At 38.6% G+C, this 144179-nt stretch overlaps 3 protein-coding genes and 1 pseudogene across 30 annotated transcripts; 2 read left to right on the plus strand and 2 right to left on the minus strand.

Moving 5' to 3' along the window:
* Nucleotides 1–13887: 13887 nt before the first annotated feature.
* Nucleotides 13888–66818, minus strand: LOC101319162 (uncharacterized). Of its 12 annotated transcripts, none has more exons than XM_073796489.1 (9): nt 29855–30075; nt 29630–29743; nt 29198–29273; nt 28977–29031; nt 24524–24849; nt 22728–22784; nt 20990–21116; nt 20611–20706; nt 13888–17356 (listed from the first exon to the last, which is right to left on the minus strand). In XM_073796489.1, the coding sequence occupies exons 6-9, from the start codon at nt 22734–22736 to the stop codon at nt 15609–15611; spliced, it is 1980 nt and encodes a 659-aa protein (XP_073652590.1). In that variant the 5' UTR covers nt 22737–22784; nt 24524–24849; nt 28977–29031; nt 29198–29273; nt 29630–29743; nt 29855–30075; the 3' UTR covers nt 13888–15608. The 12 variants fall into 12 exon arrangements, with proteins under 12 accessions (XP_073652590.1, XP_073652587.1, XP_073652591.1 ...); XM_073796486.1 differs by having other exon boundaries at nt 29198–29445; XM_073796490.1 differs by having other exon boundaries at nt 29829–30075.
* Nucleotides 66819–66896: 78 nt separating this feature from the next.
* Nucleotides 66897–106862, plus strand: ZNF790 (zinc finger protein 790). 9 transcript variants are annotated; one of them, XM_073796527.1, is made up of 5 exons: nt 66897–67048; nt 91122–91201; nt 92427–92553; nt 92811–92906; nt 102725–106862. In XM_073796527.1, the coding sequence occupies exons 2-5, from the start codon at nt 91193–91195 to the stop codon at nt 104401–104403; spliced, it is 1911 nt and encodes a 636-aa protein (XP_073652628.1). In that variant the 5' UTR covers nt 66897–67048; nt 91122–91192; the 3' UTR covers nt 104404–106862. The 9 variants fall into 9 exon arrangements, with proteins under 9 accessions (XP_073652628.1, XP_073652627.1, XP_073652630.1 ...); XM_073796526.1 differs by lacking the exon at nt 66897–67048 and adding an exon at nt 69273–69416; XM_073796529.1 differs by lacking the exon at nt 66897–67048 and adding an exon at nt 69273–69416 and having other exon boundaries at nt 92430–92553.
* A 9699-nt stretch (nt 106863–116561) lies between these two features.
* LOC101332115 (small ribosomal subunit protein eS4, X isoform-like) lies at nt 116562–117600 on the plus strand (annotated as a pseudogene).
* A 9432-nt stretch (nt 117601–127032) lies between these two features.
* Nucleotides 127033–140941, minus strand: ZNF571 (zinc finger protein 571). Of its 9 annotated transcripts, none has more exons than XM_073796462.1 (5): nt 140451–140941; nt 136998–137085; nt 135133–135259; nt 134764–134859; nt 127033–129128 (listed from the first exon to the last, which is right to left on the minus strand). In XM_073796462.1, exons 2-5 carry the CDS (start codon nt 137004–137006, stop codon nt 127435–127437), a joined length of 1926 nt encoding a protein of 641 aa, XP_073652563.1. In that variant the 5' UTR covers nt 137007–137085; nt 140451–140941; the 3' UTR covers nt 127033–127434. The 9 variants fall into 9 exon arrangements, with proteins under 9 accessions (XP_073652563.1, XP_019796674.1, XP_033700144.1 ...); XM_019941115.3 differs by having other exon boundaries at nt 140149–140941; XM_033844253.2 differs by lacking the exon at nt 140451–140941 and adding an exon at nt 139580–139631.
* Between the last annotated feature and the right edge of the window lie 3238 nt (nt 140942–144179).

Genomic DNA, 144179 nt, shown 5'->3' on the forward strand with positions numbered 1-144179 from the left:
ATTTTACAAGAATACTAGGGGTGGTGCTGTATACTTCCTATTGTATCACATCAAGAAGCACATAATTTAAGTTTGATCCATTATTGGTAATACTAAAGTTGATCACTTTGATTTGAGTAGTGTGTGTACCTGATTTCTCCATAATAAACGTTGCTTTTTTTCTTTGTAAGTCAAGAAGTAATCTGACAGGAATATTTTGAGACCATTTCACATATAACATTTTGCCTAATGTTTTTAGCATCCATTGATGATTCTTGCCTAAATAAGTTATAAAATTAGGGCTTGCAGTGGTGATTTTTAATTTTATCATTCTCTTATGTAAAAGCTTTGCCTTTCCCCCCTTTTCTTCTCTATATCTGGGTTTTCTATTTTGAGTATCTCTGACTGATGGATTTTTTTTGTCATTTGAAGTATTTTAGCACAAGGAACTAAGTATTTTAGTCCATTTATTACCATCATTCTTTGTTTTGCTCAAATTGTACAAATTTGGCCTCTCAAGCTGGCTCCTGTAATCCCCATTTGTCATTGAGCAATTCCTTACTTTTTGACACAGGTATTCAAGACTTATATTGTACATTCTCTGTCCCAGGCCTGGAGTTAGCCACTTTCTGAGGAGATTTTTTGAGATGATCTTTTCAAATATATATCCTTAACAAAGATATAGTTATTTGTGGTACACATGCAATGGAATGTTATGCATCCAATAAACTTGGATTTATAAAGATAATAAATTTTAAATTAACAAGAATGAATCTTAAATATTTAATTCAGTATTATATTGGTGATATCTACCCATGTTCATTATTAATGTGCTATATAATATATGTGAATGGCTGGATAGATAGTCCTATTCTATTGTTTAGATTTACTACAATTTATTTAAATCCCTATGATGAACATTATGTTGCCATTTTTTTCAACATAATAAATGATACTCCCATCAGCACTCTTTTGCATTCACTTATGGGCACCTGTCAGATTGTTACTTCTGAGAAATCAATAAAAATGAAGAGTTAGGTTAAAGATGAGGATATTTATCAAGCATTATAATATAAAAGGTATTAGGTACTTAAGAAAGATACAAAGATGAAAAGTTATTTTAGCCTAGCAAAGAAGATAAAAGCTGTACTGAAGTAATTCTAAGAGTATATAAAAGTCATTTCCAAGTTACAAATACATGTTCTGGAAGTTCAGTGAGGGATATATTCTTCCCACAGGGACTACTGTTATCTCATGTACAAAATATAAAGGACTTTTTTTTTTTTTTTTTTTTTTTTTTTTGCGGCACGCCGGCCTCTCACTGCTGTGGCCTCTCCCGCCGCGGAGCACAGCCCCCGGACGTGCAGGCCCAGCGGCCATGGCCCACGGGCCCAGTCGCTCTGCGGCACGTGGGATCCTCCCAGACCGGGGAACGAACCCGCGCCCCCCGCATCGGCAGGCGGACTCCCAACCACTGCGCCACCAGAGAAGCCCAGAATCTCTTGATAGTAATGGATTTTGTGAGGTCAGCTTTACTTGCAGTTTTTCTTTTGATGACCTTATTAAATCAAAACTGAAGATAGTTGAATAAGGCAACTTGATAGCTGTTTGGGATAGTTTGGCCCAATTGGGCTGGTTCAGAAGTAAAGTTAAATAGACTAGCACTATTTTAGGTACTAGCACTATTAAAGGTATTTAAACCTTTAGCAAAAGGTTTAAGTAACTTCCAGTAATTATGTTTTAGGCAGGAATTGAACACACAACTGTATATTTCAGAAACAAAACACTCATTCAAATTTCAAGAACTCACAATAAACTCCAATTAGGAAAAACATAGCAATAGTTTAAAAATTATCCAGAGTCTCTATTTTTTTTTATTATTTGAAAACAGCTTCTATTTAACCAAGTATAAAAATGTTAGAAAAATATACATGTTCTTGAGCATAATAAATGGTCATTATTGAAAACTTTAGAAATAAAAAGAAAAAAACTTAATCCCTGATAATCTCATAGCCAAGAGATAACCACATTCTAGGTTTATCTTACCAAGTGCCATTTATATATTTATATAGTCACAGAAAATGATGTCATATACTATATACTGTTTAATAATCTGCCTTTTCCGTGTTTTGAAACATAAAATATTGCATTGAAATTCATATAACTTTCAAATGTTCATAATATTTAAAAACAGACCATTAGTGTTTTGAAGTAATGATGGAATACATTTTGAGTATTTATGACTGAGTTATTAAAAGTTGTTAATATGGTATATGTTTTATTGTGACATGTATATTAAAGATTACATGGAATCTGTTGAGCATCATAATTTCTTTTAATCATTCTACACTTGTCAGAATGCTGGAACATATCTGAATAGTTCCTCATTCATGATGGCCATCTCCTAGATCTTGATCTTGGCTTTGGGTGATTAGGAATTTGTCATTGCAGGGCTAGTGACTTTCAAGACTTCTCCTAAGAGGAGTAGAGATCATTGAACTCTATGCTGGAAAACTAGAGGGATCTCATCTGGCTAGAGAAGGACATCTTCTTACCAAAATTTTAAATCTATCATCTGGAGCTTGTTTGTCCCTTTGTGTTTTTTCCAAGTGCTTGCCTGAATTTTTGGTTCACGTTCTCAGAAAATAGAGCTTTGCAGAGTTGTGCAAAGACAACTCTGCCCATAGCTATATTTTCCCATTGTTCACACTTTTTTCTAGGTCTTCCTAGGATGGCCTTGCTTTCCTGATAACCATGGAATTGGGGTTCAGTTATTGAACAGCCAGAGCCTGGCCTGTTCCTTATCTTTTGCTATATGTAAGATGGTTAGGTTCTAATCTCATTATAATGTCCTTATTGAATCATGAGATAAACGTAGTTAAAGGACAAGCAACAAGAGTCTAGGTGAGTGAGGAGAAATCACACAAGGTGAAACCATTACCTAATAAAGTTCAGTTTTTCAGTTAACAGGAATTATTACAATGTTATTTGAAAAGTTGCCTTAGAAGCTACAGTACAATGGGGGAAATTAAAATTAAGTCCACTTCAGTATGACCTAGCAAAAGAATTTAATTTTCATCCCCTCTGTTAACTGGTAGCTTTCAAAGATAGTTTCTATTCAATTTGGGTATATATAAAAGAATATTTATTAAATATATTTAAGGTGTAATGACTCACAATACAGCAAAACCTGTGTACCAACTACCTATTTTAAGAAAGAGGATATTACTACTAACTTTGAAGACCCCTACATATCTACTCCCTTTCCTCTCCCCACAACCATAATAGTTATCCTGAATTTTGTGTTCATAATTCTGTTGCTTTTCTTTATAGTTTGAACCATGTACTCCAAAACTATGTTGTTTATGCATATATTTTAGTTTTATATAAATATACATTCTATGATTTGCTTTTTAAAAATATTTATTTATTTTGGCTGCTAAGTGTCTTAGTTGCAGCACACTGGATCTTCATTGCGGCACGCAGGATCTTTAGTTGGGACATGCAGGCTCTTAGTTGCAGCATGCGGGCTTCTTATTTGCGGCAGGGGGACTTCTTAGTTGTGGCATGCAGGCTCTTAGTTGCAGCATGTGAACTCTTAGTTGTGGCATGTGGGATCTAGTTCCCCGACCAGGGATCGAAACTGGGCCCCCTGCTTTGGGAGCATGGAGTCTTACCCACTGGACCACCAGGGAAGTCCCTATGACTTGCTTTCTTTGTCAACATATTAGTGTGAGATTTAGCCATATAGCTATAATTCATTTTCACTGCTGTATGGTATTCTATTGCGTGAGTATATCATGTTTTTAAATCCATTTTCTATAAGTAGCAATGTAGATTGTTTCAAAATTTGATATTACAGTGCTGCTATAAACATTCTTGTACATGTTTACTGATGGATATACAGAGGTTGCTCTAGCGCAGAGGTGTGCAGACTTTTTCCATATAAAGACATACAGGAAATACTTTAGACTTTGCAGGTCCAATAGCCTCTATTACAACTCATCAGTTCTGCCATTGTAGCATGACAGCAGCAATAGACAATACGTAAAAGAATGAGTGTGGCTGTGTTCCAATAAAACTTTATTTACAAAAACAGGCAGTGGCAGGATTTAGCCAGTGGGCCATAGTTTGCCAGCCTCTATTCTAGGATATATATTATGAATGTCGTATCACTAAACATAGGGTATTTGGAGCATGCAAATATCTTCAGCTTTACTAGACAATGTGCAATATTTTCCAAAGGAGATTTTTCAATTTTTATTCTTTACTAACATTTGAAATTCTGAAAATTTTAAGTTTAGGCCAATCTGGTATATGGATATGAAATGAAATCTCATTTTGGTTTTAATTTGCATTTCCCTGATTAAGGTTAAGTTTTTTTGTTTTGAAACATATGTTTATTGGCCATTGTCTAACATGAAATGCCTCTTAAAGTTCTGTGCTCATTTTTTTCTTGGGTTGTCATTGTTAATTATAGAACTTTATAAAAAATATTTTGGATGTTTTTGTGTTAGTCATATGTGTTGAAAATATCTTCTCCCAGTTTATAGCTTGTCTTTTCATTCTCTAGGGAATCTTTTAATAAATAGAAGTTCAATGTCAGATTTATTAAAATTTTTTAAAGAGTGTTCTTTTTTTGTGTTTTAAGAAATCATTATCTTACACTAAGGTCATAAATTTAGCCTCCTACATTATCTTCTTAAGGGTTTATAGTTTTGTCTTCCACATTTTTGGTTGTTATAAAATCTTTTGGGGGATTTCCCTCATGGCACAGTGGTTAAGAATCCGGCTGCCAATGCAGGTGACACAGGTTCAAGCCCTGGTCCGGGAAGATCCCACATGCCATGGAGCAACTAAGCCCTGTGCTCTAGAGCTCGTGAGTCACAACTACTGAGCCCTGCGTGCCACAACTATTGAAGCCCACATGCCTAGAGCCTGTGCTCCGCAACAAAGACAAGCCACCGCTATGAGAAGCCCACTCACTGCAATGAAGAGTAGCCCCCGCTGGCCGCAACTAGAGAAAGCCCATGCGCAGCGATGAAGACCAATGCAGCCAAAAATAAATAAATAAATAAATAAATAAATAATACTTAAAAAAAAATCTTTTGGAATCAATCTCTTTCTGTAAAATAAAGGAGTGTAATTTATATGTGCATGCACAGCAAATGTCCCAAAATATGAAAAGGCTATCTTTTCCCCTATTACTGACGGTCATAAATTATGTTATATGTAGGAGAGTTCCCTTTTTTCCACACCCTCTCCATCTGGTGGCAGATGTTAACTAGCCTTACTGTGGTGATTATTTTGCAATGTATGCAAATATGGAAAAATCATGTACACCTGAAACTAAAATAATGTTTATGTCATCTATACCTAAAAAGAAAAAAAAAAAGATTTCCTACCTCGAGGAAAAAACTCTCAAAATTTCATGATGGAATAAAAACTTGAAACCATTTAACACAATCTATCAAACAAGAAAAAAAATTTCAGATTATTTTTTGTATACCAGAATTGTTTTTATTTTGGTGCATTTGTCTTAAGCCAAATATTAATTTTAAAACTTAGCTATTAAGCATTCAGTCAAAATGTGGTTTCAATGAACTTCTCCAAGGAACAGTATTATATGAAATTTTAATTTAAATTTCTTTACGTACTGGAAATACATTTCAAATGTATTTCTTCATTTGGGTCACGCTCAAAGAAGCTTGAGAAACACATCATATTCTAAAACCATATACTAAGGGAACGAAAATGACTTGAGGCTGTGTCAAGTTATCTTTCCATCATAAACAAGTCTTAGAAATATAATTTCTAATCTCTGGATTTATAATTAACCTAGAAAAGGTAAATCAGACATTCTGGATAAGTGGTATTCCTTTGCATTCTTTTAATTGTATGTTAGATGTTATTTATGTTTTATGTAGAGTATTTATATCTATTATCATTTACAGCATTTATCTATTATTATCTGCTCTTGTTTGATTTTGAAACTAGGGCTATGGTACTAGCCTCACAGAATGAGCTTCAAAAATTTTATTAGGGGAGGGGTTTTGAAAAATTTCAAGTGTAGAACTAATTGTTCTAGATTTCTCATAAAACACAAACTACTAGGGAGATGGTCTAGTGGTTAGGATTCAGCACTTTCACTGCCATGGCCCGGGTTCAGTTCCTGGTTGGGGAACTGAGATCCCGCAAGCTGTGCAGCATGGCTAAAAATAAAAATAAAAACAAAACCCTACAAACTACTAAATCTCAACTGAGATAAAGCAGATATCCCAAATAACCAGATAACCATAAAGAAACTGAATTTATACTGTAAAGCTCCCCAAAAAGAAATCCTGGGGCCCAGCTGTCTCCACTGGCAGTTTATTACAAACATTTGAAGAATGAACACAGATTTTACACAACTTCTTCCAGAAAATAGAAGAAACACTTCCCAACTCATTTTATGAGACCAGTACTACACTGATCCCCAAGTGAGACAAAGACTTGGGGGGAAAAAAAAACCATCATAATTTTAGACACAAAAATCCTCAACAAAATGTTAGCAAATCAAATCCAACAAGGAAATTATACAACATACTGAGTGGGATTTATTACAGGTATATAAGACAGATCTGACATTTAAAAAAAATCAATGTAATCCACCATATCAACATGTTGAAGAAGAAAAATCCTATGATCAACTGTTTCAGAAAAATTTTAATTGCTGCAGAAAGAGCATTCTATAATATCCAGCATCCATTCATGATTAAAAAAAAAAAAACCTTAAGAGGTTAGGAACAGAGGGGAACAACTTCAATTTTAAAAAGAGCACCGGGAGGGTGGAGTCAAAATGGCTACTAGTACACGGAATTTACACCTCTTCACAACTAGGGCACCTACCAGGCACCAGTGGGGGACCATGGTACCAAAGGGTATGGGAGAAACCCCCAGCAACTGGGTAGGACGTGGGGCATGAGGGGAGAGAAGCAGAAGGAGAAGTGGAGGTGGGATGGGACTGGCGACCCTGAGGGACGGCTGGGGGAGGGGAAGGGAACCCATGCCCGAAGGGGGAAATTGGGGAACCACTGGGAAGGCAGAGGATCAAAAGGGAGCATGGCCAGCTTTCCCCTGCCCACTTGGGCCCCCAGAAACCTGCTGAGATCCCGGGCCTGATCCTCTGCCCACCTAGGCCCCCTCCAGCCACGTGCGTCCTGAGGGAGTGGGAGGGAGGGATGGGGGAGCAAAAGTAAAGGCCAGACCTCTGGGATCAGCACACTTGAGGGGTGGCTAGGGGAGGCAAGGAGTTCCTACACCCAGTGGGGCCCACTCACGGTTAGGGGACCAGTGGCAACAAGGGAGACTCTGTGGGAGACAGTGGGGAGGGGCACAAAGGAACAGAAGGGAACAGAGCCAGTGCTTTCCCTGTCCACTTAGGCACCAAGGAGACTGTTGGGCTCCCAGGCCTAATCCTCTGCCCTTGGAGCCTCTCCTGCCATGCAGAACCAAAGCCCTGCCCTTACACCCCCACCCAGCACCCTACCTCTACACTCAGAGACCCCCTGCAACAAGCTGGGCCTAAACCCCACCCACACTCCATCACTCAGGGCTCTACCTCCAAACTCCAAAACCCCACACTGCAGAGACCCTGCATTAGACCTGCTGCCTCTCCCCCTTTTTGCAGGTCTTAAGCAGAGGCCCCACCCCACACTTGAACTTTGCCCCACCACTTCCCACTCCACACTCAAACGTCACCCCTCCCCCCCCGCCTAGGCCCCACCCACCCTAAACCCCTCCCTTGCCTAAGTTCCACCCCTTCCTAAACTCCGCCCATTAAACGCACCAACCTTCAAAGTATAGGGGTCCCAGAAGAAGAAGAGAAAAAGAAATGGTCTGAGAAAATATTTGAAGAGATTATAGTATAAAATCTCCCTAACACAGGAAATAGTCAATGAAGTCCAGGAAGCACAGAGAGTACCATACAGGATAAACCCAAAGAGAAACACATCAAGACACATATTAATCAAACTATCAAACATTAAATACAAAGAAAAAATATTAAAAGCAGCAAGGGAAATAACATACAAGGGAATCCCCATAAGGTTAACAGCTGATTTTTCAGCAAAAACTCTACAAGCCAGAAGGGAGAGGCAGGACATATTTAAAGTGATGAAAGGGAAAAACCTATAACCAAGATTACTCTACCCAGCAAGGATTTGCTTTAAAGATAAGCAAAAGTTAAGAGAATTCAACACCACCAACCAGCTTTACAACAAATGCTAAAGGAACTCCTCTAGGCAGGAAACACATGAGAAGGAAAAGACCTACAATAACAAACCCAAAACAATTAAGAAAATGGTAAGAGAAACATACATATTGATAACTACCTTAAATGTAAATGGATTAAATGCGCCAACCAAAAGACATAGACTGGCTGAATGGGTACAAAAACAAGACCCGTATATATGCTGTCTACAAGAGACCCACTTTGGACCTAGGGACACATACAGACTGAAAGAGAGGGGACGGAAAAAGGATATTCCACACAAATGGAAATCAAAGAAAGCTGGAGTAGCAATTCTCATGTCAGACAAAATAGACTTCAAAATAAAGACTATTATAAGAGATAAAGAAGGACACTATATAATGATCAAGGGATCAACCAAGAAGAAGGTATAACAATTGTAAATATTTATGCACCCAACATAGGAACACCTCAATACATAAGGCAAATGCTAACAGCCATAAAAGGAGAAATCAACAGTAACACAATGACAGTAGGGGACTTTAACACCCCACTTTCACCAATGGACAGATCATCCAAAATGAAAATAAATAAGGAAACACAAGCTTTAAATGACACATTAAACAAGATGTACTTAAGTGATATTTATAGGACATTCCATTCAAAAACAACAGAATACACTTTCTTCTCAAGTGCTCATGGAACGTTCTCCAGGATAGACCATATCCTGGGTCACAAATCAAGCCTTGGTAAATTTTAAAAAACTGAAATCGTATCAAGTATCTTTTCTGACCGCAACGCTATGAGACTAGGTATCAATTATAGGAAAAAACTGTAAAAAATACAAACACATGGAGGCTAAACAATATGCTACTAAATAAACAAGAGATCACTGAAGAAATCAAAGAGGAAATAAAATATACCTAGAAACAAATGACAATGAAAACACGACGACCCAAAACCTATAGGATGCAGCAAAAGCAGTTCTAAGAGGGAAGTTTATAGCAATACAACCCTACCTAAAGAAACAAGAAAAATCTCAAATAAACAACCTAACCTTACACCTAAAGCAATTAGAGAAAGAACAAAAAAAAATAAACCCCAAAGTTAGCAGAAGGAAAGAAATCATAAAGATCAGATCAGAAATAAATGAAAAAGAAATGAAGGAAACAATAGCAAAGGTCAATAAACCTAAAAGCTGGTTCTTTGAGAAGATAAACAAAATTGATAGACCATTAGCCAGACTCATCAAGAAAAAAAGGGAGAAGACTCATATCAACAGAATTAGAAATGAAAAAGGAGAAGTAACAACTGACACTGCAGAAATACGAAGGATCATGAGAGATTACTACAAGCAACTATATGACAATGCAATGGATAACCTGGAAAAATGGACAAAATCTTAGAAGAGCACAACCTTCTGAGACTGAACCAGGAAGAGAAAATATAAACAGACCAATCACAAGCACTGAAACTGAAACTGTGATTAAAAATCTTCCAACAAACAAAAGCCCAGGACCAGATGGCTTCACAGGCGAATTCTATCAAACATTTAGAGAAGAGCTAACACCTTCCCTTCTCAAACTCTTCCAAAATATAGCAGAGAGAGGAACACTCCCAAACTCCTTCTACGAGGACACCATCACCCTGATACCAAAACCAGACAAAGATGTCACAAAAAAAGAAAACTACAGGCCAATATCTCTGATGAACATAGATGCAAATATCCTTGACAAAATACTAGCAAACAGAATCCAACAGCACATTAAAAGGATCATACACCATGATCAAGTGGGGTTTATTCCAGGAATGCACGGATTCTTCAATATACACAAATCAATCAATGTGATAAAACATATTAACAAATTGAAGGAGAAAAACCATATGATCATCTCAATAGATGCAGAAAAAGCTTTCGACAAAATTCAACACCCATTTATGATAAAAACTCTCCAGAAAGTAGGCATAGAGGGAACCTACCTCAACATAATAAAGGCCATAGATGACAAACCCACAGCCAACATCATTCTCAATGGTGAAAAACTGAAACCATTTCCTTTAAGATCAGAAACAAGACAAGGTTGCCCACTCTCACCACTATCATTCAACATAGCTCTGGAAGTTTTAGCCATAGCAATCAGAGAAGAAAAAGAAATAAAAGGAATGCAAATCGGAAAGGAAGTAAAACTGTCACTGTTTGCAGATGACATGATACTATACATAGAGAATCCTAAAGATGCTATTAGAAAACTACTAGAGCTAATCAATGAATTTGGTAGAGTAGCAGGATAAAAAATTAATGCACAGAAATGTCTTGCATTCCTATACACTAATGATGAAATATCTTAAAGAGAAATTAAGGAAACAGTCCCACTTACCATTGCAACAAAAAGAATAAAATACCTAGGAATAAACCTACCTAAGGAGACAAAAGACCTATATGCAGAAAACTATAAGACACTGATGAAAGAAATTAAAGATGATACAAACATATGGAGAGATATACTATGTTCTTGGATTGGAAGAATCAACAGTGTGAAAGTGACTATACTACCCAAAGCAATCTACAGATTCAATGTAATCCCTTTCAAACTACTAATGGCATTTTTCAAAGAACTAGAACAAAAAATTGCTCTATTTGTATGAAAACACAAGAGACTCTGAATAGCCAGAACAATCTTGAGAAAAATAATGGAGCTGGAGGAATCAGGCTCCCAGACTTCAGACTATACTACATAGCTACAGTAGTCAAGTCAGTATGTTACTGGCACAAAAACAGAAATATAGATCAATGGAACAGGATAGAAAGCCCAGAGATAAACCCAAGCATCTACAGTCACCTAATCTGTGACAAAGGAGGCCAGAATATACAATGGAGCAAAGACATACTCTTCAATAAGTGGTGCTGGTAAAACTGGACAGCTACATGTAAAAGAATGAAATTAGAACACTCTCTAACACCATAAACAAAAATAAACTCAAAATGGATTAAAGGTCTAAATGTAAGGCCAGACACTATTAAACTCTTAGAGGAAAATATAGGCAGAACACTCTATGACATAAATCGCAGCAAGATCTTTTTTGACCCACCTCCTAGAGTAATGAAAATAAAAACAAAAAATAAACAAATGTGACCTAATTAAATTCAAAAGATTTTGCACAGCAAAGGAAACCATAAACAAGGTGAAAAGACAACCCTCAGAAAGGGAAAAACTATTTGCAAATGAAAAAACTGTCAAACGATTAACCTCCAAATTATAGAAGCAGGTCATGCAGCTCAGTATGAAAAAAACAAACAATCCAAAAATGGATTACTTGTTTGTATAAAAAAACAAACAATCAAAGCAGTCCAAAAATGGGCAGAAGACCTAAATAGACATTTCTCCAAAGAAGATATAGATTGCTGACAAACACATGAAAAAATGCACATCATTATTAGAGAAGAGCAAGTCAAAACTGCCATGAGATGTCACCTCACACTGGTCAGAATGGCCATCATCACAAAATCTACAAATAATAAATGCTGGAGAGAGTGTGGAGAAAAGGAACCCTCTTGCACTGTTGGTGGGAATGTAAATTGATACAGCCACTATGGAGAACAGTATGGAGGTTCCTTAAAAAACTAAAAATAGAATGACCATATGACGCAGCAATCCCACTACTGGGCATATACCCTGAGAAAACCATAATTCAAAAAGAGACAATGTACCACAATGTTCATTGCAGCACTATTTACAATAGCCAGGACATGGAAGAAACCTAAGCGCCCATCGACAGATGAATGGATAAAGAAGATGTGGCACATACATACAATGGAATATTAGTCATCCATAAAAAGAAACGAAATTGAGTTATTTGTAGTGAGGTGGATGGACCTAGAGACTGTCATACAGAGTGAAGTAAGTCAGAAAGAGAAAAAAAAATACTGTATGCTGACACATATATATGGAATCTAAAAACAAGAAAAAAAGGTTCTCATGAACCTAGGGGCAGGACAGGAATAAAGGCACAGATGTAGATAATGGACTTGAGGACACAAGGAGGGGGAAGGGTAAGCTGGGACGAGGTGAGAGAATAGCATTGACATATATACACTACCAAACATAAAATAGGTAGTGGGAAGTAGCTGCATGGCACAGGGAAATCTGCTCGGTGCTTTGTGACCACCTAGAGGGGTGGGACAAGGAGGGTGGGAGGGAGACACAAGTGGGAGGGGATGTGGGGATATACATATGCATATAGCTGATTCACTATGTTATACAGCAGAAACTAACACAACATTGTAAAGCAATTACACTCCAATAAAGATGTTAAATAAAAAAGATAAAAAAATAAAAAAGAGCACCTACACAAAACCTATAGCTAACATAATACTTAATAGTGAAAGACTGAGAGTTTCCCCCTAAGATCAGAAACAAGGCAAGGATATATGCTTGTACCACTCTTACTCAACATAACACTGGAAGTAATAGTCACCATAAGGGAAGAAAAACAAAAGACAGACTAGAAGAAAAAAACTGTCCCTGTTTATAGCTGACATGATTATCTATGTAGAAAATCCCAAGGAATGTACAAAACAAAAACTTCCAGAACTAATTAGTGAGTTCTGCAGCAAGATAATAGATTACAAGATCAATATACAAGTTATTTGTAACCCATATACAAATTATATTGATATTAGTCTATGGCTTTGCTGTAGAACTCACCAATTATATAATTTGTATATTGATTTGTATATATGTATATGTACATAATTTGTGTATACTAGTGATTAATAGCTAAAAGGAAAAACACACCATTTACAACTTTTCCAAAGAAAATGAAACACTTAGATATACACTTATAAATCATGTATGTGATCTGTATGCCAAAAATTACAAATCCTAATAAGAGAAATCAAAGACTATATTAGTTTTCTAGGGCTGCCATAACAAATTACCACAAACTTAGTTTAAAACAACAACTTAATTTTCTTACAGTTCTGGGGGCTAGAAGTCCAAAATCAAGGTACTGGCAGGGCCATGCTTTCTCTAAAGGTGCTAGGGGATGATTCTTTCTTGCCCTTTCCGGTTTCTGGTAGTTATTAGTAAGCCTTAGTGTTCCTTGGCTTGTAGATGCATCATTCCAACTTTGCCTCTGATTTCACATGGCTTTCCTTATGTGTCTGTGTCCATATTTCCCTCTTCTTTTAAGGATACTAGTCATTAGAGTAGTGCTTACTCTAATCCAATATGACCTCACCTTAATTTGATTACATCTGCAAAGTCTGTATTTCCAAATAAGGTCACATTCACAGGTACTGAGAGTTAGGACTTGAATATTTTGGGGAACACAATTAAACCCATAATAAAGACCTAAAAATGAAGATACATATCATGTTCATGGATTGGAAGACTCAGAGAGTAAAGATGTCAATTATCCCCCAATTGAAATTCTATTACAACTCAGCAAACTCTTTTTTTTGTAGATATAGGTTACTTTATTCTAGAATTTATATGAAATGGCAAAAGATCTAGAATAGTTAAGTCAATTTTAAAAAGGTAAAGTGGGAGGAATCACTCTACCCAATATTAAGAAATCCTATAGAGTGACAGTAACCAAGACAGGGTGGTACTGGCAGAGGGATAGGCACACTCAGACGTGTGCAGAGAAAATACAGAAATAGACATACACAAATATAAAGGCACAAAATCAATTTATTGAAGGTAGTCTTTTCAACAAATGGTACTAGAACAACTGGACACCCATAAGGCAACAAAAACAAAGAAATAACATGAAGCTAAAGTTTATAATGTATGCAAATATTAACTCAAAATGGATAACAGACTTAAATGCAAAACATAAAACCATGAAAACTTCAGGCAAAAATGTAGGAGAATATCTTTGGGATCTGGAGCTAGAAAAGGAGTCCATATATATATATATATATATATGTTTTTTTTGTTTTCTGTTTTTTACCGTACGCGGGCCTCTCACTGTTGTGGCCTCTCCCACTGCGGAGCACAGGCTCCGGACGTGCAGGCTCAGCGGCCATGGCTCACGGGCCCAGCCACTCCGCGGCATGTGGGATCTTCCCGGACCAGGGCATGAACCCATGTCCCCTGCATCAGCAGGCGGACTCTCAACCACTGCGCCACCAGGGAAGCCCAAGTCCTTAGATTTAACACCAAAAGCTAAATCCGTAAAAGGAAAAAGTAATAAGCTAGACCTTATCAAAATTAAAAAGTTTTGCTTTTCAAAAAACCCTGCTAAAAGGATGAAAAGCTACGCACTGGGGAAAATTTTTGCAAACTACATATCAAACAAAGGACTAGTATTATCTAGAATAAAGAAAGCACTCTCTCACAATCCAACAGTTAAAAAAAAAGATACAATTCAAAAATGAAGCAGTCATTTCACCACAATGGATACAGGGATGGCAAATAAGCACACCATCATTAGCCCCTAGGGAAATGGAAATTATAACCACAAAGAGATATCATTACATACCTATCAGAATGGCTAAGATTAAAAAATGGTGAAAAAACCAAATGCTGGTAGAGATACAGAGAAACTGTCACTCATGTTCCTGGTGTGAATATAAAATGGAAAAGCCACTTTGGAAAATGATTTGTCCATTTCTTATAAGAGAAACGTTCATTTACTATATAACCCAGAAACTACTCTCTTAAACTTTAGACCAGAGAAATGGAAGTTTATGTTCACGCACAAATTTATACAAAAATGTTCACAAGCAGCTTTATTTGTAAGGGCAAAACACTTTTTTCCCCTTAGGGTTTCCTTTTAGTAAGAATTTTGATTCAGAATCAGGTATAACCTCACATTAATAATATTAGAATGTTTTGTTCCAAAATGATTTACCTGAGGCTTAGTAAGAGTGATGAAAGATTTACCGTATGTACTGTATTTGTAAAGTTTCCTTCTCATTTGAATTCTGTAAAGTAAGATTAAAAGTAATGATTAAAACACTAAATAAAAGTAACATTTACAATAATAGTTAACATTTATTAAGCATTAACTATGTAGCACACATTGCTTTAAGGCTTTATGGTATATGTATTTACTTCTTTAAATTGCAGAACACTATGATGAAATATGTGATATTAATGGAAACTAAAACAAACACGGGTTAAGTAACTTTTGCAAAGGAACACCCACATACTAAATGGTGGAGCTCAGGTGATACTGTACAAGAGAACCCTACGTTTTAGGGTTGAGCTCTCATATGAATTCACTAATGTCTAACTAGGATTGAAATATGATGGAAAGTAATTCTGCACTTATATTAATCTAGCCTTTCTTAAATGTGAATGCTCTGAAGGTGAGTTACTTATGAGTTTAAGTAAAAAAGGATTCTCACATTCATAATCTGAATTTTCTGATATCCCAAAGGTGAATGTCATGGACAAACAGGTAAAGGATTTACTAAATTAATTTTTTCATACAGTTTTTCTCCATTATGAAGTTTCTGATGTTGAGTAAGGTGTGAATGACGTCTAAAGTCCTTACCACATGCATTACATTTATAAGGCTTCTCACCAGAATGAATTCTCTGATGTTGAGTAAGTTGTGATCCACGATTAAAGGCCTTTCCACATTCGTTACATTTGTATGGTTTCTCACCAGTATGAATTCTCTGATGCTGAGTCAGATGTGAACCGCGAATAAAGGCCTTCCCACATTCATTACATTCATAGGGCTTCTCACCAGTATGAACTCTCTGATGGTAAGTTAGCTGTGAGCTACGAATAAAAGTCTTACCACATTCCTTACATTCATATGGTTTCCTACCAGTATGAAAAATCTGATGTAGATTAAGTTGTGAGGCACAAATGAAGATCTTCCCACACTGCTTACATTCATAGGGATTCTCACCTGTATGAATTTTCTGATGTTGAGACAGTTGTGAGCCATAAATAAAGGCCTTTCCACATTCTTTACATTCATAGGGCTTTTCACCAGTATGAATTCTCTGATGCTGAGTAAGATGTGAGCCACGAATAAAGGCTTTCCTACATTCCTTACATTCAAAGGGTTTTTCACCAGTGTGAATTTTTTGATGTTCAGTAAGTTGTGAGCCACGAATAAATGATTTCCCACATTCTTGACATTCATATGGTTTCTCGCCAGTATGAATCCTCTGATGTCGAATAAGCTGTGAGCCATAGTTAAAGGCCTTTCCACACTGTTTACATTCGTGTGGTTTCTTACCTGTATGGATCCTCTGATGTTCAGTAAGTTGTGAGCCACGAATAAAGGACATCTCACAATCTTTACATTTATAAGGCTTTTCACCAGTATGGAGTCTATAATGTAGAGTAAGCTGTGAACCATAACTAAAGGCTTTCCCACATTTCTTACATTCATAGGGTTTCTCACCAGTATGAATTCTCTGATGTTCAGTAAGTTGAGAGCCACGAATAAAGGCCTTTCCACATTCCTTACATTGATAGGGTTTCTCTGCAGTATGAACTCTCTGATGGTAAGTAAGTTGTGAGCCACGAAAAAAGGCCTTCCCACATGCATTACATTCATAGGGTCTTTCACCAGTATGAATTATTTGATGCTGAGTAAGATGAGAGCTACGAATAAAGGCCTTCCCACACTCTTTACATTCATAAGGTTTCTCTCCAGTATGAATTCTTTGATGACAAATAAGTTGCGAGGCACAGATAAAAGCTTTTCTACATTCCTTACATTCATAGGGTTTCTTAGCAACATGAACTCTCTGATGGTAAGTAAGTTGTGAGTCCCAAATAAAGGCCTTTCCACATTCTTTACATTCATAGAATTTTTCATCAGAATGATTTTTCTGATGTTCAGTCTGTTGAAAGCCAAGGATAAAATATTTTCTGCACGCTTTACATTCATAGAATTTCTCAGTAGAATGAATTCTCTGTTGTAACGTAAGGGATGTGGTTTGACTAAAATTAGGCATTTCTTCATAGACTACTAGTTGCCTAAAAAGTCCCTCTTTATTTCCTAAATGGCTTTCAAACTGGTCTCTGCATTCCTTATCATCTTGAAAACTTTTGCACTCACACTTACTGCTTGTAAGTTGTTCTACTATCTCCCATTGAGATGCTTCTAGTTCATAAATTTCTCTTTTTGATGATAGCTTCTTGGTTTCACACCTGGATTCCCAGTCTGTAAGATAACAAGTAAACAAATGCTATTTTCATATTCCTGGAAAAATGAAACTTCTAAGATAGAAATGGTGGACTCAAACTGAATATCATACTCATAAGATATCAGTGCAACCAATGGAACAGAAAAGAAAAATCCATAAATAGACACAATTATAAGTGCAAATTTAGCATACAGTAACAGTAGCAGCTAAAACAAGTAGGGAAAAGATGGATTCTTTTTTAATAAATGAAAGTGATAAACATAAGGATAAACATAGGAGACACCGCTTTGGGAAAGATCCCCAGTGCTCTCCTTACTTGCTGCAAATAATGAAACCTTCCTTCTCCCTTAAAAAAACAAAAACAAAAAAAAACACGACATAAGGATAAACATAGAGAAAAAAAGATGAAATTGCATTAGTACCTTAGAGCTTACAGTAGGATAAATTCCAAATGGATCAGATACGCTTACTCAGAGAAATGAAAACACAGAAATAACTAGAATAAAACTTGGGTGACTTCTTCTATAACTTAGGAATGGGGAAATTTTTCCAAATCACAACTTGATAAAAATGACCACATTGGGACTTCCCACATCCAGTAGTTAAGACTCCATGCTTCCACTGCAGGGTTCAATCCCTGGTCGGGGAACTAAGATCCCACATGCCGTGTGGTGGGGCCAAAAAAAAAATGATGTTGGATTAATTATCTATGTAGAAGAAGTAAAATTTTAAAAAATGACCATGTTACAGTAAAAAACAAAAGAAAATGTTAGCATGTCAAAAACACATTAAGGAAAGTAAAAGGACAAGCTGGGAAAAAATAGATATGTATAAATATCTATACTTATGTGAACTCTATCTCAAAATTGCACTAGCGGGACTTCCCTGGTGGTCCAGTGGTTAAGACTCTGCGCTTCCACTGCAGGGGGCACAGGTTCGATCCCTCGTCAGGGAACCAAGATCCCACATGCTGTGTGGCATGGCCAAAAAACAAACAAAAAAATAAAGCAATAAAAAAAAATTTTTTAATTGTACCAGCAAATTTCAAAATTTTTGATGCAGAAAGTTTTCAATAAAGCATAATTTGTTACAGAAAAAGATTAATAACCCAATTGTCCATCAGTAGGTGGCTGGTTGAAATAATCATGGTATATCCACATCATGGAGTACTATGAAGCAGTTAAAAAGGAATATCTCTTTATATTAATATGAAGTGCTGATTGAAATACACTATTAATTGTAAAAGAAATGTCGAGCTTCCCTGGTGGCACAGTGGTTAAGAATCCACCTGCCAATGCAGGGGACATGGGTTCAAGCCCTGGTCCAGGAGGATCCCACATGCCATGGAGCAACTAAGCCCGTGTGCCTAGAGCCCATGCTCAGCAGTAAGAGAGGCCACCGCAGTAAGAGGCCCGCACACCGCAATGAGTAGCCCCCACTCACCGCAACTAGAGAAAGCCCACACACAGCAGCGAAGACCCAATGCAGCCAAAAATAAATTAATTAATTAAGAAAAAAAAAGAAATGTCAACAAAAGTATGTATAGTTATGCTCTTTTTTATCTTAGGAAGGAGAGGAGGTAGAGGAAGTATAAATGTATAATACACATTTGCTTTTATTTTAAAAAGGGAGAGGAATAAACCCCATAGTTACAGGGTAGGGAAGGAACAGGTGGAGGAGCCAGGAATAGAGGTCAGATTTCTTTGAATATAACTTGTTTTGTAGATTTGACTTTGGTGGTATATAAATATATTAAATAATTATAAAACAAAATTAAATTACAAGAAAGCACAGCTTAAAAATTGAAAGAAAAAAAAAAGAACCAATATTTACAATTGGTGGCATAACCATACAAGGAAACTACTTCAAATAACTTTCAAACATAGTAATTTGTCTGTGATATACCCTATGAAGGGAACAAAAAACTGCGATAACAATTAACTCAAACTGTTTTGAGTAATCATATTGTTAGTTGTAGTGTTGATCTTCTTATTTTAGAGGCTTCTTGTATAATGTGGGATAAAATATGTAATTATGTGATATTCTAATTGCATCATTCTTAGTGTCCTTGATAACTGGGACTCCTGGCATGGGAGAAAATAGATGCAGCTGTAAGATCTTAAAAAGGGTTAAATAAAAAGCCTATAATTCAGAATCTGAATTGAATTGCTATGAACCCATGCTATAGTTTATCTTATGTTTTTTAATTAAGACTTTATTTCTTAAGAGTAGTTTTAGGTTTACAGAAAAACTGAATTAAGTCCAGAGAGTTCCCACATGCTCCCTTTTCCTTCCCCTCCAGGTTCCCTGATCAGTAATAACTTAATATCTTGCATTGCTGCAGTACATTTGTTAAAACTGATGAATCTATATTGATACATTATTTTCTTCTATTTCTGTTCTCCCTGACTCACCCTAGCCACACTTATCTGTTGATCCTCAAAAGGATCAAACTCACTGCTACCTCAGTTCCTCTGCAACTGCTAGTCCCTCCGCCTTAACTGCTCTTCTTGGGAATTCCCTGGCAGTCCAGTGGTTAGGACTCTGAGCTTTCACTACCGAGGGCCTGGGTTTGATCTCTGGTTGGGGAACTAAGATCCCACAAGCCATGCAGGGTGGCCAAAAAACAAACAAAAAACCCTAAAAAACAAAAACCTGCTCTTCTCCCAGAATTTGCATGGCTTACTCTATTCATGTCTCCCCTCAAATGCGAGCTCCTCAGAGAGCCATCCTTAACCACTCTTTCTATAAGAACACCTCCCCCCATTACTTTGTGATTCTCTATGCTTTTTGTTTTACTTCATAACACTCATCACTCTTTGTATATTTTTATTTGTTACTATTTCTTCTGCTAGGAAAGATCAATGGGGATACGGAATTTTTCTTGTTTACTGTTATATTCTCAATACTTATAAAGGGTATTTAAAAATATTTGTTGTATAAAGACTCATACAGGTTTCACTGGGTCAAAAATATAAAATGTTAAAATGGTTATCACCGAAAAAGGAGGGCTATTCCCTGTTTGAAAATACAGGGGAACCTGAAAGAAAACAAGGGAAGTGGTAAATGGAGCAAAGAAGGGGATTCCTTAGGTAACTGATGCTAAAACAGTTTTGTCCTCCAGGGCTCAGGATTTTACTCTACAGGCCTAGGAGTAAAAGGCCTTGGTTGGGTCTGTGAGGAGAACTTTGGAGCTAATAATTCAAAGGTGTGGCCAACTTATGAAGGAATTTAACAACAGCCTCCCTTTGCCTGATCATCTCTTACTCACCTGGGCTCAGACCTCTTGTCACATCCCGTACAACCTTCCAAGGGTCCTTCCCTTGCTCCAATAAGGAGAGCACATCTGGCTTAGAAATGGAAAATCCTGCTTATAAGAATGGAAATAGATACGGTTACACTCTGTTTGTCCAGAATTAAAATTGAGTCCACTGTTCATCAAGTAAGAAGGTCAATTACAGAAAGATTCAGAGAAAGGATATCTGAAGAAAAGAGTAGATAAAAGTGCCCAATGGAGCTGTCCATTTCAAAGTTTATAAAGCACAAAAAATTTATTTGGGACTAGGGGTCTAAAATTCAGCTAGGCACTTGGAAACTTTTCTAAATTTCACAAAGACTGAAGCTGAATTATTAGGAACAGACAAAATTACCCAGTGAGACCAGGTTGCTGTAGTTCTCCAACATCACGTCTCTGTACAAATCCTTCTGTTGCAAGTCCAGGCACTCCCACTCTTCCTGTGAGAAGTCTATGGCCACATCCTTGAATGACACCAAACTCTGAAATGACAACCCACGGTTAATGGTAAGTAAAGAAATATTTTTTAGAAGTAATGAGAGAAGAAAAGTATTACATAAAGTGGCCAAAACAGAAATATGTTGAAGCTGGAAGCTTGCAATATGGCTAAGTAACAGAAAGGAAGAGAGTGTGATAAATGCAGAGCACCTAAATAGTTTCTAAACATTCCTATTACTCTGTCATAGCTTTTTGTGAACAGTTACAAGAATGAACAAAAGCCAGGTAAGTGGAGTTCTCTGATTAAATGAAATACTGTGTGCAAGCACATAACATATGCAAATTCTCAAATAAGTTGCAAATTCCTTCCTCCCCTCTTCCCTTTAAAGAATTGAAAATAAGAAAAAGGAAGGAAGGAAGGGAGGGAAGAAAGAGAGGATGGGAGGAGGAAGGGAGGGAGAAAAAAGAGAAAAAAACAAAACTGATGGGCCCATTCCAAATATCTTTTAAAATGTTTATCTTAGGGCTTCCCTGGTGGCGCAGTGGTTGCGGAGTCTGCCTGCCGATGCAGGGGACGCGAGTTCGTGCCCTGGTCCGGGAAGATCCCACATGCCGTGGAGCAGCTGGGCCCGTAAGCCATGGCCGCTGAGCCTGCGCGTCCGGAGCCTGTGCTCCACAATGGGAGAGGCCACAGCAGTAAGAGGCCCGCGTACCACACACAAAAAAAAAAAAATGTTTATTTTAGAAAATAAGATTTCTATATAATTTAAGAATTTATTTCCAACTCAAGTCTCAGAATAACTTAGCAATAATATTCTTCCTTGTCCTGGCAAATCCTTTCATAGACATCATTTTTATAAGGTATATAATATTCCATATTATAATTATAATCTTTTTCTTTTTTTTTTTTTTTTGCTGCACAGCGCAGCTTGTGGGATCTTAGTGCCCCCACCAGGGATTGAACCCCAGCCCTTGGCAGTGAAAGCACAGAGTCCTAACCACTGGACCACCAGGGAATTCCCTGTAATCATTTTCTTATTTTCCAGTATTTAGTTTGTTTTCCTTCTCTAACATCAGCTCTGTTTCTAAAATTCGCAAATATCTAACCCTCTGGATGATCATTTTACCACTCATCATTGCTCACTGTACACTTTGCTTATTCTGAGCAACAGAAAACCAATGAAAGATGAGCTAAACTCACACAGATGTGGCCCCTGACTTACACATTCTATTCAAATTTGAAATGGACCTTGTCACTGGTATTCGCCTCTGAGGTACTGACATGACATGCTCTCTCTCTGTTCTCAATCCTACATTTGATCACATTTCCAATCTTAAAAGCCTCACAGACCAAAGATTTCACCACATTCTGAGATAAACAGCAATTTTCTATCCCATCAACCAGAAAATGGAGGTCAGTGAGAAAGAATGAATTTTGCATGTGTAGTCCCACCTCATTAAACCACATTCTGACACAAGAGGTTCTACTCTTTCCTTAATACATTTCCTGATTTGCAGAATGGATCCCTAAATATGGCTAGAGAAGAGAGGGGTGGGGCTTAGTGAGGCAGAAAATCTGGAGATAAGAATATTGAGCATTCATATCCTAGAAAACAATGACTATTTGATGAGGAGAAGAAAAAACACCAACTCACATGGGGCATGGCTTAGAAGGGAAAATTATTAGTCCTCCTCTGGAGAAGTGCTGAGTCCTGAGAATACAGAGTCAGGAAAGAAAAAGGAAACTATGAGAATAGGCTTCCTTCTAAATGACTAAGTTAAGATAAATATTTCCTTCCCTTTTCATGGCACCTGGTCCCTTCCATGCCCCAATATATATACTGAGATTTGCAGAAATATAAACAATCAAATCCCTTCCCCAATCCCAAAAAACATAGATACAGAAAAATTAATTTATGCTAAAGCAGTACCCAATTCCTATGATGTTCGTAGGGTTCTCTGACCTGTCCTGAGTGGTTAATATTTTCAGACTAGGGGCCTCTGATCCAAAATGTATCCAAGTCATACCTGCTTCAAGGACATTGATGGGGCCCTCAGGCCTAGAAGTGCTCTGTATCCATGTAGGCCAAATCTTGGAACAAACACTTCCCACAACTAAGATCTGCCTTTTTCCCCCAGACTCAACACACTAAATATAAATAGCTCAGGGTGCCTCCCTGGCTCGTTCTCACATTCCAAGGTGCAAGAAGCATTTTGAGAACAAATTGTAGGCTTCATCCAGGCCACACGAAGTCACACTAGACTCATCAAGTAACCAAGGAACAAATCCAAAGCATTCTTTTTGTTTTTAATTAATTTTTTAAAGTTTTATTTAATTAATTTATTTTTTGGCTGCATGGCTTGTGGTATCTTAGTTCCCCAACCAGGGACTGAACCTGGGCCCTCGGCAGTGAAAGCACAGAGTCCTAACCACTGGACCGCCAGGGAATTCCCCAAAACATCCTTTAACAGAAAACTGCCTGGGGACTTCCCTGGCGGTCCAGTGGTTAAGACTCCTCGCTTCCACTGCAGGGGGCGCAGGTTCAATCCCTGGTTGGGGAACTAAGATCCCGCATGCCACGTGGCATTGCCAAAAAATTAAGAACAAAATAAGAAGAAGGCTGCCTGTTGCATCCAATCATGGCCTCAGCTGAACTCAGGAATTCTGGAGGCAGCACTCCCTTGTTATCCTGCTGAACATCATTCTGCCTCTAAATGTAAGGTTGGGGATGACTTGAGAAAGTGACTGTACAACAAATAATTTCCATAGAGCACATACTATGCGCTAGATTCTTTATACAATTAACACTTACGTGATCAGCAAACAGGTCTGTGAATTTAACCACTCTCTGCCCCCACTGGCTATAGAATCTTCCTTATACTTCTTTCTTTTCGTAACAGCTTCACTGACATATAACTCAACATTCCATAAATTCATCCTTTTAAAAATGCAACTGAGTGGTTTTTAGTATACTCACAGAGATGCACAACCATCTAATTTTAGAATATTCTCATTATCCAAAACCCCATACCCCTTAGCAGTCACTTCCCACTCTTGTTCCCTCAGACCCTGGCAACTGCTAATCCACTCTTTATATCTACACATATGCTTATTCTAGTCATTTCATATAAATGTAATCATACAATATGTGGTCTTTGTGATGGGCTTCTCTCACATAGCATAATGTTTCAAGGTTAGCATATGCTGCAGCATAGATTAGTACCTTTGCCTTTATACATATTGCTAAATAATGTTCCATTGTATGGATACACCACATTTTTCCCATTCATCAGTTGATGGACATTTGCATTGTTTTCACTTATTGTTACTAAGAATAATGCTACTAAGAACATTCATGTACATGTTTTTGTGTGGACATATGTTTCATTTCTCTTAGATATAAACACCTAGGAATAGAATTGCTGGATCATATGGTAACTCCATGTTTACCTTTTTGAGGAACTGCCAACTCTTTTTCAAAGCAGCTGCATCATCTTACAGTTCCACCAATATATCAAAGTTCCATTTTTTCCACATCTTCGCCATCTTTTGCATTAAATTCATTCTAGTGGGTCTGAAGTGGTATGTCATGATTTTGATTTGCATTTCCACAATGATGTTGAACATCTTTATGTGCTTATTTGTCATTTGTGTATTTTCTTTGGAGAAATGTATATTCCAATTCTTTGTTCATTTAAAAAATTTGGTGGTACTTCCCTGGAGGTCCAAGTGGTTCAGACTCCGTGCTTCCACTGCAGGGGACATGGGTTCGATCCCTGGTTGGGGAATGTGTCGTGGCGTGGCCAAAAGGAAAAAGGAATAAAAAAATTTTGGTTATTTGTCTGTTTATTTCAGTTGTAATAATTCCTCATATATTCCAAAATACAATTCCCTTCCTGAACTTGTGATTTTCAAATTTCGGGTCCCACTTTGTGGGCTGTATCTTCACTTTCTTGGTGGTGTCCCTTGAAGCTTGAAAGTTTTTAATTTTGAGGAAATCCAATTTATGTATTTTTTTCCCCTTTGGCTGCTTATACTCTTACATTTAGGTCGATGGTGCATTTTGAGTAAATTTTTGTGTGTGGCATGAGGTACGAGCCTGTGATAAAATATTTCACAAGTACTGTCTTGACCCAGTGTTGATGTCATGGCTAAAAACTCTCAATTCCTCTTCACAGGAAGTTTGCTAAACCCACACCCTAAATACCTCTCTTATCAAGGTCTAACACAATGTACCTTTGCCAGGCTACCCACGGATACCTCAGTAGCCTTGCCATTATACATAGTCTTAACTGCATCCACCTTTTTCCAGGAGCACAGGTATGACATTATATGGACGACGTCCTCCTCTGAGGAGATTCATTTAACATGCTCATTAAGGACATAAAAATATTCACAAAAGAGCTCACAAAAAAAGACATAGGCCACTGCCTCACACATAATGCAAAGCCCTGACACCTTCATTAAATTCCTGCAAAGTATTGGTAAAACAGGGCAACTCTATGCCTGACACTGTCAAGAAACTACAGTAAAATCTCTCAGCACCCATAATGTCTTTCAGTCGTATTTGGGTCTGGAAGCAACATATTCCTTACTTACAAATTTTAGTTAATCTCACTGATGCCGTTACTTACAAATCATCCCACCTTGGAAAGGAACCCTGCCAATAAAAGGCTCCAGAATCTGTTCAAATTAAAATCAGCAGTCACTCCTGTTAGTGCCCTCAGAGACTCCTCTGCAGAGGCTGCAGCAACCTCCTCTCATGCCTCTGAACCCCCTCTGATGGCCACCAGGTGCCTACAGGCTTAAGATGCAAGAAAGTGCCCCTTTTGGCCCTATGCTATACACCACTAGAGTGACAACTGCTGGCTATATACTAAGATCTCTTGGAGATAAAGGCTTTCAAAGACCCTAAGCCTGGGACTCTCTGAACCCAGATGCCTACTATGCCTTGGATCATGGAGGCAGCACCCCCACAAACTCAGCACAGGTACATCCCATAGGCTCAGCCAAGCCTGAGCCCTCTGGAATGTTCCACCTACAGGAGGGAGTGGTCTTCCCTGTCCTTAGTCCCTTGCCAGATGCCATGGTGCTAGAGGAGGTCACCCCTCCCTCAGAGCCCTTGACTAGGAATCCTCCTGGGATTTAACTAAGTAAACAGCAATGTGAGCCCACAGACTTTATGAATAGCACTGCCACCATCATAGGTGATGGAGCTAAGTGGAATGTTGCTGCTTTCCATTCCTTAACTAGGATGTCCCCCATAAAGGACAGGATCCAAGGATCAGAACAAGTGGTCAAACTTTAGGAAGTCATCTCTGCACAAATGTTCTGACAAACAAATGGTTCCATCTGCACATTTTTACAAACTCTTGGGCCATTGCCTAAGAGTTGTCCCTTTAAGGGTAAAGAAATCTGGGAATCTCTTGCCTTACAGATACTCAAATATAAATCAAAGTCACTCGTCTCTACATACACAAGGACTCACCAGGACAATCCTTATTCCCTTCAGAGTTTAAGACATTACTAGTAGTGACCAAGGCATACATTTCACTTCTCAAAACACACAATGTTGGGCTCTTGCGAAAGGCATTCAATGGAACTTTCATCTCCCAATAGGTCCCAAGCAGCTGGCTTAATTAAGAGACACAATGGTCTCTTTAAACAGCTCCCTTTTTTTTTGCGGTATGCAGGCATCTCACTGTTGTGGCCTCTCCCGTTGCAGAGCACAGGCTCCGGACGCGCAGGCTCAGCGGCCATGGCTCACGGGCCCAGCCGCTCCATGGCATGTGGGATCTTCCCGGACCGGGGCACGAACCCGTGTCCCCTGCATCAGCAGGTGGACTCTCAACCACTGTGCCAACAGGGAAGCCCCTAAACAGCTCCCTTTTTTAAGTGGCAGTGTGTATGGGGATATATGTATACATATAGCTGATTCACTTTGTTGTACACCATAAACTAACACAATATTATAAAGCATTTATACACCAATAAAGACGTGAAAAATAAATAAATGGCAGTGTGGCAAAAGGACACCTACATGTGTCTCTCTCTTGCCTCAAGCCTTAATCTCTCTTAATTTAAGGCCTCCTGTCTGACTCACATCTCAAAGAAACTTTAGGAAACCTCCTTATCACTATTTCCTATATTTAGAGGGAGCATGTCTCACCCTCCATGCACATGAAGACTCATCACATATGAGGTCTTTTAATAATAATGTCTCCCTCTAACTTTATGGATTTTCAATCCTGCTGCCATTTCATAAGGGCTGTAGGTCAGATTGAAGGCACATACTCTCCTCAGACCCATTAACCATAGATTGTCCAATGGGAGAAGCAACTGTCCACCTGGTATGTGGTCCATTTGAGCCTGAACTTTCCCTACCCAGGAAACCTTCCCCAATATTTGGATTATAAAGTGTTGAAAATTAATCTGGGATCTCCTTTTGATCCCATCCAGGAAATTCAAATTGGTGCATGTAGGCTAAGGCTCTTAATCTATAGGAAATACAGAAAAACATGTTAATGATACCAGACTATGGGAAACTATACAGAACAAATCACCCAGTTTCTTCAACAAATACATTATAAACCAATCGCAACACATAGGTCTTATTTGGATCCAGATTCAAAGAAATTTTAAAATTTAAAAAAGATATGCCCGGAGAGGCAGTCTAAACTCTAACTGGATATCTGATATTAAAGAAATATTATTTGAGAGAAAATAATGGTATTGTGATTAAGTTTTTTAAAAGATTCATCATTCACATACACACTGAAATGTTTATGGATGAAGTAATACAACAACATCTGGCATTTGCTACAAAATAATTCTGGGGTGGGCAGAGGTATAGATCAAACAAGACTAGCTATGAGTCAATCATTATTGAAGCTGAACAAAGGATGGTACATAGAGGCTCATTACTATTTTGTCTATTTTTGTACAGTTTGAATTTTTCATAATAAAAAGTTAAAAAAAATGCTGATCATGGCTCAGTGAATTGATTTTACCACACACACAAAAAATAAGGTAACAACACCATAGTTTGAAAACTCTACAATAGCATATTAATAATTTTCTTAAGCTTTCCAACAACTAGCAAAGTACCTTGGATAAAACATAAAATCAAAAAATAGTGATTAGTAAAGTAACGATACAGCCTCTCTGAGGGAAAATATAGCAAGAAGTATTAAAATTTGAAGTCCACACATAAGTTGGCCCAGAAAGTAGCATTCATCCTACTAATAAACTCATCAAATGAGCATCTATATTTATCCCACCACCGTTTACAATAGTAAAAGACTGATAGCCATCTGAAAGTTAGTAAGGGTCAGTTTTTAAACATGGAAGAAGTATGGAATACAGTTCAGCTATTAAAAATGAATAAGCCCATCATGTACTAATATATGCATAGAATCCCCCTGGAAGTACTCAAGAAACTAGTCACACTGGTTGCCCTCTGAAGTGGGAAAACTCCGTGACTAATGGCAGAGCTGGGAGGGAGAATTTGCTGAATGCTCTTTTGAACCTTTTAAATACTTACAATATCATCTCTTAAACAATAAAATTGAGAAGAAAATACTAAAAGAAAGGCTTCAAATTTCACTCTGTGGGATTTATTCTATTCCTTCAAAAATCTTAGAAAAGGACTAAGTATACAGGTGGCATTAAAATATTTGGCACACGAATATGTGTACCTCAGGTTAAAAAGAGAGAAATGGAGTGGAACATCTTCTTTGGGTCCATTCCTCTAACTTCCCCCCATCCCCATTATTCTTTGGAATAGCAACGCCCAAGAACCAGATCACTAAAAGGGTTCTTGCTATAGATTTTCGAGGACAGAAAGATATATCCTGAAAATCCAGAAAGCAATTCAGAGACAAAAAAGAGAAAAACAACTTACCTTGGATAAAAATCTTAGTTGTCCAACAGCTACTCTTCCCTTGTTCTCTGGTCACCTGTGTCAGAGAAGTTGGTAAGAGTTAAATAATCTTGAGACACCAAGCCTTTCTTTGAGCGCAGACTTATTTGTTAGAACCAAACATCTTCTACTCTCCCTGCCCCACCCCACGGCCCCCACCCCACGAGTTAAAGTAGACACTCAGCCGAAGCTCAGCGACTGACCTGAGCAATGATGCCCTCCCTCTTTGGGAACCAGAGTGGAAGTCGAGAATCCGCATAGGGCTCCCCAGGTGGATTCCTGAGGGGAAACTGGAATCTTACTACCTCGATTTTTGCCTCCTCTCTTCTCAGCCCCCCGAACGTGAGGCTGTTTCTGGCTCTAAAATTCTCATTCTGACATCAGGTCTGTGACTTGGAGACAAGCTTCTTTATCTGGTCATTCTCGCAGCTTAACACAACCGCTCTCACGTCTGAAAACACAATTACCACTCTCTCAAGTGGTCACACAAAATCATGCAGTCCCACAGGCACATCACGTTACACACACACACACACACACACACACACACACACACACACACACACAGTGGCGTGCTAAGGCCTGAGGCTCTAGACACGGCCGGTCTTTGTCCCGGGGCTCAGAAAACGCCTCACCTTCTGCTTCTCCGGCGTCCTGCCGGGTCCCAGCGGACCGGTCCACATCAACAGTCCGCGCTCCCACAGCCGCTGCGCAGCTCAGCTCGTTCCAGCATTAACAGCGCTGACAACCTAGTAGGAAGTAACGTTACACCCGCAGGCTTCTGGAAAATGTAGTCCAGTACCCAAAAGATCCGAGAGAGCCAGCAACCCAAACCTTCCGAGCCCCTCTCAGAACCGTACTCGTCCCAAAAGCACAAGCCGCGAGCGGCGGGCCTTCCGCCGACTCCGCAAATCACTCCGCGCGTCTGCCGTCCCAGCTGTGATGTGGCACCTGCGGTCGCGCTGTGGCACCTCCGGTCGCGCTCTGGCACCTCCGGTCGCGCTCTGGCACCAACGGTCGCGCTCTGACGAGAAGCTTATTTCCGGCCGCGGGGACTTCGGGGACATGTAGTGTGGACTAGGAGTCCCAGAGGGCCAAAAGGGGTCGTCCTGTTCTCTCAGCCTCAGCTTACCACGGGTTGGCGCTGGATACCGCCACAGAGTCTGAAGTCTCTGGCAGGTGGAAGGGAAGATAGAGCGGATTCCGAGGAGGCTAAAGGAGATGAATCTCCAGGCCGTTACTGCAGCCTGGCCTGTGGAGGAAGACGTAAGGAGAGTGACCCTTTACTGCTGGTGAGCGCATTTGCTTCAGTTTGTGACCTTGGGGGTGTGGTTGTGCAGCTGTTCCTGATACAGTTTTTATGATTAAAAATAAATAAATAAAGTGTTTAAAGTCCACTTTCTGAATGTAACATGCCAAAAAGTGCCCAAATCGTTAAAGATGGGTGATTTTTCATAAATTGCTCGAACTTAGAGTAACTGTTACTGAATACAAGTTCGTGTGCCTGAAGCACAGTGAGGCCAAACTGAGGTGTTGGAGTTTGGAGCAGAGAAAGGTTTATTGCAGGTCCAAGTAAGGAGAACAGGTGGCTTGTGCTCAAAAACCCCAAACTCCCTGCTGGTTTTAACAGGCAAAATTTGGGGTGAGGGCTTCAGGGTGTGTGATTTTCTTCTGACTGGTGGTGAGGTAATAGGGCAGTGTTCCAGGACTCTTGTGCTCAGCCTGAAGTTACCTTCCTCCACCTAGGTGGGAGCCTTAGTTCCTGCAGAAGAATGCAAAGATATGATTATGTATATCCCTTGAGGAGGAACCAGGATTCTGCTTTAATGGTTACATTACGGTTTCTTTTTCTTTTTTTGGCCATGCCACTCAGCATGTGGGATCTTAGTTCCCGGACCAGGGATTGAACCCATGCCCCCTGCATTGGGAGCATGGAGCCTTAACCACTGGACCACCAGGGAAGTCCCATGCACTATAGTTTCTTGACTGCTCATTCTTGGTTTCTGCATTCCCTTACTTCCTTGATTAGTAACTGTTTGAATCTGCTCTTTGGTATTCAGGAAGGTCTAGGAGGCTGAAGCCTTTATCCTGCAAATAAGAAACTGGGGACACAGAAAGGTTTTTGTGCCCAGGAGGCCCCCACTGGGTTCTGATCAGTTTCATAACTAGCACCCCAGAAGTCCCCTACTGGTCTCCTGTAAAGATATCCATCACATGACTTAAAATATTACAGATTAGTTTTGCCTGATTTTGAACTGAACATAAATGCAGTCATATTGTATGCACACTTTCTAACCCCTTTGGTCTGACTTCTTTTGCCAAATATTCAGTTTGTGAGATTAATTGATAAAGTTCGCTTACTCTCATTGTTGATGGTATTTGGCTTGTTTTTAGCTTGGGGCTACTAGGAATAGTGCTTTTGAACAGTCTCATTTGTGTATTTTGCTGCGTATATGTGTGCATCTTGGAGGGGAATTGCTGGGTCATAGGTTATGCATATGTTTAACTATAGTAATACATTGCCAAACGGTTTTCCAAAGTGGTTTTCCGATTGCAGCTATGTATTATAGTTCCAGTTGCTCTGTATACCTAACACACACTTTATGTGTTTCCTTTTTAACCTTTCTGGTGGGTGCATGGTGGTTTTCATTTGAATTTACCTGATGTGTCCATTTGTATATCTTCTGTAACAGGGGAAGATACTTGCTAGCTTTAGTATTAATTTGGGCAAACAGGAAGAGGACCAAGAGAATCTGGATCCTCTTGTAGAGTTCTGTACTGTTTAGATTGGTGTTGATCCAGTGCCTTCAATAGTGCCTCTCTTTCCTTACTGCCTTTAAGAACAAATAGGACTGGAGTAAAGGCAAAGGTCCATCCTTCCCTAAGAGGGACCCAAGGCCACCTGCACTGGTCAAGGTATGTTGGGGACTTGACAGTGACCAAGGTTGCCAAACATTTTAAGCCCTTTTGGACATTGGGACATAAGTTACTGCGGTGGTAGAAAGCACCCTTGGGTGTGGTCAAAAAAATTACTTGAAGTTGGGCTTCCCTGGTGGCGCAGTGGTTGAGAGTCCGCCTGCCGATGCAGGGGACACGGGTTCGTGCACCGGTCCGGGAAGATCCCACATGCCGCGGAGTGGCTGGGCCCGTGAGCCATGGCCGCTGAGCCTGCGCGTCTGGAGCCTGTGCTCCGCAACGGGAGAGGCCACAACAGTGCGAGGCCCGCATACCGCAAAAAATAAAAAATAAAAATAAAAAACAAAAATTACTTGAAGCAGTTAATAATAACTTCCAGAAATAATTTGGAAAGTAATTTCCAGATTGATCAATAGACTGGTATAACTTTACAGGTGGACTCTTTTGGAGCAATACCCATTCAAGTGGTTGTAACTGATACTGCTGAATGTGTTGTGGTAATAGATGTGTTAAATATAGGTAATAATTCTCTTGACCATTAGGGATGTTCCCAATGGGGAAATGCCACAATTAGAACAGTGGTAGTGACGCAAGTACCCAACCTGGAGCCTATTAGACTTCTTCAGTATAGTCATGTAGTTACTGTGAAGTAGTATAGGGTGCTGGGGAAGGAGGACAGAGGGAGTAGAAGACGTCAGAGGTCACTATACTGATCAAGGAGCTAGTGGAGGAAGAGGTGCTTAAAGAAACTATGTCACATAATGGCCCTCAGTGGCCAGTGAAAAATACAATGTTATCTGGCTCTGGACTGTGAACTACCAGAAGCTCAGCGTGGCAGTAGTCTCTCTCACACGTGCAGTTCCAGTATTAACAATCACAGAGTCTGTAATGCAGACTGAAGGAGTCTGTCTTGCCATGGTTGGTGGACATTGCTAATACCTTCTCAGCATCCTGTTGCATTCTGCAAATCAGTGCCAATTTGCCTTCACAAGTTTCTAATTACCTTTATTTTATCATGTTGCCACAGGCTACCTAAACTCTTCACAATTCATCATTAATGAATAGGCCAAGATCTAAAAAGGCTGAAATATCACCAGAGATGTCCTGTTACCATTACATTGATGGCATTATTCCGATTGGAAGGGCTAAGCACAGCATATAGACTGCCTTTCATAAGATGAGTCAATTATCTGAACCAGGGCTGGAAGATTAAGATCCCAATAAGATACAGGGGCTAAACACTGAAGGAAGATTCTTGGAAACCAGGTGGGCTGCCCAGAGAAAAAGCCCTGAGCTTTTTAAAGAAAAATTGTTGGCCTTAAAAGCTTCAGCAAACAAAATGAGGCACAACATGTGATAGGCACGTTTGGGTGTTGGAGGCACTTCATACGTCACGTGAGGATCCTCCTAACTCACTATATAAGATCACTCAAAAGGGGCACTGTCCAATAACAGGCCTTAGAAACTATCCAACAAGCTGTACAGGCTACCCTTCCATTCTGGCCAGTCAGCCATAACAAGGCTTTTGAGCTGCAAGTGTCAGCAACTGACATTTATGCAGACTGGAGCCTGTGGCAAAAAGATGTGGTCACTAGGCAATGGCATTCCCTTGGGTTTTGGACATGCACGTGTCTGACACCATCAACGAGTATTATTAATTTCCTAGGACTGCCACAACAAAGTACCTCAAACTAGCTGGTTTAAAACAACAGAAATTTATTGTCTCACAGTTCTGAAGGCCAGAAGTCTGAAATCAAGGTGTTGGCCTCTCTGAAGGCTCTAGGGGAGAATCTTTCCTTGTTTTTTCCTTATTTCTGGTGGTTTCTGGCAATTCTTGGCATTCCTTAGCCTGTAGACGTATCACTCCAATCTCTGGCTCTGTTATCACATGGCGTTCTCTTTGTATGGCTGTGTCACTGTGTCCAAATTTGCCTTTTATAAAAATAAGGACACCAGTCATATTGCATTTAGGGCCCACCCTAATCCAGTGTAACCTCATCTTAACTTGATTATATCTGCAAAGACTGTATTCCCAAATAAGTAAGTCACATTTATGGGTTCCAGGTAGTCATGAATTTGGAGGGGACACTATTCAAGCCAGTACAACAAAATACCCCGTTTCGGAGACAATTACTGGCTCATTATTAGTCACTGGATACTGAAGACTAACAAACCAATAACAGGTTGTGTTACACAAACATCCCTATCCTGGGTTAGAAATGTGAATACCAACAAAGTGAATATTGTACAACAGCATTCATTATTAAGTGGAAGTGGAATATCCAGAAAAGAAGCAAACTGGTCATTCATGGCATTTCACATCTACATGAATAAGTGACTAGTCATTCTCCAGATGCAGTTATGTCAGATGCAGTGTCTGTTCCAGCACCTTGAGCTTCTAGGGAGCTTCAATACACTAAGATTCCTGAGTATTCCTGGGCCTGGTTCATGAACATATCAGCTAAGTTAAAAACAGATGGGATGTACTAGACCACTGCTGCTGTGCAGCCTCAAAGAAAAATGCTTAAAGTTGTGCATGGAAAAGAGAACTCTGCTTAATGGGAGGAACTGCAGGCTGTGATGCTTCCCCTGGAAAATACCCCTCAAAATGTACCTTGTTACATTTTCACTGACTCATGGGCAGGAGCCAATGCACTGGCGATGTGGTGTTGTACCTGGCGGTGGGACAACTGGATAATTAAGTTTCCGCCTCTGTGAGGATGAAGTATTATGGCAAGAGATTGCACAAGACCCACATCCCTTGGTTGTAACCATGTGGATGCCCATTGAAAAGGGTTTTATGAGGACCAAGTGTCAGCAACTGACAATACGCAGACTGGAGCCTATAGCAAAAAATGTGTCCACTAGGCAATGACATCCCCTTGGGTTTTGGACACAGCACATTTCTGACACTGTCAACCAGTATATTAGTTTCCTAGGGCTACTACAACAAAGTGCCACAAACTAGGTGGATTAAAACAACAGAAATTTATTGGAATGGAATCTATCAGATCATCAGATAAGGACCCAGGTAAGGGCCATGGCCACCTGGATTCACAAACACACGTGTATAGATAATCCATCTATAATTCAGGACTGAGCCCCAAAATGAGATATAGCGATTCCAACATAAGAGGTCAGGAAAGCCCAGCAAACATGCCTAGACTGTCAGCTATGCAGTTGAGTAGCAAAGAGAACTCTTGGACACACAGCCAGGGGTACCAGACCTGGCCAGTCCTGGAAAATAGACCATATAGGCTCTCTCTGTTCCACCCAAAGGTACTGGTGGGAATTGACTGCAATAGGCACCCTTTCAGTGTATAGCACTGCCAACCTGTCCACACAGCAGATGGGGGCCATACTTTGCAAGGACTCTTAGATGGAATAGTATGGTCGTCTAAGCCATAGATGTGTTACATTGTTATCTACTTGGATTCCCTGAACATATCCAATCAGACAATAGTGCCACCTTATAACCAGAACATATGCTGCAACAGGCAGCTACGTGGGATATTCACTGGACCTTTCATGCCCTGTATCATATGCAGGCAGCAGGTGCCATTGAAAGATGGAAAATGGAAAGATGGAGAAACTGAAAAGATAATTGGACAACTGAGACAGCTCCCAGTGGAGCACATAATTAAGACAGGCAGTTTGGGCACTAAATGTGGCAATTCTCCCAAAATGTTACCTTCCATGTAAATAGAATGTTTAATTATGAGGTTGGAGAGGATGGAAGAGGCCCAGACTGCTGTCAGAAATCCAATCCACATAATTAACTTCTCACTCTACCTTTTTGCCTTCCACACATACCCCTGGAGAAAAGGGGGCTGGGAAACTCTAACCTAGTACTTCTTTTGTCTCCTGGCTGTACTTGCTGAATTTAGCAATTATGGATATTGATGATAATGATCATGAATATGAGGTGATGTTTTAAATTTTTGTTTTATTTTTGAGGGGAAAAATAATGTTTATCACCTTTTATCACCTATATGCTTGCCCAAATTCTATGTTTTGTAACCCCCCAAAATCCTCAAAGTGGAGGAATTTTAAATTTTATTCATGTTAGCTAAGGCAAGGACTGAGATTCAAAACCAGTTCTCTCTTGAGTTCAGAGCCTGTGCTCTGCCTACATTAATATCTTTAAAAAACAAAAAAACCCACTTTATTGGGACTTCCCTGGTGGTCCAGTGGTTAAGACTCCACACTCCCAATGCAGGGGACCCAGGTGCAATCCCTGGTCAGGGAACTAGATCCTGCACACCGCAACTAAGAGCCTGCATGCTACAACTAAAAGAGCCCGCATGCCGCAATGAAGTTCCTGTGTGCCACAACGAAGATCCTGCATGCCGCAACTAAGACCCAGTGCAGCCAAATAAATATTTAACCCCCCCCAAAAAAATCCACTTTATTAAGTACGATTGATATAATACAAAAAAACTGATAATGCATTAATTTGATGAGTTTGGAGGTAAGTACATATCATGATCATGATCACCAGAATCAATGCCATAAACATATCCATCACCTCCAAAAGTCTCCTCCCACCCTCTTTATTTATTATTAATTTTTGTGTGATAAGAACACAGACTGTCAGATCTTCCCTCCTGGCAAATGCTCAAGTATACAATACAATATTATTAACTATAGGCCCTAGGCTGTATAGTAAACTCTAGGACTTACTCATCTTGTATATCTGAAACTTGAACCATTTTACTATTACCTCCCCATTTCTCCCTCCCTAAGTTTTTATTTTTAAATAGACTAATAGCACCTTTCTCTAAGAGTGCTTGTGAGGATAACGTGAAATCTGACATGAAGTAAATGTCCAGCAGTCAGTACTAACTGTCTCCCACAGCTTCTCAGCCCTTCCTGTTTTTTGGACTTGGGCCCTTGGCTGGGGCAAAATTGTGTGCTGAGACCAGTTGTAACTCTGCTCCTCACATCGGGGCAGGGGCAAGCTAGACTCCTTCAGGGTTCCCCTTGTCCCATCCCTTCCCTCATCTAACTTTTCTTTCTTCCAGTTTCATTGAGCTATAATTGACATACAGTACTGTATAAGTTTAAGGTATACAGCATAATATTTGACTTACATACATCATGACATGATTACCACAATAAGTTCAGTGAACATCCATCATCTCATATAGATACAAAAGAAAAAGAAAAAATTAATTTTTCCTTGTGATGAAAACTCTTAGTATCTATTCCCTTAACAACTTTTGTATGTAACATATAGCAGTATTAATTATATTAATCATGTTGTATATTACATCTCTAGTCCTTATTTATCTTATAACTGGAAGATTGTACCTCTTGACGACCTTCATCCAATTCCCCCTCCTCCTACCCACTGCCTGGGGTGACCACAAATCTGATCTCTTTTTCTATGAGTTTGTTTGTTTGTTTTTTGTTGTCATTGAAGTATAATAGACCTACAACACTATGTTAGTTACTGGTGCACAACATAGTGATTCAATATACTATACATTACAAAATGATCACCACGAGCTGATGACTCTTAAGGTGGTGCTGGCATGGTCCACACAACAGGAGTGGAGGAGGTTCTAGGATAGCACAGGTATAGTAAGAAACTGCTGAGGCATCTAGGGATGAGTTATGCCATATGGTATGAATAAGACATGGGGGATATTGGAAAAAGAATGAAGTGATTGCTGCAGGGACTGGTTGGAGACTGATCATATGGCTGTAGAAGAGGAACAACCCTGATCATTGGGTATAGAACACTTAGACCTTTTGAGGTGAGGGTAGAGGGAGGGACCATTAATCTCTCTCAACTCTTATCCCTGTCCAACACCTGGCCAGTTTATCCCAAACTGTCACCATTACGTCAACATAACTGTTGACCAACAAATAGTCGTAATCAGAAACCTTCCAAGAGCTGCTGACTTCAGAAAGGAACAGCCTCCACTTAAAATATTCTATTTATGTCCCATTTTACTCAGAAAAAGTTCAACCACAATTTACAAGGTCACCATAAACTGACTCTTTCCAACATACACCTCTCTGATCACATCTCATACTCCTTTCCTTGTTTACTCTGTCTTAGACAGATTAGCCCTTGGTGCTTCTCATACACAATGAGCCTGCCTGCCTCAGGACTTTGTAGTTACTGTGCCCTCTGCCTTAAATCATCCTTCACTCCCACCCTGTTATGTTGATTGCATGCATTAATGCGATTGCTTGATCATCAACCTTTACCTCAGTCTTTTCTCGTCTGCAGTCTTTGCCTTCCCATTACAAGTACATAACCTTTACACCCAAAACTCTCTACCAAGGTGAGTGCAATCACTCCCAAGGCTCCAACTATTATAGCTCTGTGAGGCTTTTCCACATTTCAATCTTAGCCATTTCTTCTGGTTGCAATACGTGAACTCCTCTTACAATTAATTGTACTTTTTGAATGATTTGAAAGGATACTTTCCCAATCCTCAGGCTATACATTTCTTAATAGTTCATATTATTTTATAACCTCTATGTCTCCTAGAAAAATATCCTCCACACATAGAATATAAGGGAGTGTTGGCTGAAAGAATGAATACATAAATAATCCAAAAACTAAATATACTAAATACCAAAATGTTCCAAGGGAGTGACACATATATAACCCAAAAGATAAAAGAGAGTGAACCAATAAGAAGGAATAAGATCCCAAATAAAGGTAGAAGCTTGTCATCAGAATCACCTGCTATGAATAGGAGGGAAAAATGAGAGAAAAGAAGCAGAGATAGGGTTATCTTGGAGGTGGAGGTGTGGGCATATGGAAGCTCATAGTGAGGTTTACTTTTCTATATAGTTGTGGACCTCTGAGGGGATATTTCCCAAAATATCTCAAAGACATGGTCTCCTCATTGAACAACTAAGTTACATCCTGCACTCCTCTCCTCTTGCATGACCATCAGTCGCTTACCTAGATACAGGCCCCTTGTCAGCTCACTGTCAAAAACACCCCAAGGCTCCTTCCCTTGCTCCAATAAAGAGATCACTTCTGGCTTGGGAATGGAAAGTCCTACTCATGAGAGAAGAAAGATTTTTATGTTGTAGATGTTCCAGCACTCAAATCCTGTCCTGTGATCAGCAAATAAAGGAGGATGTCACTATTGCAAGGGCCACAAAAAGCACAGAAGATGGAACTTTGGCCTTAGGCCCAACGATGCTTCCCAGACTCTGCAAAGCTCAAGCCATTTCTTTAGGAATAGGGAGAAGAAATGCATAGGATATATGAAAAGCATTGAAAAATTCTTCTTGGGGGAAGCACATAATCCAGAGGGAAAACTAAGACTTTTTGGAGATAGTTGTGCTTACCGACTGAGACCAGGTTGCTATAATTCTCCAACATTACATATCTGTACAAATTCCTTTGAGTTGAGTCCAGGCATTCTCACTCCTCCTGAGAGAAGTCTATGGACACATCCTTGAATATCACAAATTCCTGAAATGAAAACTTGTATAATGAAAATAAATGATTTCAAGATGGAAGGAAAGACCAAAAAAAGATAAAAGTAGAGGAAGTACAGGAGAATTTTACAGGAAAGAAGAGAAATGGAGAGCAAACAGGTTGGGGTCAATGCCTGTGATGTGAGTGAAGAATAGAGAGTTAGTGTTAATCAGTGAGCAGGTCTCACACAACCCAGTTCTTTCAGACAAAAGCTCCTGTGCACAGTGAGGATTCCGAGATCCTTTCTAATTTAAAAGTATACTAAATTCATTTAAGACAAATATCGCAATTAAAAAGCCAACAGGCATATAGTATATTCTCAATAAAGAGGAGTACCCTCCTGCTTCCTCCTCTCCCCTGAAAACTCAAGTTATAAATAACTGGTAGCCCCTTGGCAGGGTATCAAAGGATAAAATTTTACAATAATAGGAATATAAAGAAGACCCAAACATTTTCAACAATCAGAAAACAGGTCACATGAAGGCACCAGGAAACAGAAACACAATGGCCTGCTCAATAGTACCCTGAAATGAAAAAACAAGCGAACAAAAGAAAATAAACAAAAAAAATGTGATGAATTTTTCAATAATAAGAGAGAAATGAGTTCTTGACTAGAGTTACTTATCCAGCCAAAATTCACACTAATGCGAAGGTTGTATAGGACATTTCTAAATAAGCAATGGCTCAAATATGTATCTCCTATGAACGCTTTTTCTTTCTTTTTCCTCTTTTATTGTTTTTCCTTTTATTTAAAACAGATTTTTCAGCTTTAATGAGATATAATTGACAAATAAATTGTACATATTTAAAATATACAAAGTGATGATTTGACATACGTATACTTTGTGAAATGATTGCCACAACAAGGTTATTTAACATATCCATTGCCTCAAATACTTACCTCTCTTTTTTTGGGGGTGGGGGGGTGAGAATACTTAAGGTCTACTCTCTTAGAAAATTTCAAGTACAGTATAGTCACCACAATGTACATTAGATTCCCAGAGCATCTTATAAATGAAGGCTTGTACCCTTTCACCAGCATATCCCTATCTCCTCCACCCTCCAGCCCCTAATAACCACACCATTTTATTCTGCTTCTATGAGTTGGGCCTTTTCTTTTTTTTTAGATATACACATAAATTAAACCATATAGTATTTGTCTTTGGCCAATTTCACTTGGCATAATGTACTCTAGATACATCCATGTTGTTGCAAATGGCAGAATTTCCTTCCTTCTCATAGCTGAATAATATTCCATTATATGTATGTATATCTAACTATCTATCAATAGAAAAAGAAAAAAAAATCAACACAGCAGAGTGGCAAGAGAAGGTCCCAGTGAGTGACGAATATCTCATATCCATTTTATCTGTTCATCCATCAATGTACACTTAGGTTGTTTCCATATCTTACTGTGAATAATGCTGCAATAAAAATGAACATGGGAGTGCAGATAACTTTTCAAGATACTGATTTTGTTTCCTTTGTATATATACCCAGAAATGGGACTGTTGGATTATATAATAGTTCTATTTTTAATTTTTTGAGGAATCTCCATACTGTATTCCATAAAGGCTTTACCAATTTTCATTCCAAATAACAGTGTACAACAATTTCCTTTTCTTCACATTCTCACCAACACTTAACTTTTGTCTTTTTAAAAAATATTTATTATTTTTTTTAGGCTGCCCTAGGTCGTAGTTGTGGCACATGGGCTTCTTAATTTGTGGCATGTGGACTCTTAGTTGTGATACACATGCGGGATCTAGCTCCCCAACCAAGGATCGAACCCTGGCCCCCTGCATTGGGAGTGCAGAGTCTTACCCACTGGACCACAAGGTAAGTCCCTGTTGCATTTTTTTAAACTAACTTTTATTGGAGTAGAGTTGATTTACAATGTTGTGTTAGTTCTTGCTGTACAGCTACGTGAATCAGTTATACATATATCCACATTTTTTTAGATTCTTTTCCCATATAGGTCATTACAGAGTATTGAGTAGAGTTCCCTGTGCTATGTTATCTTTTTGATAGAAGCCATCCTAACAGGTATGAGGTGATATCTCAATGTGGTTTTGATTTGCTTTTCCCTAATGATTGGTGATGTTGAGCCCTTTTATGTACCGGATGGCCATTAATATATCTTCTTTGGAAAAACGTCTAATCAGGTCCTTTCCCCATTTTTTAATGAGGTTATTCACTTTTTGTTTGTTTTTGCTATTGAGTTGTATAAATCTTTATATATCATGGATATTAATAGCTTTATCAGACATGTTGTTTGCAAATATCTTCTCTCATTCTGTATGTTGCCTTTTCATTTTGATGACTGTTTCCACTGCTGTGCAAAAGCTTTTTAGTTAAGTGTAGTCCCACTTGTTTATTTTTGTTTTTGTTGTCTGTGCTTTTGGTGTCATATCCAAAAAATCATTGCCCAGACCAGTGTCAAGAAGCTATTCCCTATGATTTTTTTCTAATAGTTTCTTCTAATAGTTTTATGGTTTCAGACCTTATATTTTCTTCACTTTTTTTCATTCTTTTTTCTTTGTTCCCCTCTGAGTTATTTCAAATGACCTATCTATGACCTCACAGATTCATTCTTCTGTTGGATTAAGTCTGCTATTGATGCTCCCTATTGCAGTTTTCATTTCATTCATTGCTTGCTTCAGCTCGAAAATTTGTTTGGTTCTTTTTTATGATTTTTATCTCTTTGTTAAACTTTTTGTACATTGTTTTTTTATTTCATTGAATTGTGTTTCTGTGTTTTCTTTTTTCTCACCAAACTTCCTAAATATTTTGAATTCTTTATCAGGCAAATTGCAGATCTCCATTTCTTTGGGGATGGTTACTGGAAGATTATTGTATTCCTTTGTTGGTATCATGTTTCCTTGATTTTTTGTGTGTGTTCCTTGAAGTCTTACCTCATGTTCACATTTGAAGGAGTCTCTTCCTCCAGTCTTTACTGAATGGCTTTGGGAGGGAAATACTTTCTTTCAGCCTTTTCTGTGGACTTCTTTTTTCTAAGAGAGTAGTAGAGGTTGTGTTATATTAAGATCAAGTACTAAAAGAGCAAAGAGTTACACAAGGAATCGGGGGGAAATAAGCAACATGGCAGAGGGGCAAGAGAAGGTCTCAGTGTAAATATAAACCAGGAAAACTAGGACAACAGCTAGGAAACAGAGGTAAAGAAAAATCTGTCCAGATGGAAGCAGTGGGCACATGGAAGACCATGAGAGACTCTCCAGGAAATAATGTTTGACTATGTGAAAATTGCTATTAATATATATTACATATTAATAATATATAACATAGGGACTTCCCTGGTGGTGCAATGGTTAAGAATCTGCCTGCCAATGCAGGGGACACGGGTTCAAGCCCTGGTCCAGGAAGATCTCACATGCTGTGGAGCAACTAAGCCTGTGTGCCACAACTACTGAGCCTGCACTCTAGAGCCTGCAAGCCACAACTACTGACCCGTGTGCCACAACTACTGAAGCCCATGTGCCTAGAGCCCATGCTCTGCAACAAGAGAAGCCACCACAATGAGAAGCCCACACACTGCAACAAAGAGTAGCCCCTGCTCACTGCAACTAGAGAAAGCCCGCGCGCAGCAACAAAGACCCAACGCAACCAAAAAAAGAAAAAGAAACTAACACAACATTGTAAAACAACTATGCTTCAATTAAAAATTTTTAAAAAATAATAATATATAACACATAATATATATTAACATAAATATAAAATGCTATTAATATATTATATATAAATATTAATATTATATTAGGAACATTGTTACATTTTGAACAATACTTACTAGAAAGCTAGGCAAAAAATAAAAATTAAAAAATACACCCAGAAAATTAACTTCAGATAAAAATGAAAATTTATACAAACATCTCACAAGATGACTATTTAGTAATAACTTTTTGCTTCAAAAGCTTCCAAAAGTTAAAGCACTTTTTCTACAATGATGCTTTTCTTCTTTCAAAATAGTGACTTTTACTCCAAAACACACTAAATAAATACATTATAAGAACTGATATGAGAACATTGTATGGTTTTAGGCAAAGTCAAACATCAATTTATTCTATACAACCATTTTCAGTTAGAGAACATCATATGGAACACATTTACAATGTTGTGACATTTGGATGAACTTCAACTATTCTGTTGCATACTTTGGCAGGTGAGAAGAGTGAAGAGAGAGTGTTGTCCAGCACTCTTTGGAATGTTATGCATATGTACTGTTTCAACACACAGTCATGCTTACCCTGTATTTTGCCTTAAGGCAGTTTGTATGTGTGTTATTTATTTTAAAGCTTATAAGATAACAAGGAACCCCAATAAGGTTGAAAAATTGGTGATGAAAATGGTGCAGAAAGAAAAATATATATTCAAATATATATTCAATTCCTTCATAAGTTACAACGTGAAAATAATTGGAAATATGGGAGCAAATGCCATTAGTTGAGGGTAAGTGCCTTTTGGGAATAGGGCTGAAACTACATGACAATACTTGAAGTTTAAAGTTTGGTGGAGACTTTAGAGTTTTCTACATACCCAAAGTATGTCATCTGCAAATAGTGACAGTTTTACCTCTTTCCTTCCAATGTGAATGCCTTTTATTTCTTTTCCTTGTCTGACTGCTATGACTAGGACATCCAATACTATGTTAAATAGAAGTGATGAGAATATGCATCCTTGTCTTGTTCCTGAATTTAGAGGGAAATCTTCCAGCCTTTCACTGTTGAGTATGATGTTAGCTGTGGGCTTGTGCTAAATGGCACAACCTTTATTGAGATAGGTTCCCTCTATACCAACTTTGGTGAGTGTTTTTATCATGAGTGAATGTGAATTTTGTCTAACAGTTTCTCTGCATCTACTGACACAATCCTTTTGTTAATGTGGTGTATCATATTGATTGATTTGTGAATACTGAACCAGCCTTGCATTTCTGGAATAAATCCCACTTGATCATGGTGTTATGATCCTTTTTATATACTGTTGGATTCAGTTTGCTAATATTTTATTGAGGATTTTTGCATCTATATTCATCAAAGATATTGGCCTGTAATTTTCTTTTTCTGTAGTGTCTTTGTTTGATTTCAGTGTCAGGGTAATGATGGCCTCATAGAATGAATTTGAGAGTGTTCCATCCTCTTCAATTTTTTTGAATAGTTTGAGGAGGATAGGTATATTAGCTCTTCTTTACAAGTTTTGTAGATTTCCCCTGTGAAATTGTCTGGTCCTAGACTTCTGTTTACTGGGAGTTTTATTATTACAATTCAATTTCACTACAAGTGATCAATTTGATCAAATTGTCTGTTTCTTCTTGATTCAGCCTTGGCAGGTTTGTGTTTTTAGAAATTTGTTGCTTCTATGTTGTCCAATTTGTTGGCATATAATTCTTTGTAGTATTCTCTTATGATTTTTTGTTTCTTTGTGAGGTATCAGTTGCTATTTTTCCTCTTTCATGTCTTATTTATTTAGGTCCTCTCTCTTCTTGGTGAGCCTTGCTAAAGGTTTATCAATTTTGTTTAGCTTGTTAAAAAGCCACCTCTTGGTTTCATTGATCTGTTCTATTATTTTGTTGTTGTTGTGTTGTTTCTATTTTATCTATTTCTCCTCTGGTCTTTATTATTTCCTTCTTTCTGCTCACTTTGGGGTTTGTTTGTTCCTTTTCTAATTCCTTTAGATAGTTGGTTAGGTTGATTATTTGAGATTTTTCTTGTTTCTTGAGGAAGACCTGTATCACTATAAACATCCTTCTTAGAACTGCTTTTGCTGCATCCCATAGATTTTGGAGACTTGTGTTTCCATTTTCATTTGTCTTGAGGTATTATCTAATTTCCTCTTTGATTTCTTCATTGATCCATTGGTTTTATGGTAGCATGTTGTTTAGTCTCTACATATTTGTTCTTTTCCCATTTTTCTGTTGATTTCTAGTTTTATACTGTTGTGGTCAGAGAAAATGCTTGATATAATTTCTATCCTCTTAAATTTATTGAGACTTGTTTTGTGGCTCATCATGAGATCTATCTTGGAGAATGTTACATGTGCACTTGAAAAGAATGTGTATTCTGTGGATTTTGGATGTAATGTCCTGTAGGTATCTATTAAGTCCAACTGGTCTATTGTGTCATTTAAGACCACTGCTTCCCTATTGATTTTCTGTCTGGATGATCTGCCCATTGATGTAAGTGGGGTGTTAAAGTCTGCTACTATTATTATATTATTACCAGTTTCTCCCTTTCTGTCTGTTCGTGTTTGCTTTATATATTTAGGTGCTCCTGTATTGGGGACATATATGTTAACGAGTGTAATATGCTCTTCTGATTGATCCCTTTATCATTATATAATGCTCTTATTTGTCTTTTGGTATAGACTTTGTTTTAAAGTGTTTTTTGTGTTATGAGAATTGCTGCTCCCACTTTCTTGTCATTTCCGTTTGCATGAAATATCTTTTCCCAACCCCTCACGTTCAGTCTGTGTGTGTGTGTTTAGCTCTGAAATGAGTCTCTTGTAGGCAGCATATAGATGGGTCTTGTTTTTTATCCAATCAGCCACCCTGTCTTTTGATTGGAACATTTAGTTCATTGACATTTAAGGTAATTATTGATACGTATGTACTTATTGCCATTTTATTACTTGTTTTCTGGTTGTTTTTGTAGTTCTCTGTTCATTTCTTCATTTTGTTACTTCTCTTGTGATTTGATGATTTTATTTAGTAGTATGCTTGTGTTACTTTCTTTTTAGTTTTTGTGTATCTGTTGTAGGTTTTTGATTTGTGCTTACCATAGGGTTCATATATGTTGACCTATAACTATATCTGCTTGTTTTAAACTGAGTCATTTAAATTCAAACACATTCTAAAAGATCTACACTTTTTACTCCCCTACCCACATTTTGTATTTTTAAAAAAAAAATATATATATATATATATATATTTATTTATTTGGTTGCATTGGGTCTTAGTTGTGGCTTGTGGGTTCCTTAGTTGTGGCTCACCAGCTCCTCAGTTGCAGCAGGTGGGCTCCTTAGTTGTGGCAGGTGGGGGTCCTTACTGGTAGCTTGCCAGCTCCTTAGTTGTGGCACACGAGTTCCTTAGTTGTGGCATGCGAGCTCTTAGTTGCAGCATGCATGTGGGACCTTGTTCCCTGACCAGGGATCGAACCTGGACCCCCTGCATTGGGAGTGCAGAGCCTTATCCACTGAGCCACCAGAGAAGTCCCCATTTTGTATTCTTTTTTTTTTTTTTTTTTTGCGATACGTGGACCTCTCACTGCTGTGGCCTCTCCCGTTCCGGAGCGCAGGCTCAGCGGCCATGGCTCACAGGCCCAGCCGCTCCACGGCATGTGGGATCTTCCCGGACCAGGGCACGAACCCATGTCCCCTGCATCAGCAGGTGAACTCTCAACCACTGCGCCACCAGGAAAGCACCCCATTTTGTATTTTTAATGTCATATTTAACATCTCCAGGTTTATCTCTTAAGTGTTTATTGTAGTTATATTTGCTTTAACAACTTTTTGTCTTTTAATCTTCATTTTGGCTTAGTTAAGTAGTTGATCCTCAGTCCTTACTATATATTTGCTTTTCCTAGTGGGATTTCCCCTTTCCTATAGATTCTTACTTCTTTTCCACTTAGAGAAGACCTTCTAACATTTCTTTTATGGTAGATTTAGTATTGATGAACTCTTACTTTTTGCTTTTCTGAGAAGTTCTTTATCTCTCCTTCAATTCTAAATGATAATCTTGCTGGGTAGAGTATACTAGGTTGCAGGTTTTTCCCTTTCAGCACTTTGAATATGTTATGCCACTCCCTTTAGATCTACAAAACTTCTGCAGGAAAATTGGCTGCTAGCCTTATGTGGATTCCCTTATACATGACTCTTGTTTTTCTCTTGCTCCCTTCAGAATCCTGTCTTTAGCCTTTGTTTGTTTGTTTGTTTTTGGCCATGACCCAAGGCATGTGGGATCTTAGTTCCCTGATCAGTGATCGAACCCATGCCCCCTGCAGTGGAAGCACAGGGTCTTAACCACTGTATTGCCAGGGAAGTCCCTCTGTCTTTAACTTTTATTATTTTAATTTTATGCCTTTATGTGGGCCTGTTTGGGTTCATCTTGAGACCCTCTGTGTTTCCTTTACTTGGATATGTTTCTTCAAGTTGGGGAAATTTTCAGCCATAATTTCCTCAAATATATTTTCTTTCTTTTTTAAAATTTTTATTTATTTTTTTAAAAAGTTTATTTATTTTATTTATTTATTTTCAGCTGTGTTGGGTCTTTGTTGCCACATGTGGGCTTTCTCTAGTTGCAGCGAGCAGGGGCTACTCTTCATTGTGGTGCACGGGCTTCTCATTGAGGTGGCTTCTCTTGCTGCAGAGCACAGGCTCTAGACATGCGGGCTTCAGTACTTGTGGCACGTGCACTCAGTAGTTGTGGCTCGTGGGCTCTAGAGCGCAGGCTCAGTAGTTGTGACGCATGGGCCTAGCTGCTCCGTGGCATGTGGCATCATCCTGGACAAGGGCTCAAACCCATGTCCCCTGCATTGGCAGGCGGATTCTTAACAACTGCGCGACCAGGGAAGCCCCTCAAATACATGTTCAATCCCCATCTCTCTCCCTTCTTCTGGGACCTGTATAATTCAAATGTTGGTATGCTTAATGTTATCCCAAAAATCACATAAATGGGGACTTCCCTGGTGGCATGGTGGTTAAGAATTCGCCTGCCAATGCAGGGGACACGGGTTCGAGCCCTGGTCCAGGAAGATCCCACATGCCACGGAGCAACTAAGCCCGTGCACCACAACTACTGAGCCTGCACTCTAGAGCCTGCGTGCCACAAGTACTGAGCCCATGTGCCACAACTACTGAAGCCTGCACACCACAACTACTGAAGCCTGCGTGCCTAGAGCCTGTGCTCCACAAGAGAAGCCACTGTGATGAGAAGCCTGCACACCATAGTGAAGAGTAGCCCCCTCTTGCTGCAATTAGAGAAGGCCTGTGCGCAGCAACAAAGACACAGCGCAGCCATAAATAAATAAATAAATAAATAAATAAATAAATATTTTTTTAAAAGATCACAAAAAGGTTATCATTTTTTAATTTTTCTTTTTCTTCTGCTGTGTGTGTGTTTTTTTAAGCCTACAGCACCCAGTATTTCCAGGCAGTCTCTCATCCAAGTACTAACCAGGTCTGACCCTGCTTAGCTTCTGAGATCAGGCACATTCAGGGTGGTATAGCTGTAGACACTTTTGCTGTTCCAATTGGGTGATTTTCATTAGTCTATCTTCCAGATCCCTTATGCATTCTTCTTTGTCATTTAGTCACTATTTCTTCCTTCTAGTGTGTTTATTTCAGCTACTTAATTCTTCAATTCTGTTTTTTTAAAATATTTTCAGTTCCTTGTTAAAATTCTCACTGTGTTTATCTATTCTTTTCCCTAATTCAGTTAACATTCTTATTTCCAGTGCTTTGAATTCTTTATCTGGTTAATTATTTCTGTTTCATTATTTTTTCAGGAGCTTTCTTTTGCTCTTTCAGTTGAGACCAATCCCTCTGACTTTTTCTCTTTTTTTTTTGGCTGCGCCACATGGCATGTGGGATCTTAGTTCCCTGACCAGGGATCTAACCCATGACCCCTGCAGTGGAAGCATGGAGTCTTAACCACTGGACTGCCAGGGAAGTCCCTCTGACTTTTCATTTTGCTTAACTTTCTCTGCCTCTGTAAACTTAGATGAAAGTTACCTATTGCAGTCCTAAAGGGATGTTCTTATGTGGGAGTGTCCCTATACAGACTGCAGGTGCCCAGTGCCTTTGGTGGGAGAGCTGGATTTGTTGTGGACACAATCACATCTTTCCTCAGTGTGCGCTGGCAGCTATCACTTTGGTGGGAGGTGGGGCTGGAGATGGAGGGGCTAGAGCTGGAGCTAGGAGTGAGGTGGGACTTCTCTGCTCAGTAGCTGTCACTGCCCTATTGGGGGCAGGGTCTGATTCCAAGTTGTTGGAGCAGAAGTCCTGAGGGTCAGGCCCAAGCTGGCTCTGTTTTCTTTAGGTGTGTGCTTTCCCCTCTCCCAGCACCAGGCCCCTTGCCCCAGGTCAGGGGCACTGAAGCAAGGGGGGGGGCCTGCATGGGCGCTCAGCCCATGTCAGCTATAGACAGAGGTCTGAGCTGTCTCCAATGTGCTGCCCAGGCAGACACCAGCAGTTGCTTCCCTTGCTCTGTTCAGATGCAGCCCTGAGTGCTGGCAAAGTTCATCTTACTCTTTCCAATGCATTCAAACTTTCTTTTTACTGCTTCAACAGAGTGCTGGAATCTCTCCTCAGGAAACCTGGACTTCTAAAAGGCTCTCTCATCTGTGGGTGTCTGCTCAAATCAGCAGTCTCCAGGTTTACCTTAATTGCAGCCAAGAGGGACTAGGGCTGGTTCACAGACTCCTGCTTGTTTAACAGCCCATACCAAGGACTGTCCCCTATTACTTGATACACAGGTTGTTGCAGGTCCATTGGTATACAGTGTTGGATCCCACAACACCCACAGAGGCAAGTTGTGGATGTATGCCAAGTTTTAGTTGTTAAAAGGGGATGTGTGTGCAAAATTGATGGGCATCTTATGCCACCATGAGGCTGATGTTATTCTTCAGTGTTCAGATCTTTATGAAGGATCTATTCTATTTTTTAAGTTTTAGAAGCATTAAGTTTCATGAGGTATTTTTCCTTCTTACAGTTTACAGTCTTTATTTTTCTTTAAGATGAATTATTCCTTGTTCAATAAGGAATAAATGTTAAATAACTTTTCCTATATTCACTTACATAGATGTCTTTTTTCCATGATAATGTCTTTGATGTTGAATAAGGTATAGATCACAGTTAAAAGTTTTTCCATAAATAACAAAGACTGAGAAGATAACAATGATGATGGCTAAACTAACCAAGTATTTATTATGTGATGGGCACAACTGTAGAATCCCCATAACCAACCTCTGAAGTACACTAATTAGGCCCACATTACCATAAACACATCATATATGCATACAAAAGGATCTGGAAGAATAAGTAAGTTGGTTATGTTGGGGAAGTAACTAAGGTCGGGATGTTAGTCAAAGGGAAGTACAATTTTACCTATAATGTATAAATCAGTAAAAGCAGAAGAGAGCCACATATTATCTCTAAAATGGACAACAAATAAATAAAGCAGACACATTCAAAAGGGGCCAACAAGGTAACTCTTTATAATGGCAAAAATTTCAGTATTTGACAAAATGGGGGTTTGATAAAAACAGGTAAATACTTTTAAGCCAATGGACTAGTAACAATATATTCACAGACAAAGAATATTAAAGGCTGGTTATAGCATAATCACACTTTCTCTCAAAAGCAATGCCAAATGTAATCTTATAGGATTTGCTCCAAAAATTTGACAGGGATTGTCTATGACTGGTAAGATTACAGATAACTGTAGCTATTTTCTTTTTTACTCATATCTACATTTTTATGGAGGAAAATTGTTCTGCAAAAAGAATAGTATAAGTTTCTAAAAGGAAAATAAAACAATCTTCCAAAAGGTACATATCCATAAGATACTAAAGGATATGTAAAAGTAACAGTAACTTAACACAAACAGGGTGACACACAGATACATAGACAGATATGCAAATTTTAAAAACAAAGACTGACCTGATATTGAAGCTTTATATGTATAAAAATAAACTTACCATCAAACATGCAATAAAAATATATAAAAATAGATATGGTTATTAAATAAATGGTGTTAGTATGAGAAATGGGGGAGGGGAAAAAGGGTAAATTAGACCCTCAATAATTTAAAATAATTTTAAAATGCATCAGTAATTCTGTATACTTCACAAAAAATTAAGAACATTAAAAAGAAAGTAGCAGGGTTAGCCCCCAAATAAATTTCGATGCTTAAAATAAATGCAATATACAATAAAAAGTTTTTCAACTTATAATATTCACAAGTATGAATTTTCTGAAAGTAATGAATTTAGATAAAAATATTCAAATATTTTATTCAGAGTGTTTATTTTCTGTATGAATTTTCTCAGACTGACTAACTGGTAAAGTATAAGTATATGTATCTTAATTACATTTGTAGGGACTCTCACTAGTATGAATTCTCTTTATTGTATGGTTCCTTAATTATGTAGTTCCAATTTATAGAGTTTCTCATTCACAGAGCTTCCTACCAGCATGACTTTTCTTATGTTGCTGAATTTCTGAACCCCTCTCCAAAGCCTTCCCACAGCCCTTACATTCATAAAGTTTCTCACCAGTCTGTATTCTCTGATGTTGAGTACGGCTCAAGCCAGTACCAAAAGTCTTCCCACATTCCTTACATTCATAGGGTTTCTGACCAGTGTGTATCCTCTGGTGCCTATTAAGGGCTGAACCACTACTAAAGGACTTTCTACATTCTTTACATTCATAGGGTTTTTCACCTGTGTGAATTAGCTGGTGTTGAATAAGTTTTGAGCCACTAGCAAAAGCCTTCCCACATTCCTTACATTCATAGGGTTTCTCACCAGTATGAATTCTCTGATGTTGAGTGAGGTCTGAACCACTACTAAAGGCCTTCCCACATTCCTTACACTCATAGGGTTTCTCACCAGTGTGCATTCTTTGATGTTGAATAAGTTTTGAACCACTTCTAAAGGCTTTCTCACATTCCTTACACTCATAGGGTTTCTCACCAGTGTGAATTCTCTGATGTTGAGTGAGATCCGAGCCACTATTGAAAGCCTTCCCACATTCCTTACACACATAAGGTTTCTCACCGGTATGAATTCTTTGATGTCGAGTAAGGGCTGATCCAAAACTAAAAGCCTTCCCACATTTATTACATATATATGGTTTCTCACCAGTATGAATTCTTTGATGCCGCGTAAGAGCTGAACCACTACTAAAGGCCATTCCACATGCTTTACAGTCATAAGGTTTCTCACCAGTATGAATTCTTCGATGCTGAGTAAGGTTTGAACCACTGCCAAAGGCTTTCCCACAATCCTTACATTCATAAGGTTTCTCACCTGTGTGAATTCTGTGATGCCGAGTAAGGGCTGATTCAAAACTAAAGGACTTCCCACATTCCTTACACTCATAAGGCTTTTCACCACTGTGAATTATCTGATGTCGAATAAGGCCTGATCCAAAACTAAAGGCTTTCCCGCATTCCTTACATTCATATGGTTTCTCACCAGTGTGAATTCGCTGATGGTGAGTAAGGTTTGAGCCACTACCAAAGGCCTTCCCACATTCATTACATTCATAAGGTTTTTCACCCGTATGAATTCTTTGATGGTAAGCAAGGTTTGCACCACTACCAAAGGCCTTGCCACATTCTTTACATTCATAAGGTTTCTCACCAGTATGAATTCGCTGATGTCGAATAAGGACTGATACAAAACTAAAATCCTTCCCACATTCCTTACATTCAAGGAGTTTCTCATCAGTATGAATTCTCTGATGCTGGATATTGAAAGTGGGTATGTCTTCAGGAGTAAATATCATTTGACTGAAATGTCCTTCCTGAGATTCCTGTTTTCTCTCAAACTGGCTTTTACATTCCCAATCACCTCTGAAACTTGAACACTCAATGCTGTTTTTTAAAAGTCTTTCCATTATCTCCCATCAGGATGATTCTATTCCATAAATATCCTTTTTCAGAAATAATTCTTGGTCTCAACATTGATTCACAGTCTGAAAGAAAATATAAAAACATTCACTTTTTTTGTGTTCTGGGAGAAATGAAACTTTTATAATAGATAGGAAAAGACTTAACTGAAACTCATTTTCATATAGAGTGGCTTATACAATTCTCATATATGATTGGGCATTTTGACAAACAGATAAGGAAAAAGAATGAGAAGAAACACTAGAAGGTGAAGGAGTTATTTAGGAAAATAGATTAAGTCAATTGTTCCTAAATAGTGATTTAGATTAAAAATACCCTAAAGACATGGGGAGCTCAATAAATATAAAGATGTCCAGGCTCCAACTCAATTTTGTTAACTAGTGTCATATACATTTAAAAATGAGTATAATTATCATTTAACCCATTTCTTAGGGTTGTTTGGAGCTTTAAGTAACTACACCAGGAAGGAAAAAGCTAGGCTAGATGGTCATAAATTACATATAATCTGATGGAGATAGAAGAGAAAGTTACTTCAGATGTAGCAGTATCTTGATGAAAGATTAATGAGGGGCTTCCCTGGTGGCACAGTGGTTGAGAGTCCACCTGCCGATGCAGGGGACACAGGTTCGTGCCCCAGTCTGGGAAGATCCCACATGCCGCAGAGCGGCTAGGCCCATAAGCCATGGCCGCTGAGCCTGCGCGTCCGGAGCCTGTGCTCCACAATGGGAGAGGCCACAAGCGTGAGAGGCCCACGTACCACACACACACACACACACACACACAAAATATATATATAGATATAGATATAGATAGATAGATAGATATCTATCTATATCTATCTATCTATCTATATATATATATAAATGAACTGAGTAAGTCTGGAATGAGCAATAGAGTGAAGATTCTGTTGTGGTTAGAATATAGTTTGTTTATGCCATTTGGTAAAATCCAAAGTCTTGAGGCTAACCTTGGGAGAACCTTGGGAGAACAAAAAAGGGGACTTAGCAAAGGCCAAAAGCAGACTAATTGAGAATGTAGTTTTAAAATCAGAGAAAAGGGACAAGAAGATAGGAGGTGATGTGATATTTCTGGAAAATTACAAGGAGGATGCAGATAGATGAGTACTCTGAACCCCAGCTCTGATGATTATTGAAATAATTCTGAAATCACATTAATGTATTGATATTTACACCGTTGTATAAAGTAATGCCACAGTGTTTGGTAGCTATTATTTTGGAAGACTTATATGCCATAAAAGTGACCAGGAAAATAAAAGGATTCAGAGACATCAATTAAGACCCTGAACAAATAAATAACTCAAGCCACAGAAGGTGAAAACATTTCGGCTCCATTCTCTTCCTACAATACTCAAACAGCAAGCTTGTTTAGGCTCGGCCTAAAAATGTCTTGAAATTGTTCTTTCCATTCCCACTGTCAGTAGGTAATTCTAGTCAAAATTATCTTTTACTTGGATATGAAAGCAGTATTTTATCTAGCTGCTTGCATTTCCAGTTTTGCACCCTTAACAGCCAGAGTGATATTCAGTCTGGCACTGTTCTGCTCAGAATGCTTCAATGGTTTCCCACTGTCCCTCGGATAAGATCCACACTCCTTAACTTGGTCTTTAAAATTCCTCAGAGACGTGCCTACTGCCTGCCTCTTCAAGATGATACCTCTCTCCTATCAGCAATAAGCCATAGTTACACTGGCCTTACTTCGTTCTTCAAATGCACTAAACTGTAACATGCCCCTCCCCCAACAATTTAATCTGCTTGAAATATTCTTCCATACCTCCCTTCCCACTGCCCCCACTCTTCACCTGCAAGTTCCTGGTCATTGTTCAGATCTCTGCTAACTAGCATACCCTAATAAATATCTTTTCTGAATACTCAGTCTTAATTTTGCACATCTCGCCATTATTTCTCAAAGCACTTTTTTAACTTTTCTTTTTTTCTTCCTGTCTTTGTGTTTAGTGTTTGGTAATGAATGATTACACATTTATCCCCTACAATTGAAAATTTCCTATATTTTTTAAAGCCTTTATTGAATTTGTTACAATATTGCTTCTGTTTTAGTTTTGGTTTTTTGTCCCCAAGGCACGTGGGATCTTAACTCCCCGACCAGGGATCAAACCGCAACCCCTGTATGGGAAGGTGAAGTCTTAACCACTGGACCGCCAGGAAGTCCCCAGCAAATTTCGTATTTTTTTGAATGTTTGCTTAATGTCTGTCTGCTACCACAGAGCCAAGATTGAGGAAGGCAAGGGTAATGTCTGTTACTTTAGTCAGCTTGAACCCTGGCACACACAAAAAGATCAAAATACATTTACTGAATGGCTAATATAATAAATTAGTCTCAAAATTCATTATTCTTAAAAATAAACTTCTAAAAACAATATTTCTCTAGAAAAGGATATACCTTCTCTCAAACAGTGAAAGTGAATCACATGTGGTTATTCCTGTCCTTTAAAAAAATCTCACTAAAAGGAATGAACTGGTTTTTTAACAAAAGGAACCCACAAAGTCAAAGAAAATTGAAGAGGAAATAGCAACAAAACTTTTGAAGCTGGAAAGCATGAAGAGAAATGACGAACAACTTAACAAAGAAAGATGAAACCTAACCCCAAAGTAAGGAAAACCCAGAAGGGGATGATTTATGCTGCAAACCCCAGAAAGGCTTAAGAAATGGGAGCATTACATACTTAAGAAGGTCTACTAACTGGCATACAAAAAGTTAAATCAGCTTCTCAGTGTCCACTCTATAATACTGGTACTCTATAATACTGATACAAATATCATTTGAGGAAATCCTGTAACATAAAAGAGATTAAACAAAGCCCAAAGGAACTTAGAAGAGAAACCACATAGGAAAACAAAATTCCAGAAGCCACCACTAATATCTTCAGAGGGATATGAGAAGCCATTTCACATGATAGAAGCATAGGATAACATAAAAGGAATAAGAGACAAAAAAGAATACTTAGAAAATGAAAATATAAAGTGGGAATAAAAACATATCATTAGAAGAGTTAAAGGATAAATGAAAAATCTCTTTAAAAAGTACAAAAATATGGAAGTAGAAAATAGGAAATGTATAACACAGGGAACTATATTCCTATATAACCTATAATGGAAAATAATCTGAAATATATACATATGTGTATATATATATATGTATATATGTGTATATATATATATATAACTGAATCACTTTGCTGTACACCTGAAACTATCACAATATTGTAAATCAACTATACTTCAATTAAAAAAAGAACAGAAAATAGGAAAGACATTGGAAAGTCATGCAAGCCAGGTCAACATCTAATGGGAGATCATTCTTTAAAGTGTGCTAAGCATCTGCCAAGTATCAGGCAGGATGTTAGAAGGAATGAAGGAATCTGAAAATTGCCATTTTGAAATCACCAATCTAATAATTGATTCAGTCAAGGATTCTCAATGGATTCTCAAATCAGAAAGTGAATGGTCAAGATAACGGATATTCACTTAGTCTCTTAGCATCAATCCACATATGATTTACTAATTAAAAAGGGAAACATGTACCTTTATACTGGAAAGGTTTGGTACTCAGTACCGTCATTTAACCTTAAATGATGAAACTTGGTATCATCAACAGTGGAACAACCTGACACTCTGCCTTCTGATGTAATGCAATAGAATACACCGTACCACCTTTGTCAAAATAGGTAAGCTGAATCTAAGCCTCCTATTTCCATAAGAAAACCATCAGACAAATGGAGGTTGTGAGACATTCTATAAGGCAACTGTCTTGAATTCAGTGTCATATAAAACAAACAAAAATGAGAGGCTGTTCTAGATTAAAAGAGACCAATGAAGCCCAACAACCAAAATAATACATGAATCCTGATTGGACCTGAGATCAAGCAAACAAACAACCAAGTAAATAAACAAAAACATAACATAAGCTAAAAAAAGACATTTGGGGGAACCACTGGAGAGATTTGAACATGAAATGTTTGAGGTGGTACTAGTGAGTTTATATTAATTTTCAAAGATTTGATATGTCATTGTTATTGTTTAGAAAATGTCCTTATACTTAGAAGATGCACGCTAAAAGTATTAAGGGTAAAATGTCAGGATGTCCCCAACTTATTATCAAATGATTCAGGGGAAAAAAATGGACACGCATGCACACGCACGCGTGTGTGTGTATTTAGAAAAATAAAGCAAATGTGGTAAGATGTTAACAATTGGTGATTTTAGCTGATGGCTATATAGGGCAAAGAACTGAATATTATTTCTAATTTTCTGTATGTTGGAAAACTTTCAAAGAAAACAGAAACAGATTGTTTTTAAAAGTAGCATTTAAGAAGATTTTCCAGAACTGAAGGACACAAGTCTCCACATTAAATGGGCTCGCTTGGTACCTAGTATAAAAATTATTCACACTAAGATATAATTTCATTAGGTTCCAGGACAGTAGGAACAAGGAAAATACCCTAAAAGAATCCAAACAGTAAAAACACAGTGCATAAATAAAAGACCAGGAACGAAAATAGCTTTGGAGTTCTCAAAGATATTCTAAGCCAGAAGTCCTAAGTTCAAATTTCTGAGAGAAAATAATAATTAGAATCCCATGCCCTGCCAAAGAACCAATGCACTGGTTGAAACAGCCCTTTCAGATATGCTAGAACTCACAACAAATTTAACACATTTATCTCTTCTTACATGCCATCTACATCGAAAACCCATTTTGATATCTGGAGTTTTCTTGGAGTAAACCAAGAAACAGGAAGGAAATAAATAGGAATTCATAGTCTTGCCATGATTTCCATGTGAAAGGTAGAGACTTGATTGGGAAAGAATGATATCCTTAAATATGGAACTGGGACATCTCGTTGGGACCCAGATGAAACTGACAATCTTGAACCTCCAACTTGCTTTGGGCCTCTCTTAGCAGTGGAGGAAGCTTGCAATCCAGTGTCTGGGAGACTAGCTTTCCTCTGACTGAAAACCCTATAATAACATCACCTGGAGCAGTACCTGAAAAGGCATGCTAATTCTCCTCATGACCCACCAGAACCATTCTGTTGCCACTAGACCTGTAACAAGGGTCCAACCTCAGCATGTTCCAGAGGAACAACAGATACTATGAGCCAGGAGGAAATAACTTACTATTAGTTTGCAAGGGCTGCCAAACCAAAATACCACAGACTGGATGATATAAACAACAGAAACTTATTTGCTTACAGTTCTGGAGATTAGAAGTCCAAGATCAAGGTTTCAGCAGGTTTGTTTTCTTTTGAGGCCTCTCTCCTTGGCTTGCAGATGGTTACTTTCTCACTGTGTTCTCACATGGTCTTTCCTCTGTGTGAGCATCCCTGGTGTCTCTTTGTGTGTCTAAATTTCCTCTCATATAAGGATACCAGTCAGATTGGTTTAGGATTCACCCTAACAGCCTCGTTTTAATCATCTCTTTTAAAACCCTGTCTCCAAATATAGTCATATTGTAAAGTACTGGGGGGTTAGAGCTTCAACATATGAATTTGGTGGGGGGACACAATTCAGTGCACAATATTCACTAAAACGAAGGTTATGGGAGCACAGTGACACTAACTGATCTTTTTGTATAGTTTTAATGTTTGGAACCATGTTCATACAATCAAATAAACAAGAATGGATTAATATTAATTAAAAAATCAAACAGAATACAAAGGGAATAAATGAACCTAAAAGTATTTGAAATGAATAACATAACCACAATAAGGAGCAGATTAAAAAATGAGTCCAAGGTGCTTCCCTGGTGGTGCAGTGGTTAAGAATCCACCTGTCAATGCAGGGGATACGGGTTTGAGCCCTCGTCCGGGAAGATCCCACATGCTGTGGTGCAATTAAGCCCACGTGCCACAACTACTGAGCCTGCAGCAATGAAGACCCAAGGTAGCCAAAAATAAATAAAATTAAATCTTAAAAAAAAAAAGACTAAAAAGAGACATGATAACTAAATTCAATGTGTGATCCTAGACTGTATCCTGGATAGCAAGTCAGGGAGAGAGGGTGTGGTGTAAGTAGGATGAATTGCTACAAAGAATATTATTGAGACTAGCAAAAAATTTTGTATATGGACTGTTACATAACAGTATTGCACTGTTATTTAAATTTCTTATTTTAGTGACTGTACTGTGGTTATGTAAGAGAATACTCTTGTTCTTAGGAAATAACACACTGAAGTGTTTAAGGGTAAAGAGGCAAATGTCTGCAACTTATTCTTAAATGGTTCAGATAAAATGTGTGTATTGTGTATGTGTGTGTGTCCTCACATGCATATATAGATACGCAGAACAATTGCAAGTGCACACAGGAATGATAATACAAATGGGGCAAAATGTAAACAATTGGTGAATCTGAGCAAAGAGTACCCAAGAATACTTGGTACTATTCTTGTAACTTTCCTGCAAGTTTGAAACTTAATCAAAATTTAAAAGTTACCCAAAACAAGACATATTCCTAAATAATTCTCATGTTAAATATGAAACTAAATAGAAATATAAAATACCTAGAAATGAAGTGAAAAGGAGATCAATACATGTAAAAAACCTGGACATAGGAAAGAAAATTACCCCCCCAAAAAGAAAATTTAATAACATTAAACTCCTTTTAAAAAATAAAACTGATTTGAATTCAATACTGCAACAAAAGAATCTCAAATAAAAAAGCAGAAAAAAATTAATGAAGATTTAAAATATGTAAGATTCACAAAAGTCAAACCTTGCTTTTGAAAAAAAATGAAGACTGCTGATTAAACATGTATGTATACCATCTCCTTTAGGTTTTATCCCAAAACACCACTAAAATGACCAAACGGTGATATTTTCCTATTGTTAATTGCTGGTAAGGGCACAGGTATGACAGATACTACTGACTGCCCCCCTCCAAATCATCCCTCCTCTACTTCCTTGCTACAAGAATTTTTTTCCATAGCTTTTTTTCATCAGCTCCAGAAAATGAATCATTATTTGCCTAGGCCAGTGGTTCTGAATTGATTGCTATTAGAATCAATTAGGTAGCTTTTTAAAAAATTCTAAAGCTTGAACCCCACTCCAGACCAATTAACTCTTAATGTTTTTCTTGTCATCTTGTATGACTTTAAGTCATTAATTTTCAACTGTGGCAGCACACTAGAATTACCTGGTGATCTTTTAAAAATGATGATGTCCAGGTTATATCCCAGACCAATTAAATCAGAATCGCTGGGAGTGGGACCCAGACATCAGTAACCAAGGTTAAGAATAACCAGCTTAAATTAAATGAAATAATTAACTCTCTGTTCTATTTGTTGCAGTTGTGTTTTTCTGCCTTATGCAGCCAAAAGTAACCTAATTGCAGTGGAAACACAGGTTCCAGCAGAGACAGCTGGGTGTACTGGAAGTGTTTACTGAAGTTTAGAATATGTGTACTCTATTATCTCCATGATTTCATATTATAAAATATGGCCTTACATGAAGCAATTAAAATGAGCTCTATACTTAAGTGAACAATTCTCCATACAGAATAAAAAGCACAAACAGTAACAATAACTAACTGACACTAAGTAAATGGGCAGGTCCTCTTTTAAGTGTTTTATGTGAACCAACTCAATCCTTGGATCCACTCTATAATTCATTTACTTTCCACATTTTGCAGGATACACTTATAATCCTTTTTATATAGAAATATTTTTAAGTGACAAAACAGTACCACATACACATTTACATGTGTATGCATGTAAAAGGATATTTTAAAAGGATAAATAATTAACTGATAACAGTGGCTACCTTTGGGTACTTTGAGTAGATACCTTGGATTGGGGATTGTAGTTACATCAGACCTGAACCCCTTCATAACATACAAATTATTTTTATAACAAAATTATGGTTATTAACTAAATATAATTTAACTAAAAATAAAATTTAAAAAGGAAAGCACTAGCATTCGGTCTAAGGAGATGCTCATTGTTTATAATGGCAATAATTTGTAAGCAAACCATGTTCAAAAAAGGGGGCTTGGTAAAATGGTAACATGATAAGGCCATCACAACTCATGGTAAAGATAAATGTGTAAAGACATGGACAGTTGTTCACAATGTATTGATATTTTGGCATGATAAAGGCAGGTTACAGGTCAGTAGCCATAGTATGATCACATTTAGAAATGAATTCTCAGTATTGACAGCAGTTGTCTTTAACTGACAGGATTATAGATAACTTTTGTTACTTATTTGTGCTTCTCTGTATTTTACAAATTTGTTGTAATAAATAATTTTTTTGTAATGAAAGAAATAAAGTATACAGCTATCTTCAGAAAAGTGACATATTTGACCAAGTATTCAAAGATTTTAAAAAAGAAATGATCTAAACATGGCACAGGTACAAGCACAGAGACATAAATTTTAAAAATTCAAATACATAATACAAACTATTCAAATAATATAACAATAGGTAGGCAATGCACAATGGACTACTAGTCAGCCATGAAAAATAATGAAATCTTGCCATTTGCAACCGTGTGGATGGACCATGAGGGTATTATGCTAAGTGAAGTAAGACAGACAAAGAAAAACACCCTATGATCTCACTTATATGTGGAATTTAAACAAATAAGCAAACAAAAACCAAGCTCATAGATACAGAGAACAGATTGTTGGTTGCCAGAGACAGGGGGTGAGGGGGTGGGGTTGGGTGAAATGGGTAAAGGGGGTCAAAAGGTACAAACTTCCGGTTATAAAATAAATAAAGCTTGGGGATATAATGTACAGCATGGTGTAGACTTAATAATACTGTATTGCATTTGAAAGTTATGAAGAGAGTAAATCTTAAAATTCATAAGAAAAAAAATTGTAACTATGTATGGTGATGGATGTTAACTAGACTTACTGTGGTGATCATTTTGCAATACAGTTGACCCTTGAACAACATGGGTTTGAACTGAGTAGTTTTACTTATAAGCAGATTTATTTCAGTAGTAAATACTATAGTACTACAGGATCTGTGGTTGGTTAAATCCAAGAATGCAGATACAGAGGAACTATGGATATGGAGGACCGACTGTAAGTGATATGAAGATTTTTGATTGTGCAGAGTCAGCGCTCCTAACCTCCACATTAACGGTCAACTGTATGTACAAATATTGAATCATTACGTTGTACATCTGAAACAAATATAATGTTATATGTCGATTATACCTCAGCAATTAAAAAAAAAAAGATCTCTTGGGACCCACCAAAAGACTTTGGGACCCACCAAAAGACTTTTAGGCAACCACTTTATACCATAATTGATTTAGAGGTCCCAAGAATGGGAAATAAAGGAGAGGGGAGCTAACATTTATTGAATTTCTGATGTGTACCAAGTGTTCTACATATCTTATTTCATTCTCAACAACATTGAGAATGAGAACCTCTTGTTTACAGGTTAAACAGCTCGTAGGTGGTGTAGCTGAGATCAGATGTCACATTTGATACTAGAATCCCTAATTTTTATACCATGTTACAGAGACTAGTAGTGTAGGTAAAATAACCCGAGGGATGATTTGTTTCTTTTTTTTCTGAGGGAGCCAATATTTAAACTAAAGTGTTAGTGAGAATAGATGGCAAAGAGGCAGAGGCAGACACTGCCTGATGGAGGATAGTGTGGGGGAGGGGGTTGAGGGGGCTGGGGAAGAGAAGTGGAAAGAGTAGTTAAAAAAGAAATATAATATAGGGAGAACAGCAAAAGGTACCACACAAATCTGACTTGATTAGACAAGAATGTTATTAAAATAAAAATATTAGACAATAAATATCTACATCTGTATCTAAGTCTATATCTCATTTTTATATCCCCCGCTTCCAAAAATGTATTTGAGGAGGCTAAGAATAAAGAAAAAATTTTAATCATAAACAAAGGTCATACATCATAGGTATTCAATGTCAAAAACCCAGGATAAGATTATTACTACAATTGATCATTTCTGAAGTGCTCAAATTCCTGGCAGTCAACGCAAAAGGGAAATACTATATACGATGGATTAAATTATTCCTATTTGCCAAGGACTATTTTTTTTTTTCTGGCAGCGCCTTGCGGTATGTGGGATCTTACTTCCCTGACCAGGGATCGAACCTGTGCCCCCTGCATCAGGAGCTCGGAGTCTTAACCACTGGACTGCCAGGAAAGTCCCTGCCAAAGACTATTTACAGGAGATAATCAAGACTTTGATGAGAAACATGCAGAAAATGTAACATCAACTGAGAGATTCATGTTATTAGAAGATTCCCCAAATTTCTACTCACATAATTATAGACACAATGCAATTCGATCAAAATCCCAAAAGATGTTTGAGTGGAACCAAACTATTTCAAAAATGTATATGGAATATGCAAAGAAACACAAACAGCCAAGACATTCTTGAGGAACAAGAAGGTAAGAGGACTTGTTCCAAATATTATAAAGTCACAGTGAATAAGATAGCAGAGTATTGCTGCAAGGGGAGACAAACAGAGCAATGGAACAAAACATAAAGTCCAGAAACAGATGTGGCCATAATGGTCACTTGATTTTTGGCTACAATGGCACTGCAGCTCAGTGTAGAAAAGATGAACTTTTCAATAAATGATACTGGAGCAACTGGATACTCACATGGGGGATAAAATGAAATTGAATCCCTACCCTACACAAATCAATTCCAGGTAGTGTAAAAACATACATGTTAAAACTAAAAACGAGGAAGCTTTTAGAAGAGAACACAAGAAAATCTTCATTACCTTGAGGTAGCAGAAAATTTCTTAAACAAGCACTATTGAAAAAGATTTCATCACATTGAAATCCAAAACCTCTATTCACCTGAAGACACCAGAGTGAAAAACCAAGTCAGAGTAGAAGATAATATTTGTCACATGTGCAACTGACAGTAAACTAAAATATAGAAGATATATATTATGTATATATATTTTATATATATATTCAACTGCTATAAATCAGTTAGAGAAAAACAACCCAGTTAAAAATTGGCAAAATATTTGAACAAGCATTTCACAAAAGAGGATATCCAGGCGGGCAAGAATTAGTGTTCAATTTCATTGATAATACAGGCATATCAATTAAATGTGATAACACTAGGTATCTACCAAATTGGCAAAAATTTTAAAGTGTGACAATGCCAAGAGCTGGCATGACTGTGAAACAAAAGGAGCCTTTTTAAACTGCGGATTCAAGTAAAAAACTTGCATAGTATATTTAGAGAACAGTCCGGCACTGTCTAGTAAAATTGAAGATGCGCAAACCCAATCCCTCAACAATTTAATTACAATTTTAGTATATATATTAAAGAAATACAAGCACATGTGTACCAAAATATGTGCACAAAACATTTGTAGTCACATTGCTTATAGCAGCCAAAAACTAGAAGCAAGTCAAATGTCCATGAAGAGTAGAATAGATAAGTAGTAAACTGATACTATTATACAAGATAGTATATAGAGAGCAATGGAAAAAAATGAACTGTAGTTATAGGAAATATGAATGAAGCTCACAAACGTTTTTCATGAAAAAAGACACAAAAGAATGTCTATTCATACAAAGATAGAAAACAGACAAAAACTAAGTCTATGTGGTTTTGGAATTCATATCAAAGCTCTAATGAAAGACAAAGAAATGATCACAGTGGTTATCACCAGAAGAGTATAATTGTTTGTGATTGGGGAGGGGTACATCAGAGGCTGCTTTAGAGATGGCTGTATTCTTTTTCTTGACCTGGGTATTCCTTACATCGGTCTTTATAATTATTTGCACAAATGGGTGTTAAATGCCATTTCTGTATCTAATTTGAAAGAAAAAAAAAGACAGACATTCAAATAAATATGCACCTCTAAAAATGTTTCCAATATTAAATTATGTGGGGAAATACTTAAATATAATTTTATGTGAAAGTGTAGGCTATAAAACGGTAAATGCTGAGTAAAATCAATTTTTAAATATCACACTTTATATATGTACATAAAACATACTGGGAAGAAATTATCAAAAAGTTAGCATTGGTTTTAACTGGGAATTTAAATTTTCTTCATTGGGAATTGTACTTTTGAAATTATTTAAGATAATTTCATTTTATAATAAAAAAGAAATATATTTTTCTAAGAGGGCATAAAGAAAAATTAAACCATTTGTCAAATTAGGAAGAGAAAGTCACGTGTGTGGGTTGGGTTTTGGAGCAAATCACATTTCTCAAAGGAAAAATTCCATAGATCAGGTCACCTGACAGGCAAGAATTTTCAAGAGAAGGAAACCAAGTCATATCCTGACATAGAAAAGAGGATTTCAGGAAACAAGGGGAAACAACAAGCTACCTTGCAGGTGCCTTGTGGATGTTCAACAGCCATTCTTTACTCCACTCTGGAAGACTCTGCAAGCAGAGAAGAGTTGGAGAGAGAGAAAGGAGTCAGGAAAAACCAGGCTCTCTGGGAGCCCAAGTCAACCTACCACCCACCACCTACAGATATTAGGTCAGACAAGTCTTGGGCGTCCTGCTCAATACCAGCATTACAGACAAGCACGGTCATTTGCAGTTCTGGGCAGAATGTGTCCCTGAGCTCACAGAGGTCTCCTGGTAAAAGAGCGCTGGAGTCACAAAGGCACAGACAAAGGCGCCCCACACCTACAGTGCTATATGGATACATAATCATAGGAACTCACACCACGGGCACACAGGCACCCCAAACCTCAACAAAATGGGCTGCAGACGGCCACGCAATCATACACACCCCGGGGACAGTCAGTTACAATCGCAGTCATAGGCACCCCCACGTACTCACATTCCCAGTGACATACATCATGGGGACACTGACAAATTCACACGCACCCTACCACCAACAATATCACACACACACACACACACACACACACACACACACACACATCCCAAGGAGAAACAGACACAAATCTCACAGTTAAGCCATCCCACACCCACGGCTCAGCAAATGATCATAAACACACACACACACATCCCAAGTGTATACACAGTTTTACAACCGCGGTCAAGGAACCTCACACTCGCAAACAGTTCCACACCCGGCCACACAATTAAACCCCCAACACACCTGCACAATCAAATCCACAATCAAGCCCGTCTCCCGCCCTCACAGTTTGGTACAAGGTCACACAGACACAGAGACACAACCACAATCAGACACACACTCCTCACGATCGCCCCTTCCCAGCTGGCTACCGTAGAGGCCGGAGGTTCCAGACACTCCCGGCTCCAACCCCGGGCTCCAGGCCATCTCACCTACGACTCCTCCGGTCTGGTTAGCACCGCTCCACTCTACTTGAAACAAATAGAGTCCAGCACCTCGCACAGCACCCTGAGGCCGTTTGCCCCAACCCGTCAGAAAATCCCGTCCACTCCTCAGGAGAAGGTCTAGTTCTCGCGGGAAGGAGCACTAGGCCTAGAGGCCTCTGGGAGATGTAGTCCAGAAAGCGACAGGCTACCAAAAGCTATCTCCTCTTCATCCTGATTCCCCCTGGCCGCGGAAGCCTGGAGCCGGCAGCGCACCTGAGGCTTCCGCGAGTCTCAGCTGACAAGAACTCCCTCGACCAAACTTTAGTCAAGTCGACCGCACTGACTCCATCACCCTGCCCAGTGTCTATAAATCCCCAGCTACTGTTACATACCCAGTTGAGTTCAATCTCTCTTCCCTACTGCGATAGTCTTTATAATAAGCCTTCCTTATCTGTTTACCTTGTCTGGTGCAACTTCTTTGACACATCCCAGCCTCAAGTTGCGTTCTTTCAGGTTTTGGCGCTCACCGGGCAACATCCTGGGCCTCACGGCCTGCTGGGAAATGTAGTCCAGGACTTTGCCAGCGGCGGAGTGGACCCGGCCAAGATAGACTGCGTTCCCTAGGCGCTGAGGCGGGAGTTGGCCTCAGTTAAATGCCCGGGAGGCTGGTAGGAATTACGCTTTGCCCTGGGAGCGCGCAGATGCCTAGAGGCAAGCTGCTGCGGAAAGTGTCGGGGAGCCAGAAGAGCGAACCCGAATGCAGGACGTGAGTGTCTGGGACCAAAGCAGCCTAGGGAGTTTGAAGGGGGAGAAATCCACAAGCCCAGTCACGTATGCGAGAGTGGGTGAAGGAGGGCCCGAGTGTGAGACCGTGATGAGATTGCGTGTGTGACTACATTTAGGGGTTAGTTGAATGGAAGAGAGACTGCATGCAGGTAAAATTGATGAGTGTGAGAGAGAGGTGGGATCAAGATTATAAGTGGCTTTGTGAGGATGGAGGGTCATATTGTGGGCTTGTGTGGTTGGGAGTAATTGTGTGTGTGTGCACGTGGTAGGGCAAGATTGTGTGTGTATGAAAATATGTGTGTCATCACGTGATTGTGGGCCACTGCATGGGTGGCTGAGATAGTGGAGGAATCTGAATCCTCTCAGCCTCATTTCCTCTTCAAACTGAGATAATAGGATATGTCTTCCTGTAGATTCAGTTTTAAGGAGAAAAAGCTCCCTGTTGATATAATAAATAACTTATACCATTTTAATATAAACACTTAAGATTCCAAACATTTTGTTCTGGAATAGAATACTGCATCAGTATGGCTTTTTAAACAGGGTGTATTTTATTATGGGGGTGCCTGTTTTGGGTTATGTCCACAAACTTATCCCCAGACGTTTTTCTCTTCTCTGTTCCTTGGGAGACATTGATGAGGTAAATATTCAGAGATGTGATTGTTCAGTTCAACCAGGAGGCTCAGCCACAATTAAAAGATGTTTAGAGGAAGTTGTATAGGTATATGATGCTGGAGAACTAGAGCAACATAGCCACATTATGTATGGATAACTTCTCCGTATAATCCAACTTTTGAAACTAAAGTGACATCTCTGATGTATTTAGAATCTTTACATGGCATAATGGGTTCAGCTTTGAGATGTAGGCTTCAGATATTCTCAAGCCCTCTGTGACATGATTGTATATGCTCAACCTTTAAGGCAAAAGGTTATTTGCTTTGTTCCTCTTTATATGGTAATTTCCTTAAAGGCCCAAGGTCAGTCTGAGTTTGGAGATGGTGCTTGAATTCAAGCCTTTTGTGATTTTCCTATATACAGGCTCTCACATCACCAAACTGCATGAAATCTTCAACTTAGGACAAGAAAATAGGCCATAGGTGGTGAGTAGAAGAAATGAAAAGGAGTGGGAGCCTTTTCTGTACAAGTGAATGAGTGGGAACCAGGCAGATGTGCCTGGGACAAGGGAGAGCACAGATAGGTGTTCAGTGAGGCAATTTACATCATAAAATGTTTTCCAGGTTTTGCTATATAGACCCTACTCTTCTTGAGTTTTAGTTGATGTGAATCCTTCACTCATCATTCTTCCTCTATCAGTGCCCTCTTTATTTAAGCAGATCCTAGAGGACCATATTCTCTTCATTTTCATAGCCTACATATGCAGTCAGTCCTTCATACATCTGTAGTCTTTTAAAACTCTTATGTTTCATGCTGCTGTTTCTTCTTATTACATTCCATTTTCTATCTTTCCATTGCTAAAAGCTTCAGGGTTATAGTTTACCATTGTCATTGACTTCCCACAGTCATATTTCAGCAATCTCCTTTACCACGAGAAGCTGCTAGCTTAGAAATCATTGCTACTTTCCTCTTAGCTCCCCTCTCTGCCAAGTTTTTTACTTCATAATTGTTTTTAAAGGAATCATCTCATCGATTTTAAAAATTTAAATAAGGTTAAAGTGAAAAAAGAAGTCTCCCTTTCAGTATTTCTCTTCTCCACATGTATCTACAGTGACTAGTTTCTTATGTTAACTACTTTGAGTTATTCTATGATTATACCAACATATCTGTATATATAACATCTTTATTTTTCACAAATGTTAGTATAGTATAAAGCACCTTGTTTTTTACTCACTATTATTTCTTAGAAGACATTCCATATTAATATATATTCCTTTTTCTTATGGTGGTATAATGCTTTATGGTTGGGGAAATGTCATACTTTAACTAATACTATGTTAGTGAATTTTTAGGATGTTTTCAGGTTTATGCAATTTTGGAATGAAATCCTTATATATTCAGCTTTGCACAGATGTGCATGTGCATCTTTCGATTTCTTCTAAGTGCTGGGTCAGAGGTTATGTATAAGTATTTGCAGTCCACAAAAGATGAATCACGTTCCATTTCCACCAAAAAATTTATGAAAGTGCCTATTTCCTGTTGCTGTCAAAATGTATTTCTTCATTCAGCAGATATTTATGGAGCCCTTTATCTGTGCCAGGTGCTGTTCTAAGCCCTAGGAAAGCATCCATGAACAAAACGGTCCAAATTTCCCATCCTCAAGGAGTTTACATTCTAGTCTGGGAAAGTGACCAGTGAACGTGTAAATGAAGTATATAGTGTTCCAGATAAAGGTAAGATCTGTAGAGAAAAATGAAGCTTGAAAATAAGACAGTGAGTGACAAGGGAGTTGTGATTTTAAATAGAATGGTTAGGAAAAGCCTTCCTAAGAAGAAAATATTTGATCAAAAACAAAAGGAAGAAGCAGTGACATTTGAAGATATTTGGATAAAGAGCATTATAAGCAGAGAAAACAGCTAAACATAAATGCCATAAGTTAGATACAAGCCTGGTGTATCCAAGGAGCAGTAAATAGACCAGCATGACAAAGTAGAGAGCAGTAGATGAGGTGAAAGATCTAATGAGAGGACAAATTATGTAAGGCCTTGGAGAATATTTTAAGAAGTTTGGTTAGTCTTAGCAAGATGTAAAAGCAATAGTGGGTTTTGAACAGAAGAGTGACATGATCTTATATTTAAAAGACATCATTTGGGGTGCTGAGTAGAGAGTAGGGTGTAGGGGGACAAAAAAGGAAGCAGGGAAACTAGTCAATGGGCTGTTGGAATAATCCAGGTAAGAGATAATGGTGACTCGGTCTAGGGTGATAGCAGTGGTAGTTAGGAGAAATAGTTGGATTCTAGATATATTTTGAAGATAGAGCTAAATGGATCTGGTAATAGATTTGATGTGGGATATGAGAGAAAGAGAGGAACCTAGGCCAACCCAAATATTGCAGCCCAAGAAACTAGAAGACCAGAATTGTCATTTACTAAGATAAAACTATAGAATGAGCAAGTTTTGGTGGGTAGATCAAGAGTTTGGTCTTTGCTCTGCTAAACCACTGAGATCAGTGACATAAGAGGAGAATTCTAAGGAAATCTATTAGGATAAAACTAAATATAGTAACAGGTTGTTTTGGGTTTAATGGTGACACCCCAGAGATATGTCCACATCCTAACCCCCAGGACCTGTGAATGTGACCTTATTTGGAAAAAAGGGTCTTTACAGATGTAATTAAGTTAAGGATCGCTAGCTGAGATTATCCCAATTATCTGGTTGTGACCTAAATCCACTTACAATAGACAGAAGATAGAAGAAGGCTGTGTGAGGGCAGAGGCAGAGATTGAAGTTATGCAGCAACAAGCTAAGAACACCTGAGTCTAGTTCTGATTGTTGCTTTGTGTTTTGGGAGTGTCTTGATTTTTCTTGCCTTTTCATATGCCCTGAAATTTTTTGTTGTTGTTGAAAGCCAGACATTTTGTTTAGGACAGTAGTGTGCAGAAAAGGATTAACGTAGCAGACCTGAGACTTCTTATCCTTAGAAAGGCCTGCTTGAAGTTTGGCCCTTGGCTTGCAACTGGAACTTGGATTTTGAGAAGATTCCCATTATCCTCACTGATAAGAATGGCTTACTGTGCCTAAAGTGTTTGTGCAAACAATATAATTTATGCTAAATACCTGCTTTCCTTCTGAGAGTCTGAAATTCTGGTATGTGCCAGGCAGAGACTGCCTATGTGACCAGGCTCCAATAAAAACCCTAGGTACTGAATTTCTAATGAGCTTCCCTGGTTGGTACTATTTCACATGTATTAATGGCCTGGGTAACTCTACTGGGAAAGGATCCTTGGAAGCATGTGGCTGGTTTTTCCTGGACTTTGCCCAATGCACCTTTTCTTTTTTGCTGATTTTGCTTTGTATGTTTTGCTGTGAGTTCTCCCAGTGAATCATTGAACCTCGGAGGGAGGGTTGATCTTGGGGTCCTGCAACACCATAGTAACTGAGGAAAATAGTTTTTATCCCTGAATGGGGGCATACATTTACTTCTGCAAAGCCTTTAGTGTGGAGTTTTGAGTTAATCCAGTTAGGAGTTTTAACAACTCAGCAAGGTAAGAGAGTCATACAATTTGATTGCATTTATGTAAATTTCAAAGATAGATAAGTGACAAACAAGATATTATTACATTAACAATCAGGATAGTGGTCAGCTGGGGTCTGAGGGGTCAGAAATGATCATATAGGGTGGGTGTTTCTTCTTGAGGTACCCACAGTTGTCATGGTACGAACGTGGGTTGGAAAAGAATTTCCAGACACAAGGCAGAATGAAAAGAAGATAGAATTTATTAGAGGGAAGGGTCGCTGCCAGAACAGCGGGCCGACTTCCTGATAGCCAGGGAGACCCTGAGCAAGGGTTACTGGTCTGTTTTTATAGCCAGGGAACAAAGGAAGCTGCGAGTCATCTGCTGATTGGGCAGGGTGTGTATACTTTCAGTGTGCAGAGCGTGAGAAGAACGGGACAAATATCTTTCCTTATATGAGACGGGAAAGGGACAGGGCATGCTGCTTGGGAGGGCTCTGGGACATTGTAATGGTCGCAATGTGACAGAGTGATAAGAGTCCTGTAACTCTTTGTTCTGGCAATGTTGGCCCTTTGAGTTTATATTGTTCTTTGTCCTTGGAGCACCACAACAATGTACTGTTTCTTCACTTGTACGGCGTTACACTGAACTTACACATTCTATGCAGTATTCTTCAGGTGTTTTTTATTTCACAATAAAAAAATTAAAGAAAAAATATTTAAAGGTTACCTGATGATTTTGAAAATACTGAAAAAATTACTCCTCCATCAGAAAGTTTAGATATACATCTAAATGACAAGCACATAGGAAAGGACACAAATGAGAAAAGCTGGCAAGTATTAACTTAAGCAAAAAGAATGGCTCAGACATGAATAACATTTACACAATACGAATGTAACCATGAACATTAATTTAAACCACTTTAAGGGTAATTGGAATAAGGTATTTGTCCGCTGATGTGAAGGATATTATACCTGGGTTCAAGGAGGAGCTCCAGTGGCTTCACAGACAGGGGATACACCTCTCCCTCTCCCGAGGGGTGCCCCATAGATCCTCCCCTTTATCCTACCCTCAAGCCGGGGCTTGTGGGATAAGAGGTTTCCACCCGGCCAGGCCGAGGTGCAAGACCTTTCTGCCACATCATATGTGTCACATGCCCAGGCGGCGAGCTTGCAAAGAAAAGAATTGCACGCTCCTTCCAGAGGTAGTTTCCACGGCTCTGGACTACATTTCCCGGGGGCCATCGCGTTCACGGCTACTTCCCGTCGAAAGACCGAGTTGGCTTATGGTCCAAGTTCTCAGAGAGGGCCATTTGTTTGCGGAGGAAGAGCAGCGTGGACTCAGCAGTTGAGACTTGCGTTCTAAACGCGGCCTGGAATTCGTTGACGCTTGCCAAAGATAGAGAGGTGTGAGGACAATGGTCTTTGCCGAGCGAAGTGATAGGGTCCAAGACCGAGGCCTGTGAATGGAGACCACTAGGCTCTGGGCTCTTAAAGTTTGTCCCGGCTCCAGTCATTTCCCAGTGTCCGCCGTATCCGAGGCAAAGTTCTGTCCGCACACCGGCCCTTTCAGGACCATAGCAGGGGTCGTGCGCGAGTCCCTGAGGAACATCCACAGCTTGAGGGAACCGCAAAGTCGAGTGAGTCTAAGACCCGGAAGGGGAATGACCCCTGAGAGGCCGAGGCCGCCGCTGCGGGAGAGGGCAGTGAGGGGCTAACATTTTCGGAGTCTGAGGCTTTACCAGCCAGCAGGTGTGAGAAGGTAGACGGTGGGGAGTTGAGTATGTGTGTCCGCGCGCGCTAGCGATCGCGAAAGGGAACCTTGGATGCTTGTGTGAAATTGATACAGAAGCAAGGTGTGGGAGTGGTCGCATGGGAACCGTAGAGGTGTGTGTGTGTGTGTGTGTATGTGGACGGTGCGCTGGTGACGGGAGCAGTATGTGATTGTAATTTAGGTGTGACTGTGCATGTATATGATTGTGACTGCGCCACCATGTGCGTGACCGTGTGTGTAAATATGGTAGCAGCAACTATGGGGCCAGAGACAAAGAATTGAGCGTTGCGTTTAGTAACATTCACAGTCATTCGTGAATGTGTGGAGAGCAGTTTCTGTGGGACTATTAGTTGGATTGGAGTAGGGTAACGTAGAATGAGGGGAGAGGAATGGGAGAGTGTAGACCACATATTCGAAGAGTTTTTCTGTAAATATGAAAATGGAACAGCAGCTGGTGTGGGAGAAGTAACCTATCGGTATGCTGGTGGGAATGAGCCATGAGAGAAGGAAAAGAAGTACAGGTAAGTGTGAGTAAGCCAGACTCATCTGTGTGGTGTGTACTGAAATTGCAAGAATAAAAGAAGGGTAGTAGCGTTGCAGCGAGTGAGCCAGGAGCTCAAGTTTTGAAAAAACAAGGGGAAGGAAATATACAGTGTTTGGTAGATGTCAGCAACAGTGAGGTGGTGGTGAGTTATATATGATCTCTTGGCATGAAATTCAAAGGTAGAGCTTTTGTGGAGGACAAAGGGAGAAAGGTCTGAGAGTAATAAGAGCAAGGAGGACACCTGCCCCACTTCCAGACCCAGTGGCAAGAGGCTGTAGGGAGGAAAAAAAAAAAAAAAGTAGAGAGGGCTGCGAGAGTCCTCTGGAGAGAGCCAGGTTTCTGTTAGATCCAAAGGTGAAGGGAGTGTTCAGGGAGGTGGTTGAGGATAAAAGAGGGGTTTATGACTGTGAATTCCAGAGGGCATATTGGAAAGTGTCAGGAGTTGAGGAGGGGTGAGAAAATGGGACATCCAACTGATGGGGAGTAGAGTGTCTGAAAAGAGAGATGATCAAGGAGCCTAGGGCTTTTTATGATGCACATAAACATGGATGCAGGGGATACTGTTGCTTATTCTGGTTGGATTCACGGCAGTGTTGGAGAGGTAGTGTTGGGCTACAAAGGGGGACTTTTTTTTTTTTTTACATCTTTATTAGAGTATAATTGCTTTACAATGGTGTCTTAGTTTCAGCTTTATAACAAAGTGAATCAGTTATACATATGTTCCCATATCGCCTCCCTCTTGCATCTCCCTCCCTGCCACCCTCCCTATCCCACCCATCAAGGTGATCACAAAGCACCGAGCTGATCTCCCTGTGTTATGCGGCTGCTTCCCACTAGCTATCTATTTTACGTTTGGTAGTGTATAAATGTCCATGCCACTCTCTCGCTCTGTCACAGCTCACCCTTCCCCGTCCGCATATCCTCAAGTCCATTCTCTAGTAGGTCTGTGTCTTTATTCCCATCTTACCCCTAGGTTCTTCATGACATTTTTTTTTCTTAGATTCCATATATACGTGTTAGCATACAGTATTTGTCTTTCTCTTTCTGACTTACTTCACTCTGTATGACAGACTCTATGTCCATCCACCTCACTACAAATAACTCAATTTCGTTTCTTTTTATGGCTGAGTAATATTCCATTGTATATATGTGCCACATTTTCTTTATCCATTCATCCGATGATGGACACTTAGGTTGTTTCCATCTCCTGGCTATTGTAAATAGAGCTGCAATGAACATTTTGGTACATGACTCTCTTTTTTTTTTTTTTTTTTTTTGCCGTAATCGGGCCTCTCACTGTTGTGGCCTCTCCCATTGCGGAACACAGACTCTGGACGCGCAGGCTCAGCGGCCATGACTCACGGGCCCAGCCGCTCCACAGCATGTGGGATCTTCCCGGACCAGGCACGAACCCATGTCCCCTGCCTTTGCAGGCGGACTCTTAACCACTGCGCCACCAGGGAAGCCCCTCTCTTTTTTTTTAAATAGATCTTTATTGGAGTATAATTGCTTTACAATACTGTGTTGGTTTCTGTTGTACACAAAAGTGAATCAGCCATATGCATACATATGTCCCCATATCCCCTCTCTCTTGAGCCTCCCTCCCATCCTCCCTATCCCACCCCTCTAGGTCATCGCAAAGCACCGAGCTGATCTCCCTGTGCTATGCGGCTGCTTCCCACTAGCTATTTATTTTACATTTGGTAGTGTATATATGTCCATGCAACTCTCTCACTTCGTCCCAGCTTACCCTTCCCCCACCCCGTGTCCTCAAATCCATTCTCTATGTCTATGTCTTTATTCCTGCCCTGCAACTAGGTTCATCAGTACCATTTTTTTTAGGTTCCATATATATGTGTCAACATGCAGTATTCGTTTTCTCTTTCTGACTTACTTTACTCTGTATGACAGACTCTAGGTCCATCCACCTCACTACAAATAACTCAATTTCATTTATTTTTATGGCTGAGTAATATTGCATTGTATATATGTGCCACATCTTCTTTATCCATTCATCTGTCGATGGACATTTATGTTGGTTCCATGTCCTGGCTATTGTAAATAGTGCTGCAAGGAACATTGTGGTACGTGACTCTTTTTGAATTATGGTTTTCTCAGGGTATATGCCCAGTAGTGAGATTGCTGGGTCGTATGGTAGTTCTATTTTTAGTTTCTTAAGGAACGACCATACTGTTTTCCATAGTTGCTGTATCAGTTTGCATTCTACCAACAGTACAGGAGGGTTCCCTTTTCATCACACCCTTTCCAGCATTTATTGTTTCTAGATTTTTTCATAATGGCCATGCCAACCGGCATGAGGTGATACCTCATTGTAGTTTTGATTTGCATTTCTCTAATAATTAGTGATGTTGGGTATCTTTCATGTGCCTTTTAGCCATCTGTATGTCTTCCTTGGTGAAATGTCTATTTAGGTCTTCCGCCCTTTTTTTTTTTTTTTTTTTTTTTTTTGCGGTACGCAGGCCTCTCACTGTTGTGGCCTCTCCCGTTGCGGAGCACAGGCTCAGGACGCGCAGGCTCTGGACGCACAGGCTCAGCGGCCATGGCTCATGGTCCTAGACGCTCCACAGCGTGTGGGATCTTCCCAGACCAGGGCACGAACCCGTGTCCCCTGCATCCACAGGCGGACTCAACCAGTACGCCACCAGGGAACCCCCGCCCACTTTTTAATTGGACTGTTTGTCTTTTGATGTTGAGCTCCATGAGCTGTTTGTATATTTTGGAGATTAATCCTTTGTCCTTTGTTTCATTTGCAAATACTTCCTCCCATTCTGAGGGTTGTCTTTCCTCTTGTTTATGGTTTCCTTTGTGGTGCAAAAGCTTTTAAGTTTAATTAACTGCCATTTGTTTATTTTTGTTTTTATTTCCATTACTCTAGGAGGTGGGTTAAAGAAGATCTTGCTGTGATCTATGTCAAAGAGTGTTTTTCCTTTGTTTGCCTCTGAGTTTTATAGTGTGTGGTCTTAGCCAGATTCTTAACCACTGTGCCACCAGGGAAGTCCTATGTGATCTTCTTTATCATGCAATGATAGTGATACCACGTGGTAAAATAAATTAGACTGTAGCAATAATCAATACATTGGCACCTCCTCGGTGGAAAGTACAAATAGAAGGAAATGAAAGTTTGCTTAATAATTATATATATATATATTTTTTTGCGGTATGCGGGCCTCTCACTGTTGTGGCCACTCCCGTTGCGGAGCACAGGCTCTGGACGCGCAGGCTCAGCTGCCATGGCTCACAGGCCTAGCCGCTCCGCGGCATGTGGGATCTTCCCGAACCGGGGCACGAACCCATGCCCCCTGCATCGGCAGGCAGACTCTCAACCACTGCGCCACCAGGGAAGCCCTTTGCTTAATAATTTACTTGCTTTCAATTTCTATTTTAAATGACTGTCTCCGTATCATTATTCCTAATACCGGGAGCTCTTTCTTTTCTTTCAGCATTGCACCTAATTCCTATTAAAATATGTTTTTCTTTGCCCTTTATGAAGGCAGTTGTTAACAATAAATATTCTATTAGCTATGTGCTGCACATTCTTCTAAGAGTAATTAATCACTTCAATAATCCATGAGGTACAAAGTATTAGTATCCTCATTTATTTTTCAAGAGTTTTGCTTGTTGTATTATTTGTCTTTCTTTTTTTTTACATCTTTATTGGAGTGTAATTGCTTTACAATGGTGTGTTGGTTTCTGCTTTATAACAAAGTGAATCAGTTATACATATACATATACATATGTTCCCATATCTCTTCCCTCTTACGTCTCCCTCCCTCCCACTCTCCCTATCTCCCCCACTCCAGGCGGTCACAAAGCACCGAGCTGATCTCCCTGTGCTATGCGGCTGCTTCCCACTAGCTATCTACCTTACGTTTGGTAGTGTATATATGTCCATGCCTCTCTCTCGCTTTGTCACAGCTTACCCTTCCCCCTTCCCGTATCCTCAAGTCCATTCTCTAGTAGGTCTGTGTCTTTATTCCTGTCTTACCCCAAGGTTCTTCATGACAGTTTTTTATTCTTAGGTTCCATATATATGTGTTAGCATATGGTATTTGTCTTTCTCTTTCTGACTTACTTCACTCTGTGTGACAGACTCTAGGTCTATCCACCTCATTACAAATAGCTCAATTTTGTTTCTTTTTATGGCTGAGTAATATTCCATTGTATATATGTGCCACATCTTCTTTATCCATTCATCCGATGATGGACACTTAGGTTGCTTCCATCTCCTGGCTATTGTAAATAGAACTGCAATGAACATTTTGGTACATGACTCTTTTTGAATTATAGTTTTCTCAGGGTATATGCCCAGTAGTGGGATTGCTGGGTCATATGCTAGTTCTATTTGTAGTTTTTTAATGAACCTCCATACTGTTCTCCATAGTGGCTGTACCAATTCACATTCTCACCAGCAGTGCAAGAGTGTTCCCTTTTCTCCACACCCTCTCCAGCATTTATTGTTTCTAGATTTTTTGATGATGGCCATTCTGACTGGTGTGAGATGATATCTCATTGTAGTTTTGATTTGCATTTCTCTAATGATTAATGATGCTGAGCATTCTTTCATGTGTTTGTTGGCAGTCTATATATCTTCTTTGGAGAAATGTTTATTTAGGTCTTCTGCCCATTTTTGGATTGGGTTGTTTGTTTTTTTGTTATTGAGCTGCATGAGCTGCTTGTAAATTTTGGAAATTATTCCTTTGTCAGTTGCTTCATTTGCAAATACTTTCTCCCATTCTGAGGGTTGTCTTTTGGTCTTGTTTATGGTTTCCTTTACTGTGCAAAAGCTTTGAAGTTTCATCAGGTCCCATTTGTTTATTTTTGTTTTTATTTCCATTTCTCTAGGAGGTGGGTCAAAAAGGATCTTGCTGTGATTTATGTCATACAGTGTTCTGCCTATATTTTCCTCTAAGAGTTTGACAGTGTCTGGCCTTACATTTAGGTCTTTAATCCATTGTGAGCTTATTTTTGTGTATGGTGTTAGGGAGTGATCTAATCTCCTACTTTTACATGTACCTGTCCAGTTTTCCCAGCGCCACTTATTGAAGAGGCTGTCCTTTCTCCACTGTACATTCCTGCCTCCTTTATCAAAGATAAGGTGACCGTATGTGCATGGGTTTATCTCTGGGCTTTCTATCCTGTTCCATTGATCTATCTTTCTGTTCTTATGCCAGTACCATACTGTCTTGATTACTGTAGCTTTGTAGTATAGTCTGAAGTCAGGGAGCCTGATTCCTCCAGCTCTTTTTTTTGTTCTCAAGATTGCTTTGGCTATTCGGGGTCTTTTGTGTTTCCATACAAATTGTGAAATTTTTTGTTCTAGTTCTGTGAAAAATGCCAGTGGTAGTTTGATAGGGATTGCATTGAATCTGTAGATTGCTTTGGGTAGTAGAGTCATTTTCACAATGTTGATTCTTCCAATCCAAGAACATGGTATATATCTCCATCTGTTTGTATCCTCTTTAATTTCTTTCATCAGTGTCTTATAATTTTCTGCATACAGGTCTTTTGTGTCCTTAGGTAGGTTTATTCCTATATATTTTATTCTTTTTTTGCAGTGGTAAATGGGAGTGTTTTCTTGATTTCACTTTCAGATTTTTCATCATTAGTGTATAGGAATGCCAGAGATTTCTGTGCATTAATTTTGTATCCTGCTACTTTACCAAATTCATTGATTAGCTCTAGTAGTTTTCTGGTACCACCTTTAGGATTCTCTGTGTATAGTATCATGTCATCTGCAAACAGTGAAGCTTTACTTCTTCTTTTCCGATTTGGATTCCTTTTATTCCCTTTTCTTCTCTGATTGCTGTGGCTAAAACTTCCAAAACTATGTTGAATAAGAGTGGTGAGAGTGGGCAACCTTGTCTTGTTCCTGATCTTAGTGGAAATGCTTTCAGTTTTTCACCATTGAGGACGATGTTGGCTGTGGGTTTGTCATATATGGCCTTTATTATGTTGAGGAAAGTTCCTTCTATGCCTACTCTCTGCAGGGTTTTTATCATAAATGGGTGTTGATTTTGTTGAAAGCTTTCTCTGCATCTATTGAGATGATCATATGGTTTTTCTCCTTCAATTTGTTAATATGGTTTATCACATTGATTGATTTGCGTATATTGAAGAATCCTTGCATTTCTGGAATAAACCCCACTTAATCATGGTGTATGATCCTTTTAATGTGCTGTTGGATTCTGTTTGCTAGTATTTTGTTGAGGATTTTTGCATCTATGTTCATCAGTGATATTGGCCTGTAGTTTTCTTTCTTTGTGACATCCTTGTCTGGTTTTTGTACCAAGGTGATGGTGGTCTTGTAGAATGAGTTTAGGAGTGTTCCTCCCTCTGCTATATTTTGGAGGAGCGTGAGAAGGATAGGTGTTAGCTCTTCTCTAAATGTTTGATAGAATTCGCCTGTGAAGCCATCTGGTCCTGGGCTTTTGTTTGTTGGAAGATTTTTAGTCACTGTTTCAATTTCAGTGCTTGTGATTGGTCTGTTCATATTTTCTATTTCTTCATGATTCAGTCTTGGCAGGTTTGCATTTCTAAGAATTTGTCCATTTCTTCTAGCTTGTCCATTTTATTGGCATATAGTTGCTTGTAGTAATCTCTCATGATCTTTTGTATTTCTGAAGTGTCAGTTGTTACTTCTCCTTTTTCATTTCTAATTCTATTGATTTGAGTCTTCTCCCTCTTTTTCTTGATGAGTCTGGCCAATGGTTTTTCAATTTTGTTCATCTTCTCAAAGAACCAGCTTTTAGTTTTATTGATCTTTGTTATCGTTCCCTTCATTTCTTTTTCATTTATTTCTGACCTGATCTTTATGATTTCTTTCCTTCTGCTAACTTTGGGGGTTTTTTTGTTCTTCTTTCTCTAGTTGCTTTAGGTGCAAGGTTAGGTTGTTTATTCGAGATGTTTCCTGTTTCTTAAGGTAGGATTGTATTGCTATAAACTTCCCTCTTAGAACTGCTTTTTCTGCATCCCATAGGTTTTGGGTCATCGTGTCTCCATTGTCATTTGTTTCTAGGTATATTTTGATTTCCTCTTTGATTTCTTCAGTGGTCGCTTCGTTATTAAGTAGTGTATTGTTTAGCCTCCATTTGTTTGTATTTTTTACAGATCTTCTCCTGTAATTGATATCTAGTCTCATAGTGTGTGGTGGGAAAAGATACTTAATACAATTTCAATTTTCTTAAATTTGCCAAGGACTGATTTGTGACCCAAGATATGATCTATCCTGGTGAATGTTCCATGAGCACTTGAGAAAAATGTGTATTCTATTGTTTTCGGATGGAATGTCCTATAAATGTCAATTAAGTCCATCTGGTTTAATGTATCATTTAAAGCTGTGTTTCCTTATTTATTTTCATTTTGGATGACCTGTCCATTGGTGAAAGTGGGGTGTTAAAGTCCCCTACTATGAATGTGTTACTGTCGATTTCCCCTTTTATGGCTGGTAGTATTTGCCTTATGTATTGAGGTGCTCCTATGTTGGGTGCATAAATATTTACAATTGTTATATCTTCTTCTTGGATTGATCCCTTGATCATATGTAGTGTCCTTCTTTGTCTCTTCTAATAGTCTTTATTTTAAAGTCTATTTTGTCTGATATGAGAATTGCTACTCCAGCTTTCTTGTGTTTTCCATTTGCATGGAATATCTTTTTCCATCCCCTTACTTTCAGTCTGTATGTGTCTCTAGGTCTCAAGTCGGTCTCTTGTAGACAGCATATATATGTGTCTTGTTTTTGTATCCATTCAACCAATCTGTGTCTTTTGGTGGGAGCATTTAGTCCATTTACATTAAAGGTAATTATCGATATGTATATTTCTATTCCCATTTTCTTAATTGTCTTGGGTTCGTTATTATAGGTCTTTTCCTTCTCTTGTGTTTCTTGCCTAGAGAAGTTCCTTTAGCATTTGTTGTAGAGCTGGTTTGGTGGTGCTGAACTCTCTCAGCTTTTGCTTGTCTGTAAAGGTTTTAATTTCTCCATCAAATCTGAATGAGATCCTTGTTGGGTAGAGTAATCTTGGTTGCAGGTTTTTCTCCTTCATCACTTTAAACATGTCCTGCCAGTCCCTTCTGGCTTGCAGAGTTTCTGCTGAAAGATCAGCTGTTAAGCTTATGGGGATTCCCTTGTGTGTTATTTGTTGTTTTTCCCTTGCTGCTTTTAATATGTTTTCTTTGTATTTAATTTTTGACAGTTTGATTAATATGTGTCTTGGCATATTTCTCCTGGGATTTATCCTTTATGGGACTCTCTATGCTTCCTGGACTTGATTAACTATTTCCTTTCCCATATTAGGGAAGTTTTCAACTAAATCTCTTCAAATATTTTCTCAGTCCCTTTCTTTTTCTCTTCTTCTTCTGGATCCCCTATAATTTGAATGTTGGTGTGTTTAATGTTGTCCCAGAGGTCTCTGAGACTATCCTCAGTTCTTTTCATTCTTTTTTCTTTATTCTGCTCTGCAGTCGTTATTTCCACTATTTTATCTTCCAGGTCACTTATCCGTTCTTCTGCCTCAGTTATTCTGCTACTGATCCCATCTAGAGTATTTTTAATTTCATTTATTGTGTTGTTCATCGTTGGTTGTTTCATCTTTAGTTCTTCTAGGTCCTTGTTAAATGTTTCTTTCATTTTGTCCATTCTATTTCCAAGATTTTGGATCATCTTTACTATCATTATTCTCAATTCTTTTTCAGGTAGACTGCCTATTTCCTCTTCATTTATTAGGTCTGGTGGGTTTTTATCTTGCTCCTTCATCTGCTGTATGTTTTTTTGTCTTCTCATTTTGCTTCTTACTATGTTTGGGGTCTCCTTTTTGCAGGCTGCAGGTTTGTAGTTCCCGTTGTTTTTGGTGTCTGTCCCCAGTGGCTAAAGTTGGTTCAGTGGGTTGTGTAGGCTTCCTGGTTGAGGGGACTAGTGCCTGTGTTATGGTGGGTGAGGCTGGATCTTGTCTTTCTGGTGGGCAGGTCCACGTTTGGTGGTGTGTTTTGGGGTGTCTGTGGACTTATTATGATTTTAGGCAGCCTCTCTGCTAATGGGTGGGGTTGTGTTCCTGTCTTGCTAGTTGTTTGGCATAGGGTGTCCAGCACTGTAGCTTGCTGGTCGTTTAGTGAAGCTGGGTGCTAGTGTTGAGATGGAGATCTCTGGGAGATTTTCGCCATTTGATATTACGTGGAGCTAGGAGTGTCCTCTCCCACCTCAGAGGCACAGAACTGACTCCTGGCTGCAGCACCAAGAGCCTTTCATTCACATGGCTCAGAATAAAAGGGAAAAAAAGTCGAAAGAAAGAAAAATAGAAAGAGGGTAAAATAAAATAAAATAAGGTAAAATAAAATAAAGTTATTAAAATAAAAAATAATTATTAAGAAAAAAATTTTTTAAGTTAAAAAAAAAAGGACAGATAGAACCTTAGGACAAATGGTGAAAGCAAAGCTATAGAGACAAAATCTCACATAGAAGCATACACATACACACTCACAAAAAGAGGAAAAGTGGAAAAAATCATAAATCTTGCTCTCAAAGTCCACCTCCTCAATTTGGGATGATTTGTTGTCTATTCAGGTATTCCACAGATGCAGGGTACATCAAGTTGATTGTGGAGCTTTAATCCGCTGCTTCTGAGGCTGCTGGGAGAGATTTCCCTTTCCCTTCTTTGTTCTCACAGCTCCCGGGGCTCAGCTTTGGATTTGGCCCCGCCTCTGCGTGTAGGTCGCCTGAAGGCATCTGTTCTTTGCTCAGACAGGACAGGGTTAAAGGAGCAGCTGATTCGAGGGCTCTGGCACACTCAGGCCTGGGGGAGGGAGGGGTACGGATGTGGGGTGAGCCTGTGGCATCAGAGGCCGGTGTTACGTTGCACCAGCCTGAGGCGCGCCGTGCGTTCTCCCGGGGAAGTTGTCCCTGGATCCCGGGACCTGGCAGTGGCGGGCTGCACAGGCTCCCCGGAAGCGGGGTGTGGATAGTGACCTGTGCTCGCACACAGGCTTCTTGGTGGCGGCAGCAGCAGCAGCCTTAGCGTCTTATGCCCGTCTCTGGGGTCCACGCTTTTAGCCGCGGCTCATGCCCATCTCTGGAGCTCCTTTAAGCAGCACTCTTAATCCCCTCTCCACGCGCACCGGGAAAGAAAGAGGGAAGAAAAAGTCTCTTGCCTCATCGGCACGTCCAGACTTTTCCCCGGACTCCCTCCCAGCTAGCCGTGGTGCACTAACCCCCTGCAGGCTGTGTTCACGCCGCCAACCTCAGTCCTCTCCCTGCGCTCCGACTGAAGCCCGAGCCTCAACTCCCAGCCCCGCCCGCCTCGGCAGGTGAGCAGACAAGCCTCTTGGGCTGGTGAGTGCTGGTCGGCACCGATCCTCTGTGCGGAAATCTCTCTGCTTTGTCCTCCGCACCCCTGTTGCTGCGCTCTCCTCCGCGGCTCTGAAGCTTCCCCCCTCCGCCATCCACAGTCTCCGCCCGCGATAGGGCTTCCTAGTGTGTGGAAACCTTTCCTCCTTCATGGTTCCCTCCCACTCGTGCAGGTCCTGTCCCTATTCTTTTGTCTCTGTTTATTCTTTTTTCTTTTGCCCTACCCAGGTACGTGGGGGAGTTTCTTGCCTTTGGGGAGGTCTGAGGTCTTCTGCCAGCGTTCAGTAGGTGTTCTGTAGGAGTTGTTCCACGTGTAGATGTATTTCTGGTGTATATGTGGGGAGGAAGGTGATCTCCGCATCTTACTCTTCCGCCATCTTCCCAGGAGTCTCGAAAGGTGGACTTTTGAGAATTCCCTCCGAAAGAAGGAATCTGAGGATGGAACATTTAAGAGTGGTTGGGGTAGGCAGAATAATGCCCCTGCAAGGATGTCTGGACACCTGTGAATGTGTTACCTTACAAGGCAAAAGGAACTTTGCAAATGGGATTAAGTTAAGGACCTCGAAGTGAGGAGATTATCCTAGATTATCCAGTTGGGCCCAAACTAATCACCTGGGTCCTTAAAGTCAGTAAATCTTTTCCAGCTGAGTTTAGAGTCAGAGAGAGGTGTGATCACAGAACAGTGGTCAGAGAGATGCAAATTTGCTGGTTAGATAAAGGAAGGTAGCCTTGAGCCAAGGAGTGTTGGTGGCCTCTAGGAACTGGATAATGTAAGGAAAGTAATTCTCCCCTAGAGCCTGCAGAAAGGACCACAGCCTTGCCGACACCTTGCTCTTAGCCCAGTGAGAACCATGTCAGACTTTTACCTAACAGTAAGATAATAAAGTTGTATTGTTTTAAGCCACTGCATTTATAATTTGTTACTCAGTAGTAGAAAACTAATATAGTGGTATAGTTTTTTAGCCTCAGTTCTGTGGAAGTGTTTTGAACTGTGTGACATGAGGGGAACTCAATACCTATTGATAAAATTTAGAACTTTAGGTAAAGCTCATAGGCCCCCTCTTGTAATTTACAGTTTTACTGCATTGTGATATTTTTTAACATTGGAAATTAATGAATTTTTCTTCATGATCTAATATATGGTCAGCCTATAGTTATTTGTTTTGCACTTAGTTTATCTTGGATTGAGAGAAATGTGTTAAAATTCTCTATTATTAATGAAATTTTATCTTGTACAACCTGTAACTTCTGCTTCATGAAATTTCCTGCTGTTAGTTGATATATAGATATTCATAATTGTTATATGTTTATTGAGAATGGTAGACTTTAGTATTTTAGCATCCTCAAGATCGTGGCCCTTGCTTATTTGTTTGTTTGCATTTTGTCTTGTATATATTTCTCCATAATTTGTAAAATAAACCTTTTTTGAAGTTTATCATATATACAGACAAGTGTATACATGATGATACAAACAACCAATGCAATCAAAATTGTACACCTTGAGTTACCACAAAGGGAACACCCATGTAATAAGCACCCAGATCAAGAAATAAACCATTGTCTGCATTCCAGAAGTCCCTCTTGTGCTCCTGTTCAGTCAGTATCTTCCCCAAAGTAACCACCATACATCAGTTTCATCTGTTTTTGAACTTATGTGTAAGTGGAGTCATATAGTATATAACCTTTTGGCTTCTTTTGTGCAACAGTATGTTTATGAGATTCATCCATATTGTATGTAAATATAGCTTACTGTTTGCATTGCCAAATGCACTAGTATTCCAGTGCATGAATATACCAACTATATTTGTCCATTCAACAGTTGTCATACAGTTGATAGACATTTAGAACTCTTTATGTCCCTTGTACCTGAAGGACAGCTTGGCTGCATGTCAAATCTTTGACTTTCTCATTTGTTTTTCCACAAGTATATTGTAGGAGCTACCTCACTATTTGGGGCACTGAATTTAGCAGTCTAATGACAACTGAATTTCCTTTTTCTTATAGGTAACTTGATATTTTTATCTTGATTCCCCATGGATTTTAGTCTAATAATTTTATTAGGAAATGTTTTGCTACAGACAATTTGAGTCATTTTCTCCAGCAGTATAGTGTGTATTTTCATTATGCATATTCATGCATTATTTCAGAAAATTATTCTTGAATGTTAAAAATGTAGTTTTTAATATTCTCTTCTTGATTTGGATTTCATCTCTAGAGGCTCTACTTAGTTGCAAGTTGGATCACTTTTTTTTAAATTAATTTTATTGAAGTATAGTTGATTTACAATGTTGTGTTAATTTCTGCTGTACAGCAAAATGACTCAGTTATAATATATATATACTTTTTCATATTCTTTTCCATTATGGTTTATCACAAGATATTTTTTAACACCTTTATTGGAGTATAATTGCTTTACAATGTTGTGTTAGTTTCTGCTGTATAACAAAGTGAATCAGCTGTAAGTATACATATATCCCCATATCCCCTCCTTCTTGCATCTCCCGCCCACCCTCCCTATCCCACCCCTCTAGGTGGTCACAGAGCACTGAGCTGATCTCCCTGTGCGATGCAGCTGCTTCCCACTAGCTATCTATTTCACATTTGGTAGTATCATGGGATATTGAATGTAGTTCCCTGTGCAATGCAGTAGGTCCTTGTTTATCCACCCGATATATAGTAGTTTGCATCTGCTGATCTCAAACTCCCAATTCTATCTTCTCTCACCCGCCCCCCACTGGCAACCACAAGTCTGTTCTCTATGTCTGTGAGTCTGTTTCTGTTTTGTAGATATGTTCATTTGTGTCGTATTTTAGATCCCACATATAAGTGATATCATGTGGTATTTGTCTTTTTCTTTCTGACTTACTTCACTTGGTGTGATAATCTCTAGGTCCATCCATGTTGCTGCAAATGGCATTATTTCATTCTTTTTAATGGCTGAGTAGTATTCCATTGTATATATTTACCACATCTTTATCCATTCATCTGTTGATGGACATCTAGGTTGTTTTCATGTCTTGGCTATTGTAAATAGTGTTGCTGTGAACATAAGGGTGCATGTATCTTTTCAAATTATAGTTTTTGTCTGGGCATATGCCCAGGAGTGGGGGTTGCAGGATCATATGGCAACTCTATTTTTAGTTTTTTGAGGAACTTCCATTCTACTTTCCACAGTGCCTGCACCAAGTTACGTTCCCACCAACAGTGTAAGAGGGTTCCCTTTTCTCCACACCCTCTCCAGCATCTATGATTTGTGGATTTTAATGATGGCCATTCTGACTGGTGTGAGGTGATACCTCATTGTAGTTTTGATTTGCATTTCTATAATAATTAGTGATGATGAGCATCTTTTCATGTGCCTATTAGCCATCTGTATGTCTTCTCTGGAGAAATGTCTGTTTAGGTCTTCTGCCCATTTTTTGATTGGGTTGGTTTGTTGTTATTGAATTGTATGAGCAGTTTGTATATTTTGGAAATTAAGCCCTTGTTGGTCGCATCATTTGCAAATATTTTCTCCCAATCTGTATGTTGTCTTTTCGTTTTGTGTATGGTTTCCTTTGCTGTGCAAAAGCTTGTAAGTTTGATTGGGTCCCGTTTGTTTATTTTTGCTTTTATTTCTACTGACTTGGGAGACTGACCTAAGAAAACATTGATATGATTTATGTCAGAGAATGTTTTTCCTATGTTCTCTTCTAGGAGTTTTATGGTTTCTTGTCTTATATTTAAGTCTTTAAGCCATTTTGGATTTACTTTTGTGTATGACGTGAAGGTGTGTTCTAACTTCATTGATTTACATGTGGCTGTCCAGCAAGTTGGACCACTTCTGACTTTCATTTTTTTCTTATAATAATTATCATCTCTTTGTTTCATTTTGTTCCATTTGCTAACTTTTAAAAAAAATTTTATTTATTTTATTTGTTTATTTTTGGCTGCATTGGGTCTTCGTTGCTGTGCGCAGGCTTTCCCTAGTTACGGAGAGCGGGGCTACTCTTTGTTGCAGTGCATGGGCTTCTCATTGCGGTGGCTTCTCTTGTTGCAGAGCATGGGCTCTAGAGTGCAGGCTCAGTAATTGTGGCACATGGACTCAGTAGTCGTGGTTTACGGGCTCTAGAGCGCAGGCTCAGTAGTTGTGGCACAGGGGCTTAGTTGCTCCACGGCACGTGGGATCTTCCCGGACCAGGGCTCGAATCCGTGTCCCCTGCATTAGAAGGTGGATTCTTAACCACTGAGCCACCAGGGAAGCCCCATTTTCTAACTTTTATATTTTTTGTTCCATGCTGTACTTTCTGTAGTATTTGTCATATGTTGTGCTCTTTGTAATTATTCTTCATTTCTAAAGTGGTTTTGCCTATGAAGTGGTTCTCTTTCATTCTTGAATTGGACTAGCTTTCATATGTGGTCTGCCTATCACTTCCTCCCCTTTCCTGAGATCATTGTATGATTTGTGCATGTAGTCTTGCTTCTGAGCTATGATTGTATCATAACTTTTAAAAATTCATATTGGAATGTTGGGTAATAATTTTAATCTTCTCTGAAATTTTTAGTGAGTTTTCTTTATACATGGGGAATTTGGACACTCTTTCCAAACTTTTATCTAACATTATCTTTGGACATGGTGTTTCTGATTGTGTTTTTGGAGTGTGATTTTTTTTTTTTTTTTGGTATACCTGTCACTGGCACTTTCCTATGAAAAGGTGAACAGGGCAAAGGTAGTTTTTTAGGTTCTTATGCTCAGGAATTCCTTCCTCTGTTACTACAATAGAAGACAGTTTCTTTTAAAGATAACCTCTCTGAATATCCAGGCCTTCTTTGTTGTTCAGAACCTAACCTGGTTCAGGAAGACCCCTACTATCAGCTCTGAGAGCCACAGTATCTTCTTTTCTGCAATTAAAGAATACAGTGAAGCTCCCAATTCATTCAATGAGGCTAGTATTACCCTGATACCAAAACCAAACAAAGCTTATCTCATAAAAATATGATACAAAAATCCTCAACAGGGCTTCCCTGATGGCGCAGTGATTGAGAGTCCGCCTGCCGAGGCAGGGGACACTGGTTCGTGCCCTGGTCCGGGAAGATCCCACATGCCATGGAGCGGCTGGGCCCATGAGCCATGGCCGCTGAGCCTGCACATCTGGAGCCTGTGCTCCGCAATGGGAGAGGCCACAACAGTGAGAAGCCCGCGTACCGCAAAAAAAAAAAAAAAAAAAAAAATCCTCAACAAAATGCTAACAAACAAAATCCAGCAACATATGAAATGAATTATGCAACATGTCCAAGTGGAATGTGTCCCAGGAATGCAAGGTTATCTGAACGTCCAAAAATCAATTAATGTAATGCATCATATCAATAGAATAAAAAACATAAATTACATGATCATTTTAATAGACACCAAAAAAGCATTTGACAAAAGCCAATACCCTTTCATTATAAAAACACTATAAACTAGGAATAAAAGGGAATTTCCTCAATCTCATATAGGTTATCTATAAAAATCCTACAACTATTAATGGTGAATGTCTGAATGCTTTTCCCCTAAGATCAGTAATAAGACAAGAATGTCTGCCTTTGTCACTTTTATTCAATATTGTACTGGAAGTTTTAGCCAGGGCAATTAGACAAGAAAAAGAAAAAGCATCTGGGTTGGAAAACAAGTAAAACCATCTCTATCTGCAGATAACATGCTCTTTTATATAGAAAATCCTAAGGAATACATACCCCAAAACACTGTTAGAACTAATAAATAAGTTTAACAAAGTTTCAGGATACAAGATCAATAAATAAAATCAATTGTATATTATACACTTGGAGTGAACAATCCAAAAATGAAATTAAGGAAGAAGTTCCATTCACAGTAGCACCAAAACAAATAAAATGTTTAGGAATAAATTTAACAACTGAAGGTGAAACTCATACTCTGAAAATGACAAAACAGGTATTAAGCAAACACTTGTACATAAATAATCATAGCAGCGTTGTTTATAATAGCCAAAAGGTGGAAACAATCCAAATGTCCATTAACAGATGAATGGGTAAACAAAATGTTGTCTGTCCATACAGTGGAATATTACTCAGCCAGTATTTCAGGAGTGAAATACTGATACATGCTACAATTTGGATGAACCTTGAAAACTTTATACTAAATGTTTTCACAATTTTGACAACCAGTCACAATAAGTTCACATACTATATTATTCCATTCCTATGAAAATCCAGAACAGGAAATCTGTAGAGACAGAAAGTAGATTAGTGGTTACTTAGGGTTGAGAGAGAGGTGGAGGGAGAGTGTAGGGGGTTGAGGGGACAAGGAGTAATAGCTAAAGGATACAGGATTTCTTTTTGAGGTGATGAAAATATTCTAAAATTAACTTGTGGTGGTTGCATATGTTAATTTGCTAAAAAAAATTGCTCACTTTAAATGCATTAATTGTATAGTATATGAATTATGTATCAGTAAAACTGCTTAAAAAATAAAAGAATACAGCCTATGTGTTTTGCCACCTTGAATCTCCCTGACATCTCTATGCCTCCTTTTACCACCTCCACCATCAATCACCTTTTCATAGCATTCCTGCTCGCATACACTTATTGAGGGTGTAGTCTACTCCTCATAGGAATGAATGTTTCTTATGTCTTCTTTGGAGAAGTGTCTATTTAGAGCTGCTGCCCATTTTTTGATTGGGTTGTTTGTTCTTTTTGTATTGAGCTGTATGAGTTGTTCTTGTATTTTGGGGATTAATCTCTTTTTGGTTGCATTGTTTGCAAATATTTTTCCCATTCTATAGGTTATCTTTTCATTTTGTTTATGGTTGCCCTTAGTTTTGTGGTATGAGTGCTTTAGATAAAAATGAGGCAGTAAGTATTATACACTTTGTGGGACATAGAGGAGATAGATGAAAGGCCACTGTCGTACAGGGAAGTACACAGGAGGGCCCTGGGCAAATGCACTGGGCTCCCAGATTGGAGAGTTTCCCTGGGGATGTCTAACTTTGGGTCCTTATTGTTAAAGGGGTTATTCAGAGCAAGTCAGAATGGCCTTATCTCATATCCCGAATATCCTGATCCGTGTCATGATTTAGCATTACTGATTGGACTGAAACTTCATCCTGCTGTATTTGAGTCTCTTGGGTTTTGGATAGGGCCAGAATTTCTGCAGATTCCCTCTGACCTTCCTTCAAGGAATAAAATGGTATTCTTACTCCATTTGAAAGATCTGAGGAAAGCCTGACCTCTCATTATTCCTTCCCTCTAGCTCTGCTTTCCCAAGACTGCTTCACTGGGAGAGGCATCTAGAAGACTGAGCGACTCTTGGAATTTTAAGTTATGGCCCATGTGAGTTGGAATTTCTTCTCTCCAAAAATATAACCATTTATATCATATCATGTCAATATTTTTATTCCTTATCCTTAAACTGCTTACCTGAGTCACTATTCAGCATGGTAAGTGATAGTTGTGAAACAGTCCAGTGCCTTCCCTAGATGTCCCTCTTCTCTCCAACATGGCATTCAATACTTCCTGTGACCTAATACTTTGACAGAGTACTGAAGGAAAAGATATTGTTTAAAGGAAATAGTAGAGACTTTTAAAAATCAAAACTGTGGCTCAACAAGGTGGAATTGTGTGACTAAAAGGGACCCACTACATGAAAGCTTTTATTTACTCTATATAATGGGGTGTTTCAATTAAGGAAGATGGGAGTTGGTGTTAGCTGGTATTCATTTTAATAGTGGCACTTTGTCATGCTTTTAGATAGAGAATATAAGAGGAGGTTGAGTTCAGAGAGATCTGGGATTTTGCCAGGAAATCAATGAGAGAATAATATCATTAACAAGACATGTGCTGATAGTCAGCTGACAGCCTAGAGATTTTATACATTCTCCACAGAAAATGGTATTCAGTTAGAGAGTGTATCTCTTAAGAATCCTTTCAACTTCAACTAATAGAAAATTCAAGTAAAAGAAGCTGAAAGAAAAAAAAAGACTATTCGCACATAGTAAATCTGGAGTTGATTATTCCAGGCTGTTATAGCCTCTTGGTGGTATCAAGAAAGAACTCATATGATATCTGTTATTCTGGGCTGCCATCCTGTTGTCTTGATGTTTGTTACAGGAAGGCCATAACAATGTTGTGACTGAGCAACAGGAGATTTTTTTTTTTTTTTTTTTTTTTTTTTTTGCTGTAAGCGGGCCTCTCACTGTTGTGGCCTCTCCCGTTGCGGAACACGCAGGCTCAGCAGCCATGGCTCACGGGCGCAGCCGCTCCGCAGCATCTGGGATCTTCCCGGACCAGGGCACGAACCCGTGTCCCCTGCATCGGCAGGCGGACTCTCAACCACTGCGCCACCAGGGAAGCCCAACAGGAGATTTTAAGAGCATATAGGCACTTGGTTTCAGGGACACTAAATTCCACATCATTTCCCCCCACACTACAGGCAGCCAACTCCAGTTTTTTGCTGAATGTATGGACCTCTTCCTGCAGTTCCCTTTTCCATCTTCTCCCCATCCATCTAAAAGATTTCTTTTAACTTCACTGTTGATGTTTGGGTTTGTCATTTCAGCAGTTGATGATGTTCAGGGATGTAGCTGTAGACTTCTCTCAGGAGGAGTGGGAGTGCCTGGACTTGGAACAGAGAGCTTTGTACAGAGACGTGATGTTGGAGAACTACAGCAACATGGTCTCACTGGGTAAGATTCAGAATTTGATCCCAGAAATTCCTGATTCCTACATTGTGAACTTTTGGATTGCCTTTCAAGTGTCTAGGGGGATTTCTGACCTATTTCTGGGAAAATGGTTTGTGTTTTATAAATTTGGCAATAGTCATCATCATTGGGAAACTCCATCTTCCCCATCTTTTATGCATTTTTCTTGCCCTTTCTAATAACTCAGGGACTTACGGAACCCTTACCATGTGGTAATTTCCTATTTCTTATTTTCTGATCAGGACTTTGCCTTTATCAGCCAGATGTGTTCTCTTTACTGGAGAAGGGGAAAGAGCCCTGGATGGTTTTGAAGGATGAGACAGGAGGACCTTGCCCAGGTGAGTGAGGGCTGAGCAGGCACAAGGAGGCCATCATTGCAGATAACACCCAGCTGTTTAGTAAGTCAGTAACATCTCTGTAATATTGGTCTAGAATTTCCTCCTCAGAGGCCAAAAGCCTGTGGATAAAGGCCTGAGACCTAGAAATAAAAGTAACGTTTTCAACATGAATTTCCAACTGAACCTTCTCTTCAACTCCAAATACCACTCCATTTCAGTGCTCTCATTTTTCCTTCATGTTACAAAAATGTAAATGCCATTCTTTTTCTCCAGTGGTCAGTTTATCTATGGTTTGGATTAAGTTTCTTCCCATTTCTTTTTTTCCATTTCTATATTTGTAAATTTCATCACTCTAAAAAAACATTTTTGACCCTGTTTTTCATTTTACCTGCTATCTCTTGAATTTTTCTTATTTTGCCTAGTTTCTCCTTGCTTCTGCATTTTCTTCATTAATTAACTCTTTCTTTTAAGGAACTTTTATTGATTTTACAATTTCATTTTAGGTTAAGAAGGGTTAACAAAGAGTGTAATCAATTAAGAAACTTGGTATTCTTTCCTATGACTGGAACATTTTCATAAATTTCTGCAGAGTAGGCTTTACATTAAGAGAAGGCCTAATAGGCTGCTTTTTTATGGTTTCTTGCTACAGTGAAGAGGAAATGGCAGGAGAGAGGTTAGGGCTATTGGAAGACAATGAGGAGAGAGTACAGTGTCATAAAAGACAAGTCCTGGCTGTCAAAAGGAAGCGAGGGGTATATTTGGCAACTAGATGGTAATTGATGAATTTTCTGTTATGGGCAGGAGTCAGGTTGAAATAACTTACTCTTGGAGCTTCTTTTTTATTGGAAATATCAAGGAAAGAAAATAAATTTTATTTCCTTATTGGAATCATGTTTCTAAATTCCAGAACCTATATTGATGTTTTAAAATTGTTCTTTTTCCGAGCTATTGATACATGGAAAAACTTGAATGAATCTCAAGGATGTTATGCTGAATGAAAAATGCCAATCTCAAAAGTGTAATTGACCTATAACATTCACATACTATATTGAATTCATTTATACAAAATTCTGGAAATCACAAAGTTAGAGATTGAGAACATATTAGTGGTTGCCAGGGGTTAGGAATGGGCAGGGAGCAGTGGTGGTGGTGGTTATGACTATAAAGAGATAGCATGAGAGAGAACATCTTTGTCGTGATGGACTATTTCTGTATCTTGATTCTTGTGGTGATTACAGGAATCCACATATGTGATGAAATGACATAAAACTGTACACATATATTGTGCCAATGTTTATTTCATGATTTTTATATTGTAGTATAATTATGTAAGATGTATTCATTGGGCAAAACTGGGCAGAGGGTACACAAGACTCTCTGGAGTATCTTTGCAAATTCTTGTGAATCTATAATTATTTCAAAATAAATGCTTTTAAAACTTACTTTGTTCTATAAGGTATATACAGTTTTATATTTTTATTCCCTAAACACTACCATGTATGTTTTTAATTTTAGTTTATTTTCACATATTATGATTATACTATTATATATTAAGGTTGTTCTGCATTTCTTGTTACTGAAGTTACCACTCTTGGTACACGTCAGTTATTCCTGGGATTTTTCTGCATTAGATGATACTTATATTTCAGATATGAGATTCCTTAGCCAAAGGGTTCAAAGTTAGAAAATCATGTGCCCAACTAATTTAAGATGCTTCATTGAAAAAAGTTATTTTAAATCATACAAAATTAAATGAATACTGTAAATAACCTGTGCTATTTATTTATCACCCATAACTATTTCATCCATGTTTCAGTAGAGGGCCATGACATGTTCTCCCTAATTGCAGTTCTGCCTATTCTTTCTTATGTCAACCATTCCAATAATTCATTCTCCTATTTCTTGGTTCTGTTTTGTTAAAAGGGAGTGGGAATTTAGGCAGTTTAACTGTAGATGCTTTATTTTTCCCAATCTTTAAAAAAATTTTTTTATTGAGCTGTAATTGACATACAACGCTATATTGGTTTCAGGTATACAACATAATGATTTGATATTTGTATACGCTGTGAAATGACCACTACAATAAGTCTAGAGATCCTCTATCCCCATACAAAGTTACAAAATATGCCATATAATATTATTGACTATAACCACCATGCTTTGCATTATATCCTCATGACTACTTTATGTTATGACTGCTGGTTTGTACTTCTTTACCCTCTTCACCCATTTCGCCCGACCCCCCACCCCTTTGGCAACCACCATTCTGTTCTCTGTGTCTATGAGATTTATTTTGCTGGTAGGTTTTTGATTACTGATTCAATTTCCTTACTACTAGTAATCAGTCTATTCTGATTTGTATTTCTTCATGGTTCAGTCTTGGAAGATTGTATGTTTCTAAGAATTTATCCATTTCTTCTAGGTTGTCCAATTTGTTGGTGAATAATTGTTCATAATAGTCCCTTATGGTCATCTGTATTTCTTTGTCATCAGTTTTAACTTCTCTTTCATTTGATTTATTTGAGCCCTATCTCCTTTTTTCTTAGTGAATCTAGCTAAAGGTTTGTCAATTTTATTTTTTTAAAGAACCAACTCTCAGTTTCATTGATCTTTCCTACTATCTTTTTTTTTTGGCTGCACTACATGGCTTGCAGGATCTCAGTTCCCCAACCAGGATTTGAACCTGGACCACAGCAGTGAAAGCCCAGAATCCTAACCACTAGGCCACCAATGAACTCCCTCTAATATCTCTTTAGTCTCTACTAGTGAGTCTAGTCTCACTATTAGTCTCTTAGTCTCTATTAGTAATTAGTCGCTATTAGTCTCTTTAGTGGTCTTTTATTTCCTTCCTTCTACTACCTTTGGGCTTAGTTTGTTGTTCTTCTTTTTCTAGTTCCTTTAGGTGTAAGGTCAGATCGTTCATTTGAGATATTTTTGTTTCTTGAGGTAGGCCTGTATCACTATGAACTTCCTTCTTAGAACTGCTTTTGCTGCAAGGCATCGATTTTGGTATGTTTTCATTTGTCTAAAGGTATCTTTTGTTTTCTTCTTTGATTTCTTCGTTGACCTGTTGGTTGTTCAGGAGCATGTTATTTAATCTCCAAATATTTGTGATTTTTCCAGTTTTCTTTTTGGGATTTCTTTCCCATTTTATACTGTTGTGGTCAGAAAAGATGGCTGATACGATTTCAGTCTTCTTAAATTTATTGAGACTTGTGGCATACTATATGATCTATCCTGGAGAATGTTCCATGTGCACTTGAAAAAAATGGATACTCTGCTGCTTTTGGAAGGAATGTTCTATATATATCTATTAAGTTAATATGGTCTAATGTGTCATTTAAGGTGCATGTTTCCATATTGATTTTCTGTCTGGATGATTTATCCATTGATGTAAGTGGGATATTACAGTCCCTTACTATTATTGTATTGCTGTCAATTTCTCCCTTTAGGGTCTGATAATATTTGATTTATATATTTTGGTGCTCCAGTGTTGGTTGCATAGATATCTACAGGTGTTATATCTTCTTGTTGTATTGACCTCTTTATCATTATGCAATGCCCATGTTTGTGTTATATTATAGTCTTTGTTTTAAAATCTTTTATGTCTGAAATAAGTATAGCTCCCCCAGCTTTTTTGTTGTTGTTGTTGTTTCCTTTTGCATGAACACTCTTTCCATCCCCTCACTTTTAGTGTGTGTGTATTCTTAAACCTGAAGTGAGTCTTTCATAGGCAGCAGATAGATGGGTCTTCTTTTTTATCCATTCAGCCACTATATGTCTTTTGAATAATGAATTTAATTCATTTACATTTAAAATAATTATAGATAGGATATACTTACTGCCATTTTGTTAATTATTTTCTGGCTGTTTTGTGGTTCCTCTTCTCTTGCTCTTTTCCCTTGTGATTTGATGAATTTCTTTAGTGTTTTTTTTTTCCAGATTCCATTCTCATCTTTTCTGTATTATAGAATTTTGCTTTGTAGTTGTCATGAGGCTCACAAATATCAGCATATATGTGTGTGCCTGTGTGTGTGTGTGTATGTATATGTACACTCTACTTTAAGTTGATAGCAAGTTAACTTGAATGCATTCTAAGACTCTACATTTTTACTCCTCTCCTCCCACATTTTGTTTCTGATTTCATATTTTACATCTTTTCATTTTGTGTATCCCTTTACTAATTATTGTAGTTATAGTTATTTTTATTACTTTTGTCTTTTAACTTTTATGTTAGCTTTATAAGTAATTAGTCTACTACCTTTACTAGATATTACCTTCACCACTGAGGTTTTTTTTCATATGTTATAGTGTCCTAACTAGTGCCCTTTTCCCAGCTTAAAAAAGTCCTTTTAATATTTCTCGTAAGGCTGGTGTAGTTGTAGTGATCTCCTTTAGCCTTTGCTTGTCTGGTAAACTCTTTATCTCTCCTTCAATTCTGAATAATAACATTGCCAAGTAGAGTATTCTTGACTGTAAGTTTTTTGCTTTTAGTACTTTGAATATCTCATGCCACTCCCTTCTGGCCTGCAAAGTTTCTGCTGAAAAATCTGCTCATTGTCTTATGGGGTTCCCTCGTGTGTAACAAGTTGTTTTCTCTTGCTGCTTTTAAAGTTCTCTCGTTATCTTTAATTTTTGACATTTCAATTATATTGCGTCTTGGTGTGGATGTCTTTTTGTTTATCTTGTTTGGAACTCTCTGGGGTTCCTGGATCTAGATGTCTGTTTCCTTCCCCAGGTTATGGAAGTTTTCAACCTTATTTTTCAAAATAAGTTTTCTTTCTCTCTCTCTTCTCCTGGGACTCCTATAATGTGAATGTTGTTCTGCTTGATGTTGTCCCATAGGTCTGTCAAGCTATCTTCAGTTTTAAAAACTTTTTTTTTTTGCTCTCTGTTTGTATGAGTTTCACTACCCTGTCTTCTAATCACCAGTCCTTTCTTCTGTTTTATCTAGTCTGCTGTTGAACACCTCTAGTGTGTTTTTCAGTTCAGTATTCTTCAACTCTGTTACTTCTGTTCGGTACTTTTTTATATTTCCATCTTTGTTGAAGTTCTCTCAGTGTTCATTCTTCTTCCAAGGTCAGATGCTCCTCAGCATTTTTATGACCATTACTTTGAACTCTTTATCAGATAAATTACTTATCTTCATTTCATTAAGATATTTTTCCTGGGATTTTATTTTGCTTTTTCATTTGGAACATATTTCTTTTTCCCTCATTTTGCTTGACTCTTTATTTCTGCTTCTATGTATTAGGTGAAACAGCTACCTCTCCCAGTCTTGAAGAGTGGTTATAGGAAGACTGGGACTGTGTTTCAGTCTGCTGTCTTTGCAGTACCCTGGGGGTAATAGTCTGCCAAGAACTCTCTGATTTTTTCAGTCCCATGGAACCCAGAAACACAACCCCCCCTGGCCCTCAGAGCCAGGTATTCAAGGGATGTCCCCTTGGATGCGGGCTTGGGTATGTGGACGTCCCCCATGTTGACTCGACTTGTGTTGGGTGGGGCTGCAGAGAGCACCAGGCTGGGGCAAGACTGCCCAATGGGTTGGGTATGGCTGTGCGGACACACAAGGCTGGGGCAATCCCAGTCACCAGCTTGGGTGGGACTGTGGGGAGCACATCCCACTGGTGCTTGCAAAGTAGAGGGAGAGTGTAAAGTGGCACCCGCCAGCACCTCCATCCCTGGAGACAGTTACAGCAGGTCCCAGCAGATAATTTAATATTAGCAAAAGGATCTCCATATATGGTCTAGGCACTTTGCAACTTCTGCTTTTTCCCTGGGTCCTCGGGTGAGTAAATCTGTGCACAAGCCCTTTAAGAGCAGAATCCCCATTTCCTATAACCCTTTGGTTTTCTTGGACATAAGCCCCATTGGTTTTCAAAGCCAAGCATTTTGAAGGCTCATCTCTCTAGTATAGGTCCCAAGGTTTGGGGTGTCTAATGTGGGGCTTGAACCCTTTGCTCCTCCTAGGGAACTCTGTGTTTGTGAGATCCCCCCCAACTGTGAGTTGCCACACCAGGGGTGGGGTTTTTGGAAAGACTACTTCTCTACCTCTCCTGCCTGTCTCAGTGTGACCCTTTGATCTTTTGCTGTGCAAGAGCTTTTCAGTTAAGTGTCAGGTCTTTTTCAGAGGGTATCTGTATTTAACTAGATTTGATGTGTCTGTGGGAGGAGGTGAGTTCAGGATCTTCCCATGTTTTCATTTTGAGCTGCCCTCCTATTTTTTTCCAGTCTTTATGATTGAGTCTCTAAACTACTAACATAAAATTTGTAGCCTTCTTGAATGAGTTTTTGTAGAGCATTCAGCTTAGTTTTCATAAAAACAGACAACCTTTCTCTCATATTTCTTTACATAATGTTATTTAAAATATATAAATAAAATATCAGGAACAGTTGGTATAAACAGGTTTGGAAGCAAACAGCTGATTCATGGTAAGCACATGGGCATCCTAGAGGTAGCTACTACTTGAATGCTTTTGTATATTGTGGACATTAATCCTTGTGTTTTCTTAAGGATTGGAGGGCGTTGGTTCATATGGAGGTCAGGAACAAAATAAGTTTCAGTGTAGCCTCACTAAAAATGGGTCATTTTTAATTAAAACCTTCTAATAATTTAATAGGATAAAGGCTATTGATTTCTAGTGAGGACAGATATTTCCCCTGAGTTGTTTACCGATTTGCTACTCATATTTATTCAATAATTCTGCTCTGTGCTTGATTTATCCGTATCACTTGTTGGCTTAATACTTTTAATTTTTAGTGTGATTGGGCATTAACATAAAGAAAACACTAATACACTAGTGCCTAGTTAGAGTGACTAAAATTATATTTGTTTTCTTTAGGATTTTAGTTTTCTTTTGGTCCTAAAATTTTTATTTTACAACTTAATCGAAGTATAATTGGAGAATAATAAACTCCACATATTTAAAGTTACAGTTTGATCTGTTTCGACATGTGTGTGTATCCATGAAATTATCACTATAATCAAGACAACAAACACTTCAGTCATTGCCAAATTTCCTTGTGTCCCTTTGTTATCCATCCCTTCTTCCACCTCCATCCCAAAGAAATCACTAACTTGCTCTCTGCAACTCTAGATTAGTTTATATGTTCTAGAATTTTATATAAATTGACTTATACAGTGTATACTTTTTTGGCCTTGTTTCTTTTGCTAGCATGATTTTCGGATTCATCTATGTTGTTGTGTTTATCACTAGTTTATTTTTTATTTCTCTGTAGTATTCCATTCATGGGTATGCTGTAATTTATTTTTTCATACACCTGTTCATGGACATTGTTTTTAAGATTCTCAGCCATTATCTTTTCAAATATTGCTGCTTCTTCCATTCTTCTCTGTGTAAGTTTCCATTTACACTTGTGTTTAATCTCCTAACTGAATCTTCTATGTCATAATTCTTCTCTTATGACTTTTCCAGTCTTTTTCTCATAGAATTTTTCTTTTGACCTATATTGGTTTCTTGTTCTCTGATAAAATGATTAATTTTATGTTTTAGCTACTTGAGCATAGTTATTTTTAAACTCTGTCTCATAACTCCAATATCTAGAATCCTTATAGATGTATTTCTGCTTATCTATTGTTTCTATAGTTTCTATATTCATGTTGTCTGGTTATTTCTTTAATTTTGTGCCAGACACTGTTTGCAAAATGTGAAACTAATCACTAGGATATCTTCCTTTATAGAGAATTTCTGTTCGCTTTTACCAAGTTCTGAAGCATTTTTGTTGTTATCTCAATCCGTTGCCTTCCTTGGTCACTGGGATAAATTGATACTGAGCTGTAGTTCCTGTGTAGGTCTACCTCTGTTTTACCCACATTCCTAGGTTATGGTCCTTCAGTTATAACTCAACATGAGAGATGTTTAGGACACCCCCTGTAGACAGACCCTAGATACCAATCTCCGTTACTTTAGCCTTGAGAACATGTCATATGTTCTGTCAGTCTCTAAGCCAAATGCTAATACCAGTACAAATTCTTTTTTTCTTTTATTGGCATATAATTGCTTTACAATGTTCTGTTTCTGCTGTAGAACAAAGTGAATCAGCTATGTGTATACGTATATCCCCTCCCTCTTGAGCCTCCCTCCCAACCCCCCCAGTACAATTTCAATAGTAGAAATTGGATAAGCCCTTCAGCATATTCAAATAGTAGCAGTTGTAGTATTTTCTTGCTTTGTTCTTCTAAAATATTTTACCAATAAATGTGATATCCCATGGAGATTTGGTAAAGGTCACTTGAGAAATGGCTTGAAAGCATAAAATCGAATGGATGAGCAATACTATAAACTCAAGAAATAAAACAAAAACACCTTGGTTGGGATCATCTGACAAAATATGACTTGACTAATAGGCACAGTGGAGAAAATGAGCAGGGCAAAGTATTTAAATGTGAATAGGCAAATGGAAGAATGAGTAAGTACGTATGATTCCATTTCTCTGAGCTAGCATGGATATGCTTTTGTTTCCTCTTATCTGTACAGAAAGTAATGTAGAATTATGTGTACTCATTTCAGTAGAGATGGAAGGGATTAGACAATGAGGTGTATTACATTGCTATCACATGATGCCAATTGTGCTTCCTGATCCCTGATTTTTTTAATATTATCCTTTACTCCCTCCTATAACTGCCCCCCTTTGCTTTTTTTTTTTGACATGTAGTGTATTGTTTTTTTTACAGAATTTTTTTTAATACCTAACATGTGCTAAGTGTTGATTTACCATACTGGGTAAAACAATCTTAAGTCTTTAAATTGATATCCCATGATTGGGGTAGTACCTGCACTTATTTTTTTGTTGTTGTTGAACTCCTCAGATGAAATTGACCTGAACAAAACTTTATATATATATATTTTTTTTTAATTTATTATTTATTTTTGGCTGTGTTGGGTCTTCGTTGCTGCACGTGGGCTTTCTCTAGTTGTGGTGAGCAGGGGCTACCCTTCGTTGCGGTGCGTGGGCTTCTCATTGCAGTGGTTTCTCTTGTTGTGGAGCATGGGCTCTAGCCTCATGAGCTTCAGTAGTTGTGGCATGTGGGCTTAGTAGTTGTGGCACATGGGCTTAATTGCACCACAGCATGTGGGATCTTCCCGGAACAGGGCTCAAACCCATGTCCCCTGCATTGGCAGGTGGATTCTTAACCACTGCACCACCAGGGAAGTCCCTGAGCAAAACTTTATATATTTAATCACCTGCCTCAGCTTTTTTAGTTCGTTAAAATTTCTGTTTGTTTCTTGCCCTTTTTTCATATTGCCCAGAATTTGTTAAGCCATTCACATTTCATATGCTCTATTTATTTTATTTTATCTTATTTATGTTTTGTGGCTGCATTGGGACTTTGTTGCTGCGCATGGGCTTTCTGTAGCTGTGGCGAGCGGGGGCTGCTCTTTGTTGTGGTGCACGGCTTCTTATTGTGGTGGCTTCTCTTGTTGCAGAGCATGGGCTTTAGGCTCATGGGCTTCAGTAGTTGCAGCACTTGGGCTCAGTAGTTGCAGCATGCGGGCCCTAGAGCGCATGGGCTTCAGTAGTTATGGCACGTGGGCTCGGTAGTTTTGGCTTGTGGGCTCTAGAGCACAGGCTGAGTAGTTGTGGTGCATGGGCTTAGTTGCTCCTCGGCATGTGGGATCTTCCCCAACCAGGGATCAAACCCATGTCCCCTGCATTGGCAGGTGGATTCTTAACCACTGTGCCACCAGGGAAGTTCCTGCTCTATTTATTTTAGGATTTATTTCTTATATCTACCTTGGAAATTTTAGTTCTTTTTGAACAGTAAAACAGTATGAATTTGTTTTCTTATTTTTCAGACATGCAATCCAGGTGTAAGACCAAGACATCACCAAAAAATGGCATTTTTGACAGAGGATTGCCTCAGTGGGAAATAATGGAAATTTGTAAAAAACATAGCCTTGAATGTTTATGTTTTAAAGGTGATTTGGAAAGCAAAGGTCAGTTTGAAACACAACAGGAAAACCAGGAAGAATGTTTTAAGCAGATTATACTCACCTGTGAAAAAATGCCCACATTTAACCAGCACACAACTTTTAATCTACTTCAGAGACTTAATACAGTAAAGAAACTGAATGAATTTAAAGGGTGTAGGAAAGCATTTTGTTCTGACGCAGACTGTATTCAACATCAGTTAATTCACACTGGTGGAAAATTTTGTGACAATAAGGAATGTGAGAAGACCTTTTTTCCTGATTCAGAACTTACTCAATATCAGACAGTTTACACTGCTAAGAAAACATATGAATGTAAAGAATGTGGGAAGGCTTTTAGTTTGCGTTCAAGTCTTACTGGTCATAGGAGAATTCATACTGGTGAAAAACCTTTTAAATGTAAGGAATGTGGGAAGGCCTTTAGATTTCATTCACAACTTAGTGTCCATAAGCGTATTCATACTGGTGAGAAATCTTACGAATGTAAGGAATGTGGCAAGGCCTTTAGTTGTGGCTCAGACCTTACTCGACATCAGAGAATTCATACTGGTGAAAAACCCTATGAATGTAATGACTGTAGGAAGGCCTTTAGTCAGCGATCACATCTTACTAAACATCAGAGAATTCACACTGGTGAAAAACCTTATGAATGTAAGGAGTGTGGGAAAACTTTTACTCGTGGCTCACACCTAACTCAGCATCAGAGAATTCATACTGGTGAGAAATCTCATGAATGTAAAGAATGTGGAAAAGCCTTTATTCGTGGTTCAAATCTTGCTCGACATCAGAACGTTCATGTTGGTAAGAAACCCTATGAATGTGAGAAATGTGGGAAAGCCTATGTCTGGAGTTCACACCTTGCTCGACATCAGCGAATTCATACTGGTAAGAAACCTTTTGAATGTAAGCAATGTGGGAAGACTTTTATATGGGCCTCATACCTTGCTCAACATGAGAAAATTCATAATGAGAGAAAACCGTATGAATGTAAGGAATGTGGAAAGACCTTTATTCATGGTTCAGAGTTTAATCGACATCAGAAAATTCATACTGGTGAGAGAAACTATGAATGTAAGGAATGTGGAAAGACCTTTTTTCGTGGTTCAGAACTTAATCGACATCAGAAAATCCATACTGGAAAGAGATCATATGAATGTGAAGAGTGTGGAAAAGCCTTTCTTTGGGGTTCACAGCTTACACGACATCAGAGAATACATACTGGTGAGGAACCTTACGTATGTAAAGAATGTGGGAAATCTTTTATCTGGGGTTCACAACTAACACGACATAGGAAAATTCATACTGATGCAGAACCCTATAAATGTAAGGAAAGTGGCCAGATCTTTAGTCACCATTCTTATTTTGCTGAACAGAAAATTCACAGTGATGAGAATCTTTATCAATGGAAATATTATGGGAACACCATTAGTCATGACTCATACTTTGCTCAACACCAGAGTATTTACACTTTTGAGAAATCCTATGAACGTAAAGATTTTGAGAGGGCATTTTCTCCAGGCTCTCACTTTATTTCACTCTTGTGAAATCTTGTGATATAAAAATGTAGGAAAAGTCTTTATTCATGACTTGTTAATTGATCTCAGTTAATTCCTTCTTCTGAGAAAGCCCGTAGTGTAAATAATATTGGAAGACCTTTTGACAGAGCACGAAACACACTCAACAGCAAAGAATTCCTAATGCAATCTATATTAATGGACGAAAGCTTTACTGATTGGTTATCAATTATAGAATATCGGGTAAAGTCCTACAAGTAAGATGGTAGTGTGAATCCCTTCTGAATCATTCTGAAAAGATTCTCCACGTCATTGATATTGTGCAGCATAGAACTGAAGTCTAACTCATCTAGGGAAACTTTCCATCATTACTTAAATCTTGTTGCACTTCCACAAAATCACACCAAAGGTGAATTTGTGTTTTGTAATTAATCTGGAAAAGCCTTAAGCTGTGTCATACAATTTATTTGGTATGTCTTAGTTTCAGTACCTCTTACCTCCTAATTTTTTGGAAAGTAACTTAATTCTGTGTTTGCTTACTTATCAGATTGTAAGGGTTACATTAGTTTGAGGATTTAAATGATTTAATGACCATCATTAATAATAGTATTAGACCATTTCTATGAGAGGAAGACCTTAAGAGATTATAGACAAATATGCCATCTGTATGTATGTCTTACTGAACAGCAGAATGTTAATTCTGAAGGAAAACTGGTAAAATCGAATGAAGCAAAGAAAGCTTTGATTCAGTATTAATTTCATTTGCTACATAAAAAACTCATACTATAAAGAAAGCCTTATGGTTTTCATGAAAGTGGGGTTGTTGAGTGCTCAGCATTTTTTAAGGCATTTGGAAGAGATTTGTTTCTAACAAATTTCTAAAGCCAAATGGCATAATCCATTTTATCACCACAATTAAATTTTGGAAATTAGAAAATAGCCAAATGAATTCTGACCTCTTGGAAGTTTAGTGCTACATATATAAACAATTCTCAGATTAATGAGTAAATCAAAAGTAAAATCACAGGCAATTTGGATGTGAATGATAATGAGACTCCTATAAATCAGATCCTATGAATGTGGCCATAGCACTTCTCAATGGAAATTGCTCTGTGTATAAAACCAAGAAGATTGAAGGCAGTTTATTTGTTGTCACCACTGTATCTCCAGCTTTTAGAACAGTTCCTGTCATATTATGGGGTCCAAATATTTATCAAGTTAAATAATGATTACCCAAACAAGCTAGAATAAGAGCAAATGCCTCCAAGTGAACTGATGGAAAGGTTTAAGGAAAATAATGCCAAAATCATGGAATAAAGAACAATACTGAAGGATTTTTATTTTAAATCAAAATGTTTCTTTGAAGAAAACTATTATTTACTAGACTTTGACAATGCCTCCACATTATAAGAAAGGAGAAATGTGATACAACCATATGTTTAGATGAATTTTTAAAGGTCATGTAAATATATATAAACCATTAGACACAAATTTTTAAATATAGAAAGTAAAGTTTATTTTCTAGGAAAACATTATCTTAAATGATTAAAATTTGAGAGTAAATAAAAAGGGCTAATTGGAAGAAAACTTTTTTAAAAAAAAACAGAGGATCAGATAATTGTATAGGGTACCCCCTGAAGGAACAGAAACTCCTATGGAAAAATTGTTCACTCATGCTAAAAGACTAAATAACATAATTCTGATAATAAAATTAAATGTAGCCCTTGAACAACATATTCCAGAATAATTTCATTCATGAACATACATGAAAAAAAATATGAGAGTCAAACGATATTTACTCAGAATGTTTAATCTCTGATCTGGATGGGTGGTAATTCTACAGTTTAAACAACAGCAAAATATGATGAAAATGTAATCTTCTCAGTTTAGTACTTAATAAGTTTATTCTATGTGCATTTTCTTCGTATCTTTTAGTATTACATGAATTAAGGAATAGTGAATATATGTACATATATTTAGCGTGTTTATAATTCAGTTATTTAACAGTAGTTAAACAGTATTAGGGGGGCTTCCCTGGTGGTGCAGTGGTTAAGAATCCACCTGCCAATGCAGGGGGCACAGGTTCGAGCCCTGGTCCAGGAAGATCCCACATGCCGCGAAACACCTAAGCCCATGCACTGCAACTACTGAGCCTGCGCTCTAGAGCCTGCGAGCCACAACTACTGAAGCCTGCAAGCCTCGAGCCCGTGCTCTGCAACAAGAGAAGCCACCGCAGTGAGAAGTCCACACACTGGAATGAAGAGCAGCCCCCGCTCGACGCAACTAGAGGAAACCCGTGCACAGCAACGAAGACCTAACACAGCCCAAAATAAATAAAATAAATAAATTTATTTTAGAAAAGAAACAGTATTAGGGAACAGTACTTCCATCCGAATTATTGTCTTCTATGGAATTTCACAACTCATGGGGAAAATGAAAATTTTTTTTGTTATATTGCTTTATTATTAATAAACAAGCTATTTCATTCATGCTGACTAAACTTTTTTTAAGGTGACCAGTACACTAAGAAAAATAACATTTAGAACCTTCTGGACATCCATATAAAGATAAGTATGAGACATTCTGTTTTCCTTTGGCCTGGACTGCCTTGTTGAGTGTATTATCTACTGCTCCTGTCTCCTTCATGGTGAATTTCTGGATCTCCTTGAATGCCTGAGGTACATGCTTCTTGAGCTCCACTCCACTGATATGTTTGTGAATATTGATGATGTCTTCTCTAGCCTATCTTATAGATGAAAGAAAGCCCTTAGTTTTTCCCTAACCACCTTTCTTCTCAGGAGCCATTTTACTACAACCATGTTGGAAAAGAACTTGTTATAATTAGTCTTAGTGCATCTGGATAAAATGTAGGGGATAGAACTAGATTAATTCCTGGCAGTATAAAGCAGGGTAAATTCCCAGCAAATCAAGAGATCTAAATATCAAAAAGGGGGGAGAAAAGAAAAACTTACAAGTACTATGAGAAAACATGAGTGGATTCCTTTATAACCTTGGAATTGAGATATCAATAACTATGAATTAAAGATCCAGTAGAAATAAGGAGGAAGAAGTCAGTTTTCTGTAGCACTAAAGCAGTATTCACAAAGATACAGGAAAATTACAAACTGGAGATATTTGCAACTATATCACAAACTAATAACCATAAAGAGCCTAAAAGTTGAGATGAGAATATAAGTAACACTACATTGAGATACCACTTCATACCAATCAGATGGACAGAAATCCAACAAGGTATTAAAATATTCTATTGGCAAGACTGGAAAAACAAGGACTCTCACATTGCTGCTGAAAATGTAAAACAGTACAACTCTTATATGAGGGAATTGAGCATTGCCCATGTGTAATCTCTGCATATCCCATAAGGCCCAGACCCTTGCTTCTATCCTAAAGATACATTGGTAAAATTATGAAGTGTGGTATGCACAAAAATTTAAAAAATACTATATATAAGTGCAGCAGACTGGAAACAATCCAGATGCCCAGCATAAACTGGTTTAATTAGCATATTTATGTAACAGTGGAATATCGTGCAGCTGTATACTTCTATAGAGTGATCTTCATGATAGGTTAAATGAAAAAATAGGTAAGTGGAAAATAATATGTATATTATGCTAACATTTGTGAAAGGAATAGAGGAATACTATATATACCTATACTTTCAAAAAGAAATAAAGTGAAACAACAGTTGGGAGAGAGCAAGGACGGAAGCTAGTTATCTTTGGTTGAACGTTGTTTTATATTTTTACTTTGGATCCATGGAGATACTTTACGTATTGACTTTTATTTTAAAAAAGAAGGCAAAGGGGAAATAGCAATCCTAATATCAAAACCAGTGAATTTGATTCACAATCAGCTTATTACATAACAATGTAAAGAAAAATAATTTCAAATGATGTTAAAATATTTTGACATAGTAGTAGGAGAGCTATATCTCAAGGACAAAGAAATACAATGAAATCTGTGCTTGCTTTACTAGCCTTTTGTTAAAGGTAATATTGATATTATTGTAGGTGAGTCCAAAATTAAGTACATAACTTAATTTCATGAGGATTTAATTTTTGCAAAATAAAAAATAAAGAAGTAAAATGCCTGTAGTCTTTCATGTGAATTTGAAGTGTGCATTTCCTACCTCTCCAATGAAGGAGTCTAAAAACATTAGTGACATGGAAGCAGTGAGCACCATGTTTTCATGTGTACAATCTGTGGTTCCTAAATTCTGTTTTCTATAAAAGGAAGCAAGGGCTCCTTGGAGAAATGGCATATGAACAGGTCAAGGGTAGGAGATGTATATATGATTATTCTGACATATATTTTATGCCTAAAAGCAAGAAAGCTGTCAAAGACTGTAGAATCATGTCAACCTGAAGGAACTGACCAAAGGTAGGATAATCTGAACACGTAAAAGCTATTGCAGTGGACTGAAACAGTGATTGTAGGTAAAGCTTCCAAATTCAAAATGAAAAAATTTTTGATAGAACCTTTTATGGAGCTTGCCAAAGTACCAGCTTATTCTGAAAATTTGATAAGTAAAGGAATAAAAGTAAGCATTTATCATTTTTACACACACATATGTACACACTACAAATCAGTGAAGAAAGAATATAGAGCTACTATAGTTCTCCTTTTTCAAGTCTTGAGACTATAATCGATATTTAATATTTCCTTCAGATACTTATTTCATGTTCCCTTTGCTAACAGCATTGCAGATTATGTTCCCTCCATCCCTTTTTTTGTCCATGATTTTATTATAAAATTTTCAAACATACAGAAAAGCTGAAAGAATATTACAGTAGACCGCATATGCCCACTGCCTGGACTCTACCATTAACATTTTATTGTACTTTAAGCTGGGAGTTATTGTTGGGTTGACACCTTTGTTCCTGAAGGGTCTGAGCTATTCATCCTGTCTCTTTGGAGTTGCTATTGTAATCCATTAATTTTTACCAGTGAACATGGAAGTACTAGAAACACCACAGAGTTTTTCTCTGGGTTCCAAACATACTTTTTCCTGCCTCCTTTTTGATAATCAGGATGATTTTCTGTGGATGTCGTTCTTTAACATCTTTCCCTTGCCTTTTTGTCACTGTTATAAGAGCCTCAAATGGCAGATTCAGTTATAAGGTCATTGGAGTCATTCTGCCCCCTAGCAGAAGGTTCCTTTGGAACTAAGAATTCAGAAATAGCAAAGCCCAAAATAGGAATGGAAAGCAAAAATATTAGTGGTTGGGTATGAACACTAGTTACTGGGCCTGCTGAGATGTAATAATGAAAGGACCTGCTCCATTCTTTGTTTCCTAGACCTATCTATTCTGGTTTTTTGAGAAACAGCAACATCCTGAACAGTACTCCAACATAAACAAGGGTTTTTTCCTGCCAGATGGCACAATAATTACGTTTACAATTATTCTGCCATTCTATTACGACAGACTACTTTGGGTTGATGGGATCCATGGTAAGACAGGTAAATCTCATTGTTATGTCACCACTACCTTATTTATTTTGCTTTAAAATTATGTATTCATTTAGAACCACTGTTACGTGGGATTATGATGGTGAATAATACATTCAGTAAGTCCCTCAATGCTGGATAGTAATAGAAAATCCTTAATTAATCACCTGTTTCTCCCCCATCCTATATGGCTATCATGTCCCGCTCCATTATGAAAGTGTTCCAGTGTAGTCAGTATATCACCAAAAGGGTGACTGCCCTTTTCTAGAGAAAAGTGACATCAGGCTTCTGTTTAAACTTTTGCAGGTTGGGCACTCAGCAGTGGCAATATCCAGATTAGTCTTGTTGAAAGGAAGTCAATGTTCCTACATATAACCTCCATCCCTGCCATTCATTACAACTGAGAGAATGGTAGTGGAGCTGGGTAGAGGTTGACTGACATTCTGTCTACTTCTCTGGAGTCTTCTCTAAAATGGATGCACTTTGGTGAGTATTCACATAGCACACAGATATCTTCATACTCTGCTCATGAAGAAATATAAAGCTGCAGAAGTCTATGGCTCGGCCAACGTAACATGCTTAAGTTTTCTTCCTTAGTCAACTGATCATGTTGCCCATGGGGCTATAGATGTTATCTGTGGGAGAAGTAGCAATGAGAATAGATGCCACATGGGAGTCTGAGCCAATTACTTGTGAAACTGTATCTTCAAAAATTAATGATGGACCTCTGCACGCATCCCAGATGTCTTGAAAGAACAAATAATACCAACTTCTTGGTGAAAAATTCGACACGTATGGTCATGTATTGTCCTCTGGTTAGCCAGGCAGTATCTCTTAGGGTAAAATTAGGCATCTGGAAGAGGTCTTGTGTTTGCTTCAAAATTCTAGGGTTCTTTTCTTGGTTCTCCTATTAAGGAACGAAAGAAAATTTAAAGTACACATTTACAATAGCATTAAAAATATTTGGGGCTTCCCTGGTGGCGCAGTGGTTGAGAGTCCGCCTGCCGATGCAGGGGACACGGGTTCGTGCTCCGGTCTGGGAAGATCCCACATGCCACGGAACGGCTGGGGCCGTGAGCCATGGCCGCTGAGCCTGCGCATCCGGAGCCTGTGCTTCGCAACGGGAGAGGCCACAACAGTGAGAGGCCTGCGTACCGCAAAACAAACAAACAAACGAAAAATAACTGATAGGAATAAGTATAACAAAAGACCTCTACAGAAAACAATGAAAGCATGTTAAGAGAACATTTCAAAGACTTGGATAAAATGAGCTCTTTACCCCAGTAATATGTTAAAGAATCAATGTTGTAAAATTGCTTGTTCTCAAAATTGACCTAGAGATTTAAGCAAATCCAATTTAAAAAATGACAACAGGAATTTTTCAAAACTTAACCAGCTGATTTTAAAATTTATATGGGAATGCAAAGGGTCATGAATAAGAAAGACACTATTAAAGAATAAGAACAACAGGGAAGGACATTCTATCATATATTAAGAAATAAATGTATAGATAGTAATACAGTATGGTATCATGCATATGGATAAATAGACCAATGGAACCAAACAAGGATGTCAGAAATAGATCCATTCTTATAGGACCACTTAATTAGTTATAAAGGTGGCAATACAGAGCTCTGGGGAATGAACACCTCTTCAATAACTTGTTCTAGAACAATTGAGTATCCATATAAGAATGCAATCAAGCAGTCATGGAATAATACATGGAAATGAATTCCAGATGGACTGATGATTTAAAAGCAAAAGACAAAACTTTTAGAACACAACATCTGAGAATGTTTCATAACAACAGAGTACAGTATATTTCCTAAACAAAACATTTTAAATTTAACCAGAAAGGAAAAGTCTGATGTGTTCACATTAATTTCATTAATCCTGTTAATCAACAGTCACCATTAAAAGACTGAACAGTTGACTGCTTCTGACCAAGATGGAAAAATTGGCCAGATTTACTTGAACAGCTGAAATAACTAAAAGGGTGAACAAGATAGGTGAAACAATGGTTTTCAAGACATTGAACATTTAAAAATATTCAATTCCAATGAAGGATGATGATCCCTGAGAGAAGAAATGAGATGACCCCTATGATTGCACAGTTTATAGCTGGGAGGGGTAACCAAGGTGGAGCCCAGTGATCTCTTAGTGTTGAAATGGGATGAGGAGTCCAATGAAGCCAATGTCGTCAGAATTTACAGGGCAGAACATCAAAAAGGTGAGAATTACACAAAGATTTCCAGAGATCTGCAGAGAATTTCCCTTAAGTACTCATCAATACATTTATGTGAAAAAACTACCTTAAGCCAGGGAAAAATCACCACCTGAAAGAATTGGAGGGAACTTACACAGAGCTCATAGAGGTGTAGGAATAATTCCTGCTCTCAAAAGCCAAAGTGGAAAACCTGAGACTTCACATAGCATCAAGTAGAGTACTCAGAGGATTTTACTTCAATTGTGGGGAAATTTTGCCATAGACTAAGCCCTACTCTGAGGCCACCTGAGAAAGCTTAAAAGTGTACCTCAAAAGGATCAAACTTTCCAAATAATGGCATCTCAAAGATAAAAAATATTTATAGGTATACAAAAATATGCAGCACCTAACAGGGCAAAATTTATGTCTGGTATCCAGTAAAAAAGTATTAGGCATCCAACATCCATTAATGAGAAGAACTCAGCTAAGAGGAAAAGAAGGAATTTCCTTGAGCAATAAAGAGTATCTGAAAAGCCAACAGCTAACATCATACTTAATGGTGAAAGACCTACTACCAGGAACAACAGAAAGATGTCTGGTCTCAACACTTATACTAAGCATTGTATTAGAGGCTCTGGCCAGTGCAGGGGGAGGGGGGAAGTATCCAGATTGAAAGGGAAGAAATAAGACTACATTAACATATGAATGTCTATATGAAAAAAATCTGATGGCATCTACAGAAAAAGCTACTAGAACTAATAAGTGAGTTTAGTGAGGTTGCAGGATAAGGATTAGTATACATAAATTATTTTCTATGTCCTAGCAGTGAACAATCTGAAGCTTGAATTTTTAAAATGGCACTTAGAACACCTTCAAGAGCCTTAGATACTTAGTGACAACTCTAGAAAAAGTGCAAGGTATATACCATGAAAATTAAAGAACACTGCTGAGAGAACTTAAAGAAGACCTAAATAAGCGGGGCGAGAGAGAGATTATGTTCAGAAATTGGAAGACTTCATACTATTAAGGTGTCAGTTCTTTCCAAATTGACTTGTAGATGAAATGGAATTCCAACCAGAATATCAGGAAGCTTTTAGCTTTGTTTGTGTGTGTGTGTGTGTGTGGAAACTGATTCTAAAATACACGTGAACATGCAAAGGACATGAAACAGGAAAAACAACTTTGAAAAATAATAACAAAGTTGAAGGACATGGACTACCTGACTTTGAGACTTATTATAAAGCTAAACTAATTCAAGATTGTGTGTTATTGTAATCAAGATAGACAAATAGGTCAATGGAACAGAAAAGAGTTCAGAAATAAACTCAAACATGTATATGGACAACTGATTTGTGGCAAAGGTGGCTTAATGGATAAAGGTCTTTTCAACAAATAGTACTAGAAGAAATGAATATGCATAGGCAAAAAAAGAGCTTTGGTTTATACCTCACACCATATTAAACATAACTAAAATTTATCATAGATATAAAATGTAAAACCTAAAACCATAAAACTTATAGAACTTTGGGTTAGGCAAAAATTTCTTGGGCATTATACTGAAATTTAAAGAACAATATGATTATAATTCATGAAAATTGAAAATTTCTATTCTTCAACAGACACTGTTAAGAAAATGAAAAGGTTAGCCACCAACTGGGAAAAATATTTTCCAGTCATACTTGATAAAGGATTTTAATATGAAAAGAATTTTCAAAACCCAATAATATACTCCAATTTAAAAATGAGCAAAAGATTTGAACAAATATATAACCAAAGAACATATACAGATGTCAAATAAATGCATCTAAAGATATTCAACATCATTAGTCATTAGAGAAATGCAAATTAAAACAGATAAGTAAATATTATGCCACCTATTAGACTAGTTAGCATTTAAAAAGCTGAATATACCACATGTTGCAAAGGATGAGGAAAAACTGAATCTCATACATTGCTAATGGGAATTTAAACAATACAAACACTTTGGAAAACATTTTGACAGTTTTAATTAAAAAGTCAAACACACAAAAATAGGAACCGGAGTCTCATAACTTAATACTTCAAATGCCAAGGAAACAATTAAAAAAATTCTTCTTATACTGAGAACCAGAAAAATCTAAATGGGAATGGGAACAAACAACAGATGTAATTGTCTGATCGTGAGTTAAAGCTGCTGTCGTAAAAATGCAACAAGCATTTGAAAACACTCTTGAATCAAATGAGAGAGAAAGATTGAGAGGGAATATCAGGAAAGAAAGAAAAGATACAAGAAAGAACCAAATATAAATATTAGAACTGAAAAATACAATAACTAAATTTTTAAAATCACTGGGATGGGCACAGTAGCAGAATGGAGATGACAAAGAAAGTAATCAATTAACTTGAAGATACATCAAAAGAAATTATCCATTCTGAACAACAGAGAGAAAATAGATTGGAAAAAAAAAAGTGGAAGCTCTTAGACCTTAGGGACAACAATGAAAGATCTAACATTTGTATCAGAATCCCAGAAGGAGAGGAGAAAAAGCGGAGCTGAAAATATATTTGAAGAAAGAGGGTTTAAAAACTTCTCAAGTTTGGGACTTCCCTGGTGGCACAGTGGTTAAGAATCTGCCTGCCAATGCAGGGGACATGGGTTCGAGCCCTGGTCTGGGAAGATCCCACATGCTGCGGAGCAACTAAGCCCGTGCACCACAACTACTGAGCCTGTGCTTTAGAGCCCATGAGCCACAACTACTGAGCCCATGTGCTACAACTTCTGAAGCCTGTGCACCTAGAGCCTGTGGTCCACAACAAGAGAAGCCACCGCAATGAGAAGCCTGTGCACCACAATGAAGAGTATCCCCTGCTCACCACAACTAGAGAAAGCCCGCGTGCAGCAACAAAGATGCAACATAGCCAAAAATAAATTAAAATAAATAAATTTAAAATACTTAAAAAAAACTTCTCAAATTTGACAAAAGACATAAACCTACAGATTCAAGAAGATGAGTAAATATTATATAGGCTAAATCCAATGAAATTCACATCTAGATACACCATATTCAAATTTCTGAAAGCTAAAGACAAAAAAAAAGTTCTTGAAAGCACCCAGAGAGAAATGAAACCTATATAACAAGGTTTCTCAACTCTGTCAAATAATTATTATTGTGGGGGGCTACAATATTATTATTGTAGGCTATTTTGCAACATCCCTAGCCTCCATCCACTAGAAACCAGTAGCAACTCTTAGTTGTGACAGCCCAAAATGTCTCCAGGCATTGCCAAATATTCCCTTGGGTGCGAAACTGTTCTCAGTTGAGAACCATTGCTGTAGAACAACAATCATTCAAATGCCAGTGCGTTTCTCATCAGAAATCATGAAGGCCAGGGAAGTAGCCCGTATTTTTTGATCTAAAAGAAAAATGATAAAAGAAAGGAAATTTCAACCCAATATTCTACAACCAGTAAAAATATCCTTCAGGAAGGAAAGTAATATATCTGACATACTCAGATGAAGGAAAATCAGACTATATCACCAAGAGATCTGCTCTAAAAAATGCATAAATAAATTTATTTATCCAAAAAGAAAATAATAACAAGAAAACTTGGAACATTAACAATGAAAAAAGAGCAAGAAAATGGTAAATATATGTGCACACATAATAGACTATCCTCTTTTAACATTTTAAAATCATTTTAAAATATTGTCTCATATGGTTCTTGAAATATGTAAAGGTGATTTTTAAGACAACTGTATTATAAAGGGGAGAGTATAAAGTAACCTAACAGTAATGTTTCTACAGTCCACCTGAACTGGTAAAAGTTGATATTAGTAGTACAATATTACTAATAATATAATATCCTATCACATGAAGAAATCACATGAAGGGATATACTCAAAAGATACAAGTCTAAAGAAAATGTTTAAGTAATCCATAGGCAAACAACACAGGGAAACCGAGGCACAAAAAAGGGTACAAACAGAAAACAAATGATAAAATGTCAGACTTTAAATCCTAACATGTAATTAGTTACATTAAATATAAATGACCTGGGCTACCCTGGTGGTGCAGTGGTTAAGAACCTGCCTGCCAATGCAGGGGACACAGGTTCAAGCCCTGGTCTGGGAAGATCCCACATGCCACAGAGCAACTAAGCCTGTGCGCCACAACTACTGAGCCTGCGCTCTAGAGCCCACGAGCCATGACTATGGAGCCCGTGTGCCACAACTACTGAAGCCTGCGCACCTAGAGCCTGTTGTGCTCTACAACAAGAGAAGCCACCACAATGAGAAGCCCACACACCACGACAAAGAGCAGGCCCCACTAGCCACAACTAGAGGAAGCCTGTGCACAGCAACAAAGATGCAATGCAGCCAAAAAAATAATAATAAAATATATTTTAAAAAAGTGTTCTTCGTTGAAAATATTTCCTAAATTAATTAATTAATTAATTTAAAAATGGCCTAACCATCACTTATAATTTCACTCAGAAGTGAAATTGCTGGCTCTTTTCATGCCTAGCCTAGCCATGGCTCATGGTCCCAAGAAGCACCTGAAGTGCATATCAGCTCCAAAGCATTGGATGCTGGGTAAACTGGTGTGTTTGCTCCTCATCCATCTACCAGTCCCCACAAGCTGAGGGAATGTCTCCCCCTAATCATTTTCCTAAGGAACAGACTTAAGTATGCCCTAACGGGAGATGAAGTAAAGATACGCATGCATCATTTTATTAAGATTGATGGCAAGGTCCGCACTGATATAACCTACCCCACTGATTTTATGGATGTCATCAGCATTGACAAAACTGGAGAGAATTTTCGTCTGATCTATGACACCAAGGGTCGCTTTGCTATTCATCATATTACACCGAAGGAGGCCAAGGATAAGTTGTGCAAAGTGAGAAAGATCTTTGTGGGGACAAAAGGAATCCTCATCTGGTTCCCCATGATACTCACACCATCTGCTACACTGATCCCCTCATCAAGGTGAATGACACCATTCAAATTGATTTGGAGACTGGCAAGATTACTGACTTCATCAAATTTGACACTGGTAACCTGTGCATGGTGACTGGAGGTGCTAACCTGGGAAGAATTGGTGTGATCACTAACCAAGAGAGACATCCTGGTTCTTTTTTTTTTTGGTTTTTTGGGTTTCTTTTCTTTTCTTTTTTTTTTTTTTTTTTTTGCGGTTCACGGGCCTCTCACTGTTGTAGCTTCTCCCGTTGTGGAGTACAGGCTCCGGACGCGCAGGCTCAGTGGCCATGGCTCACGGGCCTAGCCGCTCTGCGGCATGTGGGATCTTCCCGGAGTGGGGCACGAACCCGTGTCCCCTGCATCGGCAGGCGGACTCTCAACCACTGCGCCACCAGGGAAGCCCTCCTGGTTCTTTTGATGTAATTCGTAAGAAAGACGCCAATGGCAACAGCTTTGCCATCCAGCTCTGCAAAGTTTTCGTTATTGGCAAAGGCAACAAACCATGGATCTCTTCCCCGTGGAAAGGGTATCCACCTTATCACTGCTGAGGAGAGCGACAAGAGACTGGCGGCCAAACAGAGCAGTGGATAAAATGATCTGTAGGTGACATGATTGGAAAAGTCTTTGTACTTAATTAAAGATAATACTACATTTAAAAAAAAAGTGAAATTGCTGGATCATATGGTTTTTATTCTTTTTTTACATGAGCATTTACCAGCTGTAAGTTTCCTTCTTTATGGTGCTTTAGCTGCTTCCAAGTTTTGTTGTGTTGGGTTTACATTTTCATTTATTTCAAAGTATTTTCTCATTTTTCTTGTGATTTCTTCTTTGACCCATTGATTTAAGACTATTGTTTAATTTCCACATATTTGTCAATTCCCCATATTTCCTTCTATTATTCATTTCTAATTATGACTGGAGAACATTCTTTGTATGATTTAGATCCTTTTAAATTTATTGAGACTTGTTTTCTAGCCTAAAATATGGTTTATCCTAGCAAAAATTGCATATATACTTGAGGAAAATGTGTATTTTGCTCTTATTGGTTGGAGTTTTCTATACATGTCTATTAAGTCTAGGTGGTTATGTTGTTTAAATCCTCTGTTTCCTTGATGGTCTTCTGCCCAGTTGTTTTATCCATTATTGAAAGTGAACTGTTGATATCCCCAAGTATTATTGTTGAATTATCTATTTCTCCCTTTAATTTTTCTTCATATATTTTGACATTTTGTCTTTAAGTTTATCCATACGGTTGCAGGTGTCAGAATTTCCTTCTTTTTAAAGTCAGAATAATATTATATTCTATGTATCTGCCACATTTTGTTTATTCATTCATCTAGTGCTGGACACTTGGGTTGCTGGGTTACGTGCATATATGGGTTTTTTTGTTTTGTTTTGTTTTTGGCTGTGTCAGGCCTTAGTTGCAGCATGCAGGATCTTCGTTGAGGCATGAGGGCTCTTTGTTGTGGCACGTGGGCTTCTTTCTAGTTGTGGAGCACAGGCTCCAAGACACGTGGGCTCTGTAGCTATGGCACGTGGGTTCCAGAGCCCATGGGCTCTGTAGTTTGCGGCACGCAGCCTCTCTAGTTGAGGTGCGCGAGCTTAGTAGTTGTGGCGCATGGGCTTAGTTGCCCCGTTGCCCGATCCCCGTGTGGGATCTTAGTTCCCTGACCAGGGATCGAACCCACGTCCCCTGCATTGGAAGGTGGATTCTTTACCATTGGACTACCAGGGAAGTCCCTGCATATATGCTTCTAATTATATGTTTTCTTGATTGGATTGATGCTTTTTAATTATAGAATGTACCTCTTTGTCTCTGATCATTTTGTTTTAACGTATGTTTTATCTGGTAGTAGTATAGCCCCTCCAGTTTTGTTTTTCTGCTGTTTGCATGGTATATCTTTTTTTCTGTCCTTCAGTTCTGAAATTTTTTCTTTGAATCTTAAATGTCTCTTGTATTCAGCATATAGTTGAATCATATTTTTAAATTCTCTGCTAACCTCTACCTTTAATTGGAGTGCTTAATCTATTTACTTTTACTATACTCATGAGAAAGAACTTCCATTTTGTTACTTATTTTCTATGTCTTACATCTTTTTTCCCTCTATTCCTCCATTACAGCCTTCCTTTGTGTTAGACATTTTTCTATCTTGTCATTATAATTCCATTGTCATTTTTTAGTACTTTTTATTCAGCTATTTTTTGTGGGGATTGCAATAAATATCTTTATTTATAATGGTCTGTTTCAAATTAATGGCAATTTAATTAAAATTGTATCTAAAAACTTGCTTCTCTACAGTTCCATTTTCTTCTTTCTCTCGTGCTGTTATTGTCATACAAATTACATCTTTATACATAGCATGCTGATCAAAAATGTATTTGTAACTCTTGCTTTACGCAGTTGTCTTCTACATGAAATAGGAGAAAAAAAGAGTTACAAACAAAATGTACATTTATATTGTCTTTTATATTTGCCTATGTAGTTACCTTTCACTGGATATAGAATTCTTGGTTGGCACTATTTTTCCTTCAGTGCTTTTAATATATCATCACACTGCCTTCTGGTAGTTATTGTTTGTGATAAGAAAAGAGCTGTTAGTCTTGCTGAGGATCCCTCGTACATGTTGAATTTCTTCTTCCTTGCTGCTTTCATGATTCTCTCTTTATGTCTTAGCTTTTGACAGTTTATGGTGTCTCTGAATGTGGATCTCTTTAATGAATGTGTAGATTTGTTTTTCACTGAATTTGGGAATTTTCAAACATTATTTCTTGAAATACTCTTTCTGCCCTGTTCTCTCTCCTCGTCTTCTTTTTAAAAATTATTATATGTTTCAGGTATACGTTATAATTCAACATCTCCATACACTAAAAAGTGGTCACTTCCAAAAATGTAGCTGCAATCCATCACCGTACAACTGACTGCCTTCACCCATTGGCCCACCCTCCAGCGCACTTCTCTGGTAATCACCAATCTATTCTCTGTATCTGTGACTTTGTTTTTATTTTGTTTTGTTCATTTTTTGTTTTGCTTTTTGTTTTTGAGTTTCCACATATGAGTAACAATTATATGGCATTTGTCTTTTTCCCTCTGACTTATTTCACTTAGCACAATAGCCACCGAGGTCTATCCATGTTGTCAGAAATGGCAAAATTTCATTCTTTTTTATGACTGAGTAGTATTCCTATAAATATATATACCCCATATCTTCTTTATTCATTCATCCATCAACGGAGACAGGTAATTTCTATATCTTGACTTGTATATAATGCTGCAGTAAACATAGCATGCACATATATTTTCAAGTTAATGCTTTTGTATCCTTCAGATAAATACCCAGAAATGGAATAGCTGTATCATACGACAGTTCTATTCTTAATTTTTTGAGGAACCTCTATACTGTTTCCCATAGCAACTGCACCAATTTACAATCCCACCAGCAGTGTGCAAGAGTTCCGTTTTCTTCACATCCTTTCCAACACGTTACTTTTTGTGTTTTTGATAATAACCATGATAACAGGTGCAAGGTAAACTTTCATTATGGTTTTGATTTGCATTTCCCTAATAATTAATGATGTTGAACCTCTTTTCATGTGCCTGCGGCCATTTTTATGTCTCCTTTGGAAAAGAAGACCCCTATCAATAAGCCTGTCCAGATATTCTGGGGGAGGCTCTCCACAGTCTTTCCCTCCCAAGGAAGAAGTAGATAACTGTGATTTTTGCCCACTCACTCTTCTTGAGCTGAGGATGGGGAGTTATGGTGTCTACCAAAACAAACCATTGTCTGTTTTCCCCCAGTTGGATAGATTGTGTCATACCTGTCAGACTTCTAAGACTGTTATGTAAGATGCCAGTTCTTTGGGTAGCCCCAGCAAAGTTGGAGTATTGAACACATGGATCAACTCTTTCCTTCCCCACAGTGAAGTTGAGGGCTGGGATTTCTCATCTGCTCACTTTGCTGAACAGAGGCAAGGATCTATGGTGTCTACCAGCCAAAGCCACCGTCTCCATTTTCCACTGGGTGACTAGACTTTGCTGGACCTGTTGGAGCTCCATGACTGGCGAGACAGTAGCCAGTATTTTGGAAAGCTCCCTAGAGTGCAGGATGTATGAACTATCTGCTTTCTTCCCCTGTGTGAGGCTGGTAGCTAGGGGGTTTCTCACTGATCATTTGGTATTGCACCAGGGACTGAGACTTTAGGGGGAGGATGTCCCATACCTCCCTACAAGTTTTGGTCAGTTGGGTTTTGCATTTTCTTGGTGTGCAGAAGCCTGTCAATTAGTTTCTAGATTTCTCACAAAGAGAATTTTTCCATGAATTGCAGAATCAGTGGGTTTGTTGGGGAAAAGAGGGTCCAGGACATCCTGTTCCACCATATTGCTGACATTCCATTTATATGTATCTTTTTTTTTTTTTTTTTTTTTTTTTTTTGCGGTATGCAGGCCTCTCACTGTTGTGGCCTCTCCCGTTGTGGAGCACAGGCTCCGGACGCACAGGCTCAGCGGCCATAGCTCACGGGCCCAGCTGCTACACGGCATGTGGGATCTTCCTGGACCGGGGCACGAACCCATGTCCCCTGCATCGGCAGGCGGACTCTCAGCCACTGCGCCACTAGGGAAGCCCCATTTATATGTATCTTAAACTTCTTTATATTTTCCCAAGGTCACTGGGGATCTCTTCTTTCAGTCTTTTTCTCTCTGTGCTTCATTTTTCCTGGCATGTTTTTAAGTTCACTGATTATTTTCTTCTATTGTGTTTAGTCTCCCAATAAAATTTTCTTCTTGGATAGTTTTCTTTTCTAGAAGTTCCCTCTTGTTCTCTTATATATCTTCCATTTCTGTTCTCATTATGTTTATGGTTTAAAAAGTCTTCAGTATATCGAGTATAACAGCTTCTTTAATAATGTTATACTAATACCATTTTCCCTGCCATTTCAGTCTGGGCCAACTGGTTGATTTTTCCTGGTCTTTTGTCACATTTTTCTACTTCATCATATAGATACTGGACATTGTGAAATTTACATTGTTAAATGGTGGTTATTGTTATTCTTTTAAAGTGTTGAGCTTTGCTCTGCAGGCAGTTACATTACTTGAAGTTGGCTTGATTCTTTTGAAGCTTTTAAAAAGCAGTTTAGGATAGGTCTGAAGTGTTTGCTTTACAGATAGTTTAGCTCTACTCCTAATACAAAACTCTTCTGGGCTACCTAATAAATAGTATGGGTGACCATCCCATCAGGGTCAGAATTAGAACATATCTTTGCTCTGTATCAGCTCTGGGCATTTTCCAACTAGCAGCTCCTTAATTACTCTTTGCCTGGTCTTGTAGGATCACACCCTACTTTTTAGGAAAGATTAAAATGTACTCTTTTGTACATTTCTGAAACTCTTCTCTGTATAGCTCCCTCCTCAACATAACTACCCTGCAACTTGCAGGCATGTCAGTCTCATGATCCTCATCTTCTCAACACAGTAACAGCAGGATGCTCTGTCTATTTGGGGCCACCTTTCTCATTACCCAGAATGTGTCTCTAGGTGGAAAGTTGGTGTGATCATGTTGCTCACTTCATTTGTTTCTCTCTGTCAGGGATCAGGTCCTGTCCAAACCTGTTATTCCATCATGACTCCAAAGGAATTCCATATTTTTTGCCCCTGCTGATGTTATGGGGAATGGATACTCTCATACATTAATGATGAGAATGTAAATTTACTTTATCAAAATTTGGCATAATCTGTTAATATAAAAAGGTACACATAATTTGATTTAGCAGTCTAATCTGTAGGAATATAGTCTATGGAAATAAAAAACCAACATGCAAAAATAAGCATATAAGGATATTTATTGCACTGGTTTGCAGCAACAAAGAAATAACCTGAAAGGAATGGATAAAGAAGATGTGGTACATATATACAGTGGAGTATTACTCAGCCATAAAAAAGAAAAAAATTGTGTCATTTGCAGAGATGGGAATGGACCTAGAGACTGTAATACTGAGTGAAGTTAAGTCAGAAAAACAAATATGGTATATTAATGCATATATGTGGAATCTAGAAAGATGGTAAAGATGATCTTATTTGCAAAGCAGAAATAGAGACACAGACGTAGAGAACAAATGTATGGATACCAAGGGGGAAGTGCAGGTGGGATGAATTGGGAGATTGGGATTGATATATATACACTACTATGTATAAAATAGATAACTAATGAGAACCTATTGTATAGCACAGGGAATACTACTCGGTGCTCTGTGGTGAACTAGAAATGGGAAGGAAATCCAAAAAAGAGGGGATGTATGTATATGCATGGCTGATGTATAGCAGAAACTGACACAGCAGTGTAAAGCAACTATACTGCAATAAACACACACACACACACACACACACACACACACACACACACATACCATAAAACAAAAAACAAACAAAAAACCCCACAAATGACCATGAATTTTAAAATCTCCTGGTTGTACCCTGCAAACAAACAAACAAAAAAGAAAAAGAAAGAAATTACCTGAATACCCAGCTTGGGGGGAATGGGTGGGATATATCATGGCATTGCTGTTACAATGTTCCTGTTTTATTGTAGGCATTTTTAATAAGAAAAGCAAGGTGCACAAGAGACATACCAACCAAATGCAATGTGCAGACCTCATTTAAATCCTACTCAAATAAACCAACTATAATTAATAAAATTTGTAAAATAAGTCAGCTGTTCAAGATACACACTGAAATATGTAGAGGGCAAATGACATAATATACTGGCTTGACTTTAAAATATCCTAGCCAAAAATATTTGGAAGATGAAACAAGAAAGGCAAAAAATGGGTGATTATTAAAAATATGTGGTAAGTTCATGGCTGTTCATTTTACTATTCTATTTTTGTATACATTTGAAATTTTCTACAATAAAAAGTTAAAAGAGGGACTTCCCTGGTGGTGCAGTGGATAAGACTCTGTGCTCCTAATGCAGGGGCCCGGGTTCAATCCCTGGTCAGGGAACTAGATCCCACATGCATGCTACAACTAAGAGTTTGCATGCCGCAACTAAGGAGCCCATGTGCCACAACTAAGGAGCCAGTGAGCCGCAACTAAGGAGCCCACCTGCTGCAACTAAGACCTGGTGCAACTAACTATATATATATATATATATTTTTTTTTAAAGTTTACACAAAATAAAGCAAGTTACAGATAAATGGGTACTTATCCCGTTAAAACATACTCTTATTACATTCAGATGTGGGCCATATTTGGAAAAAGAAGGAAACAACAAAAAATAAAAACCAAAGTTTTAACAGTAGATGGTTGGGAGATAGTGAAGGTGATTTATTTTTTAATTTTTTTGCACTATTTCTCTGGTATGGCATAAACTTTAATATGGAATGTTGTAAGAGGAATGTAATGGCTTTTGAAAATAATTATATGCATGTAAGGGAAATAAAGCTTAATTTTGAACAGTTATGATGGTATCAATATATCTTAAAGTAGCAACTAAACCAGTATTGCAGCCATGGCTTCCATTTGTCTTTAATAATCCTTTGATTAGTGTACATTCCTATCCCCTCCCACTACCTTAAAAGGTAAACCCTAAGTTTTAAAATTTGATTTATGAAATAAACATAACAGTGCTGAGATAATTAGCATTCATTCAAGTTTCTCCTGTTAAACAATCTTGTAACAACAGCATCAAGAATAAAAACCTTACTAAATTGATCTAGATGACAGAGTAGGGAAACGATTGTGAAAATTTAAGCTAGAAGGATTGTCCCTGTATAGTTTAGTGACTGATTGTAGAACAGAAAAGCATTATGCCACCCACTAAATTTAAATAACTGCAATTATGCCTTAAATTTCCTCTTATAATTATGCCTTTTTGTCAAGAATAGATTTCTTGAAGTGCCTTCACAACACAAAATATTAAGTATTATGGAATAGAAGGGATTCATGGTCAGGACTGGGAAACAATGGGTTAAACAAAGGTAATATTTTCTTTATTGTGGGGCTTCTTACAATTTTTTTTTTTTTTTTGCGGTACGCGGGCCTCCCACTGCTGCGGCCTCCCCCGCCGCGGAGCACAGGCTCCGGACGCGCAGGCCCAGCGGCCATGGCCCACGGGCCCAGCCGCTCCATGGCACGTGGGACCTTCCCGGACCGGGGCACGAACCCGCATCCCCCGTATCGGCAGGCGGACCCTCAACCACTGCGCCACCAGGGAAGCCCTTCTTACAATTTTTTAATTTGGCTTGTTCAAAGTGGAATTCATTAAGCCAATAAGAAAATTTGGTTATGCATGGCCTTATATGCAATGAGGCAGAACACTTCTTCTCCAAAGGTATTTTGGAGTTTTTTTTTTTTTTTTTTTTTTTTTTTTGCGGTACATGGGCCTCTCACTGTTGTGGCCTCTCCCGTTGCAGAGCACAGGCTCCGGATGCGCAGGCTCAGCGGCCATGGCTCACGGGCCCAGCTGCTCCACGGCATGTGGGATCTTCCCAGACCAGGGCACGAACCCATGTCCCCTGCATCGGCAGGCGGACGCTCAACCACTGCACCACCAGGGAAGCCCTGATTATTATTTCTTGAATGTATCTTAGGAAAATCTGGTTCTGGGTATTTTCTGCAAAAGGCTGCTAACATGCATATATATTACTTGTCAGAGGTATTATCAATAACCTATTATCATTGTAGCACATAACATTCTACTTACATTCCATTATTTACATTTTCTTTAAATTTAGTTGGGCAATAATGGTAGTCCCTGAATTGTAAACAACTGACCAATGATGGCATAGTTCGTCTAATCTGAGTGGAGAATGCATGACTGCACTGGCATCACTGTGGTTACACTAATGATTCAGAGTGTTCTAATGGTTCTCATTCACACTTATCTTTTCTGTTGTCGTTTAAAAAATGGTGGATTAACATATAGATTATAATTTTGTAATATATATGTAAAACCAGTGTTTTTTAGAGTGGGGATAATGAATATTAAGTTGTGAAGACAACTAAGTGGGCTGCAGTGTTCATTACAGACTATGTAATAGAAAACAGCAGAGTGCCTCACATATGGAAAAGTATTGTCTTGGGAAATTTTGTATCAATTCTTCTATCAATGTCTTTTATTTTACTTTTATTATTATTTTCTTTTATTTTACTAATTATTTATTTCCATTATGTACTAATACATTTCATTATATATCGTCATAGTATCTGTTCCTTGAAGTGTAGAAGAAAAACATAATTCATACTTTATAATGTTCAAAATAATTGCATGCACAAACATGTCTGCTAACTAGTTACTTGTTAACTGGGTTTTAAATGTTTTATATTATTCAGAAATCCCTGAGAGAATTCATGTAAGTGGTTTAACTTGAATTTAAATTATGTTTGGGAAAATTGGTTAGGGTACTTGAATGCATTGGAAACATTATTTTTCCCATTTGAAGTAACGGGATGTAGGTAGGCTCTGAAGTTTGGGCATCTGAAAATTTACTGTTCAACCTGTTATCAGGAATAGATTAGGTTCAGATAATGAGGAAAAAGTGTAGTTGGTAAATTTTGCTTTGATTTCTCATTTAAGACAATATTTTATAGGTTTTTTTTTAATGGCGTTAACTTGGCTATCATTTTGTTGGTAAATTCTTTTATCCTTAAAGTAGTAATTAGAAAATGTGGAATAATGACTTCTGCTTTTGTAATTTGTTGTAGAAAAGTCACCTCTCCTTGATTTTATAAAAAAGCTCTACAACCGTAAAGAAATTTCTTCCATAGAGTTTCTTTCCAGTATGAATTTTCTGGTGCAGCAAAATTTATGAGCTCTAAAATAGAGGCCTTCATACTCTTATTATGTTCTAAAGCTCTTGTCATAGAATAAATTATTTGGGTTCAAAAGGGGATAGATGGTAATAGAATGTTTACATCTTTCTACGGTACTTATAAAATATTCCTACCATTTGACTTCTCTAATAGCATTAATAATGATGATAATAATAATGATGATGATAATAATAATGATAATAACACTGAGTATCAGATACTGTCCAAAGGGAGTCACATGTGTTTAATCACTTACAATTTGATCATTATTATACCATTATAGTATTTTACACATAAAGAAATGGAGGCACAGAGAAGTTAAGTAACCTATCCAATTTCACAGTTAGGAAATATTAAAATAGAGATGGTGCTCAATAAAGGATATAATTCAGCATTACATTCCAGGGTTATAGAGATTTTTAAAAATGTTTAATGGGTTCCAGAAGTCATTTATTTCTGCATTCATGAAGTTAATATAAGCTTTCTAAAAATGAGTTGATTTTGAACACAATCAAAAGGATGTCCTATTTCATTACAAACATAATATTAGTTCTCTAATATTCCAGAGCTGCTGAAGATGGGTGAAGACTTTCTTATATTAAATCATATATAAAGCTTTCTCAATTATGAAGCCTCATATGTTGAATAAGTTGTGAATGACGTCTAAAGTCTTTACCACACTGTATGCATGCATAGGGTTGCTCACCAGTATGGATCCTTTGATGTAGAGTAAGTTCTGAGCCACGACTGAAGGCCTTCCCACATTCCTTACATTCATAGGGTTTCTCACCATTATGAGTTCTTAGATGTTCAGTAAGGTGTGAGCCACGAATAAAGGCCTTCCCACATTGCTTACATTCATAGGGTTTTTCACCTCTATGAATTCTCTGGTGTTCACTAAGTTGTGAGCCATAAATAAAAGCTTTGTCACATTCCTTACATTTGTAGGGTTTTTCACCTGTATGAATTCTCTGATGATATGTAAGTTGTGTGGTACGAAAAAAGGTCTTCCCACATTCCTTACATTCATAATGCTTCTCACCATGAATTTTCTCATGTTGAGTAAGATATGCACCACGAATAAAGGTCTTTCCACATTCCTTACATTCAAAGGGTTTCTCACCTGTATGAATTCTATGATGTTCACTAAGTTGTTTGCCACAAATAAAGGCCTTTCCACATTCCTTACATTTGTAAGGTTTCTCACCTGTATGAATTCTCTGATGTTGAGTAAGATTAGAATTAGAAATAAAGGCTTTCCCACATTCTTTGCATTTATAGGGTCTCTCACCTGTATGAACTCTCAGATGATAAGTAAGTTGTGAGCCACGAGAAAAGGCCTTTCCACATTCTTTACATTCATAGGGTTTCTCACCTGTGTGAATTCTCTGATGTTCATTAAGTTGAGAGGCACATAAAAAGGCCTTCCCACATTCTTTACATCTGTAAGGCTTTTCACCAGTATGAACTCTTTGATGATAAGTAAGGTGTGAACCAAGAATAAAAGCCTTTCCACATTCCTTACACTCATAGGGTTTCTCACCACTATGAATTCTTTGATGGTAAGTAAGTTGAGAGCCAAGAATAAAGGCCTTCCCACATTCCTTACATTCATAAGGTTTTTCACCACTATGAATTCTCTGATGGAGTGTATATTGTGAACAATAACTAAAGGCTTTTCCACATTTCTTACATTCATATGGTTTCTCTCCTGTATGAACTCTCTGATGTTCAGTGAGTTGTGAACCACGAATAAAGGCCTTCCCACATGCTTTACATTGATAAGGTTTTTCATTAGTATGAATTTTCTGATGTTGAATCAGATCAGAACTACGACCAAAGGCCTTTCCACATTCCATACACTCATAAGGTTTCTCACCATTCTGAATCCTCTGATGTTGAATATAGGTTGGCTTCTTGCTGAAGATCGTCCTACATTTCTTAACGTCAGAGTGTTTTTCTTTATTATGACTTTTCTCATGTTGAATAAGGCATGACAAGTAGCTGAAAGCTTGTTTACATTCCTTACATTTGTACAATTTTTCCTTGGTAGGATTTATCTGATGAAGAATAGGGGACATGGAATGGCTTTGAGTGGCCTCTTCTTTACAGGTAATTTTCATGCGCATGTATGGTCTTTCCTGACTTCTCTGTTGATCCTCAAACTTGCCTTTGCACTCTGTATTTTCTCCAAGATCATTGCACTCAAGGTTATGGCTTATAGGTTTCCTCATATTCTCCCATTGCAGTGATTCCATTTCATAAGTTCCCTTTTCTGGACATGACCTTTTGGTCTCACAGATGTATTCCAAGTCTGTAAAATAACAAGAAAGCAAATTCTTGCTGTTTTTGTTTGTAAGAAGAAATGAATTGTCTAAGGTAAAAATGGTAGATAAGGGCTTCCCTGGTGGCGCAGTGGTTGAGAGTCCGCCTGCCGATGCAGGGGACACGGGTTCATGCCCTGGTCCGGGAAGATCCCACATGCCGCGGAGCGGCTGGGCCCGTGAGCCATGGCCGCTGAGCCTGCACGTCCGGAGCCTGTGCTCCGCAACGGGAGAGGCCACAACAGTGAGAGGCCCGCGTACCGCAAAAAAAAAAAAAAAGGTAGATAAAATGATAATTCTCATAAGAACAGAATGGCTTAAACATTGCTAAAAATTTTGTGCAATTTAGAGAAAGGCACAAGGAGAGAACATAGAATGAGGGGAATTTATAGGGGGGAAATTAATTAAGAGAACAGATTAAGTCAGTGGTTCTCAAACTTTGGAGTGGATTAGAATCACCAAGGAAGCTTATAAAATTACAACAAAAACACCCCTGGAAATAAACAAACAAATGCCTGGGTGGATAGCCAATCTATCAACAAATCCTATTAGCTCTCCTGTCAAAATTTATCAAATATCTGACCACATCCACTACAACCACATTAGGCCAAACCACACATCTCTCACTGTAATAGCCTCTTATCAAATTCTTATGCATTTTAGACTCCCTCACATGCTGTTCCATCTGCCAGGAATGCTCTCTGCAAGGCCAGTTCCTTTTCGTCTAAAACGTACTAACTTAAATGCCAGCTGCTCAGAAAGACTATCACTGAAAACTCTAATTGGGTCCACGCCATGTCTTTATTCTCTATATCTGCACCTTCTTCTTCATTCTTGTTTCAATCTTTGCAATTCTAGAATTACATTTTCTTTATTTATGTTGATCCTTCTATTCCTCAAGCTTCACAAGCGTAGGAAAAATATTCCTCTTTATAGCTATTCCCCAGAACACAGAAAGCAAACACAGTGTTTTCTTCTTCCCTTCATGTATTTTTTCAGGTCTTTCTTTCCAGTGCCTTCTACTCAAGGCCAAATGTTCTCATATTTTCGAGAAAACCATAAGGTTCTATAATGTTCTAGAAATAGTGACAACTTTATACACTAAAGAAAATTTTATGTTATTCTGAACAAAGCTGGGAAATGGGTGTAATTTTAAAATGTAGAAGAACACTATCCACTGTGACTGGAGCCCCAGGCACACTCTGGCAACACTGCATATAGGCTGTAGAGTGTAATAGAGAATGGTAGTGGGAAAGAAAATAAATATATATTAGTAAATTCAAGTTCAAATGGTCTTTTAGAAATAAGAGTCAGAAATCTGAGGAAAACGTGCTTTTGCTAAAAAGTACAATGAAATTATAAACCGTAAAGTACAATGAAACTGCAAACTGTAAACAAAAACCCCCACACGGCTCAATTTAACACCAACTCGTCAGCAAAATGTACTGGGATGAGAGTATCTGGCTTTTACTTTCTGTCAGAGAAGCACAATATGGTTTACAAGACAGTAGGAAAGAAACCAACTGGAATATGGTGATTAACGGAACAGCGTAAGGGACCAGATAAATCCAGTTTAGATTCCAAACTGCTCTCCATGTTATAGTAACACGATAATAAAAATGGGAAGAAATATAAATCTAATGATTCTGGGGTGGGAAGCACTGTGAGACCACACAGGGTAAGGTGCTAAATGGCGACCTAGTGTGATAAAGAAAGTAAAGATAAGAATACCCAAGTCTTAAAACCAGGCTGAGGTTGAGGAATATGTATGAAATGTATTCAAATAAGTAGTTCTTTTTATTGTCATTAAATCAATGCAAGAATAACTGGGCAAACTGCAAAAGGGGTGATGACTAAAGACAACAAAATGGAGTCTGAAAAGCAGAAGGCATATTGAAAGGCCCCTTTGACTCTTACCCCCTTGAGTCCTACTGAGTCTATCTCCTAAATAGCTCTTGAATCTGTTTCCTTATCCCCAACACCACTGCCAACACTCCGAGGACGCCCAAAGCAACTCTCATTTGAGCCACGACAATAACCTACTCAGTAACGTCATGAGACCCTTCCTTCTCATCTCCATCTGGCAGTCAGAGTAATATATTAAATGTGTAAATCACATTATGTCACTGTCCTATATAAGATTCTTCATAAGCTTGCAAATGCTTTTGCGATAAAATTCGAACCTGTTAGTAGCATCTTTCAAACTGCTTTTGACTGCAACCTCACAATAAGAAATGCATGTTATATTATTATGCATGTTATATTGTGAGTACACATGCACAAACATAAACAAGACAAATAGGTCATGAAATTTTCTTTTTTACATGTGATGCATTCTGATATTTTATTTTATTTTCTCTTCTGTGTTATTTTATTTATGAAACAAAACCAAGCCAAAAAATAAAAACAAATGCTGCTCACATTCAATAAAGATGTTAAAAAACAAACCAACCAAAAACAAATGCTGCTCACAGCCTACCAGGTCATTTCATAACACCTAGAAGATGCTGCCTGGCCTGGCTTCTGCCAGCTTCTCCAAACTCACACCTGGTACCTCTCCCTTACCAGGCTCCAACTACAAGTGTCTTCTTTGAATATCTTATATACACCAGGCTCTATCCTCTTATAGCCTTCAGTGCATTGTTCCCTCTGCTAGGAATGCTCTTCCCTCTACCCTCAGCCTCCCTACTGGCTTTCCATCTTCTCAGGGCTCATCTGAAATTTCACAGACCTTTGCAATTCCTGAAAAGCCTTCCCCAAACCCAGACTTCTAGCAACACTTCACCTACAATTCTTTCTTCTATTAAGACAACCACTCCACTCACTGCAGCCTAAAAGAAAGGCCCCCATAGCTTTTGGTGCTGGTAAGACCTCCACATCCTGCTATTAAGGCTGGATTCTCCTGGGAGGTCTTGATTTCCATAAACTCTTAGTGTGACAGTCCCATCACTCTTAAGTTTGTAACAGAAATAAGCACCCACCTTCCCCAAAGAGACCACTCAGGACCAATCCTGTAATGCTTGACATCTCTGGGTATCCAATTACCTCTGAAAAGCTCTGGCTTCCTGGGTCCTTGGTCATCACTAGGACTCTCATCCCAATCCAGGTCTGGACATCCTCTTTTATGACCCAATGTTCTACTGCATGCTAACCAACAGACCTTCTGGAACTCATAGTGTACTTTCCAGAAGTACTCTAACCTCAGCCTCCCTTCTGATTATTCTCTTCACCTTCTTGCTCTGATTGAAACCTTGAGCACACTGCTTCCCCTGAAACACTGTTTTCCTTCACTTCTTTCCACCTACCCTCTCCCACAGTAGATATAATAGACCTTGTTGTTACCAATAATCACAACACCTCTAAAAGTTCAGTTTCGAGCAATCATCATTTTGACCACTACCACACATATTTCATTTACTCTTATACCATCTCTCTATTATTTATCTCCATCTTAAAGACTCTCCTTTGAAATCAAAACAAAACAACCTCTCCTTTGATTCTTTGGTTCACTTTGCAGCTCCTATCCATTTACTGTACTCCTTCCTGGCAAAACTTCTCAAAAGAGTTGCTGTGCTTCCTGTCTATACTTTTTATTTCCCTTTACTCTCACCCTCATAACTAACCTTTTGCTGTATTTACTTCCAGGTTTTTTCCCTGCACTTTTATGTAGTTACATATACAAACTTGAATCAAACTTCTTTTTCCTCATTATTATATCATACTTCTTTTTCCTCACTATTATAATACTGTTATTTAAAACTTCTAAAGCATTTAAAAACTCTGTTTGTACCTTTGAGAGCTCCTCAAATGGGCCTTCCACCCTGCCTGGTGAGTTAACTCACTATCCCACTGTAGTTTTTACTGTTGACTTATTTCTTCTTCATTCTCTTTTTAATCCTCTACAATCAGGTTTTTGCTCCTCTCATTTCCAAACCTACTTTGTCAGTGTCACCAATATCCTTCATCTTGCCAAATCCAATAGTTAGTTCTTAGCCTTCATCTTACTTGAGCTCTTAGCAGTATCTTTCACAGTTAACCACTCTCTCCTTGTGTTTGTCATGGCTTCCAGTACACTGAATTCCCAATTACTTCCTAGATCACAGGTTAATCAGGAAGCTCCTCAATTTCCTTTGCTGCATCATTTTCCTCTTCCCAGCTAAACGTTGGAATGCCCCATGGTTTAGCCCTTGGACTTTATTTACCTTGCTTTCCATCTAAACCAATCCCTCCATAATCTCATCTCATCCCATCATACAGAGATTAATCCTATATTTGTCTCTTCAGTTCTGACTACCCTCCTGCAGGCTTTCAAATGTGTGTCTAACTTCTCTATGGAGATATCTAATGGGCATCTCAAATGCATAACTCTTAACTTCCATCTGCAGGCTTCCAAACTCTGATGCCTCTTTCTATTTCCAATCCTTCAGCAAGTCCTATTAATCCTACCATCAAAATACAACCAGAATATAACCCATTCTCATCACCTCCACATATTAAACCCCATTCCAAGCCACTATTATCTGTAATATAGACTCTTGAACCAGTCCTCTAACTGGTCTCATTCTTACCGTCTTCCTACACATAACACCCAGAGTGATCTTTAAACAATAATCCCCTACTCATCTGCACAAAAGTCTCCAAGGGCTCCCTATCATACCTAGGATAAAACCTCACTCCTTGAAATGGCCTACAAGGCCTCATATGATCTGATCTCTGCCTATTTCTCTGACATCATCTCTAATTTCCACTTTCACTCACTCTGTTCTAGCCACATTGACCTTCTTGCTGATCCTCAAATAAAGGAAGCTCAGCCTCTCCTCAGGGCCTTTGCACTTCTGTTCTCTCTGCCTGAACACACACTTGCCTTATTTTTACACTGCTAATTTCTTTCTGGTCTCAGTTCAAATGTTACCTCCTCTGAGAGATCATCCCTGTCCATCCTAATCTAAGAACACAATAAGCTCTCAACAAACGTTTGCTGGTTGGAGATACCTAGCTAAATAAAAAAAAATAACTGGAAAAAAACTCAATCAAGAAATAGAAAAAAGGATTGTCTTGGAAGAAACCAAAGGTAGTTTCCTCATTAAAGCAAAAGCGGGGGACATCCCTGGTGGCACAGTGGTTAAGAATCTGCCTGCCAATGCATGGGACACGGGTTTGAGCCCTGGTCCAGGAAGACCCCACATGCCGCAGAGTAACTAAGCCAGGGCGCAACAACTACAGAAGCCTGGGCGCCTAGAGCACGTGCTCTGCAACAAGAGAAGCCACTGCAATGAGAAGCCCGCACACCGCAATGAAGAGTAGCCCCCGCTCACCACAACTAGAGAAAGCCCGCGTGCAGCAACGGGCACCCAACGCAGCCAAAAGTGATAAATAAATAAATAAATAAATTTTTTTAAAAGGGTGGGGTGAATGTAGGAGGAAGAGTGGTAAATGGGAGTTGGAAAGGAAGTTCCTTTGGGAACTCATGTCGGTATCACCTTCCTGCTCTCCCTAGGTCTCAGGTCTTCTTTCCACAGGCCTTTGAAGGAAGCTTCACACAAACATCGCAAAGTGTCGTCACTTCATAAAGCAGCTGTATTATTATCAGCAATAGCTGATCCTGTGTGGCAAGCTCTTATTCACCTGAGCTCCATCTTGTCATGGCTCTCACCACCATCCAGGGCTCCTTCCCTCGCTCCAATAAGGAAAACACGTCTGGCTTAGGGATCGAACATCCAGCTTAAAAGAAAAGAAACGGGACATGGTCATGGGATGAAGAGTCCCAGATTCAAATCCAGTCCATTGGTCGTCAAAGAAGAGAAACTAACAGGAAGTGATGGAGGAAGATGTGAAGGTCCGAAGGGTGAGAAATAAAAAGGTACACAGTGGGGCTGTCTACTTCTACTTTAAAAAACTCAAACGTTTCCTTAGGGAATAGAAATCAGAAATTCACAATGAAGGAGGCAGAAAGTATGGGAGACAAATTCTGAAAACTGTGTAAAATGATCTTACCCAGTGAGATCAGGTGGCTGTAGTTCTCCACCATGACCTCCCTGTACAAATCCCGCTGAATGGGGTCAAGGCATTCCCATTCCTCCTGAGAGAAGTTGATGGCCACATCCCTGAAAGTTACCAACCACTGAAACAACAAATCCATTTATTATTTGTGAAAATACGATGATGATTTTGAGGTGACATGAGATAAGAAGGAGGAGGGCACTGAAGGAAGGGGGTGATATAATAAACAATATGCCATGGCCGAACACCTGTAACATTGAAGGAAATTGGGTGCCTGAACTGTAGTGTCAACATGATCCTTGATCACTGCTATTGCCACAGACAAAACTTCCTATGTATACTAGGACAATTCCATTATCCCGAAAGGTCTGGGAATATAAAAGGCCAGAAGATTGCAGTTTCCCAATTGAATGAAATATTGTATGCAATCACACAGCACTTTAAGCTTTCTAATTCTCAATAAATAATAAATAAATTCTCAACTAATGGGTTCTTTCTGAAATTAACTTCTCTCTTTAAAGAAAAGGATAAACAAAATTGACGAAATCTTTCCAAACAATTTTTTAACAACTCTCTGGACTGGAACATAGAATTTGGATGTAACTTAGAATCTTTTTGAAGATTCAAGTTCATTAAGTCACTATATTATGTCACCAAATATAATGGACATACAGTATTTTCACTTTATGGATGTAATGATCTGCTTATTTGGGAGTATTTAAAACAAATTCTTTAATGTCTTTAGCTCTAGGAATCTAAAATTCTCAAAGGATTGTACATCTGGCAGATTTTATTTGCTCCTACTTTCTGCGTTCCTAGGCTACAGCAGGCTGATGGATGCCAGTCTAGGTGCACACAGGCATCACTCTGACACATTCTGGCCAACTCCAAGGTAAGCCTTGCCTCTCATTGGTTTCTTGGCAAGAGGGATGTGGCAGGTAGACTAATGACCCCGCAAAGATGTCCACATCTTAACCCCCGGAACCTGTGAGTATGTTACCTTACATGGCAAATGGGACTTTGTAGATGTGATTAAATTAAGAATCTTGGGGAGATTATCCTGGATTTTCTGGTTGGGGCCAATGGGATCACAAGGGTATTTTAAGTGATAGAGGGAGGCAGAAGAGTCAAAGGAGATGTGATAATGAAAGCAGAGATCAGAATGATGTGATTGCTGGCTCTGAAAATGGAGGGGACCCTTGAGCCAAGGAATGTGAGCAGCCTCTAGCAGCTGGAAATGCAAGAAAATAGATTTTCCTCTGGAGACTCCAGAAGGAACATAGACCTACCAACACCTTGATTTTAGCCCTATAAGACTGATTTCAGATTCCAACCTCCAGAAGTATGACAGTAGGTTTGTGTTTCAGTCACTAAGTTTGTAGTAATTTGTTACAGCAGCAACATGAAACTGTACAAGAGGCAAGATCTCTTTCTTCTCAGGAATCAGTTCCCCAACCAATTTCAAAGGCCTCACAAAAAAATCTCACCACACACTGAGATTGGGAACAACCAGCAGAAATGCTGTCACTTCCAAGTGGAAAACCTAGGTTTGTAGAGATCAAAGTCTGTCATGTGTCTCATTTAACTACCTCACTAAACCACTGTGCTAATACTATTCTTAAGGGGAGATATTTCTGCTTCCTCAGGGCTCCTGGCAGAATACCATCTGGTGCAGGGAAAAACACTTAGAGAAGAATGAAGCTCTTTGCTACGATCACTCACTGGAATGGGAGAAATTTGGGAGCAGTTCCTTTACAGGACTAAGCAAGGCAGAAAATATGGGAATAAATATATCTGGTGTTCATATAACCCAACAAAATGATTGCACTTCAGGGAGGAAAGAAGAAACAGCAACTCACGTGAGGCATGGTTTTCAGAACTGTCAGAACTGATCAACTTTCTGGTTCCTCTCCTGGAGATGTGCAGAGTCCTAAGAGGAGAGCAGGGCTGGAGAAGGAAAACAAAGCCATGAGAACAAGCTTGCCTCAGAGCCCACAAAATGAGCACCTTGGAGCTACCTTTATTTCCCCTCTTTGAGGGAAGTTTGGGAAAATCTCAGCCCTCTTACAAATCCAGTGGAATCCAGATAGAGCAGAGGGAATTCAGGCCAGACTTTTCCTTAATCCCCATGATGCTGAACAGGACCCCAGAGGGCGCCAGTTTCCATGGGCATCTTACATCTCTAGGATAGGGGAGTACCCAGGGAGCCCTGGGGAGCAGCGCTTCCCCAGGGCCCACATGCTAAGTGAGCTGCTTCGCTCCCATGCTTAAAGGCTCAGGCCCACAAGACTGCTCCTGACTTCACAAGCCAATCGCAAATCCCAGGCCACTGTACTTCTGACCAACCAGCTATAAATTGGGGGCTCCTACAATCCCCTCCTAAGGTTCTATACTTTGCTAGGATGGCTCACAGAACTTAGGAAAACACTTCACTTATGTTTACCAATTTATTATAATGGATACAATTTAGGAGCAGATGCATGGAAAAGATGCATAGGGCAAGGTATGGTGGAGGGGGAGCTTGGAGTTTCCAATGCTCTCTTTGGGATTGCCACCTTCAAAGCACCTCAAGGTGTTCACTAACCCAGAAGCTCATCAAATCTAGTTCGAGAGTTTTTATAGTGCTTAACCTCCAGTCCCACCCTCCCCTTTCCTGGAGGTCAGGTCAGTGGTGGGTTGGAAAGTTCCAACCCTCTAATCATTTGGTCTTTCTGGTGATCAGCTCCATCCTGAAGCTATCTAGGGGCCACACTCCAAGCCACCTCATTAGCATAAATTCAGGTGTGATCAAAAGGGGTTCATGACGAATAACAAAAGACACTCCTATCACTCAGAAATTTGCTAAGTTAGGAAAACCAAATAGTTGATGAAAAGTTCTTATTTATAGAACTCCAGCTAAGAAATGCAGAAGGAATTGAGAGAATTTTTTTAAAAAATCACTATATGTAACCCTTAATAAAATAATAGATTTCAGCATCAATCATAAATGGATGTTATAACCTCTATGTCAGTGTTTCTTACCCTTTTTTTCATTATTAGTGCCCCCAAAGCCTTTTAAGACAACTTTTCTCCTGATACCACTTACCTATGAAATTTTAATACCACAGATATACTGTATATGTGTTTATGTACTGTGTCCACAAACCATTTTAATATTTACTAAGAGTTTGGTCCCCCTCCCTGCCAAGAACCAAGTTTCACCCCCGTGGGGGCAATACCCCTCCTTCTGCCATTGAGAATGCATGCTTTAGGTGAAAGAGCAAGAGGACATTTTATAAAGGAAGAATTAAGTGGACAGCACTTGAACACCAATCAACATGGCATCACCAGAAGTGGGACACCAGACTAAAAAACCTCAGGATGTGATGTCACAGGAAGTACACAACATAACCTATGAATTATTTTGCCTGAAAATGTGATTTAGGCAAAATATGATCTGAATCTGATCAAGGCTCTAGATCTAACTACCCCTTAACAGAAATATGTAGCACAGGGGAACTAATTATATGACACCACAAGGAAGAAATTAGCCAAAAGGAGAATGCACAATATTCTGTAAACAAATAACCTAGTTTTTCTACAAATCAATGGCAACAATTAAAGTAAAAACAGAAAATAGAGAAAACTGTTATGGATTAAAGAAAGTTAAGAGATTTGACAGGGACTTCCCTGGCGGTCCAGTGATTAACACTCCACGCTTCCAGTGCAGGGGGCCCAGGGTTCGATCCCTGGTTGGGGAACTAAGATCCCACATGCCAGTCGTCCAGAATAAAAATTTTAAAAAAATTTAATAAGAAAAGAGATTTGACAACCAAATGTAATGTGTGGACCTATCTGAATCATGATTTGAACAAACCAATTGTAAAAAAATCTATCTTCCAAAGAATTGGGGAAGTTTGAATATATACTGGGTATATGATATTATGGAATGACTTAGTTTTTAAAGTTGAGATAGCATCATGGTTATTATTTAAAAATATGTCCTTTTGGTTACATAAGCATACATGTGATTAAAATAACACTTTGAAATACTAAAGGAAAAAGGGGGATGGCTAGGTATAAGGATATTTGCAAATGTGTTAAATTACGGCTGAGCGTTGGGCACACTGGGGTCGTATTATTTTCTACCCTGCTTGAAAATTTCCATACAAAGTTAAAACAAAAGTCCACATTTTCTCCAGAAAGTATAGTTATCTTTCATCAAAAATCTTAGACCAGAAAGGGCTGATTTGTCATCAGGTGGAAAAGGAGAGGTAAAGATGTGGTTGGTGAGTAGAGTAGACTGGTGAGGCCATCCCTGGAGCGCCAAGATTCACAGGGATAGCAATGCCTGAGGACAGTCACTGGTTTCTCCTAAGGTTTGTCCTTAGGGAGATGTTGCAGGAGGTAGCAGCATCTTGAAAAGAAGAAACTCGAGAGAAGAAAGAAAATGGCAACATACTTTAGAAGAGACTTTTAGCTGTGCAATATTTTTTTCCTTTCCTTTGTATGCTTCTGTTGGAAAAAGTAGAACAGAGAAAAAAGAATCAAAGGATATCAAGCCTTTCCCAGAGCCGACCAAACAGTTTAGGACCAATTCCCACAACAACTTCAGGCTGGGAGAGGGATCAGTTTTTCCCCATAGGGTTCTCAAAGAAGAATGGGGCATCCTGTTAGGATGGTCTTCTGCCTTCCTGGGGCATAAACTCTCATTGTAGGGGCATCTTCAGAATAGCCTCGTTCTCTGTAAAGTGAAGGAACTGCGGCACCTGGAACCGCGCGATTCTCAACTGGCGAGACTCTGTCCCTGTCTCACGGCGGGAGAGTACACAGTCACTAAAGGGGCACAGCAGCCAAGTGCGTTAGAAGGCGGCAGGTGAGCCCGTCACGCTGCCACAAAAGCGCGCGCACACTCACACACCCAGCGCTGTGGAACGTTCATGATAACATCTCCCTGCTCCCGTTGGCCGGGAACCAAAGTCACAGCGCCGCTTTTGCCGGAGGAGAGCGACGCGAAGTGCACACTCATACCTGCGGCGCAGAGGAACACAGCTGATAGCACCACGCCTCTGCCGCTAGGAACCGAAGTGACAGGGCCGACGACCAGCGGAGAAGGGCACAGCCACTCCGCACTGGCAAGGCCGACTTCCGTAAGGAATTAACCTGAGTGCTACGAAGTTGGAGATACGTAGTCCAGAGCCAGGATCGTCTCGATTCCTGTCAGCACCGAGCCCCAGCCGGCACACCGGTATTCCCAGCACCTTACAGGAACTTCCTTCTGGATGCTCCAACCCAAAGGCAGCGTGCGGGTCCCAGCGAGGTAGAGCACTCACCTACCGCTGCAGACTGGATCCTTAAACCAAGGAGTAACGGAGTAAGTGTACGAAATGGCGCAGGGACGCGGTGGCCTCCGGGAAATGTAGTCTTAAACATGAACCCGGCCCGATCCAACAGAATCCAGAGGCAGCTGGCCACGTCCTGTGGTCCGGAATCGGGCGCGCCTCGGGTCTCCCTTGCTTGAACCCGGGAACTCACGCTGCTGCGGTGTGAGCCGAACTATTTCATTTTACTCAAGTGACTTCCCAGAGGTTCTAGAAAATCGCAAAGAGTTTACCAGAGCTTGAGTCTTGCAGTGATGCCTTCAGAGAAATATAGTCCAGGGCTGAAAAACCTGCAGAAGTCTGGGAAGCAGGGTCCAGATTTCTTAGAGCTCTGGCCCGGACGAGGTGACGGTGACTACCGGGTTGCTGCTCAAAGGGGTTCAGGGGTGTGATGCTTACTTCATGGTCGTGTGTGTGTGTGTGTGTGTGTGTGTGCGTGTGCGTGTGTGCGCGCGCGCGCGCGCGCAAGGGCAAATGTTCTCTACAGGAGAAGGGAAGACTGGGGAGTGTGATTTGTGTCAGATTGTGCTTGAGACTGTGAGGAATGTTAGTGGATAAGCATGTGATCCATTTGGGACTGTGTTAAATGTCTGGGGTTGGTTGTAACTATAGCTTTCAGGATGATGTATGGGATTAATCAGACAGTCTATGATTAAGTATTTTATAACTTGTAAGAAAATGCTTTTTCTTTGCATGGTTGTGAATTTAGAATAGATTCCATGGAATTATAGAAATGTTAAGTGAAAGATACCTTGAGAGTTCACCTGTAGTAGTGAATGTGGGAAAAGAAATGTGTGAGCATAGTATTGTGAGAGTGGGTATGATTGTTTCATGATGCAGCTCTGTGTAACAGTGGTATCTTTAAGCTTCAGTTTCCTCACCTGTAAAATGAGGTTAACATTCGTGTAACAGTTGGAGCAGTGCTGTCCAATAGATATTTCTGCAGAACTGGATTCCATGTCCAATGTCTGTGCTGTCCAATACCATAGCCCTGGCCACATTTGGCTATTGAGCACCTGAAATGAGACTAGTTTGACTGAGGAACTAAATTTTTTATTTTGTTTAATTTTAATAAATTTATATTTAAATAGCTATACGTGGCTGGCTAAATTTGACAGCGCAGTCTGAAGTATCAATTTGCCTTCAAGATTTGGAGGGGGAGAAACTTAAGTAATTTCATCTCTCAAATAATTTGAAAAGTGAGTTTTACATTGGAATGAAGAGAGATGAAAAATGCAAATTCAGCTTTAGTCTTCATTTTGGGGGGAATAATTTGCATAGAGTCCACAAATATTACTATATACCGCAATGATTTTTTTTACATACCACACACAGATCAAGATAAAGAACATTTCGGGAATTCCCTGGTGGCGCAGCGGCTAAGAATCCGCCTTCCTTCCAATGTAGGGAACACGGGGAAGGTCCCACATGCCACGGAGCAACTAAGCCCGTGTGCCACAACTACTGAGCCCGCAGTGCTACAACTAGTAAAGCCCGGGCGCCTAGAGCCCATGCTCCGCAACAAAGAGAAGCCACCGCAATGAGAAGCCCTCACACAGCAACGAAGAGTAGTCCCAGCTCTCCGCAACTAGAGAAAGCCTGCGCGCAGCAACAAAGACCCAACCCAGCCAAAAATTAATTAATTAATTGACTAAAATAAATAAATAAAATAAAAGGTAAAGAACATTTCAAGGACGCCAGAGTGTTCCCTTGTGCCCCATCCTGGTCAGCTCTGACTCCACCTAGAAGTGACCACTTTTTGGACTTCTAGCACTGTAGATTAGTTTTGTGAATTCTTGAACTTCATTTAAATACAATCAGTGTAATGATATGTGTCCGGCATGTTTTTTAAAAAAAAAATTTATGCATGCTGTGCCGGGTCTTAGTTGCGGCATATGGGATCTTTAGCTGCAGCATGCGAATCTTAGTTGCAGCATGCATGCAGGCTCTAGTTACCTGACCAGGGGATGAACCCCGGCCCCCTGCATTGGGAGCTCAGAGTCTTACCCACTGGACCACCAGGGAAGTCCTGTGTCTGGCATGTTTTTAATCAACATTATGGCTCTGAGATGAGTCCTTGTTATGCAGTATAGGAATAATACCTGTAGCCAGCTAGTAAATATTTTAGGTTTTGTGTGCCAGATGTTCTCTGTCACAACTGCTCAACTCTGCCAGTGTAGCATGAAAGCAACCATAGACAACATGTAAACAAATGAGTGTGGCTATATTCTGGTAAAACTTTACAGACACTGAAATTTGAATTTCATATAATTCTTACATGTTGCAAAACGCTATTCTTATTTTTATTTTTTTTACATCATTTAAAAATGCAAAACCTTTTTTAGGTCATTGGCCATACAAAAATAGGTGAAAGGTCATATTTTGTCCGTAAGCTGCAGTTTTTCAATTCTTACTATGATTTATTCATTCTATATTAACAGACATTTGTGTGATTTCCAGTTTTTTCTTACTATGAATAAATCTGCCATGATCAATCTTAAAATATTTTTTGGTAGACATAGCATTCATTTCTATTAGGAATGCAAGAGTGGAATAGTTGGATCATAAAGTAGGTCTACATTTATATGTGTAGGTACTGTCAAACGATTTCCCAAAGTCTTTGTGTTAGTTTACACATACGTCAGCAATGTAAAGGATTCCAGTTGCTCCATATCCTCTTGAACACTTGGTATTGTTAGTCTTTTTAAATTTTTACAATGCTAGTAGGTGGGTAGTAGTATCTCAGTGTGATTTTAATCTGCATTTCCCTGATTAATACTCACTTTAGCATCCTTTCATATATCAACCATTTGGATAACCTCTCTGTTGAACTGCCTGTTTAACTCTTGACCATTTCATTAAAGTCAGTTTGTGGGGTTTTTTTCCTATTTATTTATAGCTATTTGTATATGCTGGGATATGAGGCCTTTTGTAGGATATATTTATTGTAGATATCTTTCCCAGGATATGGCTTGCCTTTCACTCTGATAATGAAATCTTTTTTTTTTAACATCTTTATTGGAGTATAATTGCTTTACAATGGTGTGTTAGTTTCTGCTTTATAACAAAGTAAATCAGCTATACATATACATATATCCCCATATCTCCTCCCTCTTGCATCTCCCTCTCACCCTACCTATCCCACCCCTCTAGGTGGTCACAAAGCACCAAGCTGATCTTCCTGTGCTATGCAGCTGCTTCCCACTAGCTATATATTTTACATTTGGTAGTATTTATAAGTCCATGCCACTCTCTCACTTCATCCCAGCTTACCCTTCTCCCTCCCTGTGTCCTCAAGTCCATTCTCTACGTGTGCATCTTTATTCCTGTCCTGCCCCTAGGTTCTTCAGAACCTTTTTTTTTTTTTAGATTCCACATATATGTGTTAGCATATGGTATTTGTTTTTCTCTTTCTGACTTACTTCAGTCTGTATGACAGACTCTAGGTCCATCCACCTCACTACAAGTAACCCAATTACGTTTCTTTTTATGGATGACTAATATTCCATTGTATATATGTGCCACATCTTCTTTATCTATTCATCTGTCGATGGACACTTAGGTTGCTTCCATGTCCTGGCTATTTTAAATAGTGCTGCAATGAACATTGGGGTACATGACTCTTTTTGAATTATGGTTCTCTCAGGGTGTATGTCCAGTAGTGGGATTGCTGGGTCATAT

Source organism: Tursiops truncatus, chromosome 19, assembly GCF_011762595.2.
Source record: "Tursiops truncatus isolate mTurTru1 chromosome 19, mTurTru1.mat.Y, whole genome shotgun sequence".
Taxonomy (NCBI): domain Eukaryota; kingdom Metazoa; phylum Chordata; class Mammalia; order Artiodactyla; family Delphinidae; genus Tursiops; species Tursiops truncatus.

Excerpts from the sequence above, each read along its gene's own strand:
- LOC101319162 (XM_073796493.1), bottom strand. The coding sequence starts at position 53,001 with ATGGAAAGACTTTTAAAAAACAGCATTGAGTGTTCAAGTTTCAGAGGT. Across the intron at positions 16,889-51,695 it reads GGAATGTGGGAAGACTTTTG|CTTTTATCTGTGCCTCGCAA; the intron begins GTACTGGCTTGA and ends AATGTAGAAAAG.
- ZNF790 (XM_073796527.1), top strand. Across the intron at positions 92,554-92,810 it reads CAGCAACATGGTCTCACTGG|GACTTTGCCTTTATCAGCCA; the intron begins GTAAGATTCAGA and ends TTTTCTGATCAG. Across the intron at positions 92,907-102,724 it reads GACAGGAGGACCTTGCCCAG|ACATGCAATCCAGGTGTAAG; the intron begins GTGAGTGAGGGC and ends CTTATTTTTCAG.
- ZNF571 (XM_073796461.1), bottom strand. The coding sequence starts at position 139,786 with ATGCCCCATTCTTCTTTGAGAACCCTATGGGGAAAAACTGATCCCTCT. Across the intron at positions 134,860-136,997 it reads TTCTGAAAACCATGCCTCAC|CTGGATGTTCGATCCCTAAG; the intron begins GTGAGTTGCTGT and ends TTTTCTTTTAAG. Across the intron at positions 129,129-134,763 it reads CATGACAAGATGGAGCTCAG|ACTTGGAATACATCTGTGAG; the intron begins GTGAATAAGAGC and ends GTTATTTTACAG.